The 110,716-nt window shown below is 25.9% G+C and overlaps 3 protein-coding genes across 4 annotated transcripts; 1 reads left to right on the top strand and 2 right to left on the bottom strand.

Annotated features, from left to right (window-relative positions):
• Positions 1 to 31,509: 31,509 nt before the first annotated feature.
• On the bottom strand, positions 31,510 to 40,778 carry LOC145840876 (bile acid-CoA:amino acid N-acyltransferase-like). The gene is made up of 5 exons (XM_082948214.1): positions 40,681 to 40,778; positions 35,965 to 36,063; positions 34,249 to 34,349; positions 33,871 to 34,105; positions 31,510 to 32,623 (listed from the first exon to the last, which is right to left on the bottom strand). Exons 1-5 carry the CDS (start codon positions 40,748 to 40,750, stop codon positions 31,794 to 31,796), a joined length of 1,335 nt encoding a protein of 444 aa, XP_082804340.1. The 5' UTR covers positions 40,751 to 40,778; the 3' UTR covers positions 31,510 to 31,793.
• Positions 40,779 to 49,921: 9,143 nt separating this feature from the next.
• Positions 49,922 to 64,681, bottom strand: LOC145840261 (solute carrier family 35 member F6-like). The gene is made up of 8 exons (XM_082947454.1): positions 64,585 to 64,681; positions 61,461 to 61,533; positions 60,824 to 61,002; positions 55,640 to 55,860; positions 54,990 to 55,100; positions 53,348 to 53,576; positions 51,533 to 51,614; positions 49,922 to 50,592 (listed from the first exon to the last, which is right to left on the bottom strand). Exons 1-8 carry the CDS (start codon positions 64,656 to 64,658, stop codon positions 50,407 to 50,409), a joined length of 1,155 nt encoding a protein of 384 aa, XP_082803580.1. The 5' UTR covers positions 64,659 to 64,681; the 3' UTR covers positions 49,922 to 50,406.
• A 6,548-nt stretch (positions 64,682 to 71,229) lies between these two features.
• On the top strand, positions 71,230 to 91,034 carry LOC145840802 (E3 ubiquitin-protein ligase RFWD3-like). 2 transcript variants are annotated; one of them, XM_082948138.1, is made up of 10 exons: positions 71,230 to 71,302; positions 72,637 to 73,636; positions 78,613 to 78,783; positions 79,143 to 79,251; positions 82,639 to 82,840; positions 84,588 to 84,735; positions 88,385 to 88,561; positions 89,698 to 89,933; positions 90,190 to 90,401; positions 90,867 to 91,034. In XM_082948138.1, exons 1-10 carry the CDS (start codon positions 71,293 to 71,295, stop codon positions 91,020 to 91,022), a joined length of 2,421 nt encoding a protein of 806 aa, XP_082804264.1. In that variant the 5' UTR covers positions 71,230 to 71,292; the 3' UTR covers positions 91,023 to 91,034. The 2 variants fall into 2 exon arrangements, with proteins under 2 accessions (XP_082804264.1, XP_082804263.1); XM_082948137.1 differs by having other exon boundaries at positions 79,143 to 79,257.
• Positions 91,035 to 110,716: the final 19,682 nt, after the last annotated feature.

The raw sequence follows: 110,716 nt of genomic DNA, 5'->3' as shown, positions 1-110,716 counted from the left end.
AAGTAATTTTCAACTTGTGCAAAAGTGTCCCTTCGTGAATATTTGACATATACTGAATTTAGGTAGCCGATTTTAAAACACTTTTTGTTAACCTATACACAAAACAAAACAAAGATTAACTTGTACAGTAAAATAAATAATTTATCTAAATTTATTCAGATTTTTTGATACGTCACAAAATTTATTTTGGAAAACTAAAAAAAATTGCCAATAAAGCTTTAATTTTGCTCCGAAGATATGCAGTAAGCATTAAAACATTTGTAAACAATTTGAAAAACTTATTTTCATCTTACAGTAACCTACCGACTAGCTACGCAGTTCCTAGGTATCCCCTACCGGTATGGTACGCACTTTTTAGCTGTAAAACGCTGTGTTCAAAATGCAGTTTCATTTTACTTAAAAAAAAAAATTAAAGTAGTAATACAAAACTATCATATCTGAAAATGATTTAAGTTGTATAAAGCTTTAATAAATTAAAACTAAAGGAACCAGAAAATAGGTTATAAAGTTATAAATTTTATATCAAATCAAATATTAAATATACTATTATAAGAAGGTTTTTGGACGTATTTAAATATCATTTGCAACTTATTATTGAAAGATTTTTCATTTTGTTTTATATTTTATTACACAAAGCTTTTCAAAACTATACGAGTTTCATTCTCAAGTGACAAATAATAAATGATATTTGAAAAAATTTCAGTCATTGAACAGCTTAAAAAATAACTTTTAATTATGATGTATGAATAAATTCAAATAAATTCAAATTTTAGAAATTTAGCAAGTAAAACTAAAGTAAAGGTATGTTTATTAATAGATTGTTAGTAATTTCGCTTTTCCATTTAATGCTATTCGCGTATTTAAGTTAGGTCGCTCTCTTGAATAATTAGAATTAGGTCGCTCATTTGTAGAAATATTTATTTTAGATTTTATTGTTTGTTTATGAAATGTGTTCCGTAACTTTTTTGAAGTTCATGTATTTACGCAGTTTGAACCATCAAATTTTTGAGTTTTATACTTTCATTATTTTTTAAAGATAGTTTCAAAGTTGTATAAGAAGTTTTTAATGCGCATTTATGTTGTTTTTTTTTTCAATTTGAAAACTGTACTACGAGGCAAAATTTCATCTTGCATTTTTTTCAATAGGAATTAATTAATTTTCAACATGCCCCATAGAAAAATTTATTCAAAAAGTTTTATCAATCTTAGAGAAAACTTATTCAAACAAGCTAATAAAACCAAAATATTATGTTTTAAATAAAATATGCTTTCCAAAATAAAAATCTATAGTATCCTACTTTATTAAGGGGTCTGTTTTGAAGTTAGTTACTAAAAATTACTTTTATAATTTTGCTTTATACTTGAATGTAATCAAAAGTTTTAAAACAATTTTAAAATAACTAACTTTAAAAATGACAAGAATGCCTTGAATTCAAAAAAAATGTGATAAAAGCTTCCATTAAAAAAAATTGTGTAAAAAACACAAAAAGGTTGCATCCAACAGTCACAGTAGAGTGCAAATAAGGTTTTCTGAGAAGCTGTGTAGGCGCAGTTTCTGTTTTCTTATGACCTCATTGATAATACCACTACTTGCAGTTAAGCATGTTTTTCTCATAACATAATTCAGAACAGTTACTATCAATAACAGTAGGCAAGCTTTTGACAAAATATGCTCCACATATTTGGAACAATCATTAATTTTGAAAAACTACAAGCTAGCAATTTCAATCTGGTAGTCACTTTTTAGTTAATTACTAGAAAATATTTTTGCTAGACAGATTAGATTTAGCTCTTAAAAGTATAGCGAACCACAAAGTACAGAGAAGCATCGTTCGAAAAAACTTTAAGAATTCGGAATTAACTTGTGACTGCTTAAAATGTTTTGTAAATAAAGAAAAACTACTGTTACGCGATGTTGATAAGGTTTTTTTTAAGTAATCCTGAAATTCCTATATTTTTTTCTTTCAAGAAAATTCGATAGTTCTTAATCAATATTAACACTAAGCTTTTCAATTCAGTTTGTTTAAGTTTTCCTAAAATTTACACTATTAAATAAAATATGATTATGTGTAAAGTTCTAAGTTTTGTTTGGAATTTTGTAAAAAATATATTTTAAAATAAAAGATAAACACTTTTAGTTTTTAGGATTAAAGTATTATGTAAAATTAAGTTTGTTTTAATTTTAAATAAATTAGTAAATGAATGAGTTTCAACGAATAGTGCAAAAACACTGACTTTATTTTGTGCCGTATAATATAGCACCATATAAAAATATGAATTAAAAATTAAAATGGGATGAAGGTAGTCTTCCTCTTTTGATTTTAAAGACCGGACAGGATTGAATTTTAGATAAATATAAATAAAAATGGTAAGAACCATTAAAAAAATCAGTCACAGTCTTTTACAACCACTTAGAATAGATCTTTCGTTTATTAAAAAACAAACATTTTCAATTCTGTAGAAAACAAAAAAATATACTAGCAACTAGAGAAAGTAAATTAAATATTTTAGCAAAATTTAAAATAAAAACTAAAAACTACCATATTATTATAATACTGAATTTCATACTTTTACTTTAAAATTAATGGAACACTTATATTTGAGATTAGTCAGTAAAGTTTGATATAATTTTTCAATTTGAGAAACTGAGAAAAAGACACTTTGGAAAACTATTTTTGTTTACTGTAACTAAGATAAACTATTTCTATAAACAACAAACAAGAATTTTAAATAGACAAATTGTACAACTCAACTCAGAAACTAAACTGTTTTATAAAAATATTTGGTTAAAACTTGATGAAAAAGAAAAAACTTTCTTTTACTATAAAAGACTAGAAAAAAGATCACATTACATGAAAAAATTTAACTGGCTCCAAAACAAACAAAAAATTAGAAGAAAAAATTTCCACAAACAAAACAGCAAAAAACTAAAAAATAAAAACAAATATGACAGAAACAGGTACAGATCAAGACAAAAATTTAAAAAAACAAATAACCTTATTGACTCAGCAAAAGAAAATGTATTAAATAAATCAAGTATAAACATAACAGATAACCAACTAATACTACTAAACCATGGACTAAACTTTGTCCCAACACCACAATGGACAAAAGAAATAGAAAAAAAAGAGTTTAAATTCCTCACAGAACATATAAGAAGAGCCCAGTGGAAAGATTTTTATAAAAATAAAGACATAGAAGAAACAGATCAAAAAACACATATTCCAACGAAATTAAAAATTCCCACACTTTCCTTACCCCCACAAACAGACATAAGCAAAGAAATAAAGGATTATACAAAATTAATACACAGAAAAATGGAAGACTTAAAAGAAAAAGTAAAACAAAATTTTAAATTGAAAAATAACTTGAATAATGAAATGAAAATAGCATTAAAAGAATTAAAAAAACTAGTAAACCAAAATAAAATAGTTATAACTAACTCAGACAAAGATGGAAAAATTTTAATACTAAATTTTGAAGACTACACACACATAGTTTCTGAAGAACTTAAAAAATTTGAAGAAATCAGGACAAATACATCTTTAACCAATTTTATAAATCAAACCAAAGTAAAAGCAGAACTTAAAGTAGAGAATTTAAACAAAATTAATGTAATAGATGAAAACATATTATTCCACACAATAGGAAAAAAAGTTAACAAAAGTGGAATACTGTCGAAAATTACAGGCCCAAAAGCAAAATATTTCAAAAATGACAACCCAGGACATATATATCCAACATTCAAAACACATAAATTAAATCCAGAACAAGTGAAAACAATAAATATAAGAGAAATACCTACAAGAATGATTTGGGCTATAGGCAACAGTTTTTTATCCAGAATTACCACCATGCTCCAAAACCTTATTAAAAATATTGCAATAAACTATTGTAAAACTGAAATTAATGAATATTGCAAAGATAGTGACCAATTCCTAGAAGAATTATTTAGTTGGAAAAAAAATGAAATTAAAGAAGAAATTAATATAATCACAGCAGATGTTAAAAACCTATACCCATCCCTCAAAAGAATTCTGATAAAAAACTCCCTTGAAGATTGCCTGAAAGTTTGTACTCATTATAACTGTAAACAAAATAAACAAATAGTAGAAACAATAATGTTCTGCTTAGAAAACAATTATGTTAGTTTTAAAAATAGTCTATACAAAAATAACCAAGGGATACCTACAGGAGAAAATTTCAGCGTCTCACTGGCAAATATTGCCCTCCACTTTATAACTAAAAAATTAAACTTTTTAAAATTGTGTTTTATTTATAAAAGATATATAGACGACATTATTTTTTTGTGCCCAGCAGATAAATCTATTTTTATTCAAGATGAACTCACCAAAAAATTTCAATCTCATGATCTAAATTTACAATTTAAAAAAATCTCAAATACAGAAGAAGGAAAACAACTGGAATTTTTAGATATTTTACATATTATAAATAGCTCTGAAATAAACGGATTCAAAACAGTAAACCACACCAAACCCACAGCAAAATTAGCAAAATTTTTAAATGGCAATTCTTACCATCCAACACACGTTTTTAGAGGAATAATTTTATCAGAAGCTAATAGACTTAAAAAATTAAATGAAAAAACAGAAGATTATGAAAAGGCACTAATTAACTTAAAAATTAAATGCAGTAGATCAAGTTTCAGTAAAAAATTAATAAATAATACCTTTAATGAATTAGATGAAGTACGTAATAAAGATCCTAGTACAAATAACATAAAAAAATCAGAACAAAGTGAAAAAGTGACTTGGGCAACCAGCTTTAAACAATTTATAAATTTTAGCAAAAATGAACAATGTTACAGTACAGAATTATTAAGATTAACTTATAAGAGACCAAAAACACTGAGAAATATATTAATAAACAAAAATAATTTTACAAAAACAGAAAACAACAAAACAGCTGAATGTGGAAAATGTGCTTTGTGTGGAAATTTTGGAAACTATAATAAAAGTATGATAAGTAATAACAAAACAATACAAAATATGAAAATTAAACAACAATTAAATTGCAAAAATTATGGAATTTATGCAGCTACATGCAACATATGCAAAAATTTATACATTGGACAGACTATGAATAGCTTTACTAAGAGGTGGAATGCCCACAGAAACATATGGAAAAACAATAAAACTGAACTAAACCATGAAATAAAAGACCAATTTGCTCTAATTATACATTATAATAAATTTCACAAAAACAATATACCAGAAAAGATAGAAAATGCCTACACAGTCCAGTTTTTAGAAAGCCCTATAAGAACTAATTTAGACTACACAGAACAATGGTGGATTAAAAAAACTAAGGCAAAAATTAATTTAAACAGTGTTTTTAAGGAATAGTTTTACTAACAAAAAATTGAAAATGTCATCAAAAATTTTTTTTTTTTTTTTTTTTATCAAGTAAAATACTAGGGGATTTTTTTAATTGTTTGTTGCTTATAGAAATAGTTTATCTTAGTTACAGTAAACAAAAATAGTTTTCCAAAGTGTCTTTTTCTCAGTTTCTCAAATTGAAAAATTATATCAAACTTTACTGACTAATCTCAAATATAAGTGTTCCATTAATTTTAAAGTAAAAGTATGAAATTCAGTATTATAATAATATGGTAGTTTTTAGTTTTTATTTTAAATTTTGCTAAAATATTTAATTTACTTTCTCTAGTTGCTAGTATATTTTTTTGTTTTCTACAGAATTGAAAATGTTTGTTTTTTAATAAACGAAAGATCTATTCTAAGTGGTTGTAAAAGACTGTGACTGATTTTTTTAATGGTTCTTACCATTTTTATTTATATTTATATAAAAATATGTGTATAATTATGTTATATAGTGTGTAATTACGCAAGTTTAATAAATTATTATGTATACTACCAGTTCCTACTTATTTTTTATAAATATAATGTATTTTTAAATTAAAAAAGTAAGACTTTTTAACCAGATTCTTAAAAGTATTGATTTTAATTTAAAATTTTGAAACAGTTAATTATTTTAAAAAAATGGTAAAGTAATTTATGAAATTGTTTGGATGATGTTTATTCAGTTAAACGCTTACTGTGAAATAAAGTTACACATTGTGTAATTTTATTTGAAATGTGAATTTAACAATAAACATAAAGTTTAGATACTAATTAGTTGCAAATATTTTTTCCATGTAACAAGTTTACTCGGGCATTGTTTTAAAACTTTACTTTTTTTTCAAAACAAATCAAGTACTCACAAAATTTATTATTTTAGCAAAAATACAAGTAAACTTAATAAGGAATCAAAAAAAAAAACTAATATAAAAACTAATCAATTAAAAAAAAAAGAATATTAGAATAAAAATATATGATTAAAAAACACTAAGTGTAGTTCTAGATCAGGGGTTCCCAACCAGGGGTGCGAGGCAGCATTCCAGGGGGTGCGAGATGGCTTTTCATTTTTGTAGGATAAATAAGGAGATTTTCACTCTCTTATAAAGTTTATATAGTTAAAAAGTACATTCTGTTATAAAAAGAAGTTGGTGCTAATTTTCTAAATAAATTAATTTTATTAATACGCCATAGAGCAAGAGCGCTTTTCTAGAAGTAAATTCATTTTATTAATTTCCTTTAATAGCTGTTAGTTTAGAATTAACATTTCAGTAAAGCTTTCTTAGAGTTTTACACCTGTGAATTTTAATCGTCTATTCTTAAAATATTATATTTTCCTAACTGGCCATTAATTGTTTTTTGAACTTAAACCGTTTACCTTTTTTAATCAACTTTTTTCTATTTATGTTGTAAGCATACAAATTTTTTTTTGTATTTGCTTTTATACATATCTTTTGACAAATTATTAATTATTGAAATCAATGATTTTATAATCAAATTATTAATAAATAATTATAGTTTACAGTGTTAGGGGTGCGAGTTCAAATTAAGAGAGTTTAGGGGTGCGGGGCATCAAAAAGGTTGGGAACAACTGTTCTAGATCCTTTATCAGTACCAAATTGATAGTTAATTTTCAGTTTAATTTTTCTAATCATAATTGCTTCAACTGTAAGTAAAGTTGCGTATAATAATAATAATAGTTTCTAACAATAATAAGGCAAATGAGTTTAATCAAAAGTTGAATAATCTTCATAAAGATCTTATTGTAGTTTATTAATGAAAAAAACTCAATATATTTGGTCCTAGGACCTGATTCACAAAGAACCTTTTTATTATCGAGTCGCACACCACGGATAACTTTTAGTGCCTTGTCCAAGACATTGGAAAGCACCAATACTAACCTCTACATTTATATTTACTATGAAATCTAGTACATCGAACAAACTTCCTTTTCTTGACATGACTGTAAAAATACTAGAAAACAGTATCACTAACGCAATTTACAAAAAAAAACACCACATAGTTAAGTTATGCTAAAATTCAATTCTCGTACGTCTTAATCATGAAAGAAAAATCATTAAACATTTAATTATTAAAAACGACAGGCTAGTATTTAAAGAAATACGGGAAAATGAGTGGTTAGAATAAAAGATATTCTATTAAGAAAAGGTTGTCAAACAAAGTTTAAAATAACTAAATTGAAAAAATACAAATATACCGAGTTAAATCAAAGCCGAACATTCAGATAAAACAATGTTTAAAAAAACTTACATTATAAAGTTTCAGAAAAAATCAGTAGAAACATGATAAAATCGGTTAAGATATACAATTAGCCTTTGAAACAGCAACAGTTTAAAGCTTTTTTCATTGCAAGATAAAACTTGCAAGCACTACAAGAGTTGCCTTGTTTATAAGTTTCTTTTTTATGAAGCAAACATGGTTACATTGAAAGAGAAGCCTGCAAAGGTTTTGTAACGGAAAAGTCAAAAACTATTTTCTTTTCACAATATAGTGAGAAACTTGTTATTTGAACAGGGTCATCAAACAAAAATTAAAGCAATGTTATTTGAAATATTATCAGATGATATTTTTAAAGCTTAAATAATCTAGTTAGTTTAAATTAGTTTGTATATCTTCGGGAGCCTATAAAAAGTACTAGCGTTATGTTGGGTGAATATCAAGTCTTCTGAAAGTTTGTTTTTGTGTTCCGTTTTTTTCTGTAAACACATACACTTTTTTAATTTCTTAGATTTTAAGCTCACGGTTTAAGTAGATTTACAATAAAATCAATTATTAAATTAATTCTACTTTTCTTGTAGTTTACTATGTGCTTGAATGGTGCTATATAGTAAGTATACCTTCACTTTTTAACTTTCTTTCAAAACTAACATTTTTATTTGTTGTGGAAGTCTTATACTTATAAAAACACACTTAACATGAAAGTAAAAGTTTTTTAGTTTTGCAAACGAACTTTTGAATTATAAATACTTATAGAAAAACAGTAAATGTTTTTACAAATTTTAAAGAATAGGAAATAAACATTCTTTTACAAAAAAAGTCAAAACACAAAAGCTACTTGAGCACTTTTTCTTAACATTTTTTTTGTCTAACAGTATAAAATTTAAGAGTATTAAAACTTAGCTATGTACAAGCTTTTCTACTTTGAGTTATAGACTACGCTTAATTATAACTTTTAAAAGCTAAGCTATTAGTTTATATAAAACAAGAAAATTTAATTGTTTAAAAAAGCTCTTTTGTTTCCTATAAAGTTCCTAAAAATTGAGTTTATAATCTTTTTTTAATATATTCTTAAGCGGCTAACTTATTCTTTAAAATTTCGGAAAAACTTTTAAAAGTTTTCAATTTTATTATTGTGTGCTGTAATGAAAGTTTGTTAGTTGATCACTATAGTATAAACACAATATTTTCTCTCAAACTTATCTATTAAAAAAGTCACTAATCATACCAGCAAACTGAAGCTTTATGGTTAAATATCATAGAATAAACTTATCAAACTAATCAAATAAACTGTTTGTAAATTGACGACTGCAAGTTTCTTCGGTTGCGACTAAATGAATATTATTAACAAAACCAAAGCTTGTGGTCTGATGACCCGAGTTGTATGATCAAATATAAGCCTTGTTTAATTTCTAAAACGTTTTCATAAGCCTTAAATTAATAATGTTATTTCTTGGGTAGTTTTTATTGTAATTAAACTAACTTCAGGTTAATTAGAAATGATAAACTATGTAAACTTGCGATCATTTGTTACACTTTTTTTTATCGTAATTGAGTTGGTTGCGGGCTGCAATGTATAAAAAACGTATTCTGTGGCCAAACTTTTTTCTTAATATTTGTAGTAATCAGTAGTAACCAACTATTTAAAGCAAAAAATGTAATGTAAGAAGCAACAGTCTTAAATTACTTATTATAAAACAAACAGTCTTGTTGCAAAACTTTTCTATTAAATAGTTAGTTATTTTTAAGTATTTTGTAAAGGCATGTTTTTGTGTAAAACGTACATCGTGGGCCGCATATATGTGGGTGCATGAATATCCAAGTTTTAATATTTATATATCATTCTTAGTACTATTTTATTTAGTATTAAAGTAAACTTCATAAACTTATAAGTATATCTACATACGCATTTTTTTTCTTAAGATTTAAATAATTTTTTGAATTATGGCTGAAATAAAATTTCTAAATGTAGTAATTTTGAAACTTGTATATAATATTTTTCTTTCTATCAAAATCTTATTAATTAGACCTAAATAAACTTTTTTTAGTACATTACTTTTTGAGACGTGACCCCTAAAATATTACTTAAGAATTTGAATTGTCATGTAGCCAAGATTTATGCTCGCAGTTTGTCAATCCCTACCATAGAGGGTCTAACATTTTTATTACAAAAAATAACATTAGTTCTTAAAAGAAAGCTTTACTAAATACTTTAATTAGTCTATATGAAACAAGATTTAAAATAATATAGGTGGTGAAAATAGTTAAGTAATTTTAACTTTTGTAGCATAATTGAACTGCAGCTCATTTTACTATATATCCGTGCTCATATTACATATGTGTGTTTGTATATATACTTACTATCATTTCAGATTTTTCATTGTTAATAAAGAGTTTAAACACATTCTTTGTGAAAAATATTTTAAACTTATAATAGTTGTAATAAAATGCCAAACTCATGGATGCGACTACGAGACGCCAGATCAACCATGTGATGTAGTTTGCAGACTTCTTAACCTGCACAAAGTTGAACATGAGAAGAATTCTGGGTCATCAAAAACTGTTGTAAAGCCAAATGCACCTCAACCAATTCGGCTAAGAGTTGACCAGGGTATCAGCCAAGAAACATGACTTGCCTTCATTCGCAGGTAGGAGGCATTCAAAACAGGATCAAACATAAGCAGCCAAAGTGTAAGCACAACTTTTTAAGTGCGCGCATGACAAACTTGGCGATCTTATGTGAGCAAATAACCCCAGGATAATGGCTAAGCCAGAAGAACACGTGGCTAAACTGATGAAGTAAATTGCGGTGATAAAAGTTGGGATTTGGATAAAAAGAGCAGAACCTATGAGCCTGCATCAAGACTACGATAAACAATTTAGATTATTTCAACCCGTGTTTGGAGAAACGCAGAGACTGTTTCACAACAGTCAGTGAGTGTGAAAAGTTGTGACAAATTGTGCGTAATAAGCAATAAAAGACGTGATGCTTGCAGTTGTAGGTGTCAATGACATTAAGTAGAAGCTCTTAGCACTGAAAATACTTTGTCTAGGCATTCATTTGACATAATTTCCTTTATTGAAAGCAAGGAAATGGGTAGGCATTTAAACTTAACTTAGAACTAAAAGGTACTCAAAGGTATTCTTTAATACTTACAAAAACTAGGCATGACTTTTGGTGGTTATATTTTATATTAAAGAAGATCATACTTTAGAAAATATTTTAAATATGACCAAAAATTTTACACAAGAATTTAGTCTATTAGGAATACACTATAAGAATGTTCTATTAAAAAAAAAAGAATTAATCTTAGAATTAAAATCTAAAATTAATTGAAAGTAATAAACATAATTCAAAAAAGAACTATACAATATCAATATAATAACAAATAAGTTCAGTTCTGGAACTCGATCTGGAAGGTCTTGACTAGAATATCACTGCAATCCATTGTGGCTGATTTTTATAGCTATATCTTAAAAATGTAAACTTGGTTCAGATTAAATTGCTTTCTGGTTGACTAATTTTATAATATTTGATTTTCAACTAAATGGCACAGCAGTGAAATTGGTATTCTATTACAGGGCTACTATCTTATGCGAAAACATTGCAACTGCAATAGCCGCTTACCAGACTGCTGCACCACTAGTGGGAAGGTGACAATTTCAGGCTCAAGGTTTACAAATGGAACAGAAACTAATTATGCTGCCATTGAAGGGGAATCGCTTGCCATTGCGTGGTCGTTCGAGTTCGTTTCATTAAGTGCTGCAAAGATACTGTGGTTATTACGGATCATAAGCCACTAGTAAAAAAACTTTGTGACCACGCTTTAAACAAAATTCAGAAGACACGTATAATTAAACTGAAACAGAGCACAGTGCCATGGCTCTTTGAAATACACTATATGCCTTGTAAGACAAATTTAGCTGCATACACTAATACACTGCATCACGTTATTTAACCTTGACAAATGAAATGAACTTGCACAATGATGATTTGACCGATAAATCACTTCTTACTGCTTAATGTTTACATTGAGTAATCAAGTATGCCATTCATTGGCAATAACTTGGGAAGAAATCGTGAAAGAGACATAAAATGAGAAAGTACTTTCAAGGATTTTTAAGTATATTGAAGATGATCGAAGTTTAAAACAGGATGAAACTTTATCAGCTAATTCTAGATAGGATAGTGCATTGTACTTAGTGATTGTATTATACATTTACAAGGACAGAATAGCAGTGTCTTAAGTTTACGATCTCGTGTCCTCAACAAACTACATTCAGCATACCAAGAGGTAACATCAATGCATAATCGTGCTCAACGGATTGTTTTTGGCCTGGTATTACACAGGACAATGTAAAAATTCGAGAAAAATGTCAAAGCTGCAACTTCATTTTTCAACCTCCATTACCACAGAGTTATCTAATCCTCCCACAAGACCTTTTGGAAAGATATTTACAGGTTTTTCGGATTGCTGGAAACAATTTTCTAGTATTGGGCGACTGATTGTCAGGCTGGTCAGAAATATTTCTACATTCAGCGGAACCTCCCAAGCAGATTCGTGTAGGTTGATTAAGTGCCTTTATAGACTTATTTTCTAGGTTTGGAGCACCTAAGGAGATATCAAGCGATGGTGGACCAGAATTGTTAACCAGTTCTACAAAAGAGTTCTTAAAAACCTGGGATGTTACACATCTAATAGCTTCCGCTTATTATCCAAGACCAAACGAAAGAGCGGAAGTCGCTGTAAAGCAAACAAAAAGACTATTAAGGTCTAATGTTAATGAATCATGTAGTCTAGATAGTTATAAATTTCTGGGTGAAATTCTATTCCAGCTGAAATTATATACGGACGTCAGCTGCAATATTGTTTCGCATTTTTGAACAAACTATTATTTTTTTTAATTCTGCTGTGCGTCCTGTATTGAGAGAAGCATGGAAATTAAAAGAAGTTGTACTTCGTACAAGATTCTTACAAATGCAGAAGAAATCGAACATAACGCTAGAAAGTTTCAACATCTATATGTTGGCAGTAGGTGTTTACTGCAGAACCAAGGAGGTGTCCAGTCGCGTAAATGGGACAGGAGTGTAGCGGTGATGGAAGTACTTCCACATGATCAGTTTGTAGTGAGAACTGAGGGCTCAAGAACTGAAACATAGAAACAGAAGGTTTTTAATTTTTGGCAGAAAAATCTACCTAGCTTACCCAAGAGCAATGTACATCATCAACAGCCTGATTCTCCTGTAGACATAACAGAAAAATCCCAACAGCCACTACCGACCAAACACAGGAGATTGAAAGAGATAAGTAAACACATTCCTGATCATTCAGTCCCCATAGAAAATAAGGTGCCACTTGCCTTGGTGGGGTTCAAAGATTTCAATGCACCAGAAAAGCTTGAGAGTGGAATACTCCAAGATAAAAGGAAGAGTGCTTAAATGAGCTGGAGGGGATGTAGCATAATTGAACTATAGCTCATTTTACTATATATCAGTGTTCATACTAAGCATGTGTTTTTGTACTTATTTTAATTATCGTTTCAGATTTTTCATTGTTAATAGTATTTAAACACAAAAGTTTTTCTTTAAATTTAAAGTTGTTATAATTCAATTAAAAACCACCATTATTGTAGTTGATAACTCATCTGTTTACAGATGAAAGACATTAATAGTTATCGGATTAAACCTATTAACCTCAGCTAGACTTGACCTATAAGAAAGCTTGTATACACCATTTTAAACACTCTTTATAATCCTTTGTAAAATTAGATTATATTACAGACCTATTGAGCTCATTTTTTTCATCATCAATTTTCTCAGAAATTTAAAAACTTAATCAAAAATATACAATCTATTTTATTTTTGAACTTAGGGTTTCAAACTATTAATCAATGCTCCTTGCAATATCTAAATCTGGAATCTTCTGTAAAGAATCTTTTAAATAATAACTTTATGACAAAAAAAAAGTCAGCATTTTTTTCTTTAGAATACAGTTTTTAATCATCCATTTAAATAGATTTTTTAAAGTTTTATAAACAATTGAATTGGATGTTTGAAAACAATTGGTTTACTAAAATTCCCTTATACTACATGTTTTTAGTGAATAAGTCTTTTCTTTTCACTTTTTTTAACTGGCAGAAAAACAACTCTTACCTTAACTATTACAGAGTTGATAGCAAAATTTTGTAAATTTAGCCTGACTTTTATAGATTTTGACCTATTTAGACTGAATTTTACCTTCCCTCATGTACACATTTTGAGTATGCATTTTCAGTTAAATACGCATTTTGAGTACTCATAAATTTATAAGTACGCATTATTTATATTACGCACTTTTACTAAGTAGGTACGCATTTTAAAACCACGATATAAACTATTTGTCAGATTTCTAGTTATTTATATTAGTAATTCTTAGCTAAAAACTTTCTACTTTGACTTTTTATTTTAAGAGTTATTAAAAAAATTCAAAAAAGTTATTAAATTGAGTTAAAGTGTAAGACACTCAAGCTTACAAATACTTTTTTTTTCCTTTCAATGGAGATTTTTTGTTAAAAACAACTACTCTTTAAACTTAAAACATCTAAATGCATCAAAAAAATACTTTCTCTTCAATTACTTTTTATATAAAACATACATTATTTTTACAAATTTGAACTCATTACTTGGGTTCTTTTACAGCTTTACATACTAATTTTATTATTTGTTTAAAGCATAACTATTGAAAAAACTAAACATGTAAAAGAAGTGTGTAACTATATTGATAAAGATCGACAAAATAAAAAACAAATAATCATGTTTTGAGTTTTCACTAGAAGTACAAGATTTAAAATATGAAGTTTAACAGTTTTGCACAATTATAAATAAAATACTACTTTTAAAACACTAATTACTCGAAGTTGAAACGAATACAACAACCAAAATTTTTAAATAGCATTATATACTTTCAAATAAGTTCTATATTTTTTTTTACATTTGGGCTATTTTTTTTTATTTCACCTTTTTTATGTATAAGTAATACCAACAAAAATATTCGCGAAAGTCTGCAGAGCAGAAGCCTGGACTTTCGTTTGCAGTGAGACAAGCTCAAATTTAACAAAGGGTTGATCATGCCAATTCGTTCATCAAACTACAAGCTTTCGATAGACTGTGACCAAATTTCGTCCTAATAGGACTCCTCAGTCAGTCATAAGTGAAAAACTTCAGTTGTCAACCTTCAAACGCTTTATCATGCTTTCAAATTAAGCAAGCATTTAGTGTTTAGCAAAATTGAAAAGTATTATCAAAGTAAAATTTAAAAAAAATTAAAATATTTAAATACCAGTGAGCTTTGATTTGAACTATAAAACTTAATACTAACGTATAAACTTAACTAAAACATAAAAGGAATGTAAAAAACACAAAAAATCTGAGCAGATTTAATCCAAAATATAAGCAAAAGTCTGCAAAAAAGAATTGGTAACATAAACATTAAACAATACATTTTTTTAAAGTTAGAATGTTCAATAAAAATTAGTGGCTTTTTTATTTTAGTAAAACAAAATTAAGCAGTATATTTGAAGTGAATTTTATAAAACTTAATTAAAACAGTTTGTTTTGTAAAAAAAACAGATATTCTAATATTAGAAAACTTTCATATACTATACTTAACATTTGCATGTACTAAGGAAACGCTTAAAAATAATTGGTTATAATTTAGTAAATAAATATGAGAGTTTACTAAATAAAATTTTTAATTAAAACTTAAGTTTATTTTTTGAAAGTTAATTTAAATATTTTGTTTTATCCTTGGTAATTTAATAAACAATTTAGACTTGTTTGTTACATTATTAGTAATATTTCTTATTAATTTAAATTTTTAAATAAAATAAATATTGATTTTTAGCAAAAAAAAAGATTTCTTTAGATTTTTAATAGTTTAAACATGGAACTGTATTAAATGCTTGTAACTTAAAATAAATACATTTTACTAATTATTGTCCCAAAGTCTCTGAAAGAAATTAAGACTAAAAATCTGACTTAAACAAATATGACTTAGCAAAAAACATTTTTTTAATAAAAACAGGTGGATTTTAGTTATAAATCTTTTAGTTTTCAAATAGTAAAATAACTTTTATTTAACCTTTTTTAGTTAGCAACAACAGGGTTGCCGTTCTTTGAGTCTAAAAACTGTCTTAATGACTAAAAACTGTCATGAGTGACCTTAAACTATCCTGAGTTATATTGAGTCTTTAAAACCATTAAAAACTTAAAAGAATAAAATAAACTTCAAAAGTCAATAAATTAAGTAATTAAAATCAAAAAAACAACTATTAAACAAAATATCATCCAAGATTTAGATTAAAACCTGTCCTGAGATTCTTTAAAAATCTCTAAACTATCCATAGATTATTAAAAAAATATATATCTGAGTTTACAGTCAGCCTCAGTTTACAAATAAATAATAATCTGAGTTGGCCTAAGATATAAAAATTCCAAATGTACCTGAGTTATTTTGAGTGTCCTGAATATCATGAATGTAAGGCAACCTTGCAATTTAAAATAATGTATATACCAATTAATAATGTTTACTATATGGAGAAAATCATGGAATAATACTAAATAGTTTTGAACAGCTATTGAAGGTAGCTATAAGAGAATGAATAATAAAAAATAGTTTTAATCATAAGAAATAATTTTGCTTTGGAACAATATATATACTTTATAAAACTTACACAAATAAGTTTGAATTTAAATTAACATTTTGCAAGAAGCTTTTCAAAACTAACAGCAGTATGAGCAAGTTTTTGAAGTTCATTAGAACAGGTTTCAGAATGAATGTTATAAATCAAGTAACCTTGTGCCTTTAATGATAGCAACCTACTACAAAAGTCTCCATCACCACTGACAACAACTATATGAGTTAGTGAAGGTAAATACTTTTTGTCACGTGTAAAGTCAGTTATTTCCTCCATAAGTCTATCATCTGCAGCATTTGGATCATCACCGGTATGGTTAATCAATGTTACTCCATCCTTCATTTCAAACAACTGTTCTTTAACATAGCTTGCTTGTTTATCTATGTTGCATGAAATTACAACAACAAACTCTCTAACTTTAAGATTTTGTTTAAATTTCTGTTTAATACTATTTATAAACTTTTTTGCTGAATGATTACTACTAAGGCGACAATTTTCTATGTCCCAAAAAATTCCAACAGTGTTCTCAGATTGATACAAATCAATTTTAGAGTTAGAATATTTAAGTTTTTGGTCAGAAAATATTTTTTGGCAGAATAAATTTTTGTTTTTTAATTCATCTGGATTTTGAACAATATCTGTTTTAACAATAGATGGATACAAACAAACTTTTTTTTTGAATTCTTCAACATTTAATGATGGTTTATTGTGATATTTTGTAGGAAGCATTAACTGTGAACATTGTAGAAAGTCAGTCACATATAAGTTAAAGCATTCCTTACAAGTAAAATCATTCTTATCTCTCTTTTTTAATGCAATAAATATAAAAAACTCTCTGGATTTTTTAGCATACAGTTTTAGTTTAGTCAGCCCACCGAAAATAGTTTTCATATCAACCAACTTGTTTTTATTTATTTTACAGTTGCCACAATGGTACAATTTTAACATTATTCGGCTATACTCTGGTGGTATATTGATTCCTTTTTCCAAATTGTTATTATTCATCTTTAGCTGGATAGAAGCTACAAGAAACTTTATAGAAAGTTTGATAAGACTGAATTAAAAGTTTTATAATTTCTGAAATTAAGAGGTGTGTTGTTCAAAAACAAGTTAAGTTAATATACGACCAGAGATATTTATTTGACTATCCAAATGAATTTAATAAATTTTTCAATTGTAAAGTTTTGTCTATTGTACAATACAGAAAAAAATTAATTCAAAACATTAGCAGATAACATCGATATAAAATTTAAATGAAGTTTAGTATAGTTTAACGAAGTTTTAAATACTCTTAATACTCTCCTAGAGCTTCATTTTTTTTAATTGTTTTAAGTAAAAATAATTAAAATAAAATTGAACAAACAAAAAAACAGTTACATAAATTAGGAACAATATTAATAATAGATATAATATGAATAAAATATTTTTGAGGAATGATATGTTAAGTTAAACCTTAGTTGTAAGAAAATAAAAAACAAAACAATTACATAGTTTTAACTTAATTACTATTTTAAAACCTCATATAAAAATCAAAAACATTAGATGAAGTTTATTATACTTTTTAAACAAAGTTTTTAATTTTCTTTTAAAAAAAATTTTAACCCGACTATTTGAAAACTACATATTATATCATAGTATATTTAAACTCTTTTGCAATTTTTCGATAAATAGTAAAAACTATTTGTAATAAGTAATCAAAAACTTTACTACTAGTTTAGTTTTGAATGCTGTAATAAAAGTTAAACTAGTAATTTAAATAAAACAATAGCTGATGTTTATTATGAGTAGAAAAATACAGTTCGAATACTTGTTATGTAAAATATTAAAATAAGTGTTAATATAAAAATAAAGTTATTAGTTTGTTTTAATAATTTTTTTAAAGTTTAATAAAAATATGCTTTATTGTTATAAAACCTATTTAATATAATATAGTTTTTAAAATTGTTTAAAAAGAATATTGTTTAAATACACTTATTAATGCTTTGAAAAAAATTTCAATAACAAATAAGTATAAACTAATATTATGTAGTAACTTTTAAATAAAATTGAGTTTATTTAAAGACGAAAAAAGCTCTTAAGATATTTTGTACTAGGATTTGATGCACAAAAAAACTTATATTATTGACCCGCACACCAATTAGATACCTTTTAAGGTCTAAAAGCAAAAGATTTTGTCTCTAATTTATTTAACTGTTATCTAGCCAGCGTTTTGTCCTGTATAAATTATAGTCTGTTTTTTTTTTTCTTCATTTTTTAAATGTCAATGAAATAATTGGTATTTTGTTGTTGTTGTTTAATTGTTAAACAATTAGTTATGAAAACAAAAGTACTTTCTGTATTTTCTTGTTTTATTTTAATCATGCTTTATAAACTATAAAGTTCGGATATATATTCTAAAATTGTTATTTCTGAAAAACAATAAAAACCAAAAAATATGATTATTTGAAATTCTAAAAGGTAAGCAATTATTTTTCAATAACAAAACTGTTTTGAAATGATATTTTTATTTGATTCAAAAATTTTATTTAAAGAAATAATTTAAAATATTTTTTTCAAAACTTAACTTATTACTTAAATGATCTTATTTTACAATTTTTTTCAAACTACGAAATTCCACAACAAATAGTTTTTTTTTTTTTCATAAAACCAGATTTTACCAAACAATAAAATCATCAGTTACAAAACATTTCTCAAAAATGCGTTTAACTTTAAAAAGTATCAACGATGACATAAGGGAAACTAAAAACAAAACACTATTATGAAAGACAAATCGAAACAGGATAAAGTGGGCTTGTACCGATAGTGTGGGAATTCTTAAAATTAATCTATTTAAAACGGGAATCATAAGTAATAAATGTTTTATGATTTTAGGGCGTGGGAATATTTTGTAAAAATAATGCATTTTGATAAGCTTTCCCACAATAAAATTATTAACTGAGAGAACTAATGCGTTTTTTAATGCATATATAAGCAGTTTCAGCAGAGCATTCGGCGGTTATTGGTGTTCTTTAAGTTAAGATGCATTTTAAGCACGTTAGATTTAAGAACTAATGTTTTCATGTGTGTTTAACTTTAGTTCTCGTATAGAGTAATGTAATTGTATCTTTGTGTTGTTTAGTTTATGTAAATAAAATATAAGTGTTGTTTTGATTGTTGTACTAATCTACTTTACTAGTCCCTATAACCCCCCTTTAACATCTTTGTAACGGGATAATTGGAGACCATGTGTGGCCTGAATTTTAGGAATCTTCTATAACAATTCAGGTGTCTTATCAATTAAAAAACGCAGCGGAAAAAAAAACTTTAGTTTATTACAAAACAACTTTTTAACGAGTTTAAAATTATGCCAGTATAATTTGCGATAATACTTTACTTTGCGACATTTTGCTATGATTATGGTAAGAAAAATTGTGTGAAAAACTTTGTGGTTTGAAACAGTAAGTCAACAATTATAATACAAGTGTGTTGTAGTGGTTTATTGAGTTTTATTAAAAGAGAAGCTTGATGTCAAGGATGTCTTGTTAAAAATACTATATGATTTTTGCGGTTATTTCTTCTTATACTTTTGTTTATGCGTTTTTAGTGCTTAGGTGCACATTTTATTTGCTAACGAGCAAAATATTTTTTCTTCAAAGTGCACAATATATGTTGCAAATAACATAAATCGCATGGGTGCGCAGTATTTCGATCCTAGAAAGCTTAATCTTTTTAGTTAAGTTCACAATGTATGTTGCAACTAACATAAGTCGCATGGGTGCGCAGTATTTCAATCATAAAAAGCAGTCGTTTTAGATAAGTGCATAATATATGTGGCAACTAACATAAGTCGCATGAAGCGCTGTATTTTGATCATAAAAAGCACAGTCTTTTAACTAAAATGCACAATGTTCTTTTGAAGATGTTATATTTACATAAGTCGTCAGGGGACGCAGTAGTTAGTGCAAAATTGCATTTTATAAGTTGCCAAGAGAGCGCAATATAAATACTTTTTTAAGCATAAAAACGTAAAGTAAGAACTGCATTAAAATTTAGAATTATAACAGCAGAATAGTTGTTCTCAATAACGTCTGAGTTTTAGCTGATAAAACTAATTTTCCTATGTGTTTACTACTACTAGTTTATTGTTTTCATCTGCTGATTGATTGTTCTAAAGTATAGATTGTATTTGTTTTAAATCAGAATGTTGCTGAAGTTTAAAAATATGTTTGAATTAGTTTTCATCTTTCTTAGTCGTAAAATGGCAAGTCATTTGCCACATTTTATTACTCGTTTCAAGTTCAAGTTTACAATTGTGTTAAAATTTGCCGTTTGAAAGAAATCAAAAATAAACTCCGCTTAAATTTAGCAGTCGTCGCTTCTTAAATAAATTGTTGAGTTTGTATCTTTTTGAACGTTGTTTGAAGCAAATAATTTATTCTCGTTCAAGCATAGCTTTTAAGCACACCTAACACCTTAGTACTGCATAAAACTTTAAAAGTTTTTTTGTTTATAAGTACGACAATAGACAAAAGAAAGAATGAATATTTTGTGTTTCTTCTATGACGTCACAGTCAAAAATTCCTACTGCCATTATTTCCAAAGCCAATCGATGTGGTGTTTTGCTGATTCTACAAACCAGCTAGAAGACAGAAAGTCAAAAAGTTTCCTAAAAGAACAAGACGTTGTCAATGATCTAATTGATGTTTTATAGCCTCTATTAACCACCAGAGAAAAAGAAGCTCGAGGACAAGAAGCCCGAGGACAAGAAGCCTGAGGACAAGGAGCCGGAAGACAACTAAATGACTATCATTGCTACTTTGTTCTTATGTTGTGTTTTATCTTAATTTTTGTAAATTACGTAATTTTTGAGATAATGAGTAATACAATTTCTCGGATGAGTACTAATTATTAAAAAAAAAACCGCGGCATGGATTTTTTTTTGTTAAACTAGGTGGGAAAATAGCCAGGTCTGTATTTATCAAAATCTACTTAAACGCTGCGACGAAAGATTTCTCGCCTAATATCTTTTTAAGCCACGCCTAGGTCGTCGTTTAACTAATGTGTTGTAAGGGGAAGAACCAACTAGGTTTCGAGTTTTTATTTTAAAAGCGGACAAATATCATTAAAATGATAATTTGCAAAGGGAAATGTACCGATGGTGTGGGAACTCTTAAAATTAATCTATTTAAAACGGGAATCATAAGTAATAAATGTTTTATGATTTTAGGGCGTGGGAATATTTTGTAAAAATAATGCATTTTGATAAGCTTTCCCACAATAAAATTATTAACTGAGAGAACTAATGCGTTTTTTAATGCATATATAAGCAGTTTCAGCAGAGCATTCGGCGGTTATTGGTGTGTTTTAAGTTAAGATGCATTTTAAGCACGTTAGATTTAAGAACTAATGTTTTCATGTGTGTTTAACTTTAGTTCTCGTCTAGAGTATGTAATTGTATCTTTGTGTTGTTTAGCTTATGTAAATAAAATATAAGTGTTGTTTTGATTGTTGTACTAATCTACTTTACTAATCCCTATAACCCCCCTTTAACATCTTTGTAACGGGATAGGCTTATCTAATAACTAAATTTCAATTTACAAACTATAAAAACTATATACACATTAAAAGCTAATACAAAATTTAAACAAGAAAATATCATTTAAAACCATGTTTGTTAAGTAGTTTATAAAATGCGATTAAACGTTAATTTTACAAACACTACTACCTCAACTATAAAGTTATAACCATATGGAAAACTGCTAAGTATAAGCTTTTATCTTATAACTAAATTTTAGCTTTACAAAAACTGACAACTGTAGAAAGTGATGTTCTTATAAAAACAGTTTTTTATGTATAGATATTAAACAAAGTAATTTGCATTTAAAATATAACCTTTAAAAGCTTAACAAACTAAACTTAAGGAATTAAGAAACTACTACTGTACTATAAGCTTTACAAATTATAAGTAACATATCATTAAAACCAAAATTGAAGCTTGTTAATATAGCTAAACTTACATTGAGAATTAAAATGTAGTTTTACAGATACCATAACATAGTATAACCTATTATAAGGTATCTATATTACTTCAAACTATACAAAAATGAACAGGGTCAACTGAAGGTACTTTTGTAATCGGTTTGTTCGGCAACAATAATTAAAACAAAGTCTACAAGGAAAATAGACCAAAAAGTATAAATTTTGTTTGAAAAAAACCATAATACTTTAAAAACTAATTGGTGTATTTTTACATTATACTGATACGGTAAAAAATCCGTAAAATCACTGCAGTACCTGTAACATCGAGAAAACAGAGATATGGAGATAGTGAAGACTAATAGGAGGTATAACTTGAATAAAAGAAAAAATGTATTTTTTTAAGTTCCACATATAAAACGGTTTTTTTAAACTTAAACAGTAGTTCTATTATAACATACTAGTATCGCAAATTTAGGTCTGTTTACAGCCTAACAAAAAAATCTTTAAGTTTAAGCTGCAAATTAAACCTATTGAAAAGTAGTATTTGATGTCAGACCAAAGCAAAATAGTTGTTGCAAAACTAAATTAAAAATTACTTTCAATTGTTTTATAAATAGTAAATTGAAAAAATTTAATTTCAACTACATTTACTTTTTAACTATTTTTCCCTCACGGTTAAATACAAAAAATGGTTATAAACTAAAGAATTTGTAGTTCGACATAATTTATATAATTAAAAAAGTTATTAGTTATTTTATCATAGTTTATTGAACAAAAAAAAAATCAAATATTAAGTCCTAGGACCTGGTGCAAGAAAAACCTTACGGTTATCGAGTCGCACAACACGGAAACCTTTTAACGTCTTGTCCAGGACAGTAAATTAACTTGTTATGGTAGTTGCTCGTAAAACTAAAATCGATTTTTTTAAATATGTTATAATGAGCTGAAAGTAGTTTTTATTATATTTTTGATACCTAAGGTTAATATTACTTTGTAATTTTATCAAATTAACAAGATAGATATCCATTCAAGTTTAATAAAAAATAGTGTTGTAATATTCTCGACAAAGTTTCAAAATAATATTTTTTGAAGTTAATTCATCCATAGTTAAAGAAAAATAGACATTATATTTAACCAATAGCATTTGGTCAATTTATTCACTCACGTAAGTATTTTTCACCATTAGTTTTATATTAACAAAACATTAAACTTTAACTTTATAGTTTAAAAAAAAAAGAACTTTAATGAGTATTAGTTAGAACTAGACAAGGGTCGGCAATTCAGGCCAGAGGGCTAAATGAAGACCGTCAAGTTTAGGTTTTTTATAATAAACAAATCCAAATGAGGTCTTTTTTCTAAGCTTGTGAGTAAACTATAAAGCCTATTTTGAATTTAATTCAAAAAATAATTGCTCTTTTATATATATGTTTTTTTTTACGTACAGAAACCTCCGATTTTTTTAATTTCCGCAAAAAACAATTTCTAAGTAAATCTGGCCCCGTCCTCGTATAGTACTATAAACTTTGAATAAAAGTTTTGTAAATTTGGGGATTGCATATGATACTTAGTATTAAAAATGTTAGATAATGATATTGTTAAAAAATATGGTCTCATATCGATAACTTTATTAAACATAAAGATTCAAACTTACAAAAATATATTATTAAGAGCATTTGAAAGAACTATAATAAAATTTTCAAAATAATTTTTCAGTCTTTGTTTTAAAATATATGTCTTAATAGAGCAATTATTTGTTTTTGCAAAAATGATCTTTACTCTAACACTAACTTACACTTTAAACTTAAACAAGCACTTTTAAATTAAGTTACATTGAATCTGATATATACTTCTAAATAAAAAATAGCTTTTATATTTTAAAAACTTACAACTACTTAAATCCTTAACTTTGTTTCACATTTAAAAAGCATGTAAGCTTCACCAGCCTATATTTTTTGATACCTTATTGTGTATTATATCATTTGCAGCATCTTAAACTTTCATTAAGGGGCTCGATCTAATTATAATGCAACATTTGTTATTATAAAATGCTATAAATCAAAAGTATGCGACCTAAAATATTTTTCAAACAGTAAAAAAAGCTTTTTAGTAAAAACTTACTAGGCTCTAAACTTAATGACTATTAATAATTAGTGCTTTGCATATCTTATCACTCTTTCGATTTAAAAATGAAACTTTTTATCAAAATTTATGACTATATTAAGTATTTTAGGCCTGCAAGTAACATTTTTTAGAAAAAAAAAGGTTGTCGTAAATGAACTGCGGTCATCTAATGCACTTGACATTTTATCTATTGTATTTAGTATAAAACTAGTTACCTTAATCTTGTATGCTTTTGCAGTAGTTATTTAGCAACTGAAATAATATTTTATAATTTTTTATTTTCCTCGTCATAAAACAAAAATATACAAGAATCACAAATAACAGTATTTCAAATACAGAAAAAATATTATAGCTGACTTATAACATAGCTACTGAAAAATTCTAAATATGTTTAAAATGTTTTACTAGGGATTTTTCTTCAACTCATACAAAGTTTGTTTTCTTTAACAACCCTTAGATTTTATAATTGCAATAAACTAAGTAAATGAGATCCACTGAACTTTCTAATTTTTTTATACCATTTGAAACTTTTAATGTAGTAATGTTTAAAAAAAACGTTAGGTTTTTAAAGTTGCTTAGCTAAAATAAAAACCATAACTTGTTACTTAGAACTAGACTACACTGCACTATTATCAATAACAGTTAGTTTCCAAGACAACCAACGACCGTTTTTTTCAATTAGAACTTTTAAAAAATACATAGTCAGGAGAAAACACCGTTTTAAGTCTAACCAAGAGAAATTAAGTATCAAAACACTGAATCATCCGTTGTGAGTACACTCGAAAATATTGTTGCGAGTTAATTGTTCACCATTCGTCTAAGATATGGGCGGGTAACATAGTTTGCAACGCATTTTCTAACTTTCTAAGTACTTATATTAACAAATCAATTTTTTGATGACAAATACTATACGATGTAGTTTCATACTATAAACACAAGAGTGTTTATTGATTTGTTACTAGATACCAATTTTTTTATTTAAGGTTTTTAATATTTATATTCAAATTTTCACAAACGACAAGGTCAATGGGTTTTTTTTAATTTTTTGTAAATAGTTTTTTTGTTAATTTAGCATCTTTAATAAATAAGTTGTACATCTATAGTCAAAAGAAGTTGTTAAGTTAACTAGAGCTATAATTTTTAAAAGTGAATTAGTAGTTATTAACTAAATCAGTAACTAAGCTTACAAACTGCTAAATAATTGCTTATTTATTAATTTGTTTACAAAGAGATCCTTATTGAATATTTGACGTAACAAGTAAAAACGATACGAAATTTCTTTATTATTATTACTAGTCCTCAAACGGTTTTAAAATTGTGATTTTTAAACAAAAAACATATCAAATTAGTAAAAAACTTTGTTAAACTATTTACGATTTTGAAACTATCTACACACAGTTGTTTTTTACATTAAAACTAAATTCTACTGTCTACATTGAATCAAAAGACCCTAGTTGTAGACTAGGATATAACTCAGAAACAAATTTTTAAAAACATAGATCAGAAAAATTCGAAATTTATTTAGTTTTATGAAATTCAAACTTACAAGGTTTAAAATTGAGAAAACATAGACTTAGTTGAAGTTTAAATAATTTATGATATATAATACACAATACATAAGTTAAATGAATTATATGGTTGCATTAAATTGTACGCATAAGTAAAATATTGAATGTAATCAAATTATTGAAGTGATGTTATACATATAATTTATAAGCAGCAATTAAAATAAAAACACATTTCAAATATACATCATCATTTAACTTCAAAATAATACATGTACTTCATAAAGACAAAAAGTTTGAATTTAACTTAACACTTAGCAAGAATCTTTTCAAAACTAACATTTGCATGAGCAAGATTTCTAAGTGCTCTTGAAGAGGTTTTAGAATGGATGTTATAAATCAAGTAACCTTGTGCCTTTAAAGGTCGCAACCTACTACAAAAGTCTCCATCATTACTGACTATAACTATATGAGTCAAGGAAGGTAAATACTTTTGGTCACGTGTAAAGTCAGTCATTTCATCCATTAGTATATCATCTGCAGCATTTGGATCATCACCGTTATGGTTAATCAATGTTATTCCATCCGTCATTTCAAACAATTGTTTTTTAACATAGCTTGCTTCTTTATCTATGTTGCATGAAATTGCAACAACAAACTCTTTTACTTTGAGCCTTTTTTGAAATTTCTGTTTTATATGATCTAGAAATTTTTTTGCTGATTGATTGCTTTTAAAGCGACAATTTTCTATGTCCCAAAAAATTCCAACAGTGTTCTCAGATTGATTTAAATCATTACTAGAATTAAAAGATTTAAATTTTTGGTCAGAAAAAATTTGTCGGCAGAATAACTTTTTTTTTTTTAATTCATCTGGATTTTGAACAATATCTGTTTTAACAATAGATGGATACAAACAAACTTTTTTTTTGAATTCTTCAACATTTAATGCAGGTTTATTCAAGCTTTTCAAAGGATTTTCATGGTGCAGCATTTTATGTGAACATTGTAGAAAGTCAGTCACGTATAAGTCAAAACATTTCTTACAGGCAATTTCATTCTTATCTCTCTTTTTTAATGCAATAAATATAAAAAACTCTCTGGCTTTTTTAGGATAAAATTTCAATTTAGTGATTCCATCAAAAATAACTCTCATATCAACCAACTTGTTTTTATTCATATTACAGTTGCCACAATGGTACAATTTTAACATTATTTGGTTATACTCTGGTGGTACATCAACTCCCCTTTTCAAATTTTTATTACTCATCTTTGGCTGAATAGAAGCAGTAGTAAAGTTTTGAGGTAACATTTGAATCTTTAATTTAATGTCAGTTTTTACCTAGTTTAAAAATACTTAATTAATGTTTTTGTTTTATCGTTAATCAAGACATGTGTTGTTCAAAAATAATTTTAGTTAGTATTCGACCAGAGAATATAATTCAAACATTCTATTGAGCTTAATAAGTAAATTTGTTTACATTGTACAATGCATACCAAATAATAACTATAAAATTTAGAAGCGAAAAAAATGAAAACATTTATGTAGTATTATTTAGTATAGTTTGATAAATACTAATGTGAATTTAAAAAACTTAACATTTTCATCAGAAATTCTTAAAAAATATTTTAAGTTGAAATAGTACGAATAAAGTTAAGCTAACAAATAGACGTTTTTCAAATAATAAAAATTACAACACTACATCTATATACAAACAACGTGTTTTGAGAGTTGATATAATAAGTTAAACTCTAAATGAAAATATATATAAAGCTAAAAGAATACGTGATCTTGATTTTTTACAGTTGTTAATTGTTATAAGAAAGTATACTCAAGAAAATTTGAAAGTTGTTATACTTTAAACTTTTTTTCTTACTAAGTTACACAATTCTCGTAAAAAAATGCTAGTTTTCTACAGTAACATGTTAAGAAACACATTTTTAATTTTAATCATTTTAATAATTTTAGTGATTTTTCGATAAAGATTTAACACTTTTTGCAAAACTTAATTGAGTAAGTTTTATTTAACAGTTTAGTTTTAAAGGCTCTTATACAAAATTAATCTAGTGATTAATATAGAAGATTAATATATAATAGTTATTACAAAATTACAACTCGAAGCTTGTTTCTGTTTGTTATAAAAACAAAGTTAAGTACAAAAAAAAATTGTTTTAAAAGTTTTTTAAACCAAGTACAAAAATGTGCTTTTCAATTATAAAAGTTAAGCTTCTAAAATTATTTTTTTAAAGCCATTGAACTAAAGTTTTATGTTTTAATACACTTAATAATGATTTATAATATTTTTGAATAAAATATAAATGTTGAATAACTTTATTTAGAAACTTTTATGTAAAAACAAAACATTTCGTTCCTATTACATAACTGTATCGATAGTTTTATCCTATTAAGTTTAAAGTGTTTTTTTAGGTGCATGATTATTCAAACTCTTACAACTCAAATTCCGATAAATAAAATTTATTAACGAGTTATTGTTTAATTATATCTTTTTTAAATGTTAAAATTCCAAAGAATTTTACCACATAGTTTATTAGTTAAACCTACATGAGCATTTTATTTTTTTAATTTCAACTATTTTTCAAGATATTAATTAAAAAAAAGAAATTTAATAAAATAATTCTTAGTAAATATCTATTTTTTCTTGGTACAAATATTTCTAAAAACTATTGTTTACCATCATAATCTTGTTATTTTGACCTAGAAGCGCATTCTTTTATTTTTTACAACTATATATTCGTTTTGAGTTGGGGTCCTTTAAACTTTTTTTTCAAGAACTTGAATTGTAATTTAACGTAACCCAGTTTTTTTATGTGTACTTTTGATACATCTTAAAATAAATTTTATCTAATTAGTCCACCATAACCTGAAAACATTAAGTACATTTTGTAGCTTTACGTTTACTATATTTCTAATTTAAAATTTTTGATATCTATCTTTTTTTTTAAATCTAAAAGAGAACTCCATTACAATATTTAGAGGTAAAAACTTTTTTTACTTTTAAAAGTGTTTTAAAATAAAGTTCTTATTTAATTTTAAAGTACTTTTTTAATAATCTATTTTAAGAATTTTTATTCGATGGTTAAGCTCGTTTTGTTTGTACAAACGTTTCATATCATTCAGGTGAACATAAATTCTTTACATCATAACAGATTAAACTATTAAGATAAACAGTAACCGTGTAATGAAAGCTTTTATTATAAAAATAGTTTTTTTTTAAAGCTATTGGGTAGTTTTCAAAATATTAGTGTGGTTCAAGCTTTAACTATTAAATATTTTTTTTGTCATTGTTATTGACTTTAGTAGTAATGCTAAAACAGTGAAAGTTCATTAAAATTTTTTAACATTATTCTAGTTTCATTAAACAATCCGTTACAGTTATTATTCGGACTTATATGCATTTAGCCGTCTTCGTAAATAAATGCTCAATTTAAAAATCCAGCTATCAATAAGTATATAGCATTTTTGTTATAAGTGGTTTTATTTATTCAGTAGGTGTCACTATTTAAATAAAAAAATTATAAGATTGATAATTATTGCTGATTTGAAAACAAATATATTGTTTTTGTTTAAAATTTCGTAATACCAATTAAGTTGACATCATTTTACGATGTTTTTTATTTGATAGTTAGTAAACTTGTCTAAAATCTTAGTAAATTTTTTAACTTCAAAGATAATCAAGTATATCTTACCAAATCTTTTTTATAAGTTCATATATGAAAATATTACACATTTTGAGTTTTAAAGAAAAGCATAGGTAAAATGGCCAAAGTATGACCCGAAATCCGGCCTACGACGTATTTTAAACTTCTAAATATCCTGTGAAAACTAAATAAAGCATTTATTAAATAAGCATTTTGAAATTCGATCTTAATTTTTTCTTAGCAAACAGTAAGTGGTTTAATTGAATGATTATTTCTATATATTTATACTTTAAAAAGTTTGTTTTGATTTTGTGTTAGTATTTACAAATTTACCGATACAACTATTTTAAAAAGACCGGTGCGCGGAAGCACTTTTGTTAAATAAATAAAAAGTTGTTCGTTCTGATAAAGTGACTTTACAATATTTCTATTGGAATAACATTGTAAAGAAGCTATAAAATTACATGAACATAGAGTAATGGACTTTGATCATGAAAAAAAGGGTTTAATAGATTCATTCTGATAAATCTTACTAAAACATTGATTAAGTTATGTAATAATGAAAGCTTATTACATTTGAACTTTTCATTTATGTATGACAAGGTAAAATTTTGTTTATTAACAAATATTGACTCATCAACCTGAAACACTAAACTATGCAAAAGACTTTACAAAAGCTATAATAAACAAGCTAATAATTACATTAAAAGTAAAATTTACAAACTTGAGTAAAGTTAAAGTTCTGACCTATTTCTATTTATTTTCAAGTACAGTAAAAAAAATGGGCTAAAGTTTTGATGTAAAATATAAGTTACTGTATATTATTTGTAAAAGTTTATACATGTGTTTAAAACAAAGTTTTGTTCAGTTTTATACACTATAAGTATTTATTTTTAATCAAGTTTTCTTAAAAAAATATTTTATTGAAATATAGTTATTTTATTAGGGATGTTTACTAAGTACTAGTGAACAAGTTACCTTTTACATAATCAACAAAAAAGTTAACTTTTTGTATATGATTTTCTAAAGTAAAACGAACTCTACTAACTTAATTTAGTTTAATCACAGCAACAAACTAATTAATAAAACCAATTTAATGTTAAATGTTAACTCTGAAGTAGTATTTTTACTATTATTTTATTACTATATTACTATTTATTTTTTACTATATTTTTACTATTAGTAATTTTGTCAACTCTAAGTTATAATATTTTGTATAACTAATGTTTCATCTTTATTAAGATACCTAAACTTTACAAAAATGTATTTCAAATTATGAATATTAGTAATAAAAGTAAATTCAATCAAGTCTATCTCACATGCTACTTAATTAAATAATTACTATAAAAGCTTAGAATGATCATGTTACTCATTTGTAAAATATTTTATATAATGCTAAGCAGAAGTATTTTGATGTAATAAATTGAAAGAAATACAAGTCTAGAAAACTATTAAGTTTTAAATTGCGAGAATTTCAAAAGAATTTTGTATAGTACAATAGTATAAGTTTTCCGAATTTATCATGATGAATGTTCTACTTAAAAGTGTTGACAAACTATCTTTATTTACATTTATTGCTTAAAAATTGCGACTATAAATTTGCTAAACATCAAAACACATACATCTAATAAACTGCTAAAAACTAATGATTTTGAAAACACAGTATAGTTTAATAAAAGAAGTTTGTTTTTCATAACAAAATGATTAAAAGGTTTCCAATAAGTCTAAAACTAGAAAAATGTTTGAAGTGCACAGATTGGTAGAAACTTTAAAAAAGACAATTGATTAAAATTTAAATTAACATATATTTTTAATTTTTATGCAAATTTACAAAAAGTATACTAATATAGTAAAAAAAGGGTGGAGTGAAACTATCAAACTAGATGTTTTTAACTAGGAAAGTTTATATATATAAAATTTCTTAATAAACAAGAAGTACTAAATAATGATATTAAAAGTAAAATAAGCAAAAGCGATCAACAAAATAGTTTAAACTATTACATTAATAAACTTAGTAAAAAATCTATTAATGATTTCAACTATATCATAATTTATCAATTTAAAGAAAAAATTATCATATACGTCATTAGTTTACGTTCTTACATAGTAAAAATGTGGAAGAGAACAATTCAAAAAATCAACAAAAATATATGTATTTATTTAATAGATGTATTTAAACATCAGCTATAAGGTTTTTTCTAAACCAAATAACAATTTTATTCAACTAATTAAAAAATATAAGGTTTGGTTTAATTTAAATGTTTTATATCTTGGCACGCCCTACAATATTTCTAAACAAAAAGTTTATTTGCTTTTTCCACGAATGTTCTTGAGCAAAGGCGTGCGGCTTTTTAACGCCTCCCCAGTTCACAGGTTTCTTATCCAGCCTGGTCACCTTGTTCAGGGGAGCAAACGGCGGTTCAATGAGGTGCCCGGCGCCCGTGTATTTCAAAATTTTGTAGTTCTTGTGGTCGGCACGCCTTAGAAGGGCCTCGAAAAGATTGGTGTAATGAGAAGCGGGCACGCAACGGTCGTCTTCTCCGGCTATCATCATGTAGGCCACGTCTTTATTTTCATAAAAAGGAATCAATCCTTTACCTTCCATACTGTCAAGGTCTTCAAGGGTGAGCATCGGGTAGAGGTCATAAAAGTTTTGGACTTCCCCTTCTTTCAAAGTAGCCGAGTAGGCGTACCATTGGTGAAAGAAATCTGGTACACAGCAGTCTACAAATAAGTCACTTTTGTTACCGTAAAAGTACTTTACATTCAAGTTGTGTATGAAACCGTTAATCATCACTGCGCAATGTATCTTTCTACTGACGTAGGTTGACAACATTAACGCAATGTGTACACTGAATGAAATTGTTATCAAGCCGACGCCAGAGCTTATTATACTTTTATGTTGTAGCATATAATCTATTGCTTTCTCAAAATAGGCCAGGTCACTGCAAAATTCTTTCTTTTCATTTAACCAGTTATTACCAACATCTGCACCAAAAAAGGCAAGAGCTAAAGTGGCAAACCCGTGGGAAGCAAGCAAAGAAGCTTTAAATTCTAGCAAACCAGGCATTCCTCCAAACATAACGACCACACCTGTTATTATTATAATCGTTATATTGAAAATAAGCTTCTGAAAACTTGTAAATTAAGTTCAGTTCTTGCATTCTAAAAACTATAGTTTTAAAGAACTTTTATGTAACGTTTTAAGCGATTTTATGTATGATAAACACAATATTACTTAATCAAATAAACAGTTTTTTTTTTCTCTAAAAACAAGCTACTACTTGCTAGGTCATATGAGGGAAAAACACCTTATGGATACGTAGTTTTATCGATAATTTTTATAAGCAATTAACAGAAATTGAAAAAAAAGCCCATTCTCAATGCCTAAATATTTTCTATTTTTAATATAGTGTTATAGACCCTGTAAATAATTAATTCTAAAATTTGCACCATCATACGTACATAGTATGATGAAATTCATTACCTAAACTAAGATCTAAGAAACTAAAATTAGGATAAAACTAATGACCTTTAGCTTTTTACTAAGATCCGGATCAAGTAAGATTTTGACTTGAAAAAAGATATGGAACATAGCAAAATCTATTTTTTACTTTAACATTTAATATTATGATTATCAATTTAAAACAATAGTAACTTTTTTAAATTTGGAAGTCTTTATTTTTGAACACAAAAAAGCTTAACTGATTAAATTCAAGTAATTTTTTTTTGTTAGGACTTTTATTTCACTGAATCAAGTAAGACTTAAATTTGTTGATTCAGTGAACCACTAGCTAAAAATCTTGTAGAGGTTTTAATCAATCTTGAATAACTCAAGTATGTGATATATTGAATCTATAAAAAAAAATATTTAATGAAATTAAATAAGCATGCATAACACAATAAAAAAAAGTTAGTCAGAATTTTAATGAGTAGTATAACATATTGCTTAAGGTATTAGCTAGTAAGGTTGACTATGTTATTTTCTATTTGTAAAGAACAAGATTTGTTTAAAGTTTAAAAAAAAAACAATTAATAAGAAGTAAAAATGTTTAGTAATCAATTTTATTCACATTTCTTAAAACAAAACCGAAACTTTATACTATTTTAATATTAGAGGCGTAACATTTGTTTTAAACTTATTACTGTTATAAGATATATCTAATATTGTAAAATCTCAAAAAGGAGGAAAATTTTTAAATATTTACCTCAGTTAATTACAGACTTAAAAAACAAGTTTATTTAAAAAATATCCTATGATTTTACAAGTTTTCACATTGAGAAAAACTGACAAATAATATTGGACTTTCATTGTGATTTTTTATAAATCAAAATCTAACCAGGATGAGGTCCTTCTCCTTCAGGAATGAAAAGTGTCCCCAAAAATCCTTGTTTAGAAACACTTGCTCTCTCAATTTTAACGCCTTCTTTCAGAAACCACCTTTCAAATGTAATTGTATCAATGAGCTGGTCACTATTCAAATCGCTTAAACTTTCAGCGCGCCCATCATATGCTTCCAAAGTATACTCCATTGATTTGCTAACATCTTTTTTGTGAAAGCGAGGAAACTTATCCTGTAAAATATATTTGAAGAACGTCTTGCAATAAAAAATAAAAAGCTCAAAATTTATAAAAAAATGTTAAAATAGATGATATGTTATACTTAACAAAACTTAAACTATAAAATTTGACAAATATTTTTTATAACATAACATACTCTATGTTCATCTGCAGGCTCCATAGACCAAAACAGCCCCATTTGATCGATACCTTCGTATGATCCAGTATATGACTGATCTTGGCTTAAATCAATGCAGCCTTAAGTAAAAAATGTTTAAAATAATATTTAGAACTTGGGATATTGTGTTTTAAACAACCTGAATTGGGTGTTGTGATAGTGATTTTTTTATAGTACTAAATTTTACAACTTAAATTTTATTAAGTTCATTTTTTTACAAGAAATAGAACTGTAAATACAGCAATCATTTTTAATACAATTTAGTATGTGATAAAAAAAAAGACAAATACCTTTATTTTTATTTTCACAATACAGTTTTAAAAAACAACTTTAATATACGTATTTTAACTATAATTAACCTAAATTAATTAATTTTAAATAATAAAATAATATTAAACTAAACTAATAGAATAAAATTAACAATATTAAAAGTACATTTAAAACAAAATTAACGTTAATCTGTTTTATTCAAGGTTTAAAAATACATTACTTATAGATACTCACTTATGTTATAAAACAGTATCTTGCACTTTGAATTGGCATGCATCTTTATTTACTAAAGGTAAATTCGTACAATTTCATGTATTAAAAAATAATCGAATTTATAAGTAAAAAATGTTTTGGTTGAATTGTCAATTTATTAAAAAAGTTGTATATGAATCAACAAACTTTAAAAATAGATAATAAAAAAATTACAACTACTTTAAATTTGTAAACTAGGATGATTGCTTGTAGTTTATTAAAAGTTGAAATTATGTTCGTTTTTCAAGACTTTTTAAGCTAGCAAAAAAAAGTAAACTATTTAACGTTGCCTATCTTTGAATCAAAAAACTGCCATGAGTCACCCTGAGTTTTTTATTTCAACTCCTAATTTTCCTCTTGCGCAAACTACTTATACCTAATGTTCATTTTTCTTCTTAAAAATTAAAAGAAAGGTTGCACGTGTATTCTTCTGCATAAGATGTTCATTAAACTTATGAGAAACACTCTTTTCGAAAATTAGACAACAGTAGTCTACACTTTTTTTTTCTTTTTACTGAAACGAGTATTAATAAGATATAACAAACAATTTTTTCTATGAATTAAGGACGTATACAACAATGTAACTTTACTAAACTACATGAGTAACTAAAATTATTAAGTATATTAAAACTTTTCAATGCAAAGTTAACTTTTATATATCCAAACTGTAAAATTAATATAAACCTAAATCATGATAAGTAGTAAATTCAGATTTAAAACAAAAACTAAAATATAAATGACGACCAATTAAAGCAGAGAACCTCTCTATTTTTTTTTCTTTATAAGGATAGTAAAGTATGAAGATTTAGCCGCAAGGCTAAAAAATTTGAAATACTTATTTCAAAATCAATAAAAATCATATTCTTGAACAAAACTGGTATTATAAAGTATCAAAACATTAAAAATGGATCAACTAAAACTCCTTCTAGATCAAGAAAAAAATATGCCCGGATGTTTTGAAAACTCTTAAAAATATCCTGTGATAATTATAAAGAATCAAAACAACCCTGGGACACCCTCAGTTTAAAAAAGAGTCAAATACCCTGAGTTACCCTGAGATTTTCTAGAATTTCAAAATATCCTGAGTGAGAGGCAACCCTGACTATTATAAAAAATGATAGTTTCTTATAATTAGACGAAGAGTTATACAATTTAAAAATATTTAGAACAAACCTTTTGTGTTACTTTTAAATACCCCAAAACTTAGAAAATCATAATCATCATCAGTTCTAACACTAAGTTTGAGACTGACAAAAGTAGAGGGCTGTAAGCCTGTTAAAATTGAATTTTTACAAAAACAATGTATAAAACAATAAGTTAGGACTTAAAAAAAGTATTGAAACTTGATTTTTTTTTAATTAAAATTTCACCTTAAATAATTCTTTGGAATAGTTTAAAAAAAGAGTTAGCATGTGAGAAACATATATTTGTGAAAAGAATAGAATATTAAAAACAAAGAAAACGCAAACATAAAACTTATGTATAATGCCATATTGGGTAAATGTTTTTTTTTGAAGTTTGTTTTATTTTTATTTTGAAAACTAAGGTTCAACTTGACTTTTAGCACTTTGACTAGTTTAAAATAAATTTGAGCTATAAGCTTTTGAGCTATAATTAGAAACGAAACTTTACAGGTTTTAAGAATTAAAAGAAGGCCCAAAAACTTATAAAAAAAAATTTAAAGGCAATAAATCAAGATATTTTCTTTTAAAATTATTTACTGCAGTAGTTTCTAGTAATAATTTCAAAACTTTTACACTATAATCTTTGTTACTAAAAAACAATTGTAAATATCTAATATTTTATTTATCAAACAAAAAAATCAAAGTGGTAAGTTGTTTTAAAACGTAAGAGCAGATAAGTTTAAATTATTTTTTCTTTTAAATCTGATTAAAATGGCCATGAAAATTGTGTCCTTTATATTTTAGTATAGCAAACTTTTTACAAAACTTACTATATTTCATAATTAATTCAAATGTATAAATTCTATAAAAAACTATAATAAAAACTAAAGTATTTACATTAAGCTTTTAATTAAAGGAATATTAATTTTTGTTAAAGAACTGATTCAAGTTTAAGAATACTGATTCATCAACTTTAACAGCACTTAATTTAAAAAATTAGCTTCTTTTCTCATAATTTTGGGTAAAACTGGTAAACTAACATTTTCTTTATAATGTTTAAATACAAATTGAAGTTATTCTAAATTATATAAAAGTGCACTAATTAATATTTATGACATTAGCTTTTATTTACAATATAGTCCTGAAAAAAACTAGCTTCTTTTCTTTTTATCTACCAAAAGGCTATAAGGGATGGAACCTTTTTTTAGAAAAAATAATATTTGCTCTGGTATTAAGTTATAAGTAAAAAATGTTTAAAAAATTAAAATCGAATTTAAAAACATTAATTAATTTTCAAGTTAATTTAAGTTACATATAAAGATATAGGTCAAAAGTTACTTATGTAAACAAATCAATGGGAATTATTTTACTGTCAATTTTCTAAGAATTTTAAAAATTTATTAAATTTCCACTTAATTTTTGTAAATGTGCTAGAAAGCTCAAAATTTTGGGAATTTTTTTTAAATATTTTTAACAATGACAAGTTGGATTTTTAACGTTATTGAACTACAAAATTCTAGATAAATAAAAGCTTATTTTATTAATCATTTAATTATTAACTGTCAAAAAAAAACTACACTGAATAAAAAAACTAAGGTGGATATATATTTTTAATGATTTAGTATTTTTTAACCTTTTTTATTTTGAGCCTTCTATATGATACCTATTGAAATGACTAACTTTGAAACCTTATATCTCATAAGATACTTTGATTTATAATAAACGGTAAAAAGTTATTATATTAAGATAAAACTAAATAAAATAAGACCAACTAAAAAAACGCCTTAACCTACTAAGTAAATAAAAATAGTAGAACATTTTGTTATGCCCAAAAAAATGTTAAAAAAAGTATTCATCTAAAAGACAAAGAAGTTCTAGTTATAATACTTTTATAAATGTTTTTGCTAATTATTATTGTCAATGAAGATGATTTAGACAAGTCTATCTTGGACAAGATAGTTAAAAGGTATCCGTGGGGTGCGATTCAATAACCAAAAGATTCTCCGGGCACCAGGTCCTAGTACCAAATATTCCTTTGGCACCAGGTCTTCGAGCACCAGGTCCACCTTGATTTTTACAAGTTGATCTTAATTTATAGAGTTTTATCTGAGCTATCAGACATTTTTAACCACTTGAAAAGATTATAAATATTTTTTGAGATATGCCCAATCAAAGTCAGTGACCTCAAGAGGTTCCTTTTTTATCTAAAATTTTATTTTTTTTTTTTTTAATTCCAACAAACAAAGTCTTTTAAACTGTAAAAGGAACATTTCCTGAAAGTTTCAGGTCTCTAGCTCAAAAAATGAAGAAGAAGATATATAGGCTTTTAGTGATTTTTTTAATTTCCAAGAAATTTGACCCCAAAAAATTTGGGGTCCATATGTTTGTATTGGAAACTTTTTATAAAAATTATAATATCTCAAAAAGTTAAATAAGATTTTTTAGTTCTATAAAAACTGGCTTGTAGTTTGTACTTCAAGCTTTCATGTAAGATCCAATGTTATTATTAGTAGAAAATTGTGGGACCCCCTATACCCTTAAATTATATTATAAAGCTTTATTAACTAAAATCAAAATTTTCATCTGTTATAGTTTCTTATGATAATTTACTACTAGACTATGAAGATTATTTTTAAGTAAATATTAACTATTGAAATCTTTAAACAGAAATTCATGTATTTGAACAAATAATTTTTTCTATGTATATTAGTAAGTATATATATGCATGATCTAAAACTCATATTGGGTGACAAGTGAAGACACTGATTGGATGCAAACCAATATAAACTTCCCCAAATATAGTTAAATATAAATGTATTAAATGTTAATTTATAAAAATTTTTGTAATTTAAATTTTAATTTTAAACTTAATATTAAATTTCATGATCCTAAATCTTATAACATCATCATGCTTTTATAAACTTAGGTACTTAAACAAATTTCTTTATAGATCTCATTAAAACAGTTTGATATTCATTTTTAAAATCATCAAGGATATGGGAAGAATAAAAAACTTTTTTTGAAGTTTCGTCTTGTTTTTTACATAATTAAAACTTTTACTTTTTACGTTTAAACTTGAAGTAACTTTTAAGACATAAGCATTCAAAGTTAGAGGGTTCAATAAGTTCTTTATAGGAAGCGCAAACTAAAAAGGAAACATTAGACTATTTAACTAAAAATCTATCTCTTCCTTCAGTTTTTAGGCAATTGTTTGAAAACTTTCTCAAAGCATTCTTTAATAAATTTTAAACAACAGGTAGGAAACAGATTTAAAAAAAAAAAAATTAAGTTTTCAATAAAAGACAAACAAAATAAACTTGAATGTTTTTTAATTTTTATCATATTTGTTATATATTTTTTTTCTTCAAAAATTTGCTTTCTATAAGTTGTTTTTCAAATAAAAAACATTCCTGAAAATTTTAACTAAATTGCTTTTAAATGAAGAGAAAAAAATGAAGACACTTAAGTAAATTATAAAAAACTAGTAAATCAGGCTTTAAATTTTTGATTTAATATAATTGTTTTTGTATTTGATTTTTTCAAAACTGGTTATATCTCAAAAAACTATTGCTTTTTTTTTTTGTTGTAGTATTAAATATTTTTTAAACTACATACTTTGAGCTTTTAAATAAGAGCTAATGTTAATCTTTGTAAAAAAATAGTTGAATGTATGCCCTTAAATTGTCTATAAACAAAATAATAATATATTTTATGATTCATAATCTAAACCAAATAGAATCAAAAACAATATTATACTGCAATGTAACTAATATTTGAAGAAGTTGTTGTTAATGTTCAAAGTAATTTTTTTTTAAATATAAGTTATGTTGTCTAAAATATAGTATTTAAAAGAAATAAATCAGTTTTGTTTCTCTTTTTTATTGTAAGTCATAACAGTATTCTACCATTTATTATAGTAAATATAAGCTCTTATACCTTCTAAATAAAAGTGAAATTTTTTGAATAATCCAGTATATTAAGGTAAACTGTAAAAGTACATATATAAAGTTAACTTTATTATTTTATAAACTAAAAAAAATAGTTTAAATAAATATTCAAAAAAGAATCATTGCCAGGTTAGTAGTTAGTATAATTTAAATTGCTTGTTTTCAGCTTAACAGAGTGGACGAAAGCTTTTGAAAGTCTGCTTAAATAATACTTTAACCCAACTATTTTATTTAATAAATTATAAAGCAGTTTAAATAGTTTCAAGTTACAATATACAATAAACAATTATTTTTATAAACACTTTAAATTTGATTTTAATAAGTATGTTGTATTTATAAAAATTTTAGCACAAAAACCATCAATATTTTCCTTTCAAATATGATATTTTTAAAAGTTTAATATAACATAAAATTTAGTTTTTATGCAGACTCATAAAATAAGTAAATAATCTTTATGTAAAATTAATTTTGCTAACTAAAATAGAATTACAAAACATCTAACTAAACTACAATGAATTATTAAAGGCATTTGTTAACGACATAAATCTGTCACATTAAAAATAAATTAATTTTGTTACATTACATATAAAAAGCTTATATAGTATAGGTCGTAAACTTTGTTTTATAATGCTAAATTTTTTAAAAATTAAGCCGAAGAGACTATATTTGAAATTAAGATACAAACACTGTTTTTCATACATTTCAAATTTAATACTTTAATATCAAAATATTTTATATACTTTCAGACATATTTTTGTTTTTTTAATTTTTATTTTTGTTCAATTTGTCTTGCATAAATTGTATACAAAATAACTCACTTTTTAGTTTTATTAGAACTTTTTCATCAGCCAAGGATGAACTTTTGGTTATGCTTAAACTTTTTGGCATTTTTATTTAGGTTTTTAAACAAATAAGCTGTATACATATAATTTAAATTGTAACTAAAAACAACTATCTAATAATTTAAATATAAAACAAAAATGTTTAAAAGCATAAATACATAAAACTACTATAACGGCTCAAAAAAAAAAAATTATGTTAATTCAAATTAAAACAAACTTTTTTATGAAATAAAACTTTTTACTTTATGTTTCAGCTAGTAATAAAAGACCTTAAAACTTTTCAGATCTATAGTTATAAAATTCAGAGCATCTACAAAGACTCTAAATATTTACAAAAATTTTTGGTAAATATATATACATACATATATAGTTGTAATAAACATTTAATTCTAAGTATAAAATCTTCATTCATATTAGGACCTTTTAAAGTTGTATCAACTTATTTTGTTATAAAAAATTAAAAATTGTCTTTTAAAAAACTAACTACTTAGGAACTTTACAGATACTAAAATACATGTTTATAATTAAACAAAAAAATAACCTTATTTATTTACAAAAACAAGACTAAACATAAAAAAATATACTAAAATATTAGTAATTACGTAGCATGATGTCAAGGAAATCATATAGTGTTGATAAAATTATACAGTAAGCCTTATATTCAATGTCTTTTTTAACCATATTTTTTAAAAACTATATTTTTTTAATCAAATTTCAAAGTTTTAATATACTTCTAATTTTTTTTAACGCAGTAAGCTAAAATTAAAGATAGACTTTCAGGTAATAAATTTTAAAGCATTGTACCAAAAAAATCATTCTATTATTTTTACTAATGATTTGGGACAAGTTTTAGGTATCTTTGTTAAATTATAAAGAATATAAGAATATAAAACTAAATTTCAAAAAAAAGGCTAACACAATTTATGTTTTTTTAAAATTATTTAGTTTACAACTTAATTTATAGTTATATATTCATAATTATACAAAAAATTAAGATTTTTCAATCAGTGTTCAATTTTGCTAAAAACTAGCTTAATACATAAAACTTAAAGCTTGCTTTATATTGTAAAATAAAATGATTAAATATCTAAGTGTTTTAGTATAAGTAAATTTATTTCTACTTATGTATTTAAATAGACTAAACATACTAGGTTATAAACATTGATTTTTAGTTTAAATTTATGGTTTAAAAAACACATCAAATATAAACAAGAATAAAAAGCTAGCTATATAATTTCAGCTTGCTACTGGTGCAACATTGGTGGTAATTACCGAAATATTTCCAACTTTAATATTTTTAAAATTATTACCAATAAAATCATTGTTTCACAGTTTATTAATCAAAATTTTAATAAAAACCGTTAATGACCAAACATTTTTTTACTTATTTATCTGTTACTTAACAAAAAAAAGTTATTTGATATAAGAAAGTTTGATTGATGATATTTTTATAGTCTGGAACTTAGCAAATAACTAATTCTAAATTCATCAGAAAGTCATATTCTTAATTTATATTTGTTTAAAGTTAACAGAACTTTATTTTTTGATAAGCTTTTGTGAATAGTTTTAATTTGATTTTTACCAGAGTTTCCCAAATTGAGCCATATGGCCCCCTTGAGGGCCAGTTCAGATATTTATAGGGGTATAAACTGCAAAGGGTCTAAAGTGGGACCGTGAGTAGTAAAGGAGCCATTAGATCATAATTTAAAACTTACACTATATATTTTGGATGAAGAGCAAAACAAAGTCTTAAGTGTATTTAAGGTTTGTTTTTGAGAAACCTTTTTAGAGGGCCATAGGATTTTTTTAAAGAGGCCTTATGAGAAAAATTTCAGGAAACCCTAATTATACCAATCACTAATCTTGAAAATAATAGACAAAATCTAATGATTGCAAGTGCAGTTGTAATGTAAAATTATGGCGTTTACTACTACCAATATGAGTTACAGTCATTCATGCTTAAAATTGGGTTTCAGTTTTTTAGCCTTATTTATCAAAGTACTTCGGATAACAAACTTAGTAAGAAATACAACTTTAAATTAAAACTAGTTTTAAAGTTTTTAAAAACTTTCAAAAACAATCTCACCTTAAAAGATTTATTTCGTAAGAAGAAAATTTTGGTTGTTTAAATATTTTTTTTATTATACTCGTAATACTATTTTCACAGTTAAATAGATAATTGTGTTTGTTTATTGAATGAAAAAAAAAACACTCAAAATAATTGTTCTTAAGAATTAGTGAACGAAAAAACTTTTGGTTAGCCTGCCAATCTAACTATGTTTAAATAAAAATTAACTGCAAATGTATTTGAGTTAAATAATGTTATAGTTTATTGAACGCCATAAAAACCAACGCTAAAATATTTAAGTCAAAGGACCTGGTGTAGAGAAAAACCTTTTGTTCATCAAGCTACATATTACTTACTTATCTATTATCAGTTATGAAGCAAACAGAAAAAAAAAGGTAATATTTAGCATCATCATTTTTTTATTTTACAAAGATATAATAAATATATAAAAAATTAAACACAAAATAACATTTTACTCAGAATTACTTATTATAAAAGGATAATTAGTGTTTAAGTTGTAGAATACGTTTTGCTTAGAATGATAACATAGGCCTTAGACCTAGTTTTAAAAGGTTTCCCATTTTCTGTTCGACCCAAGAAAAAAACTGGATAAACGTAATAAAAAAGTAATTGTACATGGTTTTCTTCTAAAGTATTTTACTAAAATTTAATATTTGTATGTTATGTTAACTTTTTGATATTAAGTAAAGTTTAGTTCATATTTTTTAAAGAACTACATCAGAAATGACGTAGTTTTATAAGTTTTTTTGTTGAAAAAATGTACAAACTATGTTAAAATTTTATAACTACAGAAGTTGCGCAATTTGAAAATGGAAACTTTTCATTTAAAACAGGCCAATTAAAAGTGTTTCATAAACTTTTTTAGAATAATTTTACATCTCGTTGGGTTTAATTTTTAAATCAGAAACTTTTGACCAAATAACACATTGTTTTTAAATAACAACATCATAAAAACCGTACTTTTACAACTTGTTCCTTTAATAAGTTGTAAAATTATTGTTAACGTCTGCTATCAGTTTGTTTTCAAAAATATAATTAGTTTTTTATTTAAACTTAATTTTTAGCTGGACTACTTTAACTAGAACTGTTTCATTGAATTCACTGAATCATTAAACATGTTTTTCTATTAGTAAGAAAAGTTAGATACTAATTTAGACTACTACTTCACTTTTATTTTTTTTATGTATAAAATATTTCTTTATCATTTAGCTTCACAATGTATAACAAAATTTTCACATTGTCAATAAAAAAATGACTTAGTAATTAAACAACTTTACATAAAATTAAAGAACTGGACTACTAATAAAAATTTTGCATTCTGATTTACTGGTATTTATTAGTTTAAAGTTTAAATATTTTTATGAACCGGAGAAATTTTGGACAGTTATGTAATTGACAGTTATGCAACTTATTAAAGTGTATTTGTTAAAGCTACTACACAAAATACTCTATTATTGAAAAAAATTGGGAGCCCACTAAAAAAGTCTAGACCCGCCCTGATGGGCCTAATAACTTGTTTTTAATGGTTTATAACCGAAAAACATATATCTATAGACTTAACTATATCAGGATGAACCACGAAAACAAACAGCAGAAAAAATACACTTAAATTTTTATTAAAAAATGTTTTTATAAGAAGAAAATAAGTATACAACTAGCTACTATATTCACAGTTTTTGTTTTACAGTATTTTTTTTTTGTACTTTAACAATAGTAGTTTAAATTAATCTTATAAAATACTCTGTAAATTGTACCTACATAAGAGAAGTACTAACTTATTAAAAAAAATTTAGCAGTAGTCTAAACGTAGTTATAATATTGTCCTGGACAAGACGTTAAAAGGTATCCATGGTGTGCGACTCGTTACCCGAAAGGTTTTTCGTGCACCAGATCCTAGGACCAAATATTTTGAGCATCTTTTGTTTTGTCGTTTGTTATTGCTTATTAAACGAAAATAAAGCACTCAAAAATTTACCCCAAGGACCTTGTGTAAGAAAAAACCTTTTGGTTATAGAGTCACACACCAGGATATAGTTTAATGTCATGTCCAGGACAATTACTACTATAATAAACTGTATAGTAGTACTTTATGCAGTCTAGACTAGATCATTTTAATTGGAACCGATCTAACATGTCTTGCAGAGACTATTCCTATGTTTAGTAACTATCGGTTTAATCCTTAAACATTTGATATTAATATCTCATCGTAACCTATCTGTACTATAACCATTTACTAATAAGTTACTAATTATCAAACTATTTCAATAATACAACATGTTTTCTTTAAGATGCTAGAAATGTTTCAAACAAAGCTAGATAGGATTAAAAACAAATGATTGATTATCACACTGTTTTCTTTGAAGCTTACTAGAATTAAAGTAATATTTCATACTTTAGACTGTATTATCAATGTACTAAATAATTTTCAAAGTTAATATAAGTTAAAAATAATAACTAGCTTGATATGAAAATTAGATAATTAGCTTTTTTTTGTAATCTCATAAAGAGTGACTTATATTATGTTTAGTTTAGTATAATTTAATTTATAGTAAAATAGATTAAAAATGCTTACTTCTAGCTAAATAAAGATATAAAAGAGTTCGGTAAAATCTAAAAATAAACTGTACAAAGTAGTTAAGTTACGTTGCTATCAAAAAATGTAACAAAGTTTTCTTTGTAAACTTTACCAAAAAGAATTTATAAAAATAGTAGAACACTTTTATATTTGTTTTTAAATACGGCTGTCTTTTGAAATAAATGTAAATACTTAAAAGTAAAACTTACAATATGAAAGTTAAATAAAAAATATTTCATAAAAACTGTTTTAAATTTTTACACTTCTTAAAAATTAGTTAGTTTTTGTTAAAACGTAAAACTCTGTTGTATTAGTTTGAGGCGTGTTATTTTTTTTTAATCTGGCTTATAATTAAATAATTTTTTTCTTGTAAAACGGTAGCACTAAAAATATGTTTACTTTGTTAAATTTGCTACGTAGTATAGTAGCTTACATCGTTGGGAGATTGTTTAGTGTTGCTATTAATTAGGTTTCTTTTGTTATTTTTATATAGCTTTTTATTTCATTCTTTCAAAAATATTTAAGTAAAAAAAATATATATATATAATATAATAAACCATTTTCAAACTTTTTTAATTTCTAAACCTTAACGTTTGATTTAGAACTAGAATATTAAGATTAAGTGTAAGAAAAGCGTTAATTTTATGTATAATAAAAATGTTGTGTTTCACCATTTTAAATGCGTGTTTAACTATATAATTTTTACAGTGAATAAATATATACAAACATTTTGAAAATATTATTTTTTAGCTACAATAACGTAAAAATGGACAAGCTAAAAGAAATTTTAGATGAGCTTACTTTAACGAACAAACCTTATAGTATAGAAATAAAACTAAATTTTGGTAATGATCGCCTGAAAAATGAGTCCTCTGAAACTTTAGTAAAGGTCCATGCAGTTGAAAAAGGTTTCTTTTTTCTTACAGTCTTTATTTTTTACAAAAAAAAGTTGAAACAGTTTAAAGAAACATTATGTATACATTACTGTTTAAACTTTCTCCCTTTTCTCTTCGCTCAAGTAATAATAAGTTTGAAATCAATAATTAATTCAGAAACTTTGATTTTAAGCTTTTCATAAGAAAAGTTTCTTAGGTTTTCCAAATAAATAAAGTTATCTTCTTAAATTGATCTATGTTTTTTTTCAAAAAATGTAAGTTCTTAATTTTTAGCAAGTTCGTAAATATCAAAATACACAGCAGAAGATGATACGGAGTATGAGATGAAAAAAATAACCAAGAAGAGTGATGAAGATGTCGAAGCACAAACCGACCTTGTAAGTTTGCAACTCAGTGATCAGTACTGTGAAGAAAAAGCAACATGCAGTAGAAGTAAACCAGATGACCGACTACCATTTAAATACTTTAAAGGTAACTTATACTTGTTACAACTACAAAAACAACTAATGTTATTAGATATCCATGTGAATTGTAAAATATAGCGTCATAATAATTAACTACTTTAAAAAAAATTATAAAGCGGTTTTGTTAAGCCCTGCACTCCTTGATTTTACTAAGGTACAAACGCTGAACTTTGTAGTTCGTAGCCTATTTTTTTAAATCGTGTTGTAAGATTAAGTTATTTAGCTGAGAAATAATCAAACGTAAAATTACTGCTCTAGAAACGTCTAAAACAATAAAATGAAAAATTAACACTTATCAAACTTTATGTACTATGTTTTACCAACAGAATATGTATATGTTAAACGAAATAGTTTAAAATTGGTTGGTTTTTTGTTTATTCTACAGTTTGTATAGGTAAAACTAGCTTTAAAGTAACTTAAATACTAAGTTTGGTTGTGAGAAGCTTTTCTGGAAAGTTTTTAAACAAAATTTTAAGTTTTCTTTTAAGCTTTAGATTAGAATAACGCAAGCCAATATTGTACGTACGACATACGTGCAGCTACACCATACATAAAGTTAAAATAATTATCTTTATATATATATATAATGATATCTAAACTCTGAAGTTTATTTCAATCTTCATAGAAAACTGAAACTGAAATGTAAATTTATTTATCTTAAAGAACTTAAAAAAGCATCATGCGTATGAGAAAAACAATGAGCTTTGATATTTCTTTACAGTTTAGCTGAAATAAAACAATTCTATTAAACTGTGTTCCAAAACCGCAGCAACCAAAAAACTTTCAACTTTTTTCAAACTTTACAAACACACGCAGGACTCAGCAGCAGCGACACGAGAAATTCGCTCAGCTGCTCTTCCGACTCTTCTTTGGAATCAACGCCGTGCGATTTCCACTCTCTGAAGGAGCGGAGCGCGCTGAGGAGACACGAGTACACAACGAGCTCCGACTCGGAAAGGTCTCTGAGGGACGACGACCTGGACCAGATGGCCCAGAGGTTCCGGATCGAGAAGAGGAAGCTGAGGAAGTTCATGCGGCTGAACAGCATCAAGGTGAGGAGGACAAGTGAAGAACAGGAGAAGGTGAATAGGTTCAAGTCACGCGTCGTGTCGCTGAACAAGAGCAGTGGAAGTGAGTCGGGCGGAGAGGCTAAAGTTGTTGTGTTTTGAAACATTTTGTTCTTTTAGCTTCTAAAGAAAATTTTTAAAATTATATTGAAACATTTTTTGATCTGACTTTCAAAAAAAAATTTAAGTCCAACTAATTATTAAACCTAAGTTAATTTTCAAAAAAACAAGTTGTTGCTTCTAAACTTATCTTAAGTAATTTATAATATTGTTTGTTATAAATTATGTTTGTTAGCTTTGATTTGAAGTGTTTTTTTCTGGAAGCTTTTAGACCAGGCTTTCCCAAAGTAATTTTTATAAGCACCCTTTTGGCAGAAGTTTAAAAAACAACTGCACCCTTTGTTTTATATTACCCATTTACATACGCTCTCTTACTAGTTATTTAGGATTAGTATTGATCACTTTGGGAAATTCGTTATGAAAAAATAGTTTTTAATAACTTTCAAGCTTTTTTTTTTCTTTTACTTTTTTTAGTTTTCTAAACCTTTTCTTTTCGCATTCCAGAAACTAATAAACTAACTTTAAATTAAAACGTATATATTGCTTTTTAACGTACACTGTTTCAATTTAGAATAGAAATATTTCAGTATTTTTATATAAAGAGTTCTTTATAGAATTGAGACTTATAAAAATGTAGAATAGACAATAGAGAGACGCAATTTATAATCAAATAAAATGACCAACTTTTATAACCTTTGGAATTATAGTGTAAATTTATCAAAAAATATTGATTTAAAGATAAAAAGCTTCTTAATATTTTTTAGAGTGACTTCTCTAAAGTATATAACAATAAAAATTGTAGTATATTACTATTAGAATGTTTATTATGCTTTCTTATCATTACTTATTTTTTGTAAAATTATATTAACATTATTACTTTAATACTAAGTGCTACAATTCTTTTTCTTTACTGTGATATTTAATTTTGCAAGAATATAAATGTTGAATTTTATTGACATATTAAATTTGAAAATGCTTGAATCTCGGTTTTAATAAGAAGATATAAATACAAAAATATTAAAAAGCCATAATTTTTTTGTCTACAAACTTTAAAACTCCAGTAAAGCACGTATAAAAAAAGAGTTGTCTAATGGCTAGTTTAGTACTTTTGAAAATTTTCGACAATTCAAATTAGTTTTTTTTTGCTGGCATTGACGTTTTTTAGACGAAAAAAATAAAAAATAAAGTGTATGAGCCTACAAACCGATTCATTTTTATTAAGTATAGTTTGTGTACTTCATAAGGGAAACAGTTTCCGGTTTTTTGAGAACAAGTGCGTAGTTAAAAACATTAAAAAGGTCGGTAGTCTTTAATTAGTCGCACCACGCACTTTATAGAAAAAATCATGCAGGATGCATATATTTGAAATGATTAAAGTAATCAATGTATAAATAATATTTTAAAACAAAAAGGTTATAAATTATGCAGTATAAAAGCACTAGTAGGTGTTAAATATAGAGTCTAGTTGTAAATTCTGACTACAAATAACTTTTTTAAATGTTTTAAAAAAGCATTATTTTAGATTTAGTACAAAGAGGAGCCCAGTAATCATATAATGCAACATTAGGTACTATAATTTAAATTTTTGAGCATCTAGTTAATAACAATGGAATGTTAAAAATATTAACTACAAATAAAGTTACTATTCTTTAGTTAGCTTCAACTTATTTAAAAACCATAAACTTAATAATTTACAAGCATTACATTAGTTATAAAAAATATTTTGCATCTAAAGAAATTTATTAATAAGCCGTTTGAAAAAAAAGTATACTAAACAATTCAGTAAATAGTTTTAATGAATACCAAACTTTACATTATGTAATTTTCTAATGTTTTACATAGCTTACAGATTTTTTCTACATAACAGCAATTTTTAAAAACAATATAATAGATGGAAACTTGAGTAACTATAATAAATTATTAGCTTATTTAACTTAACCAATCTATCTATTTTAAAAAATTAATATCTTAACAGATAATAACTTAAGTAAATAAAATTCTTCTAAGCTATTTTTAGATAGAAAGCAATTTCTCAAAATACAACTTTCCAAAGCACATTAGGATCTTAATACTTTTTTATGCCTTAACAGTTTATTAAATTTGTATATTTACAAGTAATATTTTGTGATTTAACCACGTTATACTGTAAAGTCTAATTTAAAAAGCATATATATATATTTTTTATGTTTAAACAATACTTATTTCTGTTTTAATTTTTAAATCATTAAACAAACACATCTCAAACTAATATTTAAAAAATAAATGAGTCCAACCTTTAATTTTCTTTTTTTTATAGTCTATTTTCTTCGACCATCTTTTAACTTTATCTTATAGCTTTAATGGATTTAATTTGTATATCAATCTAAACTTATATCCTCTAAGATTTAATTTATTTTATAGTGGTAAACCAATTATAGAAATTTACTGAGAATAAATATAGCACTAAAAAGAATACTAATTTATTGTGCTAGATGAGCAGACTAAAAAAGTATTGCACATGTAAAACATACAGAAAATTACTTTTTTTAAACTTATAAAAACAGGTAAAAATTCAAGAATAACTTTCGTTTGGATTGTTTTCCGGATTGATTAAATTCGTTTTCTCGTCAATATCTTTTTCATCCACCCCATAATTCGGATTGATCTGCTCCGACAACTCGTCTGCGGGCAGACAAGGAAGTTTTATCAAGTTGTTGTAAATTGCCGTTCCTGATAGAAGAAACACGAAACCTATGACCTGTTTCAAAGCAATTCAGCTATTAATTCCTTATCTTTGTATATTTACTGCACTGAAACACTTTAACTTCATTTATTAATATGTATTTTATGTGGTTAGTAAAACTATAGTTATTCGTATTTTTAAAGTCATTGTAATTTGTAGATCAGATTTGTTTGTTTTTAGACTTTTATAATTCATATAAATAATCAAAAATATCAAAATTTATGGCGTTAGAAATAAAAAGTTTACCAAAAAAATAGTTTATAATTTTAATAAAAACACATAAATTTTGTGTCAGATATTTAGGAAAAATATAATGGCAGCGCTAAATATATTTACTTTTAGCTGCACGTTTTATACAGTTTTAAATTCTTTTTTTTTTACTTCAATGTATAATTTGTTTTTTCAAATATCCCCTTATAAAAGTTTTTTAAGTCTTAAATTAAACTTTCGTTAAAGAATTTTAAACAACAAACATATATCACAAGTCAGTGTTTTTCAATGTAATAAATAGAATCAGTGTACTGTATAGTGTTGTGAATACTATTTGTTCTATTTTGCACAAAAGTTTAAATGAATAGTGCGAAATCAATGTGATATTCTACGTTAAAATGTTTTTAAATCCTAGTTTTTGATAGTTTATAATAGTTTTGTGTGTATTTTTTACAAATAAAGAGCGTAAAATTATAAAAAGAACATTTATAGAAAAAGAAAAGTGTATACTAATTAATCTAGTGTGCACAGCTTTGAAAACAATGGAAGTAACTTTTTAAACGTGCAATTGGTATAGTATACTGCTTTCATTTTAGAGATTGCGCATCAATTTTTTTAATTAGTTTTAAAACCTTTTTATGTTCAATTTAGGATACATACAAAAATAGTTAAAAAAACAATATGAGTTAACAAAATTTTATTGTGAAAAAACAATATATAATAAATTGTAGACGTTTAGACTAACTTGTAAATAAACGAAGTCTTGCCACCCAACACCGATGCTGACCGCCCAAATTACAATCGTCCTCACACTATCCATCACCATCCTTAAAAGTAAAACAAGATTTTTACGTGAAAAAAACTATCACGATATATTAAAATAAAAACACTTAAATATTTTTTACAACACTTAAATAAACACTAAAAAGCTTATAGAAGTAAAAAACACTGGCTACCACACTAACTAATTTTTTTAGCAGCATATATTTATCATTAAAGTTATATAGGACACACGTTAATCAAAATTATTTTTAGTGTTTATTAAATTATATTTATTAAGTGATGGTGTATGTTTTCAACATTTAAGTAAACCAAAAAAAAAATTATATTTTGAACTAAAGTGTTTTTTTTTAAACTTAAATTTATAAGTAAAAAACAAACCAACAACTTTATACTGCTTATCAACAATTACTAATAATTTTACTTATTGTTTTGTTATCTAAGATCAAGAATTTACAGTTTTATTTTTTAAGATTTACAAAATATTATCGAGATATGAAGTTTAGCAGTATTCATATTAGCTCTGAATGCAGTTGAATTGTTTTATAGTTATTTAAAATATTATTTATTTTCGTTTATTCTTAACTTAATTGCTACTAATCAATTTTAACTTATTGACTTTATCAGGAACCATAAAAACTATTTTATTTGTCATTGCGGTTTAAGAAAGTTGAAACGATACTAAATAATTTGAACAAATATATTATGTTTTAGAAAAAAAACTCGTAATCCTACCCACTGATCCAATTTTTACGAAACTTATTCTTTTTTAAAAACTCTAGTTTTTTTTATAAACAAACACATTTTGCAACTTAAGACTTTAGTTAATCGTTTTTTACTTGTTCAATACTATACAAAGTTATGAAGTCCAGCTTTGTAACGTGTTTTTTGACTTCTACAATCATGTATCTTTAAATCTTATACTTTCATCCTACATACTGATATTTTTAAATTAAAAAAATAGCAACAATAACTATAAAAACTAAGGTTTTTTTATTATACTTACTTTTTGTGTGATCATATATAATAAAACTTTCGATTAAAACATAAGTTATTAAATGTTGTACGCAAGGAAAACCAGTATAAAAATGTTAATAAAAGTATAGTATCTAATAGTTCTTTGAAAAAAAACTTTTTTAAATTATAATTAATTAAAAATTCTATTGAGTACAATCAAAAACATTTACACCTTAAATACCTTTTTAAAACCAATAATAAATATATTCATTTGTGTAATTGGTATTGATTAATTTTATTTTAATGTAAACTTTCATTGAACTATAAAATTCAAATTGATATACATTTATCAATGAATTACTTATTTAAGAAATATACAAGTATTAATCTTAAGCGAAAATAAGAATGTTTAGATTGCGATTAAAAATTATTCAACATAAAAAAATTATTATTTTTATATCAACAGATGTAAGTATTAAAAAATTATTGCAAGCATTTCGAAATTCTACTTTACTTTTATTTTTAACAAATATTTAGTCAGGTGAAATTATATTTGATCAGCTTTTGAAAAATGCAAAATAATTTTTTGATAGGTATTGTTAAACACTTACTTTCATAACATATAAGTTGTTAAATGTGTGCAAAATTTTTTTACTACTATTCAATGTGATTTGTTTATTTACCTTTTATACTTTATACTATTTGATGAGTAACTTTAGTCAATTTAAAACTTATTCTTAAAACCTTTTTTTAAGGTTAACCAAATTGAAAACTAAATTAATTTAAATGTCAAGGCACTTTAAAAAACTTGCAAAAAACTGACCTCGTAGTAGCGCTAAATTCTTTTGTCACGCTCAACCCGAAAAAGTTGAAAAATGCAATGCTGAAAATTGAGCCGATTTGGGCGAGGGCGAGCGTGGGATTGGCGCCTATCTGGTACAAACCGTCCAGCGCGTCTTCCAAGACCCCTCTAGGATTGTTGCTGAAACCAGGCGCGGGTATGAAGTACATCGGTATCAAAAGCAAACCTAAAACCAGCATTCCAAACAAGCCTGTTAAGTTTAAGAAACATTTTGCCGTCAAAGTATATAAACTAGTCTTAACTATTTAAAATCTTAAACATCTAAAGAGACAAGTTTTTAATTAAAAACATAAAATTAATTTGATTAAATTTTAAACTAATTCTACTGAGATACTTTTTATATTAAACTTTTAATTTGTTTAAAATAAGAATTATTGCAAATTAGTAAAAAATTGAGGAAACATTAAACTTGTTTGACTTGTTTTTGAAAAAAAAAATATTTTAAAATGTAGTAATATTAGCGATTTTCTAACAAATATATTAATGTTAACTATAACCGTATATTTATACATAGAACGTTTTGGTTAAAACCTTAAAAGTTAAATCGAGAGAAAAGGGAGTAAAACAAATTAAAGTTTATCAGGATGTTTTACTTAAAAACGTTAATCAACAATACAATCATACATTTCATCAGAAATAACAAATGGCTAGCTTATTTCCTTAAATGCAAAAAAAAACGTTATGCGTAATTTCAAAATAAAGTAAACAAAAATGTAAACAACATTTTAAATAAGTTTATCATTTTATGTTATATTCTTTAAAACTTTTTCACATTTTTTTTCAACTCCACACATTTAAATGTGACTAATAACTTTATATAAGCCGTGTTATCAAATATATTTAAAGCTGAAAAAATACCTAAGTGATGTATAAATTTTTACACTATTTCAAAAACAGTACAATATTATTTTTAGTAGAAAATAGTACAGCACAATTAGTAGTAAGTGTTTTGTCACAAATAAACAAAACACATATTCATAGTTTTTTATTTATTTTATCTTCGCATAAAAGTAATTCATTAAAAAAAAATTATAACCATACCAAAAACATGAAAAATATGTTTAAAAACCGTTCATCTTCAATTCAAAATTAATAATAGTTTAATTGCCAGCAACATTCATGTAATAAAAAGCTTATAAAAAGAATTTATTTGAATAACTTTTTTTACTGCATGAATACTTGCTTGCAATAAAATCAATATTACAAAAAGAAAACAACATTTGATTATCAATAAAATTTTTGCATATTAAACTAAAAACAGATTAAAAAATTTATTCTCAATTATCAAAAAATGCTTATATAAAGAGTTATGCTTTATCTATTTTTACTTTATTTATCAGATATTTTTTGTCATTTAAGATAAGCCATCAACAATATTATCAATTTCAAATTTGACGTAATAAATTTTATTTATATAAGTTAATAAATAAAAAAATAAAACAAGTTAGTTAATTTAATAAAAAGTAGATTGGGTGCTTAACAAAAACTTATAATTAATTGCTTTATTCATAGCTGTACTTGTAGCAATTGCCACTTATAGTGCAAACTTATAGTGCATTTATATGACTATAATAAAGTTTAAAGTTTTAACAAAAATTCTAACCTTCAAATCCAACAGCTTGAAGAGGATGTATATCTTTCAAACTAACAAACTTCTCTTCTAAAACTACTTGGGTTGCGCTAATGACTTGAGCGAGAATAATAATGAGGTCACCTGGAATTGAAAAAAAATCATAAAACAGATTTAATGACAGTTTTAAAAGTTTTTATTTTATTATATTAACAATATTTAATTAATAACACAGTTCGACAGGGCTTTTTTAAAAGTTTCTAGCGTACGACAATATTAATATGCAAGAGATTATACTTGTTTTAATACTTGTTTTAAGTTGTTATAAAAATAAAAATTGCAGATAACTTAAAATGCACTTTTATGAAGTACAAAATATCTTTAAAGGTTAGAAACAAATAAAATTCATAACAGACTAAGTAAAATTTAAAAAGCTAAAATTGTATTAGTGTTTAAACTCATCAAAATAGTTTACCTTTTTTATAACAATAAATACTTATTAAAAATAAGAAACTAAAAAGTATGAGAGACTTCCAAAAACTAAGATTCATGATTACAAGAAACATTTTATTTTCTGAGCTAGTGTATTTGTTATAAATAAAGAAGTCAATTACAGTACTTAATCAATTTTTTGAATATTGACTTCAAAAGATTATAAACTTGATTTAAGAAACTTCATTTACCCGTGATAATTTTATTGGGTCCGTAAGAAGAATCTTTACTGAAAATAAAATCTGAAGCTCCAACAACAGCCAGTCCGGAAATGACCAGAAAGATTCCGACCCACGCTTTCGTGTTGATAATTCTTCGGAGAAACGCCACAGACAAAAGAGCTGTGAAAACAATGACGGCACCGCGCAACATTTGAAAGCTGCTCGCGTACGTAAAGTTCAAACCTATGTACCTGTGTAAGAAAAAGTACATTTTGTTTGTGATATTACAAAAAGTAGTTAATAATAACTAAAACAGTAATTGAAACTTTGAAAACATTTGTTTGTATTTTATTTCAGCTTAAAAAATGGTACACCTTAATTTAACATTACGTTTAATAAAAACTAAGAATTATAAGTTTGCTGCTAGAGCTGAAACTTACAGAACTTTAGCATAATGAAAGCACAGTTAAATAGGAAACCTTTATTTGTTATTAGTTTAGCTTTGTTAGGTTTTTTATCATCTGAATAAGCTAGTTGATTGTTTGTACTAAGATAACAACATTTTTAAACAACTTATTGAAGCAAAATATTAAGATTATAGTGTTTAAACGGAAATGTTTTGCGGAAATGACTACTCTACAATATACATCTCAACGTTTCATGTCAAACGACAACTGTATGTAACTAAAATCTTTTTTATTAGGACTAGACAAAGTCTAAAGAAAAACAACAAATCGCCAACACCTCTTCAATTACCTTAGTTGTGCAGAGAATTACATAGATAGCCTATTAAAAACGTATTTTTTAAGAATTGAGGTTTTAAGACAGTATTTTTAAATGTCAGTCTGATTTGCATATTTGGTAAGTCGACAATTTTTTTTAAAGCTTTTTTTAAACATTTATCCCTTACCCAAACATACTAAAAGTTAATCAAAAAGAAAGTTGTGATAAAAAAAAGATATGAAAAAAAGCTTTTTTGCAGACTCAGCAAATATACAAATCAGACTGACCTTCAATTTTACTAGCCGATTTTATATAATTGCGGCCGGTACTTTTTCGCTACAATGCGACCCGCAAAAGACTTTTTTCTTGAAAAATTGGCCCACAACTTGTAAAAGGCTGCATACCCCGTTTTCAATATTACCATTGTTCATATTAACATAAAAAATCTTAATGACGACAAGAAACCTAAAGGTGAACAGTCATATATTCATGATCACCTCCTCAACAACTCTGTTTGTGCTGAGAACTACCTGGATAGTAGGTTCAAAATTCTATCCAGAGCGAGAAACACCTACCATCTCTCAGTTCTAGAATCTTTATTTATTAGAACTCGCGAGCTAGAAATTTGCAAACCAAGAGATTTTTACAATTTAAAACTTTCTAAATAGCGTGTTTTTAGTATTATTGTTGTTTATTTTGTAATGTGCTTTTTATTTAATTTAGTTTCAGGTAAAAAAAAGTTTTACTATCTTAAATGTATTTGTTTTACCAATATTGTCTTATTAATTACTTCAAATCAGCTAGCTATAACTCAATTCTAACTTAAACCTTTTAAACAGTCTTTAGTACTTTATGACGTAAGTATTTTTTGCTAAACATTTCAAATTTATTGTTTATAACTAAATTTACATTATAATATTATCAGTTTTTAGCAAGATTATTCTGAGGATGCGCAAAACGAAATTAATTAATAAACCTTTTTTAAATGAGTGACTTATGTTTAAACTTTTTAGTTAAAAAATGTTACTAAAACAAATTTATTGCTTAAACTTGAAACTTAGCATTCAAAACTTTAACTATGACGTTTGGGCCAAATTAATATCCAAAACACTTTTTGAAATAAAAAAAATAAAAACAAAAGTTTACTTTTATACTTACGTTGCATTACAATTAACAGTAAGAACATTTTAGTTTCAAGTGTCTAAAATCTTCCCTTGGTTGTGTGATGTTCTTCGTGATTTTTTTGTCTTTATCGATCGTTTTAAATAAAAAAGTTTTTTTTATTTAACAAAAAAATCTACAAATTTATTAGTATTCGTTATATTGCCTAACTATTATTATGTAAGTCATAACATTATTTACTCTATTTATTTTTGATTTTTTAACTTCAACCAACAATTAGCTCGATTACTATTTTTATTACTATTTTTATTTTGATTTTACATTTTAAAGTATTATAAAACATTAAATCAAACACATCAAAGTTTAACAATTTAATTTCATTTAGTCCTTTGTCTTTGATTTTATTTTATTTCATATTTTTTTTATTTTTTTTTATTTCATTTAGTTTTTGCGAGTTTAAACTAGAGATACTAATAAGATTTACTATTTGAAAAACTTTTAAAAGACAGACTTTTAAAACAAAGTTTACCTTAAAACTTGATTTATAGTTACGTAATAATATCCTTTTTAAACTTTTATATGCAAGAAAATTTTGAATTAATCAGTTCTAATTGCCTACTGAAGAAGAATTTGAAAGTACTTTAGGCAATATAACGAATACTAATAAATTTGTAGATTTTTTTGTTAAATAAAAAAAAAACTTTTTTATTTAAAACATTACAAATAATTAAAATGAATAGGCTTACTGGTGAAAAGTCTCCGGATTTTCTGGATCAAATAATGAAACGAATGAAAGAGACAACCGGCTCGATCGGCGCATTTAAAAGAGTCCCTAAAGAGTAATAACCGCCAAAAGCTGATATTGAAGTTTTATCGAAAGAACTTCGAAGATCCAATTGACTTTGACTGCGCAAACGAAGAGGAGCTCTTGAAAAAGTTCGAGAGAAGGTGCGAGTGGAAGGTTTTGCTCCATTTAGCACTTCATAACGATAAAGCCACGGAAAACATCGAAAAATAAAAAGTCAATTTTGATGAGATCGTGATTTCTCTGGACGACTTTTTAAATTCGTGGTCTTAGGCAAGCATGGAGAAGATGTGAATGTTGAACGTAAGTGCACACCGGATTACAGGTGCGACCCGGAGATCAAGACCAAGCAGAGCAGATTCCTTTAAACGCGGAACTTTTCAATCCGTGCGCACGCACCACGCAAAAGACGCGGGTCTCAAAGTACTCAAAACCTCAGGAAGTAGGGAAAAAAAGTGTTGTGCTAAAAAAGATCGGTTTCATCAAAACCTTTGGTAGTTGCAAAGCGTAACATTTGCGGTTTCAATTTAAGCAAAAAGAGTCTTCAGGGATTCGTTGCCAGCAAGACTGGTTTTAAAAAGTTCAACATCAACAGAAGCAAAACTTGCAACAATTTGTAAGCTTTTACGACAGTGAAAAGGAAGCCAGCTTTCAAACACTTTCAGTTGTCGTCTAGTAAACAAAGTACCGAGCAAGAAAATCGGGTAAAGGCTTACAAAAAGTGTCGTTTCATCGTAGAACAGTTCAAAATGAATAAGCAAATGACTAAATATACGTGCGATCAAAGTTCAAGGTAGCTCGATTTCACTTGCCGGAAAAAAACGAGGCCAAGCTTTTTCAACTAACGAAAACGCGAAAGATAAAAGAAAGAGTTGTTCAAAAGCTTTCAGTAGAAAATAAGTTCAACTTCGAAGCAAATGTCAAACAGGCTTCTACAAAACCAATTGATGCAAAATATGAGATTAATTTGAAAATGTTTTAGGATAAAACGAGTTTGATCAAAGACCAGAATTATTTCTAAAAATTGATCGGATTCATTCCTCTGATCAACTCTCGCAAGCTAAAATTAGAGTCTATGATCTGGTTCAAAAATATTAAGTTAGTTAAAAAATCTTTATAAATATTCATTTAATTGTTAAAACAAACAATATAATTTTCACTTTGTTAAATTTAAAGTTTTTATTAGTATTTAGTAAAAATATTTAGTTGATATTTTGAAAAACGATTCAAGATAATTTACATCTCTGTATTTACACAAAGCAATTTTTCATTTAAATGTGCGAAATAATCTTATCTTTTACCTCATTGAAAAATCATTAAAGTTAAACTAAATTTTCTATTAAAAAAAAAGAAAACTTGATCTTAAATAAACCTTGGTTTTTAAACCAGCGACTATCCTGATAAGTCGTTTTTATTACATAGGTTAATAATATGAACCTATGTTAACCCCCAATAAAAAAAGGGTAAACCATGTCAAGATTGCTTACCTCTACGTGGTGACATGGATCATTAACCGTATAATGGTAAAATTGACAGTAATCCTATCATTACATGGCGAAGCCAAAAGCAATCGTTTAATTATATATTGCAATATATATGTCTTATGTTAATTTTTAATTTATACAAAAAACGACAGTTTTTAAAACTTTTCATACATGAAATATTTCTAAAAAATTTACTAAAACGTTATAAGTTTAATCACTTAAATTGTATATGAATAAATATCATCTTAAAATTACGTTCAATTGATATGTTTATATTGTAATAAAAACCTAAAACAAATTTTTAAAATTTTAATTTAAAGATAGCCTAAACCTACTTTACCTTTTCTGTAGAGCAGGGATCAGCAGCCTTTAAAACAAAAAGTTCAAAATTTCCTGAAAAACCTACTTTGAACAGAGTTTAATGCTTGAACATTTTTATGAGACAATAAATATTAGTTTCATAAGTTTATATTGAAAAACAACTTTTAATAATAAAAAAATAATTAAGTATTTGAAGTAATATTTTAAAGCCTTTAGTTTGCTGACCCCTGCTGTAGAGTTTTCAATTACGTCATTTTTGTAAATTAGAAACATTTGGGAAAGTTATTTCAAACCGAAAAAAAATGAGTTATTTATTTTTGTAAACTTTACCATCAAAATGGTCTTAGATCATGGTACTAGAATAATAACTCATTATTGTTTCTCAATTCTTTATATGTATTATCAACCAATAGAATAGATTTTGACAGCTCTTTTTTGTTACATATCGATCATTTTTGTTAATTCTCAACAAAATTTTTACTAGCTATTGTTCAACAAAGACGTATTTATATAAAAATTAACAAACTATATAGTTCTTAAAAAACTAGTTGTATTTTAAATTTGTCATTTAGTCTTTAAGAAAATTCAAACTACATATTACTAATTTTTTATTTTTCTAAATATCTGCACTGAATTTATTTCGTTGATGGTGTGATTTTTTTATTTTACTTCAAAATTACATAAAATTGCATTAAACAGTAACAATCATTAATAGTAATAATAATAATAAAATATATTTACACTTATCAATAAACCTACATTAAACTTGTTGCAGTCATGTCACACATGGCCGGTAAAAGAAAAACAAATTTGTTGAATTCTAAGTTGCCATGATTAATATCTCTTGTACCTCTTCTACACCAATCATACTTGTTTGAATAATACCAAATCTTAAATGTCACCAGACATAAAAACTCACCAACAAACATGCATACAGCCTGTTTAGAGTAGACATATTTTTTTTTGCTGCGAATTATATGATATAAAATTTAGCATCTAAAACTTTAAAAATTTAGTACATACAACTTTAACAATAATTCATTGCTACAACTTGAACAAAATTTAATAATTAAAAAATTAATGAACAAGTTAGAAAAAAATTTTAAACATCAACCAAAATAACTATTTCAAACTATCAGTGAATATTGTTTTATAAAATTTGTTAAAAACATTACTATATTTTAAAAAAACAACAACTTGGTTAAAAAGAAAATATTAATTTATACGTGTATAATTTTTAAATTTAGGTTTTTTAACTATTCTATAATACTTTAAAAAAGATCTCTATAAAATTATATTTTTAATACACTGAGATTTTAAAGCTTATAAAACATAAATCTTTATGTCCGATTGTTTTAATACAATCAAAAATAAAATTAAAACTATACAAACTAACTTGAAAAAATGGATGATCAAACAAATGAGGTTCTCCTCCATCAGAACCAGGGGCTGACTGTTTATCCGCCCATCTAAAACAATTACTTTTGGTTTTTTCAAAGTAGCTATCTATTAAGTAAGAATAATAAAATAAGACCTGATATAAAATTGCAATACTTGATTGTTGAATTGTAACAAAACAGGTGTGACAAAAAATTATTTCAATTCTTTAAAACTTTAGCTATAAAAATTTAAATGTTTATACATAAGTTTTCAATATTACTTTCAATATTAATTTTTAATATTCCTATTGTAACAGTTTTAACCTCAAGTAAATGTGTATGTTGTACAATTAAACTATAAATAAATTTCATACAAAATAAATAAAAAAAAAACTAAAATTTAATTTTACAACTAACTAAAAATTAACTTTTGTACAAATTTAAAACAGCACAAAAAATGTAACATTTAGTATTTTTTAAATGTTAGTGATTTTACATTCAACATAAACTTTCTGATTGTTTTATTTTTTCATTAGGCATATTTAATTACTTTTTTTGCTTATTAGACTGTTTTATCAAAGAATAAAGATTTAAAAAAATTAAATTTTTACAAAATGTAATTAAAAACATTTAAAAAACAATATGGTACTTATAGCTCATATTTTTATAGTATCTTTTAAACCATTTTTCAGACAAAAATCAACAACTTCTTTTTAGTTTACAACATCTTACAGTAGGCTCAAAACTAAAATTAGGAAAATTTTATTTTTTAATATTCTTTGAAATTAGTGGTCAAAAACCTAAGATCTTACTTAATTAAGAGCTTTAAGCTTAAATAGAAAATTATGTGTTAAATTGAATTATGCCACTAGGCGCTAATTCACTTGAAGAGCTTTTGCTTATAAAAAAAATACAATGTAGGGCCCGCAAAGTTAAAATAATCGGCCCCAACTGTTTTTCAAACTTCAATGGAAATCTGGCCCACAGATGAAAATGACCAGTCCGCGGCTGAAGTGTCCCGCCCCAAAGTTCAGTACTACAAAATTTTTATAAAACTTTGTATAATACAAAATAAAACTGTAAGAGTTTGATTTTGAAAACATGTTTAAAAATGGCTTTTCAATTTATGTCTACTGATTAAAAAACACTATTTTATTCTAATATATTGTATTGTTCTTACTAAGTTGGAATATCTTTTTGTCAAATTACCCCAAGCAAAGTGTTTGCTTAAATCTGATATTTTACATACCTATCTTTGTCAATTACCATGTCAATTCTATTTATAGAAATTATAAAAACATCTTACATATCTTAATCTACATCTTAAATTATCACATTTGAGACATTTTTGTGAATTATAATGATACAGAAAAGTGATCAACCGTATCCATAAACCTAGATTCATGCCAAATCCAAAACTTTTATTTAAATTAGAATCCAAATTATTCTAATTAGAATTCAAATCTTGATTAAAAACTAGTATCCAGTTGATTCCAGATAATATTTAAAAATTAGGATTGGGCCGGATCCAGATCTAAAAAGGCATTATTTTGCTGGATTCCAATACCAAATCTGGTAAATCTTCAATTCGAAATGCTCCGATTAAAAAAAGACAAAAGAGTTTTCTTGATCCGGCCCGCCAATTAGAAACGTTGCCCACCCCTAATTGATCAGGTCATCGGCAATTGCTGAATATTTATTAACAACTATGGTTGTGCAAACTATTATAATGATAGTCATTTTTAAATTTTAATTAAAGCAGGTAATTAACATCATCTAAGCGTTTCAGAATCTATATTTATAAAAACTTTTAGACCTAAGTTGTTCAAGCAAGAGTACTTTTATAAATCTAATCTTTATAAATTGTTATAAATGTTTTGTCTAGTTGATTATCTCTTTTTGCTTAATTTTAATCAATTTTGTAGATTCTGATGAAATCTAAAACTGTTTACTTATTTTAATTTTCGAATTAGTTGCTAAGAGTAGAGATTGATATGGGTTACATAAACTATATCTTATTTTTTTGCTCAATAAAATGATTATGAATGAATTATATCTTAAGTTTTTGTATAATATCTGTGGTACTAAAAATTTATATAATTTATTAAGTATTATAAAACTTGAAATATTACTAGGATTATGAACCATTTATACTAAACTGGTGTTATTGTAATCAAGTATAATATTATTTTCTGTAAAAAGATAATCTACAATCAAAAACTGTTAAAATTGTAGTAATTAAAAACTTAATGACAAGTATTTTTGAGTGTTAAAACTAAATATAAAAGAAATAATATTTCAAAGTTAAATTCTAAAAATCTAAAACTTTGAAATTTTTGGAGGTGAAAATTTAATTTTAAACTAAAGTTTTTTTTATTTAAAATTCAAAACTTTTTTTTTTCATTAAAAAGCTTTAATGCCAAACTATAAAAAATTAAATAGGCAAAGGGGGTTTCAATTTGTTTGTTACAGGTTAATCTTATTTTGTACAGTTATTTGTTAAACATAAGACATTTTTAATAGCTTAACAAAATTCAAATTTTATTTTGACATATAATTGATCAAAGTTAATTAGCTCAGTAGGCTCCTAGTGGAAGGCGCAAACTAAAAATGCAAAAAACTCTTTTACTTTTGAGTAATCTTCTAAAATTTTGACAGTAATTCTATTACTGTTATTTAAATGTTTACAATGCACTAATTCTAAAGGTTAAAAAAAAGCTTTATTTAAAACACCATCTATTTTTCAAGTCAAAACGAAAAAACTCTACTTATTTTCGTTTATAACAAAACCTAGTTAAGAAAATTCAAAATTTTAATTTCTTTAAATCATTAATTTAAAAAGTTTAAAAAATAAAGAAGTAGAAGTATTACTGAAAGCAGTTTGAACCACTATGATATTTTATCAGAACATAACAAAATAAAAGTTTAATTCCGATTTAAAATGTCAGACTATAAAATGTTGTAATTTTAACTGTTTTAATTTAAATAGTAGAAGTTTAGAATTTTAGAACTCGAATGTGAAGTTTAACTAGTTATAAATATTACTATAACTAGAATAAATATTAAACCTTCAAACTTTTGTTGAACGAAACATTTGACAAGTTAAAAGATGGTTATAGATAAAAAAAATATACCACTAACTTTGTAGATAATGTGTTAATTGACCCAAATACAACCATTCCAAGAGCAATAAAAAGCTGATAAGTTGTCCACATCTTTATTTAAAAGACTAGTATCTGAAATTGAAAGATAGTATAGTTCATAATAAAACAAATGCTTGTGTAAGTTAACAACTTTATTCAAGAGTATTAGTTTAAAATATTCTACAAAAAAGTTTAATTAAAGCTTCTAAATTTAACTTATCCTAGACATAGTTAGTCAGTATAATATAAGTAGTCATATAATATTTTAAAATAATATAGTTCATACTCTGGTGATTTAAATCATTGAAAAGTTTAAAAGAGCCACATATAAAAACATAATTCAAACTTGAAAAAAAATAAAAAAAACTATCATGCAAGTTAAATTAAGAAAATATGACATAGTTACTAAAAAATATATAATATAGTCAGATTAGGGCTTATTTTATCCACTTTTTAAATAGTTATTTAAATTTAAAATGTTATAAAGTAATCATGTAGGTCTGAATAATAAGATTATGGTGGTAAAGAAAAAATCAAAATATTAAAAATAATTCACTAACAGTAAGATTTATCAGAACTAAAATTGTCAGAGTTTAAATAGTTGTGCACCTAATATAGGTTAAAGACAAGATTGCTAAATTTTTTACTTTTGCTTTTTAATGGTATTTATCTAATTTAAGAGTTTTTGTAAAACAATATTAAAAAGAAACTATGGTTAATCAATAAAATAAGTCCTTAATTAAGTCATTTAACACAGCCTTAAATTTAGAGAAAAACATAAATGATCATCAATTTTACAAATTACAAATTTATAATCTAGCACAAGTTAACTTGAAATTTTAAATGGCCTGAGTTCAGCCTTAGTGACCTCAGTAACCAACTTGTAGTAACTCTGTATTAAGTAGCAACCAAAGGAAAACAAAAACACTAATAAAAAGATAAACCTGCTAGAGTTATACTTTGTTAATGTTAAAAAATATTATGTGATGGCTAATAGTTCAAAGGTAAAGTTATCTCTTTGTATCAAAAAATCCAGCCTGAGTGACCATAAACTGGCCTCTGATAACTCAACCTGAGTTAAAAGTAAATAAAACTAAAAAAACAAAAGATAGTATGGGTAAAAACTTTTTTTAAAATACTGTTAATTCAAGCTTCATTACCTTATTATAGAAAAAATACTTAAAAAATACAATTGTTAAGTTATAAACATTTAAGTTAAAAACAAAACTAGCTTCAGACTTAAGAAAACATATCCTAACTACCCTGAGCTTTGCAAAAAAAATCCATCAAGCTTAGTCAGTCTAAGTATTTTTCAAAAATCTCAAAGACTGAGTTATATGAAGTTTTTCAAAATTTTCAAACTAGCATGAGATACCCTATTTAGCCTTAAAAGACTGAGTGTGTGGTAACCCTGCAGGGTAAAAATAATAATTAAGTTCTTTTTAATCTAGAGCTGAGTTTCCAAAACTTGTTTGCACAATTGCCTACTTGAAAAAATTAACTTTATTATGGTAGTGTACAACTCGATAACTGAAATATTTGTTTGTACACTAGAACCTTAGACCAAATTTTTTTGAGTTTTTATTTTTACTGTTCAATAGACTTTTATTCAGTTTTGACAAATTAAATTCTTTAAACTAATACCAAAATTATAACAAAAAATTTACTCTACTTGATGCATTTAAAAAATTTGCTATATTTAAACTTAACTTTAATAACAAGATTACAAAAATAATAAATAATCAAAAGTTTTTTAAATGTTAACTTCACAACAGAGGTAAACAAAAGTTTGTTTTTAAAAACAATAATAGTGTAGTTGAGTTTCCATTTGTTTATTTTCTTACATGGTTAATTACCATTTGTGCAACTACAAAATTACTAAATATGTAAAGCATATATCAACAAGTCTATAAGGCTCATATATATTTTTAACTTCTTAACAGGATTTTTATTAAAAAAAAATATAAATAAATAAAACATTTGATTATGAAATTTTTATTCTTAAACTTTTATTAATAACAAGTGTCTTCAATAACTGTATAAAGAAATTTATAACAGTTAGTTGTACTTGAAGTTATGAGATTCTTTAATCAGTGATTTATTTTTAAAGCTTTTGTTTGCAGTTTTATTATTTAAGTTAAATTAATAATGAATATTAATTTACTGTCATAATAAATACTTAAAAAGATTCTTTATAACCTTAGAAGATAACATTTTTCTACGAAAATTTTTGCAAAACTTTATACTATTTCTTATTCAAAAATGCGTTTGACCAAGTTAAGGGTTTCCAAATATTTAATTTGCAATCCTTTAGGTTTTGTGAGTTTAGCACTATCTAACAACAAAAAAAAAACATTATTATTTTTACTTTTTGGGTAGCCGCAGTAAAACAGTTTGGTTTTTGGGCAAAACATGACCTTAAACTATTTCAACTTATATTAATCAAAAGGAAGTACTTTTCGCTAAATTTTGAAATATAATACCTTAACGTTCAAGAAAGAAGTTAAACTTTTGTTACTGTATGTCGGGCGAAAATTGTTTACTTGAAGTATATGCATTGAACGTACATATGACGTGAGACGAACGAAAGTTAATGACAAATCGTTTTATACCATTTGGAATTTGGATCATTAAGCTACAAGCTCTCTTATGTAGTACTAACATGCAGCGGTTTAATTTTAAAAACACAGTAAACTTTTTGTAAACTCTAACTCCAATTTTTTTCAAAGTGATGAGTTTCAAAACCTAAGTCCCAGTCTACCTAAAGATTATGTTTTGCTGATCAGAGAATCAAGAGCTAAGTGAAGTGGTATAATAAAGACTTGTTGTTAACTTGTAATAATTTGTTTACTTTTTGCTTATTGGCGTTTGTTTAAGTAAATAGATAATCATTTTGTTGCTAGCTTTGTTAAAATTGAAACCACTATGCTAAGTTTATTTACATTTATAATTATAAATATTATGAAAAAATCATTTATCATTTTGTTCATAGTTTTAATTTTCTGTAAGTTTAATAAATGTAAAAACTTATTTTTGTTAATAACTTATACTTTAAATAAGTTCCCTTTTTAGTTTCTTATTATCTTTACAAAATATTAAATTTAGTATATTACTAAATTCAAAATTGTTAACTTAAAATAAAACAGTCTATCTATAAGTAAACTTAGTGTTTCTATTTTTCATTTTATTATTTTCAAGATTTTAATAAGTACTTAAAAAATTGGGTATCATCCGAAAAACTATTTTTTTAACCAAACCCTTACTTTTCTGCATTTGTTAATTTGTATTGTTTCTCAAAATAAAAATGTTGTTATTACAACTAGTCTAGTCATCTTATCAACAATTAGATATTTATTGCTCAGTTCAACGGTAAAAAATGCTTAAAAATTTGATATTGTTCTAAAACTATTTTTGTTTTAAAAGTAACAAGTAGAAAAAATCTATTGCAATTTTTTTTATCTAAAATTAAAAACACTATTAGTTAAACATGACTTTTTTTATTAACTTTGTATATTGTTTTAATACTTGAAATTATAGTCCATAAAATATAGTATATAAGATAATACTGTATATTTTAACATGTGTGTATTTTGTTTTTAAAAAACTATTTTCTAAAATAACTTTAAAAAATTGCTTTAAAATGTTACGTTTTTTTTTTAATGTCGCCGTTAGTTACGTTGTATTTTTAAATATTTCGTTAATTTAGGTAATATAATTTTATTTATATTTTTTTATAATAAGATACTGCGACTTTATTTTTTAACTGTATTTTAAAAAATTGCAAGAAATTCAGATTATAACTATATTTTTTTATACATTAAATTTAAAAATATATATAATATAAATAAACAATGTTGCATTGTTGTAAACAACTTTCTAATTTAATATTAAAAGCTTAGGTTATTTAAGTTTAAGATTATATTAATCTTTACATCCACATTTTGTTAAAGTAATTTTCAATTTGAAATCAAGGTTGTATCTTGAAACTCTTTTTTTTTAGTTTAAGTAGCAAAACTAACTTGAATATAATTTTATTTAAGTTATCAAATTTTTTAAACAAAAAACTTATATATAGCTTACGATATCTATCAGTCAAAGTTTAGATTCTTATTAAATATTTGCAAAAAAGTTAATGAAATAATTAGTTTGATAGTATTGTGAAAAAAAGTTTATAGTTTTTACATATACATTGCAAAAGGTAATTTCTACAGAAGTTTTCTTTGCAGCAGAAATTTTAATGAAATATTTTTAAACGATATTTTCGGACATATTTTATAAACTTAAAACAATTTTCAAGTGTCAATATAAAAAAAAAACAAATTTAAGCTTAATCAAATATTATACTAAAAAAAACAAGTATAATACTAGCATATAATAAATTAAACCTACTATATTTATTATGAAAAATAAAATAAAATTTTTCTTAAATAAAACTTTGCTCACAAAGAGTTTTTTAATTTAACTTTTATTTTTGTTCAACGTTCTTAATACAAATTTATTTTTATTTACTTTTTCATTTGATTTGATGTTTAAAATTTTTGTTTGTAATTTAATATCAACATTTTGAGTTCCAAATTTGTTATCCCTCTTATACATGCTTTTTTGAAATAGATTATGTTAGGTTTTATTGTTGAACATAAAGCAAGCATTTTAAAATTTGGGTTAGAAAACCAACTAAAGTTAATGAATTTTTTTACAATATAGTTTATTGAAGGATGAAAAATACGCTCAAAATATTGGTCATAGGACATGGTGCACAAAAATTCTGTTATCTAGTCGCTTACCACAAATACCTCTTGTCCAGGACAACAAGCTGTTGTTTTTATTTACTTACAACAATTTTACACCACAAAACTGATGCTTTAAATCTTAAGCTGTATTTATTAACTTAATTTGAAAACTTTTGATTGTGGTAACTTTCTCAACTAATAGTTAAAAAAATAATACTTGAATATTTGAGTTCTGCTATAAAAAATGGTGATAAGCTAACATTTTTCAGTTTGATGTCATGGACAAGACATTAACTGTATTTAAGTAGTGTAACAAAACAATTTTTTGTACATTAGGTGCCTACACCAAATTTATTTTTATTTAATTTTTATTCACTTTACAATATTTTTCCAATGTCTTGAGCTTTTTATATTTGTACACTTTTAAAAATGTTTTATGTTTTGTAGCATTTTAGAAAAGTAAAGTGCATTGTGCATTAGGGTGCATCTGTTGCCCTGACATTGGAATTTTGCTTAGTCCATTTTTTGTATGTGGGAAATCACATAAGTAGACAGCACAAAAAAATAGTTTCCTAGCTTTTACCACCGTCAAGCTCAAACATTTTTCTGAAAACAACCCCTATGTAACTTGTATAGGACATTAAATTTTGACCTTTAAGTTTTTGGCCGAAACTTTTTTTTACATGTAGCAATCATCACAAAAACACATTCTACACGTTTTTAGACAATTTGAACAAAATATCCTTGAGGTATTTTTGGATTTTCTGTTTTTTTTTATCCTTTTTTGTTCGTTTTAAGTTTTTTGAAGAAACAAAGAAATTCCTCCAAGAAACTTTCTTCAAATTGTCTGAAAATATACTGTGTTTTTAAATTATTGCTACATGTAAAAAAAAAATTAGCCAAAAACTTTAAGGTTGAAATTTTAAGTTTCCAGACAATTTACATAGGGGTTTTTTTCAGAAAATTGTAAATAGCGTGATGGTGGTAAAATCTAGGAAACTAATTTTTTGTTTTGTTTATTTATGTAATTTGCCACGCACAAAAAGTTTAACTATCCTCTACTACTAAATTTTCATTTTAGAGGGGCAACAGATGCACCCTATTGTGCATGCATGCATATATCTAATAACTTTTTTTTTATCAAGGTGCAAGCTTTTTTAAATGTTGATTGATAATCTCATTCTGACTTAGCTCAAATTTTGGTCACTCAGTTGATTTTTTCCTAAAACCCTGATTGGTTTAAGTTATTTTTTTTAAACAGCATTACATATACACTTAGATTGATTCTAAGAAGGTTTATTGAATTTTACTTTGTCACTATATATTTGAATATTAATTTCAGCAATTTTTATATATCATTAACATTATTTTTTAAATGAAATAACTAAAACGTTTTTTTTTAATTGCTGTTTCTTTACAAAACCTACCCTTTTTAATTTTCTTAATCTAAAACCTGTATTTTAATATTTAAAAAAATATTATGTTCAAGGACTTTTAAATTATTTAAATTGTGTTTCCTGAAAACTTAGGTCTATAGCTCAAAAAATGATGGATAACATAAATTTTCATAATTAATTTTTAAATTTCTGAGAAAATTAATTATGAAAATTTTAGGTCTGTACATTTGTATCAGAAACTTTAAAAAAATATTATATCAATAGTTAAATAACTTTTCTATATTCAATAAAAACTGGCTTATAATTTATATGTTTTGATTTTAAATAAAAATCAATATTGATTTATGTGAGAAAATCTTTTAATCCCTTATGCCCTAAATGTCAATGATATTGTTGTAAAACAAAATTTACACTACCATGATTTTAATAGCTTATTTAAAATTTTGTAACTTTTTATAATACTTAGTTTAAATAAATTGGAAAGTATTAATTTTTTAAAACGATGTTCTTAGATTAAAATTTTTATATAAAAGTTTGTTGTATTTTGGATTGGACTTTATTCTAAGAAGAATTTTTTCAATGGATGAGGGTGAGTATTTAATGCAATTAATTATTTTTATTCTTTTTAAAATTTGTTATTTTTTGTTTAAAACTGGGTTACCACACATCTAAACCCCACTCAGCATATCTCAGGCTAGTTTGTATTAAAAAAAATCAGGCTAACTCTGGCTAACAGACTTGCTTGAAAAACTAAAGCTTACTCTGGTTTGTTTCATTTCATTTTGCAAAACTCAGACTAGTTTGGAATCTCAGGATGGAAATTTCAAGTTAATGTTTTTTTAAATGAAAGTCATTTTTTATAAACTCTTTTTTATTGTTTTGGTTTTAGTTTAAAGTTTTTAATTTAAATTAATTATTTCTTCAGTTTTCTTACAAACTCAGACCAACTTAGACTAGCTTGGTGTAATTCAAACTAGTTTTTGGTTAATAAGGCTTCTGTAAAAATAATAAGCTTGATAAGATGGGTTAGGGTATAACAAAAGAAAAAAAATGTTTTGTTCTGAGGTTAAGGCCATAGGGGGGAAGCCATGTTTTTTACAAGTTGATCTTATTTTAAAGAGTTTTTTCTATGCTTCAAGATGGTGTTTGTTATTTTGAAAATTTAAATTAATTTTTGAGGTATGTCCAGTCAAAGTTGGCCGCATAATAGGTTAGGGGTATTGATAAACAATGAACATAAAAAAGTCATGGGTTAAGAAGAAATAAAGTTATGGTATGTTTTGCCTTAGGAGTGGCGATATTTATTGCTTGATACTAACTCTCATTATTTCTATTTATTGAAAAATATTTAAATTAACTAAAGTTTTTAGTAAAGGCTACATGTTTTGAAACACACTGTATACATATTTCTTGAAACTTCATAAGTTGTTTATATATTTTATTTTCATAACATAAGACATACCTGGGTTAATAATATTTAAAAGACATATATCCCTGTAGTTTTTTACTCAGGATAGCTCGAGAATATTTTTAAATGTTAAAAAAGTATGTATTTGCTTGATTGCTAAGCTAATCAGCTTAAAAGCCAAAAAAAATTATGTGTATTGTTTTTATTTATCTCTTATTAAACTTTTTATAAATTATACTTTATTAAACAAACAACTATTACTTTTTATTATCTTTTGATAACAATTTGATTATTTATTGTAGAAAAAAGTTTAGATTTCATATAAATTATATTTGTTGACTTTTCCAGCTAAAGTTGTTTTAAAGTTTATAACTCAAGGTTTTTTATTTCACTATATCAAAGCTGAATTTCTTGATTTTTTTTATAAATAATTTTCTAATTTTAATAAATTTTTATGCTAAATGATGTTTTTTTTTAATAAACATATTGTAATAAAATTTATTTTAAATTTCAAGGTAGTACAACTGGATCATTAAGATCAACTTTAAATCCGGATAATAATCAGTATGTTGTCCAAGCAAGTCCACCACACGCTAGTCAAGTTTCTAACTTAACAAGAAATATATTTGAAAGGTTTTCTCAAGAACAATCATCAAGTAATAATTTAAACCTGCCAAGTAATTTGCCCCAAGGACAACCAGTGAGCCCACCAAGTCATCAAAGTCATCACTATTCATACAATTATTCATTAAATTCTTTTGAAGTGTTAAGTCCTCAAGAAATACTATCTTCTACTTATGCAAGGTATAGGTCTGCTAGGAGAAATCTCGCAAGTAATCCAATTAGATTAAGTAATGGTATTGTTTCAGAAGGCACAGACTTAAACTTAGCTCATCCATCTCAAAATGACATTACATTAAACAATAATACATCATCATATAATTTTGAGAGAACAGAACCTGCAGTTAATTCTAGTGTTAACTTTGAAACTGAGAATGACTTAGTTAATATTGGTAATGAACAAACTGGTGAGCATTCATCTGATCCAAATGAAGTTCAACAGCCAGTTTTATTACCTACATCATCACCTACCACAGAAAATTTAGCAAATATTGCAGTAGACGCTCAAAGTACAACTACTTTGCCAAACAGTTCAAATAATAATATTTCTGGATCAATAGAGTTAAATTCTAGGACATCTACAGAATCAAACCCCTCTAGCAATAGGATTTCTAACACTAGTGAGTTACCTAACAATTTCATTAATCTTGAACCTAGTGTTGCTACAACAACCGTACCAAGTGATAACACTTTAAATGCATCACTCATGGATTTTCGCAGTCCTGAAAAATCTAGTTTACCAAAAAGTAAGTGTCAAAATTCAAATTCAACTACTGATCAAGAAGAAAAAAAAGTAGAAGTAGCAGATGATGATGAAGATGATGTTGGAAGAACTTGTATGATCTGCTGTAATGATTATACAAGTGATGGAGACCATCGGATTTGTTGTTTGAAGTTAGTTTTTTTATTATTTTTTATTTTCATAACATAATTATTAATAAAATAATTACATTTTAAATACAAGCTATGTAAATTGTTTAGTTTAGTAATTTTTTAAATTTTTATAAAATATTTTAAGGGCATAGGGGGGGGTAAACACCCTTTTTTGGTTTTTGATCTTACTTTATATAGTTTTTACTAAGCTACAAGATGCTTTTTACAGTTTCTAAAAATTCAAAATAGTTTTTGAGATATAGCCGGTCAAAGTCGGAGGCAACAATAGGATCCTTATGGGAGGCGCAAACTAAAACAGCAAATAACTAGAAATTACTAAAAATATATCTCCTCCTAGGTTTTTTGAGATAACTACCTCATATTTTCAGGAAATTTTCCTTGCAGTATTTAGAAAATTCTGTCGGAACAGAATTTAAAAAAATTAAAAAGTAAAAATTTTATAACAAAAAAAACAAAAAAAAAAATGTTTTTTTTTTGTTTATTTTTTATATAAAATTTTTATTTTTTTTTTAAATTCCTTCCGACAGAATTTTCTAAATATATCAAGGAACATTTCCTGAAAGTTTGAAGTAGTTATCTCCAAAAACGTTGGAGAAGATAGATTTTTAGTAAAATAGTCTATTTTTGCCGTTTTAGTTTGCGCCTCCCATAAGGAACCTATTGTTGGCTCCAACTTTGACCGGTTATATCTCAAAAACTATTTTAAATTTTTAAATCTGTAAAAAGCATTTTTTAGCTTAGTAAAAACTATATAAAATAAGATCAAAAACCAAAAAAGGGTGTTTACTCCCTCCTATGCCCTTAATATACACTTTAAAATTAAAGTATGAATGACTATGGTATAAGATAACTTAAAAAGTTATTATTGCATTTTATTAAGATAAAAGTTTAAAAATTATTTAGAACTAGAAAATTGTTTAAGAAAAGTTTGAGTGGTTAAATATTAAGCATATTCTCAATACTAATATTAAATTATTATAGATTTAAGTAATTAACATTCAATAAAGAAATTATTTTTTCAGTCAAAATTAAATAAATTTGATAGATTGTTTAAGTATTTATTAAAAATTTGTTTATAAAAAATCATATAACAATTATTTTAGCCATTTTTTATGTTTTGATAAAAGTCAAATGGTTAATGTTATCTTTATTACGAAAATAAAGTCATCAATTATCATTAATTTTTGAATTAAAAAAACAAGTCTAGTTTAACTAGTAAAAGAGTCTGCTATAAATATTTTCAAAAATACTTAATATTATTTAAGTTAAATATATACTATTTTATAACCTATAATATTTAACTTTGCTTTATAAAAAGAACATAACAGTTGGACAAGCTCTATCTATATTTTTTACTTTAAGTACATTTTCATTTAAGTCATGCTCATAGTTCATTTGGAATTAAAATTAAAAAAAAAAATCTTAGAACAAAACTTTAAACAGTATATATATATATATATATATTAATAAGACAAAACTTAAAGTTATTATTGGTTTTATTATAATACAACTAAATCTTCTTTTATGTTTAAGAAGAATAGTTTAGTAGTATGTATTAATAGGAAAATCAATCATTATTTATTTCTCTGAAAAGTTTTGCTTTTGAAAGTTTAAATAAAAGCTTATACTAATGATTTTTAAGGAATTTAAGCTTTTCTAAAATCAAAGTGGTGTAAATAAGATGCAAAAAAAGTCTGTAATGAAACTTATAAATGTAATTAAAGTTAAGGTTAAATATTCCTTATTAGAAATAATTGTAAACAAAGAACATACTTAAGTAAAAAGCCCAATAGATCTATTACAACATACTTTACAAACAGTAATTTAAAACTAAAGTTAGATCGATATAAGTTCATCTTCAAATAGATAAAAATTTTGAGCCAGGATTAAAGTTAAATAACTATTTCGTTCTATTAGAGTTTTTATATAACTTTGTTGGTAAACTGATGAACAATTGTTTTTATTTTAACAATTCAGACAGTTGAATTAAGACAACTCAAATTAAAACGATTCAAATTTTAACAATTAAGTTTTAACATTTATAAAAACAACTTTTAAAAGTCAGCTTCTAAGTTGTCAAACTCAAAAGTTTTTACTACTACATTTTCGATTTCAACAATAAAACATTTTAGGTTTAAGCACCTTGAAGTTTTACTTAGTTTTGATATGTACATATTAATTCAAGGCGTTAAGATTACCTTCAGTCACTTTTTTTAATAAATAAAGTTTAAACACATCAATTAAAGTCAAAAAGTACTTAATAAAATCAAGTTTTTGTTTTTACTTTAATTATCTTTACTGCCAAAAAAAAAAAAACATTTTTACTTAGTTAAAATACCCTAAAAAAATTTAACATGTCATTTTAAGAGTAATAAAGAAAGAAGTTAAAATTGTTATAATTTGAAATGTTTTAGTTCCAATGGTTTAATTAATAATTTTGAAAGTGTGAAATGTCATATTGAATTGTAGGAAGTTGAATTGTCTTAGTTAAGATTGCTAAGTTTTGATTTATCATATTTTGATTAACATTAGTTTTTGAATAGAATTTGTATATCTTTTATTTATTTAAATTTTTTATCAATTATAAAGTTTAAATAAAAAGTTTAACATAAAAATATTACCTTAAATAGGGGTAGGGAGTAAAGCACATTTTTTTGGTCATATTGTAATAATCATTCAAGTCCATATGATTAGGATATGTTTTTGCTTTATTAAGACGAATCTGAAAAAAAAATTCTAATCAAAATAAAAAGTTTTCCGCCCAAAAATCACAAACTTTTCGATTTTTTGACTTAAACAGTAATAAAATCACTTATACATGTCCTAGATTTGTAATTTATGTGTTAAATGAAAGCTTATACTTATTGAAATATATTTAAAGACATATTAACTGCTTTTGATGTATTATGACGTCATAATCACCCTAAATGTGCAAAATGTGTCTGTAAAATGTAGGGGCAGGGAGTACAGCACATTTTTTTGGTCATATTGTAAAATTCAAATAAGTACATATGATTCGGATGTGTTTTTGCATAGTTAAAAACAATCTAAAAAATAAATTATGTTTTTGCAAAAAAAAATTACTGCCCAAAAAACTGATTTCAAACCCAAAAATCACATACTTTTTGATTTTTCGACTTAAACAGTAATAAAATTACTTATACTTGTCCTAGACTTAAAATTTATATGTTAAATAAAAGCCTATAATTATAGGCATAAGTTAAAGACATTTCTACTGCTTTTGTTGTATTATGACGTCATTATTACACTAAATATGCAAATTTTGTCTGTAAAATCTTACTTTTTTTTTCTAATATAGAAAGCAAATTCTTCTGCTGTTTTACTTATAGTTTTTTGATAAAGAATATAAAATGTGTCAGGTCAGCTAGGCAGAAAGATATTACTGATGTAACGTCATTTCAATTGCATGTTGATATATATATAAAATACATTTTAAATCACCTTCCGTTATTAGAAATTATGGTTATTGAGAGCACCTGTCTAAGAGTAAAAGATCTAGACTTATATTTCATAGAAAATGCATGTAAATTTATTAAAATTAGTGTAATTTTATTCTTTAAATTTAAATTTTTTTTTTAATTAAACAATAAATGTTTATCTGCATTAATTTTTTTAATTAAGTATTTTATTGTTTTCAAATTACTATTAGTTAAAGTTTATAAAGTATTGTACGTTTAAATAAATTAAAACTGAATTTGTTAGTTTGTTTCAATTTTAATTCTCTAATTTCAAAGCTTTTTATCAAATCGATTTTAGTTTTAAACTCATAGCAGTTAGTTGTTATTGTATTACTTATATAAAATGCTCTCAATAATTTTAATTTCTAATAACGGAAAGTGATTTAAAATGTATTTTATATATGTATCAACATGTAATTGAAATGACGTTACATCAGTAATATCTTTCTGCCTAGCTGACTTGACACATTTTATATTCTTTATCAAAAAACTATAAGTAAAACAGCAGAAGAATTTGCTTTCTATATTAGAAAAAAAAAGTAAGATTTTACAGACAAAATTTGCATATTTAGTGTAATAATGACGTCATAATACAACAAAAGCAGTAGAAATGTCTTTAACTTATGCCTATAATTATAAGCTTTCATTTAAGATATAAATTTTAAGTCTAGGACAAGTATAAGTAATTTTATTACTGTTTAAGTCAAAAAATCAAAAAGTATGTGATTTTTGGGTTTGAAATCAGTTTTTTGGGCAGTAATTTTTTTTTGCAAAAACATAATTTATTTTTTAGATTGTTTTTAACTATGCAAAAACACATCCGAATCATATGTACTTATTTGAATTTTACAATATGACCAAAAAAATGTGCTGTACTCCCTGCCCCTACATTTTACAGACACATTTTGCACATTTAGGGTGATTATGACGTCATAATACATCAAAAGCAGTTAATATGTCTTTAAATATATTTCAATAAGTATAAGCTTTCATTTAACACATAAATTACAAATCTAGGACATGTATAAGTGATTTTATTACTGTTTAAGTCAAAAAATCGAAAAGTTTGTAATTTTTGGGGGTGAAATTAGTTTTTTGGGCGGAAAACTTTTTATTTTGATTAGAATTTTTTTTTCAGATTCTTCTTAATAAAGCAAAAACACATCCAAATCATATGGACTCATAAGTCCAGCAAACATAACCCAAGTACTCCCTACCCCTATCTAAAAGTATTTTTTAAATTTTGAAACAAATTATGGTTACAAAATCTGAAGGGTTTTAGCCTAAAAAACAATTGTTTATCTAAAATGAATTAGGTGATTATTATTTTCAGTTTTTACTTTCAAGAGTGATATGAAGTTTGAAAAAATACTTACTGTAACTGATTTTGATAGATATTAGTTTGTAAATAAATAGATAATAATGTCTATAAATTAATTGTATTAAAAAATCTAAGCTTACTAATTTGTACTAATGGTTGTTATTTGTATTTGATAGGTGTGGCCATCTGTTTGGATATAGTTGTATCAAAAAATGGTTGAAACTCAAAAATACGAGAAAAGCAGATTGTCCTCAATGCAAAAAATCGTTCTCGATGACTGACATAATTCCCTTGTTTGCGAGAAATCTCTCTGCAATTGATAATTCAGAGCTTATTGAAGCAAAAAAGTTTGTTTATCAATTTCTTATTATTTTTAAGTTTTATTTTATTTTTCTAATGGTTGTCATCATAGAAATGTGATTTAAAGGTTGTAATTAAATCACTCTTGTTATCACTAAGCTATTAACTATTTCAACTAACCATAAACTTTTGTTTTTGTTTAAAAGTATGAGTAGTTAAAGTGTGAAATATTAATTAGTATACATTATTAGTAAAAAAAACTCTCTAATGCTTATAATTAATTTGAAAACTTGTTTTTTTGTAGTTTATTTTGTTTTTATTTTTCAATTTACCTAAGTTTGTGTGAACAAAAAGTTGTAGAAACAGTATAGTTATTAAATTAAATATTTATTAATATTTTATTTAGAAATTTAGAGCTATCAAAAAGAAAGTCAAAAGAAAAAGACTTAATTATTCAAAGGCTTGAGTTAGAAAAACTTGGATTAAACCAAAAAATAGATAAACTGCAATCACAAGTGAATGTTGGTTATTATTATCAGATTTTTGAATTAGTAACAAAAATTAGATATTTTTAGGACCATAAAACTATTTTTATAAGTTTTAGGTTATATACCATATTTGATAAACTTAATTAGATAAGTGGGTAGATGTCAAATATGCACGAAGAGACACTTTTGCACGGGTTTAAAACTTTTTTATCTTATCTAACTTTTATTGATTATTACTATTTTATTATTTTTAGTTTTTATTATCATTGTTACTCCTTAACCTTTGGTCAGTAATTTTTTTCTCTTCTTCATACTTATTTATTATTATCATTATTTTGACTTTGATTATCCATTATGCTGGTTTGGTTAATTAGTGCTCTGATGTTGTATTTAATTATGTTTATTTTGAATTTTAATTACTTTTTTTGTTTGTTGTTTTGCTTGATTAACTAATTTCTAATGCAGTTACTATATAAGTTTAAAATGTTCTTTATTTTGTAACAATTGTTAACAGGTAACAGTGATGAAAATTTGTTGAAATATATTTGTGTTTATTAAAGACCTTGTTTGTTTTTAAAGAAGTACAATAGCAGACTAATGTTTCATATTATTAGTTTCATAAATTTATATTTTTTATATTTATATATTTTATTTTTATTATCACTGTTACCCCTTACCCTCGGTTGGTCACTTTTTTTCTTCTTATTTTTATTTATTCGTTATCCTTTTCTGTTTTTATTTATTTCTAGTGGTACATATTTTTTTTACTATCACTGTTACCTCTTTACCATTGGTCGGTAGTTTTTAAAAAATTAAGTATTAAAATTGTTAATATTTATTTATATTATTTTATTCTGGTGCAAAAATAACCCTTTGTGCAAAATTATCTTTGTGTAAAAGTGTCTTCATGCAAAAGTGACCCTTCGTGTATATTTGACCCGTCCCTTAGATTAGTATGCATGATCCAAATTTCGCTGAACTTGACATGAAATAGAAGTATTGTTTAAAATCAATTTTAGTAAATCTTTTCAAAAATATTATTGTAATTGAGCCTAAGGTTATATATATTGAATTTTTAAATCAAGTATAGAAAATCCTAGTAAAACAACAGTTATCAGATTTAAAGTAGTAGATTCTTTAATTTTTTTTCTGAAAGCTTTTTTATATTAAAAGTAGGTTAACTTCAATCATAAAAATGGGGCAAATAAACGTATGTTTTTGCGTGTATTGTACTGTGACTGTTTGTAAATGTTTAGTAGATGTTAAGTATATAATATTGATAATAAAAAAAAGATTTTTTACTTAATTTAATAAAAGAACTATTCAAAAATAAGTTTTATAAGGTATCTCGGAAGAATACATTATTTCGGCTAAAAATATCTTTAAAAATTGTAAAAAAAAGCAGATTTGCACAGAATGATTTAATATTTATTAAAACCTAAACAATCTACGGTTTTAAAAAGTATATACAGTTATGTATCCTGTACTTGTCCACAAGGAACTTAAATTTAGAGAGGTTTACTAATAAAAGAGAATTTTTTTCTAAGGATTTTTAAACTACTAGTTAAACTTGTTAAAGAAAACTTTGAAATAGATACATCTTTAAGCTGGAAAAATTAAGATATTACATACTTTTATATGAAAATAATTTTTGTATTTTTTTAAGGTTAATTTTCAAAGACATCAAAACTTGATCTGTGCAAAAATCTTTCAAATCACCTCGAGTCAACTGGAATAACTTGTGTTATAAACTTTAATTCGCTAGAATATAAACTATTTAGCCATTAATTTTTGAATAATTATTTTCTCTGTCCAGTTACAGGTCCAATATATGTTGCACAGAGAGTTAATATTACAAAATAGAAAAAAGTAGTTTTTTTTTCTGAAAATTTGTTGCCAGAAAGCTAACATTCTTGGGCATATAGAGCTTCAAACCAAATTAGAAATTCTGCCTACATCAAGGTTTCCAAAAATGGCCCCTTGGGGACCATTAGCAGTAAAGGATCCACAGGGGGGCCAATGAGGTCATAGTTGTAACTTACAATAGATTTTCTGAAAAATAAAGGTTTTAAGCGTTTTTCGTGGTAGTTTTGAAACTTATACTAGATATTAAGGTAAACATTTAGAAAACCTAGAGGGCCATAAGCTGTTAAACGGGAGGGGGTACAAGGTCATTATTTGAATTAAGGGTTGCCACAAAGTCAGGAAAAGTTAGGAAATTTGATCTAAACATGCTCTTAATAATAAAGTTTGTCACCACAAATACTTCATTTTGATAATATTATTTTCTTAAAATTTTTGCATTTCATCTTTTTTCAGGGTCTAATTGAATATTTAAATAAATTGAAAACTTTTATGATTTCCTGTGTGTATTTACTATGTGGTAGAGATTCAAAGATTTTGCTGATAGAGCTCTTTATTGCGGGTAGCTTTCAAATTTGTACGAGAGCACAAAATTGCACGAAGACACTTTTGCACGAGCAGACAATTTTACAAGGAGAAATTTTTGCATGGGTTGAATTTTGTTTTTAATAATTTTTTTATTAATCTTAGATTTTAATTTTAAATTTTATTTTTTTTTTTACTTTAACTGTACCCCTTACCCTTGGTCGGTAAATTTTTTTATTGATTATTATTATTTTCTTTTTACTATCACTGTTACTCCTAACCCTTACCCTTGGTCAGTATTTTTTTTTTTTATTAATTATCTTTTAATTTATATATATATCTTATTTCTGTTTTTTTCTTACTCTCATGCAAAATGACCCTCCGTGCAAAACTGTAACTCGTTCAAAATTGACCCTTGGCGCAAAATTGTCTTCGTTCAATTTTGTCCCGTCGTGCAAATTTGTCTTCGTGCAGTTTTCTCTTCTAGCAATTTACTCCCCTCATGCAATTTTGTCTTCGTGCAATTTTGACCCGTTCCCATTTATTGCAATTACATCGATCATACACAGATAGTTCAAATTGTGCAATGGAAGCTATATGGCTTAATCCAGCAAAATAACTGTTGTTTTAACATGTATAAAATAAAAATTTGAAAATGACATAATTTCAAGTTTTTGTTTATGTTTTTTTGTATCGGTTTTGATTAAGAATTTGATTTAGAAAAGTAAGGATTTTTTTTTTCAGCTCCATCTGTTGCATCCCTGTAATTTTCTATTGTTTTGGTGCTAATATTCTTTTAATATAAGAATAGATAGACTACAAATTTAATAAAAACTGTTATATTTCTACAATTAAGTACTTTAAAAGTTTTACTTTTTTTTATACAAATAACCTACAAAATACATTTTAAAGTCGTTTTAAAAAACATATTTAAAAGTTAAGAATATTCAAGTTGAACTATTTTATTTTAGCAGCAAAATTAAAATAATTAAAGCTTTGAAAGCCTAATGACTTTATATCCTACAGATGGTGCACGAAGTTAAAGGCTTCTTGAATGACAACAATGGTGAACCTTCCAGAAAGCTACCTCGAAAAAACTCTTCTATAAGCTACAGCCGACTTAAGTATAAGAAAATAGTAGGAGGAGGTTGCAAATTGCTCCAGTTTTGTGAAACGTCGCATCAGTTTATTACTGTCCAGCCATCTCCAACTCCTAATATTGTCAAAGGTTATTTTAAACATTGTACACACTTAAAAATAATATGTAAAGAAAGCTATTTTTCATAATGTAGTTTTTAAGATTTACTCTACTAAAAGTCAAATGTGAAATTGCAAAACTGATAATGTTACTAAAAAAATCCTATCTACAGCTAAATTCTATCACGAATGTTCTTATAAGATAAAATTATAGTTAAGGCTTGATAAAAGTGTTTTTACAAAAAGTTAGTTCATACACGTAAGGGGTGTCCTATGTCTCCTAAGTTTTTTTTTTATGAATTAAATTTTAATTTTTAAAGTAATAAGTTTTATGTAAGATTCAAGTTTATACAATTAATTGTTAAAAGAGTTTAAATCGTAGAATTCATTATGTCCAAGAAAATACTTTATTTATCTTTTTTTTTTTGAGAACTTAGATTACAATACTTTTATCTTTTCTTAGTTAAAACATGCAAAACTAGCAATTTAGGCCATAAGGGAAAGTCAAATTTTTCACAACTTAATTTTATTTTGTAGAGTACAAACTAGACTACAAGTTGATTCTTACAGATTTTTAAAACTCAAAATAAGTTTTCAGTTATAGCTGCTGATTAAAGTCTTAGAGTACATTAGGTTTTTAATAGGAGGATAACACTAAAACGGCGAATAAATAAAAATCACTAAAAATTTAACCCTCCTACGTTTTTCGAGATAAATACCTCAAAATTTAGAAATATACCTTGCAGTATTTAGAAAATCTAGTATAAGTGTACACAAGGTAAATTTTCAATAAAAAACTATTTAAAAAAATAAGTTGATTTTGTGATTTTTGGTCATAACATTTTTAAGTTTTAAATTTTTAAAAGAAATATTTTTTGAATATTGCAAGAAACATTTCCTGAAAAATTTAGGTATTTATCTTAAAAAACGTAGGAGGAGATTTTTAGTGATTTCTATTTATTCGCCGTTTTAGTGTTATCCTCCTAAAAGGAACCTAATGTACTCGCCGACTTTAACCTGTTATATATAAAAAATAATTTTAAATTTAAAAAATCTGTAAAATGCCATCTGTAGCTTGATTAAAACTCTAAAAAATAAAATCAAGTTATGAAAAAAGGGATTTATCTCCCCTATGCCCTAAATCAAGTAACTTTTTTGTAAAATTTGGGACGCTTGGCTTTTTTATGTCGAATAATGCAGTTTTTATTTTTATCTATTTTGAAATTCCAAGAAAATTGATTTTAAAAAAATTCCTTAAAATATTTTATATATTTTTTTGATATATGACTATAAAAAAAAATACTTGTATTTATAAAATAATTTAGTATAAGTTTGTACGCGTAGCTTATATAAAGAGCTAAAGTAATTTTGTAACTAAATTTAAATATTATTTAAGTCATTAAAAGATACAATTTTTACATTTTATACTAGTAAAATAAGAATTTTGGACAGTAAAAAACTGTTAACAAAATTTTAGAGACCTTGATAATTTTTGGTTATACAACTTCATTGACAAACTTTTTAAAATGTAGTAGTTGGAAGATATTGACATACTAACAAATTTAAACAGCAAAGTCAAGCATGTTGTTGTTAATGAAACAACGGACTTTTTCCTTTGGTATTTCAGCTTGTTAGACTAAAATAAAACTCCATGTATTTGGAATGAAACAACAAGTCTACAAGATTATCTGCCTGTTTTTTAAATTAGTTTGTTGTATTAATCAAAGATTAAACAGTTTTTTTATTTAATCTGAATGTTATTTGTTTATTTGTCATAGGATACGGAGTTCGACTTTTTGACGGAGAACTTAGCTCTACTAAGTTTATAGGACTTCATTCAAGCTTAGTTAAAGATGTAAAGTTTTCTCCACACAATCCAAATCAGATACTGTCGTGCGGACAAGAAGGAAGAGTAAAAGTTACTGAGTAAGTGGTAGTTTTTCAAAAAAAAAAAACTCACAACATTATACTGCAGTTTTAAATTATAATTTTAATTTTTAATACTTTTACACATAAAATAATTTTAATGCAATTTCAAAAAAAGGTTTCATTTTAGATTATAGTTTTTTGTATGTTCTCTAATTTAAAAAAATAAATAAAAGCTTAAAGTAAATGATTATATAAGTTCATTGTTCATTTCTATAAGTTTACGATAGCTGTTTTCTTTTTAAAAATTTAACTTTATGACTTTCTTAAATTGCATTTACCGTTAAAAAGTTAGTTTAGGTTTTATAATAAAACTTTTAAAAAGTACATAGGTAATTAAGTATTAAAGGCGATATCTAATAAAGAGGTGGGCAGTTTTTTTTAAATCGGTACATTATATGTAGCGCCAAAGCTAACGCTGATAAATTAAATTAGTGAAAAATTTTATTTATTAAACAAGTTTAAATAACCATAAACAAATTTTGTATTTGTTAGTGTCTTGATTTATTTTTTATATTTTAAGTTATTTAAACAAACTAGTTGATTTACTTAATTTTTTCTGTACGTATAGCACTTTTAGATAAATCTGAACTAGTGTTAAGATTTTGTAAAATTTTAAAAACTACATAAGTAACTATTTAAAGTTGCTATTTTTACGGTATAAATTTTAAATTTGCTTTAAATTTTTTTCTTAAATAGACATAAGATTATAAATTTAAATTAATGTTTCGAAATTTATTAAAATTATAACGGACTTATAGTAATGGCGGACTTATGATTTCTAATTTTTTTTTATTGTAAGAATTAAATTCTGTTTAAGTATATATGTGTATTAACAAAAAATATTAAACATTAACAAAAATAGCAACAGATAAAACCTAAAAATAAGAACAAACAAGACATAAGTTGACTTGTACAGAATTTGTTTTTAAGACTAGCTAACCAAAATTATTCAAATTTATTTGACACGACATAATGTGTATTTTTGTGATTCTTTAAAAAAATTTGCAGTTAATTTTATTATTGCTCTGAAGAAACGCATAATGCGTAGAAACTATAGTAAACAAGTTGAACATTAGTTGTTTTCCCTGGATTATTAATATAATTTAAATTTATTTATGAATTAAATAACAAACAGATAAACAAGCATTAGTAAATTTTAATAAAAACATCATGAAGTTTAACTCGTTTTTTTATTATATTTTAATTTTTTTTTTAAATACTCCTTTATTATATTGTATTTAAGTAAACATAATAATTAGTTAACTCCACGAGCTTCCTTGTTAATATTCTACTATTAAAAACCCTTATGAATGTAAGAAAAGTAAATTGGTTTTCAAATAAAAAGTTTTTTGCTTCATAATATCTATGAAGACTTATTGATAGCAAAGACATATGATCTTAGTAAACTTTATTAAATTAACACCATATTATTTCAATTTAAAAATATTCAATTGATTAATACTGACTGTAAACTACAAATAATTAAATTCAAAATGTTATTCATGTTATTATTCATGTATACTTTTTACCGAAATGACAAGTGTTATTATTTCAGGGTTGCCACTTTACCTGGAAACCTTGAAAAACCTGGAATTCGACAATTTAGGCAAAAATAACCTGGAAAAACCTGGAAATTTGAGAAATTTTGAAAAAAAACATGGAAAAACCTGGAAATTTGATCATAAAACCTGGAAAAACCTGGAATTTTTAATAATTTTAACATTTTCAGTAGTAAAATTTCGATTTGACACAAAAAATCTATCATATAAATAAGATTTTTTTTGTCATCAACAAAAAATTTTTTTATTAAAAAACACAATTAAAGCAACTTCACAGTATCTTTTCAATGTTTTTATACTATTTGATACAGTTTCTTATATAGAAACTAACCTAAAACTAAAAATAAACCCAAAAATGTGTACTTTTAAAAACCTGGAAGAAATTTAGACAACCTGGAAAAAAATTTGAAAAAACGAGTGGCAACCCTGTTATTGTTAACAAAGTTTTTAAAATAAGATAAACAGTTTTTTGTAATCCAAAATGTGTCTTTTGTTCTATTTATTCTCTAATTTCTAGTTAATAAAATTATGTTTTTTAATATAAGCTATATTCAAAACGGGTGCACAACGATCCTTATTCAGACAATTTTTATGCGGAAATTTAAATCTGACTTTTCAAACTAGTTTTGTATAGGATTTAGAAATGTTGGATTTTAAGTTTTTGTAGTTTAAATTTTCAGAATTTGTACTATCGTCATTAAAAAAGTTGGATTTGGATCTTTTCGAAATTAAGTTGTTTGAATTTAAATTTAAAGTGTTGTAGTTTGAATTGTCTGTTAAGAAGCGTCTTAATTTTGAATGACGGAATTTTAATTTTTATTTAATTTACGTTAACGAAATTTAATTGTGGAACTGAAAAAGTGATAATAAAATAATGTTGAAATCGACCATAATTTAAGTTCTCTTTACTGAAGTTTCAAAATTTGAATTTTAGTAGTTTTACTTGTCAAAATTTCAGTTGTTTAATTTGCATCTCAGATTTAAATTTTCATCTAACTATACAAAAGTATAATACAAAACTTCTATAAAAACTTGAAAAATATGTGAAAATCCCTAGAAATCCCTCAAAAATACTTTTTTTTTTGTTTAGTGATTGAAATTTGAAAACCAAAACAGCGACACCGCGTGGTGAAAAAACTTGTAAGAAAATTTAATAGTTTAAAAATTAACAATTAAAAAAAAATAAAATTCTTTGCAACCTCAGTACAAACATGTGACTCTATCGCACCACCTAGCGATTTTTTTTAATAAACACAAATTGTCTAAAGTTTGCTTATTTTAGTAAAATTAGAGCTCAAAAACCTTGAACTTTCGTAAATTTCTTATTAAGACTGTGCTTATAAACGGTTAATGACATATTTTACTTTTTTTTACCTTAAGTTTAAAAAGTCTTTTTAGTATACGAACTTTTCTACTTACATAAACTGGGCCTTAAAGATTGAATGCATAAGGGATCTACATGTTCTAGAATTCTTTAAGGCCCAGTGTGTGTAAGCAGAAAAAGTTCGTATTCCAAACTAGACTTTTTAAATCCTTACGTTAAGTAATTTTAAAGTAATTAGTTTCTCGTAAAATTTTTCAAAAGTGCAGTTTTATTTTCATTTTTATCGCTGGTTTATTTTAGTTTGATTTAAATCTAATAACTTTTATTAGTACAGCAAAGTTCTTGAATATAAGCATTTAAAATTAATATACATTTTATTATTACGTCATTTTATATTTTAGAACTTTAAACTACAGTATACTTTTATTTCAATTTCAATTCAGTTTAATTTAGTAAGATGCAATTTTTGACAAGACTTAATTCGAAAGTACTCAAATTTCTTGTATTTATACAACAGTTTATATTAAATTTGCTTTTTAATAATAAAATAAAAAGAAAATAATTTTACATTGACCTACTAAGTAAAAAGAGACAAAATTTTAATTATTCAAACCTCAAAGTCAGTTTGAAAATAAATATATCGTATAAAATTAATAATATAATTATTGAAAAGGTTACCAGAATTAGCTTGTTAAAAACTACTAGTTTCAGTTTGTTGTTTCTTGATTACCCTCAAAACTCTTATTTTTCTTATATTTTTCAGTTTGCGCACCAACTTTTCTGTGGTGGCGTACGACACTGGTAAGCCGGCTTGGAGCTGCTCGTGGAGTGAGGACAGCGAAGTTCACTTTTTTTCCGGCCTCGTCGACGAAACGTACCTTCAATTCGATCTCCGCAACACTTCCACCCCCCTCGCACAATTCAAACCCGAAGGAATTCCGTAAGCTTTCCTATAAATAGTATAAAAAAAAGTTAAATTTTTGATTATTAGTTATCTACCTATATATATATATATATAAATTTAAAATACACGAAATAAACTTTTGCTTGGGACAGCTTTTTCTGCGTTTAATACGCGTCTTCAGCCAAGTTTTATTCAATGAAAAGCAAATTTGTAAGTACAGCAATAAAATTATACAAAATTAGGTATTACGTAATAATAGATAGTTGATTTTAGACAAAATTATTAACACAGTTTTTAGATAAATTGTTTACGATAATGTATGCAGCCAGTTTGTAATTCGTTTCTTTTGTTTAGAGATTCTGATTTATTAACTTTTAAAATTTCGATTTTTTCCGCATTACACAATTTACATCCGTTTTTTAAACTATATTTATTTTTCGTTCTTGTTAATATTTCCCACTAAATTTTAAAATTAACTTCGTTATTTTTTAGTTTCCAAATGTACTGCGATAAAGTTGTCGTATTTTTATGTTTTTCGTGTTTGAAGCTGTACTTGTGCTTTGTGTAGCGATTCTTGAACGATAGTCCAGTCGAGCCTACATAAAACTTGGTCTGGTTTTCAGTTATGACTGCCGCTTTATATATAATATTTTCCATTAGGCATATATATATATATATATATATAAAATAAGGTTAATGTTTAAACGTAAACACTTTCAACTGAGCCCACTTGAAGGGCTTTTAAATAATTTATTCAAATGGCGATTTAAAAAAAAAAATTCTGGAACATATGTTTCACAAAGCTTTAATTTTTCATAAAGCTTTGATCATCAGCCAGTTAAATTCAAAATACAAAGCACTGTACTAAACAAAGATACAAAAGTTATGCAAAAAAACATACTTACGTCATACTGTTTTTTGTTTTTTTGCATAACTTTTGTATCTTTGTTTAGTACAGTGCTTTGTATTTTGAATTTAACTGGCTGATGATCAAAGCTTTATGAAAAATTAAAGCTTTGTGAAACATATGTTCCAGAATTTTTTTTTTTAAATCGCCATTTGAATAAATTATATATATATATATATATATGTTGTTGGTCGTGTGAAGTTTTTTTTTTCTATCAACCAGAATTGTAGTGAATTAATTATTTAAAGTTCATTTTAAAACGCAGGTACCCCTTAATATCGATGCAGCACATTTCGGCGCGCCACTCCTTCAGCCAGTTCAGCGGATTGCTCGCCTCCTCCATACACCAGCCTTCGTTCTGGAGCCAGGGAAACGGAGGAAGCGAGCTGGAAATTTCAGAGTACAAGCCGATCTTGTTCCCGATTGTGAATAGTTGCGGAGGAGTGAGCGACGTTCAGTACGACAAACACACGAAACACGTGCTGGTCACTTACAAGCCAAGTGGGTACTTACATTTTTTAACGGGTTTTAACTCACTAAGTGTGAAGTTTCAGATTTTAATTGAGCCAGTATCTTTTATTACGTGTTCTGTAATTTGGTTTTTAGGTTTTTGACGAAAAGATTTAGTATAATAAAAGTTATTCTTCGAATAGTTTTTTTAACAATAAAATGTTTTATTTTAAAATCCAAAATACTATTAAGTTATTATTGCTGATGTTATTCTATGCATTATACTCTAATAAATCAAACACAATAGAAAGAACTGCTGTTTCGCAAGGCGTTTCAAAGCATGTGCTCTACCAAATGAACGAGAGTGTGAGCAGTGATCAGCCGAGCTCAATTTTGTGCAACCAAGTTGAAACTTTCCAAGGTTCGCTTTGCAGCAGTTTTTGTAGAAACAGCGTTTTTAACAACTGCCACGACCATTTGAGTGTTGCCGGCGTTGACCATGCCAGAAATTGCGTTAAGGTCTGTGTGTTTTTGTTCAATTTTAATTTATTTTAATATATACTATTTATAATTATATAAGTATATATGTTCACAATATAGCAAACAATAGTAACCGATATACAATTAATTTAACACTATATTATAAGAAGCAAATCAGACTGACCCTACAAGTATACTTTTCTACGTTAAGCAACCCTTATGTAAATAAGTTTTAAGTCTACTTAATAATTCAGATGTAGAGATCAAGATTTGAAAAAATAACTGAAAACATCAAAATACGGACTAAATTGAGTATTTAATCTCAGTTTTTTTTTTCAGTTTTTTCACAATGTTTCTTTTAATACCAAAATGTATTTGTAGTTTTACGTAAGTCTGCTACATTTTTTTTCAAACATTAAAAAATTAAATCGAAAAACTAAAAGTTTTATAAAATACCTCTAAATACTGATGTATACTTAAATAAAAACAAAATTTAATTTTCAGATTTTTGACATTAATTCCGGTAGTAAAGAACAGTTTGTTATACAAGTTAATAAGCCTTATGCATGTCAAGCGTTGTCGTTTGAACGCGGCCACAAAAAAGATCATATTGCAGTGCTAACAGATGACTCTTTGACGATTTTCAGGCAAAATAAATAAGAATTTATAGACAATTAAATATCTTTGTGTTTGTAAAACACATTATTTTAAAGTATAATTTTAAAACTTTGAAAACTAGTTTATTTGTTAAAACAAAACTTAACTTTATTATTTTTTTTTTTAACTAAACATTCCTCACTCAATTCATAATTGTGATGTTATTATTAAACTAAAAAAGTTTAAGATACTTTGTTTTTTAAAGTATTGTTTTATTATTGTGCGTCATTTATTATTATTTGTAGGAGATTTTTTAGTGAATATTTTCTATAAGTCATAGTACTGTTAGTTTATAAATATTGACTAGTTGTTACCTTTTTTAAACTTTACATTAAGTAAAACTTGCTGGTTTTTTTATTACTATTTTGGCAAACTATAAAATAAAATATTACTGTTCGTTAAATATAAATAACTTACGTTTTTTATGTTTAAAACTTTTTTCTCAGTCAACATGTTGAAACCTGGTACATAAATTTTACTATTTAAGATCATCATTTACTCTGTTTAAGTTTCTGAGAATAATGTTTGATTTTAACTGTACAATTTTAATTTTATACCAATAAATTTTAGTTTATTTAAAATGAATTTTTATATGTGCTTATTAGTTTCCTTATTTTTCGATGTTTAAAGTTTGCATAAAAAGTAGTGCTTCTCTTAATAACTTAGATTGATTTTCCAAGATAATCATAAAGTAATATTTAAAGTTAAGCATAAGTTAATAGCTTTTTTTATCAATACAAATTGGCTAGAAATTCTTAAGTAGAACTATTATATTTCGGAAACTTTTGTTCAACAAAGCTTTATTCTAGAAAAAAAAATCTTGACTAATTTTATCTTTATAGTTTTTTATTTAAGTTATGTCATACTTCAGAAAGTTTTTTTAATAGTTTTTTGACTTTTTAAAATGTGAGTTTTTAGGGGTTTTTTTATGTTCAAATATTTTTTATAAGTTTCATTAATTTAGATCAAGGCTTCCTAAAGCTGGCAAAAATTTAGTATATATTTTAAGTTAAAAATTTTCAAAAAGGTCAATTAGTTTAAGAAATACTAATTAACTTTATTTTTTAAACTCCGTTTTTTTAACTACACTTAAAATTTCTCCTATCGTTATGATTTGACTTCTATTTACAGAAGTTATATAACAATAATATTTTTAATTAACATTTGAAACTTAAGTTTTAATGAAAAATTTACTTATATTTTCATTGCAAAACATTATCTTTCTTAGCCAAGTATACTATGAATTAATATATAAACTTAGTTAACGAGTATTATTTACAACTATACAAATGCTGTTTGATGTTTAACAGAGTAAATTAGTTGTAATTGATAGTTTCAATAAAACTTCCCTTTTAGTTTTTATTAATAAAATAACTCTTGAAGTTATGCTTATCGAACATTTAAAGACCCTAGTTCATAAGCTCTACATTTAAAATATTAGGTGAAGTTTTTTTCTTTTTTACTATGCGTGTACTAAAGTTATTACAGTTTCAAAGACTAATGATTTTTAAATGCACAAATATTCATTTGAAAGCTGCTATGAGCTTAAAAAGATATGAACTAATAAAGACTTGAATCTAAATGAGACTATGTCACGACACGTATTGTCTGTGGTAAACAGATGCTTATTTGTTATATTATAAAAATACAGCTTAATTTTTCCAAGTATCTCCTTCTAGCAATTTTGAAAACAAATACCAAAGTTGTGATAAAAGTTTTATTACGGTTATCTTTTTTCTTTATGTAAAACTAATAATAGTTAGTAAATTTAAATTATGTTTTCTGCAGTATTTTTGAATTTGAAAATAGTTAAAACCAGGGGCAGCTACTGATAGGCTTTAATGGAGTTAATTAAATAAGAAAGTGTAAAAGAAGTTTCGATAAAAAACCACAAAAATAAAACTTTATATTAACAAATTTGCTGGATGGTTTTTAATAGTTTAACAAAATCTGGTGTATAATGTTGAAATATTTATTGGTAGTCTTATGAAAAATAAGCACTTTGGAAATAAGATTAATTATGAAAAAATAACATATATAACGCCATAAAAAAGTCAGTTTTAGCAAAAGTTAATTATAAATAAAATTTCAAGTATTTTGCATGACAACTTTGTTTAACAATTCAAATTAAACTTCGCATTACAACCCAAGTTAAAAACTTTCCGGGCACACTAGACTAAAAAATTTCATTACTTAATCATAGCATACTCATTTTATAGCTTACTTGTTTTAATCTATTGAAAATATGGAAAAAACTCATTTAAAAAGTAAAGAAAAAACGTTAATTTAAAAACAATATTTCATAAACAGATGCCGTGAACTAAATAACTTAAATTTTCTAGAAAACTTATGTTTAAAATAAAAAATGCATGCATTTTAATATAAAAAATGATTTATAGTATTGAAAATTCTTAAGCAAAACATTGTAAAATAAACAAGAACACTGTTATAATACAACTAACAACATATTATTTATTATAATACTAACTACGTCTATGTTGTAAGTGTAAATGAAAAGTATGATAGCATTTTTATTGATAATGATTTTGATAAAAGTGTTAATGGAACTAAGTTCTTATAGATAATAACAACAGTCCGCTATCAGCCAAAGTCAACTATTCGTATTGTGCATAGAATAAAAAAACTATGTACAGGATACACTGAAATAAAACCAATTGCAAACACTGTGCTGCACTAAATAAAATTAATTAAAGATAAATCATTTTTATTCTCATTTCTTCCTATGTTTAGGCTTCTTAAAGCATTGTTTTATTTTTCCTTTCTTTCAGTTTTTTGTTTACAGTAGATGGCCATTTGACGCAGTCATTTACAAGTAACTCCAACTCATCAGTTCTTATGTTCAAGCTTTTTAGGTCGCGCTTACACACGTCCTGAAAACGTAGTCTAGGACGACTTCGATTACGTTTTCCAATGATATATTCGCTATAAAACAGAGACTTTGATATTCGCGCTTCACTCATCCTTAGAATAGATTATAGTGGGGTAAAGCAAGGCTGCGTACTTGCTCCGACTTTCTTTCAAATCTACTTTTTAATGCTTTTGGTTCATTAACTACCATAATTGTGCAGAACATACAAGAACTGGTGGTCGCATTTTAAACCTTACAAGTTTTAGAGCAAAGCAAAATCTGAAGATTATCAAACTACCTGATCTTCTCTTTGCTGATTAAACTGCATTCGTTTCTAAATGTGCCTAAGACTTGTAAACACTACTGAGTCAGTTTTAACCGGCATGCCCAGATTTAAGACTTACAATTAGTCTTAAGTAAACTATGCTCTAAGCCAAGAAAGAGATATTCTACCATCAATCAAGAATGATTGCAAGGGTATCCAAAAATTAAAAAAACTTTGTATACCTTAGCTTAAATATTGAGTCAAACGAATCATTGGAAGAAATCAATAGGCGGATTGGTAAAGTCTTAGGCTTTTTCGCCTGTATGACTAGAAGAGTTTGGAATAACCAAAAGTTAAGTACTCGCACAAAGGCTAACGCTTATTATTTTGTTTTCAGTACATTGCTGTACGGTAGCAAAACATGTACGTTGTTTAGCGTGCAGGAGAAGAATATTAAAACGAAGCCTCTGTCGCATCCCTATAACTACATGGCAACAAAAGGTCAACAACGGGGAAGTGTTTAGACGTACTTGTTTTGTCACCATGTGCTTTACCCTCATTGAACGTTTTATAGATGAGCCAACAGCATACTTTTAACATCTAGATCGGGAAAAGTACAAAAGTCTCTAACTTTTGTATTAACGTATTGTTAGCATAACTATTAAAAATGGTTGTTTAAAATGTGTTACCACACTAACTTTTACAAACTAAATATAGTCGTAAACTAATAATGTAATATATACATAGTAAATGAAAATAATTACTATAAGATGTATTAATGTATTGTAATTAACTGTTCAAAAATATAGGTCTAATCGTTTGCTAACAAATTCACTAGAACATAAATAAAAACAAATTGTACAGTAATCTTCCTTTATTGTACCAACATATGTTTCTGTGTGTTAACGAATCAACACACTTCAACATTTGTTGTTTTGTTGTGTATTTTAGTTTACTCTACTTATTTTAGACGTAATAATTACAAACATTATATAGTTTTATAACAGTCGGATTAAATATTAAGTATTTTACCTATTATTAACTATTATCTGTAGAAATTATTTTATTTTAAAGAAAACATGTATACACCTACTTTATTCTATGCTTCTATTCTTTCATTACAGTAATTATTTTTTTACAGAACCCAGTTGAAGTGTGTTGATTCGTTAACACACAGAAACATATGTTAGTACAATAAAGGAAGATTACTATACAATTTGTTTTTATTTATATTGTAATTAAGTTATTGCTTTCGGCTTCGTCGTATGATGATATTATTTTTTTAATTTGCCCAGAAGTTTGGTATTCAGCTCGTTCATATTCCCAAATAAGTCAATTATGTGTGCAAAATCTAAAAGCCATTCCGTATGTTCGAATTGAGAAAAATTGTTTTGTTATCCTTATATCTCTAAAAATTGTCGTATTTTCGGTTTTAATTCCCAAACGCGGTCCAAAACTTTACCTAAACTCAACCAGCGTACAGCTGTATGATATGGAATACCATTGTGGTCAGAGTCGGAATTTTCGGAAGCGATTTAAACTTCCTGTGATTAAGCCCTCTTGCTCTGATGAAGTTAATTATCTATAAACTGGATTTACTACACGTTGCATTAAATTAAATTTTCTACATAACACCTCCTGGTGTATTATGCAGTGTAAAAATATCAATTCATTTCCGCAACCAACCTCTGCAACTTTGTCACCAAGACTTTTTAGCAAACCAACATTTTTTCCTCAAGTGCTAGACAGCCATCAGTAGTAACACTTAACATATTGTTCCATGATAAGTACATTTTACAAAATGCATTATCAAAACATTGGTAAATATCTTTCCCAGTAGTTGTTCCTTTCATTGGCTCCATTGACAACAATTACTCTATGATTTCAAAATTTTCTGAAATAGCTCGCACAAAGACAAGCAGCTGTGCAGTGTCGCCAATGCCTATACTCTCATCTAATGTCAATGAAAAATACCGAAATGAAGGTACACGCATTTAGAATTGTAAAGTCATGTCTTTACCAATAGCTTCAATGCGGCGAGCAACAATTCGTCTTGACAAACTTACTGGTTCAAACTTATTTCTAAACTAGGGACAGACTTGATCAGCCACATCGAGCATACACTTTTAAAAAAACTCACCATCACTAAATGGTTTACAATGTTTAACAATGTTGTATCAAACCAAAAAAGGCGTGAGTGGAAACTTTCTCGGCTGATTTATTTATTTAAAAAACATTCTGCTGTCTAGTTAGTTTTTTTTTCAAACTCTATTGCCCTGCTTTTGATTTAAAAGAAGTTTTTTTACAAATTTTGTAATATTTACATTGGCTGGTCGGATATCATATAAATTTTGAAAATGCTTAGCGGGCCGGATCATCCACTCGCGGCCTGATCAAGGTTTATGTTAACAAGGTTTTATACAGTAATAAATCAGGAGGTCTAACTTTATTTTTGTAAAAGATTGCCATACTTATCAAGTTGTGGAAGATGTATTTTTTAGTCAATGTGATGTGGATAATACTTGTGGATAAAGTTAAAGCCTAGAAATAATAAATCTATGATTGTTGGTAATTTGTACAGACATTATTAAAGCTCTTCATTTGTTCAGTTTCGAGAGAATTTATTGCTTTGTTTTGACTTTTTTAATGAAGGACATAAAATCTATATATTATTGATAGTTGTGTGAACTAAAACTGACCAGCGTATTGTAGAGTACTTAGAATGCATTTTGTGTGCAAGTGCTAGAGAGGTTTCGAATACTTGTAATAAGTATTATTATGACCATTTGTTTGAATATTTAATTGATCACGTGTTTACTAGTTTAAGATATTGTAAATTGAGTTAAATATTGTAAATTAAGGCATTTTTGAGTATGTTAGATTTTATGTAAAAATAAAGTGTGCTATAAGAAATCAGTTCAGGATTTCAGTAAGTTTGATGTTGGAAATTTCAGTAAGTGTCATTTTCACAACATTTTTTTTTAAATGTATTTTTTTAGTAGTTAGGTTATTAAAAGCCATAAGTACTAACTTATTTATAAAAACTTTTGTTTAAGCTGAAAAACTTCAAAATAGTTATTTATAAAAAACTTATAGCACACATGAACCTATTTGAATAAAATTTAATAACATGACTCATGTTACATGAGTAATCTAAAATAACAGTTACTCGAATAATACTTTTACAATTCTCGGTAATTGTTAATAAAGAAATTATAAACCAAAATTTTTATCTATAATTTAAGATATTTATTTGATAACGTTATTTAAAAACTGTTATAAACGTTATTAAAATAAAAACTAAACAATAAAATTATTTTTTGATGTCATTAAAACTATTTTTGAAGTAATCTTGTCCAGCGACTTTTTTTATGTGTCGTCCATGGGTTTTGACCTTGAAGTGTTTATGTTAGAGAGTTTTCTAAGCCGTTAGTATGACCCCTATGCCATCAGGCCACAGATTTATACCTAAAAACCAAATAACAAAAATTTTTAAATTTAAATTTTTTATACTAAAAGTTTACAACCATCAACAACACTCTGCTACCTGTATTTGTTCCTACTATGACTCAACAAACCCTAAAGAGGACGAAAATTGATGGTCGTGCAGTTTATTGTTTATTTGTTATCAATTAAATTTTCAAGCTCGAGGAAAACCAATGAAATGATTATAAGCAGTGCATTGCTTAAAAGTGTTAAAGGAAAAACACGGTCACAGTTATTTTAAGTGCGGTGATAATCGACAGTTTCTGGATGCTAACCGCGGCACAGTCCATGTTTGGTAAATGTGATTATTTAGTGATATAACTTGGAGCCATTGACGCGAAATAAGCATTGAAAACAAGCAATCTTATTTTGACAACTTCATTTTTGAAACTATAATGCCGTCATGTTGGTTAGTGTTTTTTTTTAAACTTATGTAACTAAGTTACATAAAACTTTATTATTTTTTTAGAGCCTATTCTAGTCCTGAGATCATTAACAACATCTTTAGCATCTTTATTTAATTTTTTTTAATATACCTAATAACGGTAATCAAAATGTATATAATTTTGTTATTTTTTGTCATATTTTTGAACTAAAACTTTTAACTGTAATATTCGGCGGTTGAATTTGATAATTACATTAATGTTTAACTTTCAAAAAAAAAAAAAAATTCTAAACTTTTTTTTTAGCTTACACTAGAAACATAAAAATAAAAAAGCGAAATATAATTTAATTATTGTTATTTAGTTTTATTTTTAAAAGTCCAAGGTAGGGTGATAAAAATTTAAATCTATAATAAAGACTTGGGACAAGTGTAAGAGTCGAAAAAATAGGATATATTTGGACGCGTGCACCAAAACCTGAGACACTTTTACAAACACACATGAAGATAAGATAATAAATGTTTACTTACAATACAAATATGTAAAAATTTAACTAACAAAGCAAAGTTTTATTAAACATAGATAGTTTAAGCACTGTTCAAAAATATAATAAATACATTTAAAGCAGATTATAAATTTCAAAACTTAAATATAGTATAAATCATTCAAAAACGTTTAAAAGTGTTAAGGGTTTTTAATAATAGCTAATTATTTTAAAGAGTAAAGCGATGTACATAAAATATAGTTATCTAAAATAAACACAAGAAGTCGTAATTTATTTTATATAACTACTGTAACCATAAAAAATAAACGTTCTAAAAAATTATTATTAAGTATAAAACTAGAATTTGTAAAAATGTAGCATATAAAACTAAATTTGTTGAATATATTGGTTGTAATTTTATTTTCTGTAACTGAAAAACAACAATGTTGGAAAAATACAAAACATATTTATGTAGTAACTAGTTAGAATGTTTAAAACAGGTTGAATTATCAGATAAACTAAAAAAAATTATCTTACTAAAAACCTGATTAAAATCAATTACTATTTTAATTGAACTAAGGTCAAATAATTAACTAACATTTAAGAGTAAATTTATTTTTTTTAACTATTATTCTTTAAAATACAATAAACTATGTATAGGTTTACATTTTTAATTTAGGAAGCTCTTTTAAGTTTTAGACTGCTTAAAAAAGAAGTAGTATTTTAAATTCAGACCATTTGATTTTTATAGTTTATTTTTCTATCTGAAAAATTAAAATCTTATACTTTAAAATATTTATTTTAAACTTCTGTGTTTTTAACATTTAAAAATCTCTTTGAAAATTTTTGATTCCAAATATGATATTATGCATTTTATATTTGTTTAATTTTGATCATCACATTCTTAAATGTTTCTAATTTTAATCTTCAAAACTTTTTACTACAACATCTACACTTTTATCAAGTTTAAATATCAATTTCACCTTTACAAGCGACAGTTGTGTTATTTCATATTTTATACAACTAAAACCTACTACAACTAAAACGACTGTATAAGTTTTGAAAGTTTGAAAAAGCAAAATTGGTTACCTTTTACAAAAATAGATACTTCAGAAAATTGACAGATACAAAAGAAAACAAATGGTTACAAATTAGTTCAATAATGAAAAACCTGTATAAATTAAAAAACTTTATTTTCAAATATATAGTTATACTATTGAAATTGACTGCAAAAAAGGTGCTCAATTTACACAATGTAAAGAGCTAAATGTAATAAAACAAATGTTTAAGCACTGCTTTGGTTTATTACCTGGTTTCGGTGAGCCTTAGCCGACCTTTTCAAATAATTTCAAAACAGTAAATAACATTTAGACATTGGCAGTAATGTGAATCTGAACTCATTGATGCGTAAAAAATAAATAAACATTAACTATTCAAATTTTAATGAAAAATGCATAATTAGGTGAACTAAATATTGGTATTAATTAATAAATAAAAATAAAAGAAATTAAAAAACTAAATGCAGTAATATAAACGAAAACACAACAAATTCTTAACAAAATTCTGAAAAAAACTAACGGATGATTAAAATGCTAAAAATATTTAAATTATTAGGTTTTAGACTCATTCCAATAGAATAATAAAAATTTGTTTCTGTGCCTGCAAGAACTCATTACTTCTGATCTTTTATTAATACAGTTCTTATCTGCTTGTAGGATCTTTAATGCTTCTTTCAAGCACAACCTGCACGTCTCGATTCTCGGTCTTGATTCATATTCTTTTTCCAGTATTGTCCAAGTCAATTCAAAATTCTTATTTTCGTTCTTCAATGTGTGGATGTATTTTGATAGCTCAGTTGCTTGTTTGTATTGAATATAATTTCTATCTTCTGGGTTGCTATTTATTGTTGTTCTGTGGGTTGCCACTCTTTTTTTAAAATTGGTTGGCGCTTAGACCAATATATGATTTAGTTGCATTGTCAGTTTTTACTGTGGCCTGGTATATGACATTTTCTGCTCTACAGTTACCGCCTTTCAAAGGACATTTCTCTTTGTTTCTACAGTTACATGTTTCATCTTCATCATTCTTGTTGCAGTTTGTGAGCTTCTTGTTATGATTCTTTATGATTGTCTCAATGTTTGGCAAACAGCTGTAACTTAATTTGATGTTTTTCTTATTCAAGTATTTTTTGAATTTACTGTCTACTCCGAAGTATTTGTTTATTATTTGGAGAAATTTCTTGCCAATGTTTGTTTTTATTGATTTGCAGTATGGTGGATTAAACCATATTATTTTTCTTTTTCTTTTTCTAGGCCGTTTCTTTCCATCATCTTCATCTTTGAACTTTATTTTGTAATTATAGCCACTTAACTTTATTGCGTCATTGTAATCTTTACTTATTTCATTGAATAGATTTTCATTGCTAGAATTTTTGGAAAGTCTTTCTTCTATCATTTTTGGGATTTGTTTCAGTATTGCTGGAGGGTGGTTGGACTTTGAATTAATATATAATTTTGCTGTTTTCTTTTCTATATGGTTGGAATGTGTGGTTGTATAGATTGAAGCTTAGGTCTAGATAGTTAATTTTACGTGAAGGATTTTCAATATCTAACTTTATTCCCATTTCTTTTGATATGTTGTGCATGGATTTTTTAATTTTCTCTATATCAACATTACTTTTGTTTTTTTCTATGACCATTAAGCCATCGTCGCGGTACAGTCCTGTTGTTAGATTTGGGAGCGCATTCTTGAGTTTATGTAGTATATAGAGACCTACTAGTTCGCATATTTCCGCTCCATGCTTACCTCCCATGGTGATGTCGAAAAGTTCATTCTCTTCTGTGTTACTCTTTCTTTTTACCCAAACTTCTTCTTTATTATGTAATACAGATTTAGATGCGTTTAAGATGATCTTCATTTCTTGTTCGCTTACTTTTGTACTTTCTTTTGCAAAACCGAGAATCGAGACGTGCAGGTTGTGCTTGAAAGAAGCATTAAAGATCCTACAAGCAGATAAGAACTGTATTAATAAAAGATCAGAAGTAATGAGTTCTTGCAGGCACAGAAACAAATTTTTATTATTCTATTGGAATGAGTCTAAAACCTAATAATTTAAATATTTTTAGCATTTTAATCATCCGTTAGTTTTTTTCAGAATTTTGTTAAGAATTTGTTGTGTTTTCGTTTATATTACTGCATTTAGTTTTTTAATTTCTTTTATTTTTATTTATTAATTAATACCAATATTTAGTTCACCTAATTATGCATTTTTCATTAAAATTTGAATAGTTAATGTTTATTTATTTTTTACGCATCAATGAGTTCAGATTCACATTACTGCCAATGTCTAAAGGTTTTTTTTTCGTTTTTTTTTCATCAAATGGTATTAGAACCAAATATAAATATTTTTTTTAAATTTTTTTTTTTGATTTCCCTTAGTTTGCATGTTATAAAAACTCTTAAATAGTTATTTTATAAATAATGTTAATATCTTTTACGATTTGGCCCAAAATCAAAATGTAGTATATTAAACTATCATTTGCCTTGGCCATTTCCTAGATAAAAAATTGATAAAAGGAAAAAAAAAGTTAATAAGAAAGTGAATTACATCAAACTAAATTAAAATAAAATAATTTAATTAAATTTGTTGTATATTCACATTCTTATTAACTTTTTTTTTCCTTTTATCAATTTTTTATCTAGGAAATGGCCAAGGCAAATGATAGTGTAATATACTACATTTTGATTTTGGGCCAAATCGTAAAAGATATTAACATTATTTATAAAATAACTATTTAAGAGTTTTTATAACATGCAAACTAAGGGAAATCAAAAAATAAAAATAAAAAAAAATATTTATTTTTGGTTCTAATACCATTTGATAAAAAAAAACGAAAAAAAACCTTTATTTTTGAAGGGACCCCATGAAATAATTCCAACCCCAAATTAAATAATTTTTTTTTAAATTAAAGGCAAAGGTGCGTTCTCTAAAATAAAAAAAAAAAATTTTAGATAGCTTTTAAGATAAGGAAAATAATTGACATTAAAGTTTTATGTTTTTTGAAAAATTAATAAATTTTCCTATAACAATAACTTTATGCTCGTTGTTATTACGAGCATAAAGTTATTGTTATAGGAAAATTTATTAATTTTTCAAAAAACATAAAACTTTAATGTCAATTATTTTCCTTATCTTAAAAGCTATCTAAAATTTTTTTTTTTATTTTAGAGAACGCACCTTTGCCTTTAATTAAAAAAAAAATTATTTAATTTGGGGTTGGAATTATTTCATGGGGTCCCTCCAAAAATAAAGGTTTTTTTTTCGTTTTTTTTTCATCAAATGGTATTAGAACCAAATATAAATATTTTTTTTAAATTTTTTTTTTGATTTCCCTTAGTTTGCATGTTATAAAAACTCTTAAATAGTTATTTTATAAATAATGTTAATATCTTTTACGATTTGGCCCAAAATCAAAATGTAGTATATTAAACTATCATTTGCCTTGGCCATTTCCTAGATAAAAAATTGATAAAAGGAAAAAAAAAGTTAATAAGAAAGTGAATTACATCAAACTAAATTAAAATAAAATAATTTAATTAAATTTGTTGTATATTCACATTCTTATTAACTTTTTTTTTCCTTTTATCAATTTTTTATCTAGGAAATGGCCAAGGCAAATGATAGTGTAATATACTACATTTTGATTTTGGGCCAAATCGTAAAAGATATTAACATTATTTATAAAATAACTATTTAAGAGTTTTTATAACATGCAAACTAAGGGAAATCAAAAAATAAAAATAAAAAAAAATATTTATTTTTGGTTCTAATACCATTTGATAAAAAAAAACGAAAAAAAACCTTTATTTTTGAAGGGACCCCATGAAATAATTCCAACCCCAAATTAAATAATTTTTTTTTAAATTAAAGGCAAAGGTGCGTTCTCTAAAATAAAAAAAAAAAATTTTAGATAGCTTTTAAGATAAGGAAAATAATTGACATTAAAGTTTTATGTTTTTTGAAAAATTAATAAATTTTCCTATAACAATAACTTTATGCTCGTAATGTTATTTACTGTTTTGAAATTATTTGAAAAGGTCGGCTAAGGCTCACCGAAACCAGGTAATAAACCAAAGCAGTGCTTAAACATTTGTTTTATTACAAATATATAGTTAAAAATTAAGTTTTACAGTTATTATTCGTTTCAACTAAACTATAAAACCATATACTCTTTTTTTTGTTAAATTTGATTGTTACTTAAACAACTTGTATAGAAAATTATTCTTTATTGGAGCCCGAAACTGATTCATTGACTCCTCAAAAAATTGAAAACTCATGATAATACAAAGTTGTAATTGTAAAAAACTATTTTATATTATTCACAATAAAATCAATTTTAAGGCAAATAAACTAAATTTTAACACCTAGAGGCGTTTTCTACAATTTTAGATGTAGTAAACAAATTTTTAAATACGGAAAAATTTATTTGCTGAAGATTGTAGTTGATATAAAATTTACAACAACAGTAAATAACATTTTAACTTTATTTAAGTTTCAAATATAAAAATTAATAGTAAAGTTATACAACTAAAAACACATTTAAACAACTTATTTAAAAGTTAAGGTTTTATCGAACTTTTTTCATACATTCAAATCTGAAAATACTAGTAAGCTAGTTTTATTTTTATGTCTTATAAGTAGTTTTACTTTCTTTTGTAACATTATTAACAAACACAACTTTAAAAAAAATTGTGCTGGTAGAATGAAAAATTTGATTTGATATAACTTTAAGAGAGGAAAAAAATCTTGTAGAATCAGAACTTTCTAAAAAAATAATTTTTTGATACGATTTTAACTGTAATAACGCTTTTAGTTATAAATTGTTTTAAACAGTTTCGCAACTAAGAAGCTCAACATGTAAATTTACTATTTAGTTTTACTTAATCAGTGAAAATAATTTATTTAAATTAAACTCTAAATTTTGGTGGGTTTTAATTTATTTTGAGGAGTCAGTTAGCCATATTCGTTCTTTGAAACCAAAACAACGTTATACTTATAATTTGATCAGTTTACCTTTTTTATTTCAAAAAAAAAATTCAAAATTGTTCTGCTGAAGGAGTAAACACAGTTTACTTTAACTACTTTTAAAATTAACTATACCTAAAAGTTTATATTATATTTCAAAAATTAAAATGTTTTTTATTTTCAAGTATTTGTTTGTAGCAGTGGTCTTTATGATAATTTTAGGATACACGAAACTTGGGTGCACGAATTAATGCTAAAATATGAGTTATTTAATATTTAAGTTATAAATTTAGAGATTTCTCGTGGATATATTTAAAATGTACATCCCTACCAATATATATAACCTCGAGTTAAATCTTTTTTTCTAATAGTTAGTAATGTGTTTACAAACAGAATTCAAAGTAAAACCATTTAGATTATCAGTAAAAACCTTGCTAGTGGGCCAACCATCAATGGCAAATATTATTATTAGCAATACTCTTTATTCTTTTTTCGATATCTCATAAATACAACATTCATGAACTTTTATCTAAAAGTAATTGATATTTAAAAGTTTAAATTCTTTTTACAATTAGTAGAACTTCAATTATATTACGGTCAAAGTTAAAGGAAGCTTTTATTAAATTTTAACATAAATAAAATTTTAGATACAAAAGTATTAAAATTTCAAAATTTAAAAAAAAAGAATTTAGCAACTCTTTGTGTATAAGGTCAACAGTTATATTTAATTTAAAATGAAAGTTTATAGGTTGTAGATAAAAAGCATTCACAAAAAAAAACCTTTAGCAAAAACATAAACGTAACTATCAAAAAGTTGCTTGTTTGAAGTATAAAAAATCAATAAATCAAAAAATTATTACTATAAACAAAATGAAAGCTGACTATGTTGCATATTCTCCAAAATTGTGGTTTTATCATCCTTTTGTTAATAGTTTTGATATCTTTTCTTATTTGTAACATATAAAATAATCAGAATCTTTGTTTTCTTTAACTTTTTTTTGGAGTACTGCAATTATATAAAACTTTTTAAAATGGTAAGCATAATTGAGGTAGGTAAAAAACTATACATTCATAAACTTAAGAAGCTTTAAAAGTTCCATTGTAGAAAACAGATGGTAGTTATCGGCGCGGCTCTACCTCTTAAATCTAAAAGTATTTCCATAAAATATTTTTGATATGCAATACAATGACTAATTTTGCTTCGGTTTTTCTGAAATACTTTTGTCAATCTGTATGAATTGTTGTTATTTTATGTAAAAAGACTTTAAATTGACTTTTTTATTAAATGTTTTTGACATTATTTAACCTTTTCATGTTTTCCTTATCTTGGATTTATTCAATTTTAAACTTTAAAAGTTTCCAAGCTTTTAAAGAATTGATTTATTTTTCCATTTGTAAATTAAGGTAGTTCAAGCATTTTGTCAAAATGAAAATCTCTCAATACTGTCAAACCATCACAGAATCTTTACTTAATTGTAAATTGCATTTTTTAAACAATTTATGTCTCAACTTTGATTAAAATTTAGTAGGAACAACAAATTTTGCTTTTATTTACTGTCTTTAGCTTTCTCTTTTACTCAATTTAGATAAATAATTTTTGGTTCCAACTCTAGAATAAGAAAAGTACTTAAAAAATTCTCATGTTAACTTTACTAAGTTTTATTTTCGTTTAAGTAAATTTTTATATTTTTTCTGTATACTTCTTTTTACTCATTACAACTTTATTTCACTTTTTTAGTAGTTGTTACGAAATAGGAGCTATTAATGTTCTTTAAATGAATTACATTTCTTTTAACATTATAGCTTTTTAAAAAAGTGAACAATTTATTTAACCAAAATACATTAAAAAAATTAAATTTGATCTTTAAAGTTGTATTAATAGTTTTATGAAATGTTATAAACTTAAAAAGTAGTTCTAACTTAAAATATAGATAAGCTTTTATAAATATGGATAAGCGGTGAATTCCAGTTCTCAACACCAATACCAGCTTCGGTTCATCACGCCTCATTCCAGTCCGCGTCAATGAGACCAGCCTCGGTTAATTGCGATGAATTCCAGTTCTCAACAACAAGACCAGTTTCGGTTCATCACACCTCATTTCCAGTCCGCGTCACTGAGACCAGCCTCGGTTAATTGCAGTGAACTCCACTTCGTAGCACTGAGACCAGCCTCGGTTAGTTACGGTTTATTTCATTGCGAATCCTCTACGTTTGGTCAACACCTCGAACAATGAGTGCCACTAGTAAGAAACCCAAAATCCTATCAACAACCAACCTCACTAATCTGGTCAAGAAGCACGCGAAGCGTGCACACTCGGCCGATAAGGCGGTAAGTTCTAGTAGACGCGCCCAACAAAGTAACCCCGAGCTGAATACAGCCTCTGACATGTTAACAAACAACCCTACAACAACGAAAGCTTATAAATTAGTTGAGAGTGTAACAGCAGTGGGTTATAATGGCGTCCCTAATCGCACAATTACACCAACCTTCGATAACAGTCACATATATATAATGAAGACGATGACAGAAAAAAACGGAAGATGCGCAAAGACTGTTTCCCACAGGGCGGTTTACCACCTATGCCGATAGGAAGTGATTGCGGATCCCTGTATCCGACACCTGGTCATAACCTGGTCGGTCGCAATTTAGCGCCGGATATTGCCAATAAGTTCAATAAAATGAAACAACAGAACGAATAACTCAAAGCTCTTTTGAGTAGAAGTCAAACAGTTTTAGCCAAATTGACACAGGAAAGGGAACAAAAAAACATGGCCGACGCACAACACAACAATTATCAATATAATTACGCCTCACCGGCGTTCGAAAATTTGGACATGAAGGAGGGCCAATGCTCACAAGAATACAGACTCTCTGTCAGGAAGATAACAAGTAATGATTTAAACAAAATGGCGGACGTGCGGTGTAAAAGAGAACTAAACTATCAGCCAGCTTTCGGAAGTCCTAACACCAGAGAAGTGCGTCGTGTGCAACAGGCTGAATCTCCAACCAACCAACTCATACATGAAAATGAAACAAAAATTATCAAAAATGAGCCGGTTGAGAATGAACGGTAAATACACTTCATACCAGCCCTCGAAAACACCAACACTACGGTCGGTACCTGGAACACCCTAGACCTTACAGCTACCGTGAACCGGTCTACAACAACTTTAACGAGAATTTGTATACAAACGCTAGCGATAACAAGCTCGACCGTAAGTTCCATCGTTTTACTAAAATTGCTAATCCACGTCAAACCCTGAACTACTTCATCGGGGAATTCGAACGATTAAACGTGACAAACGATAAAACTAAGTATAACATCATAGTCGGGAAATGGGTTCCCGACGAAGTGTCTCAATACTATGGCTTGACCAATCCTGAAGATCGTAATTTTCAGACGTTCAAGGAATTTTTCGAGAAACGTGATAATCTATTGACACCCATCCTCAGCAAACCTCCGGTCCACACAAGCAAAACACCCGTCAGTGCATATCTAACCGAGACTACCGAATGGGCATATGCTCATGAAGATGATCGCGTAAAATTTTTCCTATACCATCATGCACCCAGCTCTCAAAAGAGCAGGATTGAAGAGTATTTTGTAGAGGACCTTACACAATTCAAACGTCGTGTACAGGCCATCTGGTCACACCAAAATGACGACCATCCTGCACTGAACCAACAAGTAAACTATGATAGATCAAGATCAAGAAGAAACCAAAACCAACGAAAGAATAGACGTCGTAGCAACGGACAGGATGGTTTCCCTAACCAAAATTACGGAAATGATGGTAACTACGTGCAAGGTTTTGATAATCGAAACCAAAATTATGGTTACAATGGGAACTATACCCAAAACTTCAATAACCGAAACCAGAACTACGGCAACGGTAATAACTACAGACGCAACTTCAACGTCCGTAGTCAGAATTATGGTACCAATGGCAATTTCGGCCGTAATTTTAACGGCAGAGACCGGACCTACAACAATAACTCCGGTAACTACGAACGTGATTATGACAACAGGGGACAAAACTTCAATAACAGTTATGGTAACCGCCGTAATGTCACCCATTCAAACGAGCCTCCTCCCAGGCCGAATAACGTTAACAATTACTCACGACAGGGAAACTCCCTCCCACCCTCGCAGTAACGCGAGGCTCAGGGGGTGGGGTTAACAAGTCTCGTATTAGAGTCGTCGAAAATACCCAAAAAACCTGTAACATAGGTTATGGACAATCTAACATAATCAATACTGTACATACTTCACAAGAAGAAGATCCCCTTAATCCAAATGTATATATCCCTGATTTACATGTTGATAGAGACTTAGAGAAGGAACGTACATATTATACAAAAAACAAAAATATTCTGCTCCTTCACAAGATGTAAATATCCAGCAAGTTCCTGCTACTGACAGTGACCACTGTCAGACCCTAAAAGACATGGCAAACATAGTGACCGACACAGTATCGAGATTGTTGACGAGATATCGTCAGACACAAATTCTGATGTACATAATCAAGACATGAAGATGCCTGGTTGCTCGACAAACCCTCGAGAGATCTATCAGGTTGAGAATCATAATTTTCATGATAACGCTCTTATGAACAAAGCGTTACATACAAATGTCCATGATGAAGGCATAACCGAGCCGAATTGCTCAAAGAATAATTTGGAAAGAAATGATACTCCAAATGATATTTTTTACGATGATGTTTCTGCGAAAGGAACGTTGATTTTGAATTTAAATGTCCACGATGAAGACATAACCGAGCTGAATTGCTCAAAGAATAATTTGAAGAAGATACCTGGTTGCTCGACAAATCCTCGAGATATCTATCAGGTTAAGAATCATAATTTTCATGATAACGCTTCTATGAAACAAGCGTCAAATTTAAATTCAGTTGTCTGTGGGAAAGACAGAAACGAGCTAGATTGCTCGAAAAGCTATCGAAACAGCTTTAAAACTGCAAACGATATTTTTTATAATAACGCTTCTATGAAACAAGCGTCGAACTTTAACTCAAATGTCCATCGGAAGGGCAATAAAATGCCTAACTACTCGACAAATTCTGAAAAAAATTTTCGTACTGAATATGAAAAGTTTTTTAATAACGCTTTTGTAAAAAGAGCGTCATACTTGCATCAAAGTGTTTGTGTAAACGATAAGCACGAACCTGGCTATATAAAGGTTAATGTTTATGTTTTAATAAATTTCTTGTGTGTTTTGCTTTTGAGAAGGATTACGCTGTTGAGTTTTACGGTTTGTTTAACTTGCAAATGTATTTTTATGTATGATTGATTAAAAACAGACAGTTATCACAAGTTTTTGCTTCTAAAGAAGTTGCGATTAAATAAATATTTTTAAGCCCATGACATGAAAATTATTTAGATAAGGAAGTTCATAACAAAATAAGTTTTTCGACACGAGAAGATAACTTTTACAGGACAGCTGAAAATATCGAATTGTTGAAAGCTACCGTTTATACATTCGAATTCAAAGTTTTCTTACAAAAGACATTTCAGTTCACGACTAATCTGCCTCGTTGGTTTCTTTTGAAAAAACAGTGATTAAAAAACATTACACGTGGAGTAATAACTCGGAACATTTAAAATTCTTTATGCATGAAAAATTTGGGAAAAACAACTTTTCAGCACCAAGAAAAAAACTATAAAACGCAGCTGCAATTATTTTGGACCGTTGAAAACTAACTTTATATACATACCTTCAAAGTAGTTGTTAGAAAATATTCGTTTCACTGTTACACTCGTTATCTTTATTTGTTACTTAAACAACTTAACGACTAGTAAAAACTTTAACAGTGAAACGAATGAACGACCAAGAGTAAATAATTCATTAGAATTACATTAGTGAAAGTTTCAAACTAATCACGTTACTTTAACTACCACACACATAGTTAACAACACCGAACTTAATTCTTTACGAAAAATGTTGCCGATATGCATAAAATAAAAGTCAATACTTCAAAGTCTTTCAAAAAACAGCGGAATTGTCTTAGTTAACAAACGAAGAACGAAAAGGAAAGTTCAACTTGCCGATGAATTAAAAGTAGTATTGTTCAAACAATTATACCGAGAGTTTAAGTTAAACGAAACTTAAACTACAAACTATCGAACTCTCGAAAGGTTAACTTTAATCAAGAAATAATTAACTTGA

This window comes from Thalia democratica, chromosome 7 (genome assembly GCF_965202585.1).
Source record: "Thalia democratica chromosome 7, ktThaDemo2.hap1.1, whole genome shotgun sequence".
In the NCBI taxonomy this organism is placed as follows: domain Eukaryota; kingdom Metazoa; phylum Chordata; class Thaliacea; order Salpida; family Salpidae; genus Thalia; species Thalia democratica.
The sequence above is the reverse complement of the archived record's forward strand: the minus strand, read 5'-3'. Positions and strand labels throughout refer to the sequence as shown.

Coding starts and splice junctions, on each gene's coding strand:
- LOC145840802 (XM_082948137.1), top strand. Junction 88,562..89,697: donor TTCAAACCCGAAGGAATTCC/GTAAGCTTTCCT, acceptor TTTAAAACGCAG/GTACCCCTTAATATCGATGC. Junction 90,402..90,866: donor ATGCCAGAAATTGCGTTAAG/GTCTGTGTGTTT, acceptor TTTAATTTTCAG/ATTTTTGACATTAATTCCGG.
- LOC145840261 (XM_082947454.1), bottom strand. CDS start 64,658: ATGTGGACAACTTATCAGCTTTTTATTGCTCTTGGAATGGTTGTATTT. Junction 55,861..60,823: donor ATGACTGCAACAAGTTTAAT/GTAGGTTTATTG, acceptor TTTCTTACACAG/GTACATAGGTTTGAACTTTA. Junction 51,615..53,347: donor GAATTTAGCGCTACTACGAG/GTCAGTTTTTTG, acceptor TTTACTTTTAAG/GATGGTGATGGATAGTGTGA.
- LOC145840876 (XM_082948214.1), bottom strand. CDS start 40,750: ATGCCAAAAAGTTTAAGCATAACCAAAAGTTCATCCTTGGCTGATGAA. Junction 34,350..35,964: donor ATTTAAAAGTAACACAAAAG/GTTTGTTCTAAA, acceptor TTTTTACTTAAG/GCTGCATTGATTTAAGCCAA. Junction 32,624..33,870: donor AGGAGAAGGACCTCATCCTG/GTTAGATTTTGA, acceptor TAATAATAACAG/GTGTGGTCGTTATGTTTGGA.